Source organism: Citrus sinensis, chromosome 5, assembly GCF_022201045.2.
Source record: "Citrus sinensis cultivar Valencia sweet orange chromosome 5, DVS_A1.0, whole genome shotgun sequence".
Taxonomy (NCBI): domain Eukaryota; kingdom Viridiplantae; phylum Streptophyta; class Magnoliopsida; order Sapindales; family Rutaceae; genus Citrus; species Citrus sinensis.
The window spans coordinates 2,967,367-3,111,545 of record NC_068560.1 but is presented as its reverse complement, the minus strand read 5'-3'; the positions used below and the strand labels follow the sequence as shown (position 1 = coordinate 3,111,545).

Here is a 144,179-nt window from a genome sequence, read left to right as displayed (position 1 = left end):
GATATCCCTATACGTGACAATATACGATTGAACAAATATAACCAAGGACATAACTAAAACTCTTGGTCTTCCGGATGGGATAGAGAATCTTAATTAGTTTGATTAGTTAAGTGGCTGCAGTAATTAAAATATGGCACATTAACTTTAACGAAGACAAAGACTTTAGGTTAAGACTTAAATGCAGAGTTAGCATTTGATGCTGCTTTTGGCTGCTCCATGGAGGGGTAACTAGGAGAGGATGTTGTTATGCTGAACCAATTCCTAGTCTTGGTGAAAACCAGCTTGATGAATTTGTTGTAAATCCGACGACCAGGATCCATGATCAATCTGCCATCTTGATCGACAGCAACAAAAACAGCTGCGGAGATCCAAGAAATGCCTAAAATGACATAACCAATCACGCGTGGAACAAGGGTGGACACCAATGAGACTGTAGAAAGTGATCCGAAGACAACAGCTATAAGGCTGCAGGTGTTTGAAGAATTTGTTTGGTGAGTCAGGGAATTTGTATCAGCAGTAGCAGACGAATTTCCTTGACAGATTCGGGATTTGATGTCAGCATTGAGTGCAACGCAGTACCCTCCTATCCCCACAAGAAAAAACCACATATTTATGCCATGCTTTTCCAACAAGGGCTCGTTTGTGCCTTCAGCATTGGCAGCCACAACATTAACGAGAACTGGAATGAGAAACCCGAAAACAACAGCGTAGGAAAGAAAAACTCGATCGCTGCAAATCACAAAATTACAACAGGTCAGATTTATAATTAGCTTTCCAGAATCTTAGAATATTCACTCGAATGTAATTAATTAAAAGAAAACATTTTCATAATATTGAGAGAGTAGATCCTAACTATATATATATTCTCACCCACAAGCATTTGCATGATTTTTTGTGCTGATTTGAAATTTCCCACCGGTTTAAAATCCTAAATCTACACGAAATTTCTTAGGTGTGGACACCCTCATTACGTTTAACAGAATGTCCGCATGACAAAAAATAATGACACCCGCATGAGAGAAGGTGTGTGTATATATATATATATATATATATATATAGTTTTTTGTTCCAAAATTTTAAAGTGCGAAAAAGTTTAGGAAAACTTTAAAACTACACAGTTTTAAAGGATTATGAAATTAACATTTTAAAACCGTAGGATTTTAAAATTTTCCTAGAATTAATTCAGGATTTTAAAGTACGAGAAAGTGTATATATATATAAAGTGTCTGATTGTGACACAATGGTAGTAAAATCAACTTTGAAACTATACGATGCAATAATATTAATGAAAAAATAATGTTAATTTTTTAATTAACACTGTTACACCATATGATTATATGATTTTATAGTTAGTTTATCGCTATTGCATCAGATCCTTCGGTTCAAATACTATTATCCGCTCCTAGCTAGATTTTCTTTCAACCCAGCACACAGCTCATGATTTTCACTCTCTATTTCTCCACCCGACGGCGCCGAGTTACGATGAGCTTAAGACTGGCTGCACCCAATAGCACCGAGCCTCGAATTGCCACACCCAAAGGTTCCGGCCTTTTCGTTGAGCGATGACTCGTAGCTGAGTTAATAATCACTCTACCTTACTAAAAGACCAAGCCAACAATAAGAAAAATTAATATATGTATGTATCGGCATTTACAGAAAAGTGAAAAGAAAATTATCATAAGTACGTTAACTGAGTTAGAAAATAACCACACCCATTAGCATGACAACGGCAGTACTCGCAGTTCGGAATCGGTATCATGTGCCTTGCGTTTGTTCAACTGAAAAAAAAAAAAATAGAGAGAATTAATTCTGTAAAAGAGAAGCGAAGAGCAACAGCTGAGGCCAAATCGATAGGACTCCACAAATATGTCCCTTATTGTCTGTTTTACTTCTTGTGGTAAGTATAAACAATGCCACACAAGTTTAACAAATGGTACTTCATACACGAACTTATTAAATAATTAAACAAGGACTTGGCCCTTGTGTTATGGCGACTTCAATTCACCGACCATGCCTTTGTAAGGTCCCACGTTGATGGTTATGAGTTAATTATATTGGAATCCACGTCGGAGAGTAATAAGATGTTCCCCGTCTCACACAAAAACACAAAGTGCAAATCTTTATCAAACCCTCGAAATCACATAAAAATTCCACAATCTCCTAAAATTCTCACCTAACGCGCTCTCTTTGAATACGATAGGTGATAATTTGAGATGTTTAATAAAGAAATTCGAGAAATTTTGCATGGAGAATGCAATGGTATGTAATTAAAGATTAGAGCTAATTCTGAAAGTAAGGAGATCAGTTTTTTTTTTTTTTTTTTTTCAGATATAGTTTAATGGCGCCAGTCATATATATATATATATATATATATATATATGTCTATATATGTCTTTCTCTAATACGGGCGTCCTCATTTTTTTAATACAGATATACTATTAAACTAGAGTCAAGATTTTAACTCTCTTAAATACATGACTTTATAGTTTATTAAAAAATAAATTTATTAAACCTACGGATTAAAATGTGTCTGCATTAAAAAAAATACGAGCACCTACACCTGTGAATCATTATATACATATATTGAGGATCATTCTTGGAAAACACTCCTAAGTCAATAGAGCATTCAGCATTAATAGATCGGCTATATTAAATTATTAATGTGCACGTAAATTCTTGGCAAATAGAGAGACAAAAATTAAATCAAAGCAAATCCACGTGAACAGCCAAGGGAGGAAAAAGATGGAGTCACGTAATTTAAATTACATAATAAAAGAGGAAATTTGATTTTTTTTAAAAAAAAAAAAGATAAGAGACAGTTGAAAGAAGATTGATTTTTAAATAGGAAAGAGAATCATGAGCAACTGGGTTCATGCGAAGATATTAAAAAATTACCAAATTATTTTTTTATGAATTTCATAACTGAACAACAAAAGATATTGTTGTTTATTAAATTAATACATGCTTAGCCAATGGACCAGTATCCCATTAGCAAACTCATGCCCTGAAAATTGGAGTCCTAATATTTTTCTTTTAACTTCAAAAAGTAAATGGAAGATGATCTCTCTTCTATTAATGTACATAGAGTAGATTTCTTCTCAAAATTTACGAGAAGAGAGAAATCTATGTTTAAGTAGATTTGATTTTTCCTTTTTTTAAAATATACTGATATATTACAATTAGAACTCTACTAATATTTACAATCAGAAATCAATTGAGACTCTCTTTAATAATTTTATCACGGCACAGCCTGAAAGTCGACCCTCATTTAATATTAGAGGGAGATCTATTCTACCTCAAATACGGGGAGACAAATAGACCCCTACTAGAAGACTCAAACCCATGCGCTTAAGAACTTGCCAATGGACTATGAGCCCATTGGCTACTTAGTCTAAAGTATCTTGGTAGATTTTTTATTATAAATATTATACATCATAGTATACATATAAAATAAATTAAATTTATTGATAAACCCTATACTATATATTGGTATTGTTGTTTATTCAATGCATTTTTCATTTACATAAATGATTGTTACCATCATTCATTATTGTTTTATTTTTCCTCAAGATTGGTCGTTTCCATAAATGACAATTTTTTTGTGGTGCAAATAGGCCCTACAAAATCTAAAAGGAAATAAAGTGAATAAATAAATAAATAAGTAAGTCATGAGCCACCTGACTATCATCATCTCATGAAATCCTTTTTCATATTAACGTACGGCAAAAGCTAAGAGCTCCTCAATGGCAGAAAAAGTTTTCCTTTCACTTTCTGTTATAAATTCTTTTTCTTTTTCTAACAAATTTTAAGATTTTTCTATACCAGAAAACGACGCTTAGGTCTTTCATATTTTTTACAATTATTACTTCTTGGTTATGTTTTAACTATTCATGACATCTTTGATGTTAATTGAAACGGTAATAATTGAGTTTCAGCTTGTCAATATTTCTCAATATTTGTATTTTGATGCTAATTTTTTCTCCAAGTTTGTGAGCATATTTGATGATAATATAATTGAAACAATAAGAGTTGGAATAATCTATAATATAATTGAAACAATAAGAGTTGGTATCATCAAGTTTTTTTTTTTCTTTTTGGTTAATGAAACTCGACAGAAAAGAGAAGTATTGTTAACACATACAACTAATCAGAGTGACATAATATATAAACTTTACCTCTCTTAAAAGTAAATTAAGTATCAAAAAATTCATATTAATTTTTTATTTTTCTACTTTCTTCGGAATTCGAATTTAAGTAGCAAGCCAAAACTTAAATTTATTTTCAGAAGAAAGAGATTTGAAATAAAAAAGTTGAGGCATCTAATTTAATTTATAATAAAAATTGACTGATATAGCCCTAAGTCCCCAAACAAATTTGATGTCAGGGTTTGTCCTTATTGTAGAGGTAAAGTAAATATTTTGACTTCGACATTGCTTTAAAGAATTACGTCATATATTACGTCAGCCGCGGGGCCATTCTGCAAAACTACCTCGTTAAGCTTGCTTTATCATGTGTTTGTTAGTGCAATTTTTTGAGGGTTTGCAAAGGATTTGACGTTTTGTTATTGACGTATGTGGGGCTTGATAGAGATTTGCACATGTTTGTTTCTTTAGTTAGGTTGGTACTATTGTCATTTGTCAATGGATCGATCGGGACATATACTCTATACACACGCACAAACACGCACGCACACACAAAGTATATGATAATTTTTGAATTGATTATTTTTAAAACACTTTTTTATTTTTATAAACTTTAAATTATTATTATTTTTGTTCAAAAGATAAAGAAAAATTTGAGGTGTGTTAACGAAATATTACTTTAGTCTTATTAATAAAAATGAAAAGTAAATTGGGATTTTTAAAAGTAAGGGATAATTTAAAAATAGTCAATTCATAAATGAATGATCCAACAGTAACCTTTAAAGATTTAATGCTTAATTGATTTTGTGTTGTCTACTGAACTAATGGTGGCTAGGTAAAAGAATTAATATTTAAATTAAAATTTAAAAATGAATCTATACTATTACTTAATTCAATGCATAGCACAAAATCAACTAAGTACTAGCTAGCTAGATCGAAATTTGTAGAATATACCATTATTTGTGTTGTCACCTTGATCATTTGTGTTCAAATGCGATAGCTAGGAAAAAGTGTGACAAAAATTTGTGAAAGACAAACCGCTCGAACATAATATAAGTCTTGCTTAGGACAAGTAGCTACCATGTAATGTATAATTTTCCGAGCACAAGTACAAATTGCAGATTTCAGTGATTCATTTTTTCCTTCGGTATTATAGTCAATGGGAAAGCATGGTCGTATATGTGGAAACCGTGTCATAAATATTAATTGAATCTTAAGTGGGGTGATCTAATCTTAAATACGATTTCAAATATTTATTTTGTTTTGTTTTCTAATAAATTAATAATAATAGATTCCATTTGGTTGGGTATTTCTTTACTGGCTTCATTCAATTGGGCATTTGCACTGAATTTAAATTCTACAATTGGGCTAAAAATTATAAATAGATGAGTTTTTTACAAAATTTAAAATTAAATTAATGAAATAATTAATCCAACAAGAATTACTGAATTAGTTTGTAATTTCAACTGAAAAGAACAAAACATATCTTCTAAAATTTTGGGATATGCGGGGGCAGTTGCCCAAAGTCCCTTTGTGGCTCTGCCTTTATCACTGTACACTATCAAAAACTACTATACTATTGGATGTAAATAAACTTTTAATTAATGAGAATAAATATTGAGCATATATATGTGTGTATTTTGATCTATTGATATGTCTAGAAACATAATTGGAACCTCTCTGTAAATGATGTTGGATGAAATTTAAAAAGAAAAATTTAAACTTCTACACTTATACTGTAGGCCGTTACTGTAAGTTTGTTGAAGATATATTATTATTATTAGCTTGAAACCAATTCAAGATCTTGCTGAAAAATGGCCTCAAAATTTATTGGTAAAGCCAATGACAAGCATGCATAAACTTTCTGCAATATTGATGCATAAAAATGATAACAATAGCGCAACTCCATGCAATGTATAGAATGATTTCAGCAACTGTGTGTGTAGAAAATGTAAAGAGTAATGAAACTACATAAAAAGATCCCATGATAACAAAATAAGCTCCCGGTGTTGCGAAGAATTTGCTTGATCACATTTAGACTTATAATCATGAGCTACAAATACAATGCTGCGGGAGATTTTGGCCACCTGAAAAGCCCACAAACTTAATGTATGAGTCCCCACCAACAGCTTAGTTGTGCCTTGCACATTCATGCTCACAACAACGACAAGAGTTGCAATGAGATAATGGAGAATATTTGAATGCATAACGATGAAAAGAAATTGCGCCATTGCAAAACCATCAAAAGTCATATGAACAGGTTAATATTTTTTATATTTTTTACTTGCTGTACATGTTCCACTAGAGATAGCTTGACTTACTGTTAATGCACTTACGTCTACAATCATCCAAGTTCGTATAAAAATAAGAGGCAAGATTTAGTATTTTGAGGATACGGTACACTCAAAATTTTAAAATATTTGTCACCATCCACTACCTTAGCATATAAGTATAAATAAGGCTATTGATAAGATTTCGTTGGCTTCACTTGACTAATTGAGAGAGATTATTTCCTTATATGTGGCTGATTTGTAATCCCTTTGAATATGGGATCGTTATTTACTTTCCCTTGTTTTGTGAATATTTGCTCTTGTAAACTTATATAAGTACTCTGTAATTCTACTGCAGAATAGAGTAGAATAAAATCTGTATTCTTTTCAAATGTCATTTTTCATGGTATCAGAGCAATGGTTTTGATTTAGTAAAACACTTCCGCTTCTCTTTTTTTTTATGGATGATATTGATATTGATAGTGATAGCAGTCACAATCATTCACCAAATCATATATCTTCTCAAACCTCTCATCACACTATGTCTATGTCTACGGTTGATTCCTCAGACCCTCTTTTTCTTCATGCTTCTGATCATCCTGGCATGATTCTTGTTCCAAAAGTCTTAGATGGAACAAATTATGCTATGTGGAAGAGATCTATGCTAGTGAGTCTTAGTGCAAAAAACAAACTGGGATTCATCAAAGGAACCATTCACACACCAGATGAAGATGATCCAAAACATTCTTTATGGCAGCGCTGCAACGATATGGTGCTTTCTTGGATCCTTAACTCTCTAAATCAGGAGCTTGCAAATAGTGTACTCTATTTAGAGACACCCTCAGAGATTTGGACTGACCTTCAAGAACGTTTCTCTCAAGGTGATTTTTCCCACCATTATCAAACTCAGCAATCTATTATTGAATTGAAACAAAATCAAGATTCAATTTTTTCTTATTACACGAAGATAAAAATGTTGTGGGATGAGCTAACTACTTGCAGTCCTTCAATCACATGCACTTGTGGAGGACAAAAAGACTTGAAAGAAAAAGAAGAAAAGATTAGGTTGGGACAATTCCTCATGGGATTGAATGAAACATACTCAGCTTTGCGAGGACAAATAATGTTAATGTATCCTCTACCAACTGTCAAAAAGGCATATTCTCTTCTCCGTGAGGAAGAAAAGCAGCGAGGACTTACTGAAGCCAAAGGCATTGATCTCATTCATGCCATGACTATCAAAGCTCATGATAAATCCAGAGAAACACAATTTGATGCACAACAACAAACCAAACAAGGATCATCCTCTCATCCCAAGCCACAAGGAATGAAGAAATCTTTCTTTTGTACTTACTGTGAGGGCACAACTCATTCAGTAGATCGTTGTTACTACTTGAATGGATTCCCAGTTGGTCATAAGCTTCATGGCAAAGACGTTCAGCCTCCAAATCGAAGTAGAAAACCTGTTGTGCATCAAACTAGTGCTGAAATGAATCAGAACTTATCAAAGACACCAACTGAACAAACTCCCCAATTTACCTCTGAAGAGCTTGCCCAAATAAAAGCTTTCCTTAGAAATGGTAACAATCCTGCTCGAGCAAACTACACAGGTATCCCTATACCTTTTTGTTCATCTTTCAATACGCAAAAGACAGACTTGAATCACTGGATTATTGATAGTGGTGCAACAAATCACATAGCAACTTCAATACCTATTAAAACTCCTCTGTCTTCTCAAGTAACCTTGCCTAATGGTGCCTATTCTAAGATAACTGGAATTGGTTCAACACAACTCTCAATTAGTCAAGTGAAGCCAACGAAATCTTAACACTCCCCCTCAAGTTGGAGCATGTATATCTAGCATGTTCAACTTGGTTGTTAGCCTCTTAAACACCTTTCCTCCAAGAGCTTTTGTAAAAATGTCTGCCAACTGTAAATGAGATGGAACAAATTTGGTGATTATCTGACCATCTTGTATTTTCTCCCTTACCACATGACAGTCAAGATCTATGTGTTTGGTGCGTTCATGATATACCGGATTTGCTGCTATGTGAAGAGCAGCTTGGTTATCACATAATAGCCTTGCTGGTCCTATGGAAATTTGCATATCATTGAATAAAAATCTAAGCCAAGTGAGCTCACAGGTTGCTGCTGCCATGGACCTGTACTCAGCTTCTGATGATGACCTTGAGACTGTTTTCTACTTCTTTACTTTCCAAGAAATCAAAGAATCCTTTAAGCAAATACATTTCCTATGATTCTTTGTCTTCTACTCATAAACACTTTGTTAACACCATTTCAAGTGTCCTAGAACCAACCTCTTATGCTCAGGCTGTATTGGATCCGAAATGGAAAGAGGCTATGCAACGTGAACTTGATGCTCTCAATTCACAAAAGACATGGTCCTTGGTCCCTTTACATGCTGGTCATTGTCCCATTGGCAGCAAATGGGTTTATCGTATCAAATACAATTCCAATGGTACGATTGAACGTTACAAAGCTCGATTAGTCGCCAAAGGATTTTCTCAACAAGAAGGCCTGGATTACACTGAGACATTTGCTCCTGTGGCTAAATTGACCACTGTTCGTTGTTTACTTGCTGTGGCCGCTGCAAGACATTGGCCATTATATCAAATGGATGTGACCAATGCCTTTTTGCATGGTGATTTAGAAGAAGAAGTATATATGACTCCACCGCCGGGACTTTGTCGACAGGGGGAGAAGCTTGTTTGTCGACTTCATAAGTCCCTTTATGGGCTTAAACAAGCTCCTCGCAATTGGTTTGCGAAATTTTCTCATGCTGTCAAGAAAGCTGGCTTTATTCAATCACATTCGTATTACTCATTGTTTGTGAAGACAAAAGGCACATCTATAACCATGGTTCTTATTTATGTAGATGATATGGTGATAACTGGAAATGATGCAGTCGCTATACATAATCTCAAACAATTTCTTCACCAGCAATTTCATATCAAAGATCTCGGTCTTCTTAAATATTTTCTTGGGCTGGAAGTTGCAAGGTCCAAAGCAGGTCTTGTTATCTCTCAACGAAAATATACCTTAGAAATCATAGATGATGTTGGATACTTGGGTGCTCAACCGGTAAATTTTCCCATGGAGATGAATTTAAAGCTCACAAACCATCAAGGTGATTTACTGCATAATCCAACTCGCTACAGGAGATTAGTTGGCAGACTAATATATCTCACAATTACGAGACCAGACATTACATACTCAGTTAACATCTTAAGCCAATTTATGCATGCTCCAAGAAAGCCTCACTGGGATGCTGCTCTTCGTATTATTAAATATTTAAAGGGTAGCCCTGGTTTAGGTTTGTTATTCTCCTCAAGCAATTCCTTTACTTTAAAGGCTTACTGTGATGCTAATTGGGCAAACTGTCCTATAACAAGAAGATCAACAACAGGTTATTGTGTGTTCTTAGGGGATTCTTTGATTTCTTGGAAAGTAAAGAAGCAGAAAACAGTCTCAAGGTCATCATCAGAAGCTGAGTACAGGTCCATGGCAGCAGCAACCTGTGAGCTCACTTGGCTTAGATTTTTATTCAATGATATGCAAATTTCCATAGGACCAGCAAGGCTATTATGTGATAACCAAGCTGCTCTTCACATAGCAGCAAATCCGGTATATCATGAACGCACCAAACACATAGATCTTGACTGTCATGTGGTAAGGGAGAAAATACAAGATGGTCAGATAATCACCAAATTTGTTCCATCTCATTTACAGTTGGCAGACATTTTTACAAAAGCTCTTGGAGGAAAGGTGTTTAAGAGGCTAACAACCAAGTTGAACATGCTAGATATACATGCTCCAACTTGAGGGGGAGTGTTAAGATTTCGTTGGCTTCACTTGACTAATTGAGAGAGATTATTTCCTTATATGTGGCTGATTTGTAATCCCTTTGAATATGGGATCGTTATTTACTTTCCCTTGTTTTGTGAATATTTGCTCTTGTAAACTTATATAAGTACTCTGTAATTCTACTGCAGAATAGAGTAGAATAAAATCTGTATTCTTTTCAAATGTCATTTTTCAGCTATGAAAAACCGTATGTTCCTAATCTTACACTTTCATGTGTATATTAAAGCTCCCATGTTTTGTTAATGAATTAATAAAATATAAGCCTAGTGTGCTGAAGAGGCAAGGTGTTGGACAATAAAAGAACATAAGTCTAGTGTGCTGGAGAGTCAAGGTGTCAGACATGTGTAACTTGTATAGACACCTGTAAATATTAACACCTGTTAAAAAAAAAAATGAAGAAGTAGTCTATAAAAACCGAAGTAGCAAGAACAAAAAGGGGGGCCTTCAGATCAAGCAACCAAGAAGAAAAAGAGGCAGAGCATTAAAAAGCTGGAAGAAAGAAGCAGCCAAGAAGCCTTAGAGAAGTGAAGCAATAAAGAAGTCAAGCCATCATGAAGGCATAAAGAGGTGAAGCATCCAAGAAAGAAGCAGTCAAGAAACTAAAAGGAAACTGAAGACCATGAACCAATGAAAAGCTGAAACAGAGAGTAAAAATAACAACAAAAAAACAGAGCTTATTTGTTTGCAGCAACAAGTTTAAAGAAAATTGTTACAATATTCACAATTCATCACAAATTGGGTCGGTATGTCGCTTAAACAAAATTCCGCAATCACTAAATATGTCAAAAAATCCACATTATCACTCGACAGAAGTTATTTACGCTAGCAGCTTTGACTTTCATTGACCTGAGCTGGGGTTATATGCTGGTTACCACAAATATTGCCAGAACTTGTAACTTGACCAAAATAGCAAGTTAAAGAGTGCCTAATGACTCATTATGAAGCTTGTAAACAGATCCATTGATCTGGTTGTTTTTTTCTATAAAAGGAAGGTTTAGGGTTCTTTGCTCTTGATTGTTAAACTTAGTAGCTTGTGCTGTGTTCTGTTTTATGCATTTTCTAGAACTAACAACTGGTCATTTTTTCGTGATTAATCTTGTTTTTTTGATACAATCTTGATTGTTTGTGTTATTTCTTAATTAAGGGGTGTAGATTGATCATCTAACAATTATTGTTACTACTACTGTATATTAATGGTTAGAGGCGAAGGGTGCTTAGGACTAGAGAGGACCATGACACCTGCAGGCGTTAAATTTTTTTTGAAATTTTTAAAGAAAATATTAAAAACTAGGTATAAAATTATTAATTTGGCCCCAATACAATTAGCTTGTAAACTTTATATATAGGAGGAAAATGTAATTTTATATTTTGTAAAATAAAGTCAAAGTAGCCCAATTATTTGATCTTTATTTTGTTAATTGCTTTTTCATTTTTGACAAAATAGCAAACAACCTTCTAAAATTTTGATAAAGTTTGGACTCAGTTTTTTTATTTTTATTTTGTTAGTTGCTTTTTATTTTATTTTTTATTTATAACAGTAGCCTCAATTCTCAATCAAGATCTCCAAATCAAAATTGCTGTAGTTACAAGCAAAATTCTTAAATTTCTAGCAACTACACCACAACTATAGATTAAACAAAAAATCTAAAATCAATTCCTTATTAATACTTGAAGTTTGGAACTCCCACCGGAGCTTTACTCTAAGCTCCACCCCTGTTAATGGTGTTTATCATGCTTTGTTGATGAGGGTGAAGATGGCAGTGGCTAGTTTGGGATTGCAGAGACTGGCGAAATAAGCTACTTGTACTGTGTAGATAAAATAAGTTGCTAATTAAAAAAGTAGTTTGGTGTTTGGTAAACTGTGCTGCTACAGTTGCCGTGAGTTTGAAAAGTAGAGTATATGCATTTGGTAAATTTTATTACAAAAGTGTTGTTTTATTATATAATTATCCAAATAGATATAAGTTTTAATTGCTTTTTTATTTTTAGAGCATGTTTAATAAATTGTTTAGGCATATCTTTTTTTCTTAAATATGTAATATATATTAAACTTTAAAAGCCATAGTTATGAACAGAGATGGCCAATGGGCTGAACGGCACACGGCATGCCACGGCACACACGTAGGCCGTGTCAGGCTTAGAATTTTAGGGACGCAGGCCTTAAAAGTACAAGACTATTAGAGATGGTCTAAGCACAGCACAATAAAAAAGCCCTCAATAAGCATGTTTTATTTTTTAATGAAAGTAAACTTAAAATTTTATGATTTTACAAATAACTTAAAATTGAATTTTTTTTATTTCATTTAATTCTTAGTTTAAAAAAAATCTATAATTGATTCATATTTATAATTTATTAAATAAATAATTGATATAATGATTTTAATTAATAAAATTATAAATATCATGATTTTATAAATATGCATTATTATTATTGTGAATAAAATTTATGATTCTATATAAGTCCAAGTTAACAATTAAGTTAACACATAAGAAAAATTTATTATTATTTTTGTTGGTAAATATTAAAAAAATTCTAATACTATAAGGTCAAACTTGGTAATTAATATTGTAGTTTCTTACTATTATTAGTTTATTATTATTAAATATAGACTTGAGTTTTGAATTTTTGATTCTATTGAATTTGAATAAAGGTATAGACCTAAGAAAAATACATAAACTTAAAAAAAGTACGCTAATAGCTTAGCATGCGCTCTTAAAAAATTTAAAAAGAAAAAGAAAAAAGTTTATTAGGCTTTTTTCTTAGGTACGGCACGGCACATGTGGGCACGGCACGAATGGGCCTAAGCAATAAAATTTAGGCACGACACGACATGGCACGAAACACATAGTGGGCACGGCATGGACACGAGCACGCATGAGCCTAGCTTTGGTGGGTTGGGTCGGCACAACACAACCCATTGGCAATCTTTAGTTATGAAATTAGAATATGAACTACTGAATCAAAAGTAGAGAGAACGTACGTGGTTATGGCGGTAATATAATATTTGATAATTTATATATAAGAGTTTATGGATAAGTGAGATACAATTATTTTTTAAATTAAAATATAGGCTTATAATAGAAATTTTAAAAATGTGTGATAGCTTATTCAATAAGTTGCTTATAAAAAGTAACTCCCTAACTGCTTTTAAAAGCTGCTGACAAAATGAAAAAAATTATGAAATAGGCCGCTTTTACAAAAGGGTAATTTTTAGGGACCTCCCTTGAGGTTTGGTGTATTAACACCTAGATGAAACGTATCCATGTAATTACATATACTTCTCCTGCCGTTAGTTACTAATTAAGTTGACCGTTAGTAAACATTCAAAATCACTAAAATACCCTTCCTGCTGAAATAATAAATTATTAAATATAACTTTGAGAATTCCGGGGAGTGGTGCCAAAACCTTGAGAAATTAATTCCAACAACAAAAACATCAGAAAAAATAAATAATAGAAAAAGAATAACTATGCACTTGTGACATACCAAATACCATTCATTTATACGTGAAGCTGATAATTCAATCTAAAAAAGTTATTATAAATTAAAAAAATGAATTAAAATGAAGAAGGAAAAGGAAGAAAGAAGCAAGTTGGATTCTTCACGGAGTTCGCCAAAAAGAAGAAAAAGACACCATCCTTGTAGATGCATAAAAGGTGTTTTGCCTATTAGTCAAATACAATAAAACCCACATCACAACCACAACATCCGCTCAGGACTCTGTAATCTCAAATCTAAGGCAAAAAAGCTTATTATATTAGCTGGCAAATCTTCTCAATGAAGGGAAAACGCAGAGCAAAAGAGACACTTCAAAAAGCCGTGTACTTAGGTTAATGTGTGTTGGTGGACGCTGTTGATTTAAAGGCTGTCGTGAATGGGGTTGGTCGCCGGTGTGAGGAGAGGACCCCGACAGTGGCAAAGCACCACCACCAGCCACCGGTGGAAAGCAGTATATTATTTTCAAATATTAGAAAGCAATATATAAAGAAGAGAGATTTAAAAGGTTTATTGAGGAGCAGTCCAAGTCGATATTATACCAAATAAAAAATAATATTAGATAATTCAATATAATTTAATCTAAAAATTAATCCAATCTAATCATGCCTTCCAAAAATAGCCTAACTAATTTACTTACACAGCCAGGACCACAAGAGACACATTTCTTGTACTCCAAGAATCACTTCTCTTCCACAGTCATATAATGCCGATTCCCAACTGCGAGCATTGTCACTAGGTGGGGTATGTATATTTACAAAAATATCGAAAAATATGCACTGCACAATGAGTAAAACGGGACCCGCGTTCTACATGTATTCAATGATCTAAACCGATTAACCAATTAAATGGTCTAAAGTAAGAATATGGACCGCCAGCCCTGCAAATTAAAGATGCAAACCGATTAACCAAGTAAATGGTCAAAACTAAAGTAAACTAAACTAAAATTCAAGAGCCTTTCCTTTCTCTTTCCCTCCCCCGCGGCTTTGTTTAATTTTAGGGCACATTTCTTCTCTTCTCTTCGCTTCTGTCTTAAAGATAACCTTTCGTCTCTCTCCAGTTGAACAAACACAACACTACACATAATGCCGATACCGAGCAGCGAGCACTGCCGTTGTCTTCGGTATGGTTATTTTCTAACCCAGTTAACTTTTTTTTTATAATAATTTTACATAAATATATCTGTAAATGCCGATACGTGCATATGCTGGTTGTTGTAACTTTGTTCTTTAGTTAGTAAGGTAGAGTGAGTATTAACTTAGTCACCACTCACTTAATATCTAGGGCAAATGGGAGGTTGCCTATAGGGGTTTAGAACCAAATTTGAAGAAGATTTGAGCATAGCTGGTTGCGATGGCGATGAATGGTAACCAGAGGCTGAGACTTTGAAGCTGGAGCTGGGGAGAGTTTAGTGGATCTAGGTGGTTTTTTGTGCTTGAGGTGTTAAGAGGTGGAGCAAGTGGAAGCATTGGGTATTTTGTTATGAATTTGAGTCTCAAAATCATGAACTGCTCCTATTCTGGTCAGGACTAGATTTGAACTTTTGTTGGTAGAAGAAAAAAGATCTAGTTACTAGAAATGTCAAGATTTAGAATATAGAGCAGTAGCAAGGTTTTGCCTTTTTCCCCCCCTCTTTCCCCTAATTCCTCCCTATCTTCTCACTCATGTGAATGGTTGTAGTTGTAAGGGTTAATTAAAGAATCAATGGTTTTGATTCTTTGATCTCGCTAATACAAAATTTTTCTTTATTCTAAGAAATTCTGAAGCAAAACAAAACCCTAACCTGTTATTATATTTGTGGTTTTTCTTTTGCAGAGACAGAAATTCCCTGATAATTTCCTCAAGGCCGCACGTTGACGTATTTGTGTTTCTTATTCCAGTTCTTGTCACTCTTGTGGCTGCTAATGTTGAAGGCACAAACAAGCCCTTGTTCGAAAAGCATGGCATAATCATGTGGTCTTTTCTTGTCGAACTGGGGGGTTACTGCATTGCACTTGTTGCTGATGTCAACTGCCGAATCCATCAATCAAATTCTTCCGTTGCCGCTGCTGATCATACCCATTCCCGAATCCATCAACAAAATCTGTCCGTTGCTGCTGACACAAATTCCCCAAACCATGAAGCAAATACTTCCTGAATCAATAGCCTTATAGCTGTCATCTTTGGATTACTCTCTACTGTCTCCTTAGTCTCTACCCTTGTTCCACCGGTGGTTGGTTATATCATCTTATCCATTTCTTGGATCTGCGCACCTATTTTGGTTGTGGTGGTCTATGAAGATGGAAAATTGTATAAGGGTGCTTGTCGATGGATTTACAAATATTTTATGGTGCTGGTTTTAACCTCCACTCGGAAAAATAATTGGTTTCATGAAGCCAGAAACAGCAACATGGTCATCTCTTCCCACTCCACAGAGCAGTCACCAGCAGCAATATCAGATATTGTTTAGTCTACATTGTTTAATTAATTAAACTAGTTAATTAAGGCTCTGTCACTGTTATGTACCAAGTTTTCATTGGTTTATTTGGTCAATTGTATTTAATTTAAGACACTTTGTAGCTTAGCATGTTTCATTTGGTCAATTGTATTCAATGTAGACTCTTTGTGGCTAAGGATGTTATAGATATGTATAGGATGAACTGGATGTTTAGACTTTCTAGTACTGCTTGAGACGTAAAACCCTAATTAATAGAAAAGTGCCACTTTGCAGCAACCCAAAAACGTTATGCTGCTAGCTATTTCATTCTCTGGATTTCTTGCATTTTCTATAATCTATTCTGGAATGCTTCTGATGCTGCTTTATCGTGGACTAAATCAACAGCATCATCAACATTCATATTTCAAAGTTCAAAGATGCCTTCTGGTGATGTTAATGGTTTCCCCTGTTACCTTTTTTTATTAGTTCATGTTGTTTCAAACTTTTCTTTTATTGATTTCTTCTCTGCTGTAATAGCTTCTTACAAATTTAGGGGGATAAGGCTCATTTTTGTCCTCCTAATTTGGTGTATTGCTAATTTATTTCTTAGTAAGAGTTACTCGTAGTCAAAGTGGGGAAAAAAATTGTGCTGCTATTGTCATAAACTTTGTTGTGAAATATATAATAAATATATGTAAACACATTCACATAATTTGAATATGCAAATTAAATTTAATTCTCTTTCAGTATCATTTAAGGGTTTTTCCGAGAGGCTAATGAAGATTAATCTTTTACAATTAGGACTTAAGAGCAACAATATTGATGGTTAGTGCAGTGGTGTAATCACAGGCAGCGTTGATTTCAGCACTAGTAATTATTAAGATTGTAGAATAGGGAATTTTGGAGTGGGCTCCAGGGATACTAACACTCGCAATCGTGAAATTTTCCATGCATTAACTTTATCAAGCATTCAAACCGTATATGCAAAATGAAAAATATGATTTAAATAGTAATGATGTTTTCTTTTTGACTAACATGGATGAGGACTTTTATTTTTTGGCAAATCTTGTCGGGATGAGGAAACTTTATTATTAATAATAATTAAAAAAACAAAAGATATAACAGATCAGGGGACAGAAGTGAGCCTTATCTTGCAAAATTGACGTAATGCCAAAGCATCAAGAAGAGCCAAGAAAGTCATGCTTAGAAGAAACATAAAGATCCAAGCATGACCAAACCAATATAAGTCATGAAACAAATCGTGCATGAAACAAAGAATAAATGCAAGAAGCCAAGATTTGAGGCCAGCCAACGTGCAAGAATCTACCTTAATATCAAACACTAAACTGCAACGAAAGTCAGCACAACAAGGGGAGTTTATATTTTTTTGGAAACACTCGTTCACTGGGTTCTTTTAGTAACAACCTATACTACTGAGAAAAACAGTGGCCACTCAAGACTTTTTTTTTGGTCCTATGCAAAAATTTTTGTTTAGGCATTTTTATATTTAACACAAACTTACAAAATGTTATGTTTATTTAAAATAAAATAAGAAAAACGATAATAGAATTTTTACATATGTTATGTTTATTTAAAATCTTATATATATGTTTTTGAGTATTGTTAGGGATTTTTGGTTCTGTCCAAAATTTTACAAGCAAAAATATCAAAAAATAATAAATAAAAAATATAGATAGAGAAAAAAATCAATCACATATCACAAGAATTTACATGAAAAACTCTTACAATAAAAAATACCGTAGGAAATCTCCTAACAATTATATACAAATTCTTATTGAAAAAGGAAACATATTTAGTATGATTCTTACTTTGGTTCTCTATTTCAATAAAAGAAAAAATCTTAATTTAGTTATTTACTTTTTAATATAATCCTAACAGCATTCAGATAATGCAAGAAAAGGAAGGATTAGTTGAAAAAAATATTATTTTAGAAGGTTTAAAGAGGGTGAGTTTCAAAAGTCAATTATAAATAAATTTGGAAATAAAATTTTGACTTCTAATTTGCAGGAAATAGATGTTTAATTACATAGGACAAAATAAAAATATAATTAAAGGAATACACGTTAATTAAATGGGGCCCTAACTCAAGCCGGGGCCTAAAAGCAAATTGCCTAATTTGCCTACGTTAATTTGTGCTTAATTACACGACTTGTATGATCTATTAGTTAAGAGATGGGGGCGTAAATAATTATTGAGGATGCAATAGCAATGGCAGTGAGTTGGTTTCATTTGTGGAATATATCTTTTAATTTTTCAAAACAACTGGTTAGAGGAAAAAAAAAACACTATGAATGCAAGTATATTTTGAAATATTTGTTAGAATAACAACTAATTGAAAGATTTAATTAAGAAAATCATTATAATTATCATTTAAGGCTACCATTTCTAAAAGAATCAAACCCTAACTGAGTTGTGCCAAAGGACCCAGTTGCTTAAAAGATAATACGGTACCCTTGTTTTACAGGTTTGCCTAGTGCTGTCTCCTTTCGCTTTGCAAATTTGTAACTTCCCTTGCAACCGTCAATAAGCCAGATCATGATCAATATACAGAAAGAAAAAATGAAAATGCAAAGAGAAGTATATGGCAGTGTTGAAAAATGAGCTTGTATACAACTATAACAAGAAGCTGATAAATACTATGATTTAGGGATATTTTGGCCCATGATGTGGACTTTGGCAAAATCATTGGTCTTTTGTGGATGGTGCTTTTTCCGTCTTTCTTTGCACTAAATTTTTTATTGATCTAACTTTCTTACCCTTTTAGCATATTCATCACAATCACAAATAAAGTAGATTATAATCGAAATCAATTTACTATAAATGGGGATGAGAAAATTTTTGTCCACTAAACACTAAATTTTATCTCTTATATCAAGTAAGCGTGGGCATAAAGTACATTTACTATTAGTAATTAGTTAATCCTAAAGGCAATTCCATTCAAACAGATTATTTCTCAATTTAGAGGTATGTAAGTGATTTAAATAGTGTAAAAGTCCCATTAGTAACAATTTTGAGTAAGAAATTTGAACAGTAATTGTTTTCTCTTATTGTATTGTCAGAACTGAAAGTTAGATTTTTTAATATAAGTTCAAAATAAGATTGCAGTATACGCACTTAACACATGCAGGTATACATCATCGAAGAATCAATGGTGCAAGTTATTCTTGTCACATTTAATAATGAAGCTTGGATGTACCATAAATAAAACCATTGTGATTTAATTAAATAAGTCTCAAAACAAATCTCAGAATTAAACAAATCTCTTATAAAACAGTAAAGTTACCAAAATAACCTCCTCGATCTTCTTCTCAGCGGAATTATCTCTGTTGATGTTGACGATGGGGCAGTGGAATTTGTTGCCGAGCTCATACCGAATTTACCGAAATACCCTGTCGAAGAGGATCCCGTGGTGGTGTTGCATGCCTCCGGCGTTACCATGACCTCCACAGGGAGCTTCTGTGTTTCCCGATACACAGAAAAGAAAATATGGTAACCCCTTTTTTTTTTGTATGAGGCCTCAGCTAAGGGAGATTTATTAATTTATAAAATAAAAAAAGCGTACGGAAAAAAGATGGCTGCCTTTGAAAGGAAAAAGGAAAAAGAATTTCCTTTAGAATACTTTCTTTCAATTTTCTTATCTAATTAGTCATCAACTTTACTTTCTTTTTTATTAAAGAAAAAACTAGACCCGTCTGTGAGTTTAATGCTTCTGAGTAGTCTCATAATCGTGGACAGTCTATATATAGAAGCACGTTGAAAAGATAATTTCACTCTTATTTATTAACGAGCACAATGATTTAATTTATATAAAAATGGAAATATTATAACTATACAAAAATGAAATTTTAATATTTGCAAAGATTTATTCAAATAATCTTTGATATTGATGACAATCAATCTTTCATTTGGTTGACAAAAATTGAGAAAATCACTCTTTACGATTTATTGTCTTTGTTTCATCTTTGTTTTGATTCTTCTTATCCTCCCTCCAGCTAACGAGGGAGAATAACGGACTCCTAACTTGACTTCAAATATGTCGATCCTTGATTTTCTGCAATGGTCTTCATTCAAGTGTCGTTTAACAAATAAAGAAAATATTCCTTTGAATCTTTTATCCACTCTTTCAATTGTTTCCACGTATACCTTTTTTTTTTCATAACATAAATTATAACCACAAAAATATTCATTCGAGGAATTCTTTTAATTAGAAAGCCATTCCTTTCATCTTGTTTAAGGAAATCTTTAATATCAAGGATAAATTTTTCTCTTAAGTGTCAAGAAATTCTTTCATCTAGAAAGCCATTCCTTCGATCCTGTCATGTAAATCTTTGATTTTGAGGATTTTTCTTATTCCTTTTTTCTTTTGACATCATTTTCTTTGTGATGGTGGTAATGGTGATTCATGTTGTGGTTAAACAAATTTCTTTTTAATGAGAAAAAAAATATTATCTTTCTCCTTTACATACCATGCTCCGAAAATCCCTATTGACATGGTGGCTATTTGTTGAGCAGAATATTTTGGTTGAAAATAATTACTAGGTCAATAATATAAGCTTGATCGGGTTAAGAAGCCTAGTAACTATTCTTAGCTAATGTGGGATAATATCCTCGACACCCCCATTATGTGGAGGCCTTTTTTTACCTAATTCTTGTCATGAAGTAAGGCGGTGTGTGCCCACTTGTCCATGCTTCTAATTCTAATGTCATATAAAACTTCTAAGAATTGTAGAAAAAATTTAAATGTCACTTTTATTTATTCATGAGCACAATAGTTTAAATTATAAAAAAATTATAAATGTGAAAAGGAAAATATTAAAATTATAATCATTTGGAATTTGATTGATTTGCAAAGATTGACTCAAATAATCTAAATCTTAATCGACATTTAATTTTTAATTTGATTGGCAAAGATTGAGACAATCACGCTTAGTGATTTCTTGTCTTTATTTCATCTTTACTTTGATTCTTTTCATATAAACAGTAAAATCTTTAATTTTTGCTTTTTTTTGGAGTATTTTGTAAATATAATAGATGTGTTAATCTGATAAAAAAGTCAAGGTAAATTATTATTATTATATTTTGAGTTTTATTTACTTATTTCATTTTCTTCTTGATGAAGAACTTGCTTTTTCAACATCTCTATGTGGACATATACTTCGTTCAATTCCTTCATGACTAAGAATTTGCTTTTTTAACATCTCTATCTTCCCATACTTTATCATTTCTAAGGCACAGGCTGTCATGTGCAAGCCTAAAAATTGTTAACATGATTTATAATACTGATCCAAAACCCCATATGCTTGAAAAGTAAAGGCATAAGAAATTACAACACCAAATCATTATGCTAGCTTGAACATATGTGTATCAATACACCCAAAAAAAAAAAGATGTTTTAATTTGCAGGCCCATTTCAACATCACAAAAGCTTGAACTAAAACTAAAAGATTCCACAGATGAAGTCAAATTACTGCCATTGCTATGGAATTCTCATTAATTATTTACATTCCTCTTTCTATACGATCAATGTGTCCCGGGAATTGAAGGGTTTTGGTTTTGGGTTCGGAAATTCAGGCAAAGTGAGAAAAGAAAAGGTTAGCACTAAGGGCAACGCAAAGGCAACGTAAGTGGAATCTATCTGCAAAGGCGAGGCCCACAATTCACTAAAAATACCACCTTATGCGCCTAAACACAATTCTGAAATTATTGAATACATCAAAGAATCCACACTATCCCTCAACGCAAGTTGGATACACCAGCAGCTTTGACTTTTGTTGACCGGAACTGGGTTATTTCCAGCGCTTATAACTTGATCGAATTAGGGAGTTGGAGTGTGTCTAATGACTCATTGTAAATTGTAAAGCTTGGTTTTTCCAGCACTTATAATTTTAATATTTTCTCAATTTTGATGTTTGCATAATTGTAATTTATCTAATTGTTCTAATAGCAGAAACTAACAACTGATCATCTATCAATCATCCTGGGTTGCATGTGAAAATGATATTGCTTCAGATTTTATCTGATAATTATTATTATTATTATTACATCCGAAAATTTTGCTTGTGATGCAGGATGAGAACTTCCCACACCAGAAGATAAAAACTGCAGCATTATATCTAATAATTAAGGGGACCAGCGACTTTGCTCAAGTCCATATCATCGGGCCAATATTGTCATGTGCTTGCTTCTTACTTGGATCTCTCTCTGTCTTACTGTATTTTCTTTTTTTTCAACTGAATCCGAATTATTTATCATCTTTCTTTAAGTATATAAAGTATAGTTGCGAGTTGCTAGATGCTCAGTTGAGAAGTTATTAGTTCTGTTGAAATAGAAGCTAAGGCACAAAGAGAGAAGACAAGAAAAATAAGTATATATGCCGCCCAAGAGCAGGTTTGTGTGTGTGCACGCACGCGCGCTCTACTTACCAACACTGTTTCTTAGTTGTATAATTAGATAAAGTTTAACCGATATAATTGAAAAATATTTGACACTTTGAATAAATAAAAATGAAAAACAAACTCCTTTAATTACTGTCTTCTTCCTTTATTATGCTTGATCTAATTAATTAAAAAAAATACTCTCAAATTAGTCGTCTTCTTATTTTTATTTGATTTCCCACTCCATTGTTTCTCTTCAAGAGAAAAAGCTTAATTTAATATATTTTCAGTAAAAATTTTAATTCATTAATATAATTATGGATAGAAATTAAAGTTTTGTCTTGATATTTTGTAAGTGAATTATTCTATAATGACTTACTGGTAGTTGAACGCTAGGAGGAATGATACTTGGGTTTTAATTTTTTCACTTTTGACACAGAAAGTCCCTGCCTTTTTTTTTTTTTTTCTAATTACTTATATATCTAACATTAAGACAATAACAGAATTTTTTTTTTCAGTTCTCTGTACTATTATATCTTCACTGTTACAATAATGTGATGTGTTTATTAAAGGTACATACATAAATAAATATATATATATATATATATATAAAGAGTTTTCTATGTTCATAACCACATTTATCCTTCAATAATAAAGTTAATATGGAGCTTAAATTCTTCGTTAGTTATTTAATCATGAGAAATTAACCAAAAAGCAAAAAAGTGAACTACTTAAAAACTTAACTACTAACAAAGTGTTGACTCCACTAGCAATGGAGTCTCCTTAAGTGACTTGACTGGGTTTGCTCCCCAGTTCGAGTCGCAGGGAAGTCACCTTTGCTCAAGTCCACATCATCGGGCCAATATTGTCATGTGCTTGCTTCTTACGTGGATCTCTCTCTGTCTTACTGTATTTTCTTTTTTTTTTCATATTCTGGATCTTTCTTTCTTTTATTCATATTCTGGATCTTTCTTTCAACTGGATCCGAATTATTTATCATCTTTCTTTACGTATATAAAGTAGAGTTGCGAGTTGCTATACGCTCAGTTGAGAAGTTATTAGTTGTGCTGAAATAGAAGATAAAGGCACAAAGAGATCGAAGACGAGAACATGATCATAAACTAACACAGAGTTCGTATTAGAAACAACCATTACATATATTTGATAAAATTCTAAAGAAAATTTAATTTAATTTCTATAAAATCAAGCGTGCATACAATTAAAATGAAATTAATTTCTTAAGCGTCCTGTTTCTGCATAAAGATGTTATTTAACTTGTTGACTACTTGTTCTACACTTCTACTTACGTTCCTTGCCGCTTTGTTAAGGAGATGGCTTTTTTAGCTTGGAACCAAATTGATGCAGAATAGATATTTATACTAGGATATGTTTCTTAATTAATTAAGAACTTTTAATTTCCTTTCCATTTTAGAATTTTGTTTCATTTTCAATTTAGAATTTTGTTTTCCCTTAGTGATTTAGGATAATTACTGCTACTATAAATAGCTTCCTCTTGTAGTCTTTGAAGGCATGTTCGATTTCAATAATATTTTCAATTTTCAAATCTCTTTGTGAGTATTTGAGTTCAGTTAATTCTCGGTATTCTGCGGAATTAACGAGTCTTAACCCCTAAATTCACGGCATTCTTTTGAATCAACGTGAGTTTAGTTGTTCTTTTATTCCGGCATTCTCTAGAATCAACGGAATATTTTGAACTTAAGCTTCCACTGCATCAGTTTGGTATCAGAGCTAAAACCTGATATCACCAATCTAACTCCATCTACTACCAAACCTTTTCTTTTTTCCTTTTTTTGATTTTTTCCGTTTAGTTTAAAAAAAAAAAACCAAAACAGAACAGAAACAAAAGCTTCAGCCCGGGCCCACCGTCCAAGGCTGTCGGCTTTCGTTTTCCGTCACCGATCCGGACGCAACCACCACTAAACGGATCATAAATCGCCAGCCATCAAACCCCAAGCATCTTCCACTGTCGATTAGCCACAGATCGCCCCAAAAAAAGCCAAAACAGTCGCGATCGCCGCCACCTCCGTTCACCACTATCAGTCCATTCCTCTCCATCAACTGAACCTTTCCCACCATTCCTCACCGCCGATCGACGCTCAAACCGCCGGAAACCAAAGCCCTAAAAATCGCCGGATTTATCTAAAATTTCCGGCCAAAACACCACTTTTTCGGACAAACCACCACCACCATCATACTCATCAAAACAAAATCTTTCAGATCCACCCTTCCTTGCTCGATTTCCAACCACCGTCCTCGGAAATCTAAAACTTTTGCTTAATTATAGTTTTGGCCTAAACTTTTTTTTACTTTCAGTTTAGCCCCACTACCTTTTTAAACCCGAATTTGAAAAATGCCTCCAAGAAAAGCTTGTGATGCTCATACTGCAACTTACAATCAAGAAGATGTTTCTAAAGATGAAGCTCTGGCTAGCATGACAGCTAGGATTGATATGTTAGCTACACAAATGGCACGAATGACATAGTTACTTGACGAACGCCATCGTACTCCAGAACGTGAAGACAAATCAAGTGAAAGTTTTGCTAACTCATTCTCTGGGCGTCGACCTAGAACTGAGTCTACTGATGATAGAAGATGGGAATCTGGGTTGAGAATTGACATTCTCAAATTTCAAGGAAGTGGTCGACCTGAAGAATTTTTGGATTGGATTAATACCATTGAGGAAGTTTTCGAATACAAAGAAGTTCCTGAAAATAAACTAGTTTCACTTGCTGGAACTCGACTTCGTGGAAGAGCAGTAGCTTGGTGGCAACAAACTAAGCTCACAAGAATTAGGCAAGGTAAAAAGAAGATTGATTCTTGGGAAAAGTTGAAGAAGCACTTGCATGGAGCATTCTTGCCTCATAATTACGCCAAACTATTATACCAACAGTTACAGAATTTAAGGCAAGGTAATCGATCAGTGGATGATTACACCACAGAATTCCACTGGTTGGTGGCACGCAATGACTTGACAAAGACAGAAGAACAACAGGTTTTCCGCTACATTGGAGGCCTACGATCTCAGTTTCAAGACCAATTAAATTTACTTGACCCATAATCTGTTTCAGAGGCACACCAACAAGCCTTGCAGTTGGAGAAGCAATTTAGCCGGCGTACTAATGACTCAAGCTTTCGGGGTGCTCGAAGTGTTGTTCGTGATATTTCAAACCCAGCTTCCCGATTTCGTAATTTCACTCCTCCAAATCCTCCAAATAAAACTAGTAAACCTAGTGAAATCGGTTAAAGCAGTAAAACCCAATCCTCGGGTTCGGAATTACGCTGTTTTAATTGCGGAGAAAATGGGTACCAAATGACAGAATGTAAAAAGGGAGGAAAATATAGTAAAGGCTTATTCGTAGGCACAGAGAAAAGTGAAGACTACCAGGAGGAAGAAACTGAAGAGTTCGCTGTAGAGCCAACTTTTGATAGTAGTGGTAGCGCTCAATCTGTTGAAGAACATGGTGATAACGGACCAATGTTGATCGTGAACCGCACATTCTTCACTCTTAAAGGTGAAGACAAAGACAAGTGGCTACAACAAAATATCTTTTAGACTACTTGCACAATTGGGGGTAAAGTATGTCGTATGGTCATAGACTCAGGCAGTTACGAGAATGTCATTTCGGAAGAAGCCGTAACAAAGCTAAATTTAAAGACAGAACCTCATCAAACTCCATACAAGCTCACATTGCTGAAGAAAGGAAATCAAGTGACAATATCGAAATGTTGCTTAGTTTCTTTATCCATTTGTTCAATTTATAAAGACAAAATTTGGTGTGTATTGTGGCTACGGATGCTTGTCATCTATTACTGGGTAGACATTGGTAATATGATCGAAACGTAGTGCATGATGGGGAGAGAAACACCTACAGCTTTATGTTTAACAACACTAAGATCATTCTCCTATCTAACAAGGAGTTTACTCTCCAGCAGGACTTGGGTAATTATTTGTTAGGCAAGAAGCAATTTATAGATGTTGTAGCAGAGACAAAGAGAGTCTATATTTTATTGAGAAAAGAGAGTAACGATGATTCGAAGATTCCTGAAGCTGTAACACCTATTCTGGAGGAATTTCAAAGATTTGTTCCCTAATGAGCTACCACAGGGTTTACCACCTCTTCGGGATATACAACACCAAATTGATTTGGTACCAGGTTCTACATTACAGGTGATTCATTCCTCATTTCAGTATTATGATGGCACCAATCACGGATTGCATGAAAGAAGGACAATTCTCTTGGATAGAGGCAACTACTAAGGCATTCAAGATTATCAAAGAAAAGTTTATTACTACCCCAGTACTTGCCCTACCAGATTTTTCGCTCACTTTTGAGGTACATTGTGATGCTTCTAAGGTAGGCATTGGAGCTGTTCTTAGCCAACATGGTAAGCCTATAACTTATTTCAGTGAGAAGTTGAACAGAGCAAAGGCACGCTACAGCACTTATGACGTGGAATTTTATGCAGTAGTCCAAGCGTTAAAACATTGGCGACATTATTTAATTCATAAAGACTTTGTTTTATACACTGACCATGCCGCATTAAAGTACCTCAATAGTCAAGACAAGCTCTCTCACAGACATGCCACGTGGACAGCATTCCTTCAACAGTTTACTTTTGTGGTGAAGCATACCTCTGGCGAATCCAATCGGGTAGCAGATGCACTTAGTCGACGAACTTCTTTATTGACACAGATGCATAATCAAGTTCTCGGATTTGACACATTTCGAGAGTTATATGCTTCTGATCCTTACTTTGCTCTTATATTAGAAGACGTTGTTGCAGGGTTTCGCTCAGATTATCATTTACATGACGGATTCCTTTTCAAGAGTAATCAGTTATGTGTTCCTGACTCAAGTTTGAGATTGAAAATCATTGTAAAGTTACATAACGAAGGGCACATGGGTCGTGACAAAACTTTGGCTCTAATCGCCAACACTTATTTTTAGCCTACTATAAGGCGTGAAGTTTATCACTATGTCGAGACTTGTCGCATTTGTCAAGTTTCCAAGGGTGTAGCAACTAATGTTGGGTTATATATGCCGCTGCCGATTCCAACACAACCTTGGGCTAACATTAGCATGGATTTTGTTTTGGGATTACCCCGCACTCAGAGGGGTATGGATTCAATATTTGTTGTTGTTGATCGATTCTCGAAAATGACTCACTTCATTGCTTGCAAGAAGACTACAGACGCTTTAACTGTTGCTCATCTATTCTTCAAAGAAGTCTATAGATTACATGGTTTACCGAGTTCTATAGTATCTGATTGGGATACACAGTTTCTTAGCCATTTTTTGAAGACATTATGGAAGTTGACTAACACTCGCCTGAATTTCAGTAATGCTTACCACCCACAAACAGATGGTCAAACCAAAGTTGTCAACCGCTCTTTAGGAAACCATCTACGTAGTCTAGTTGGCAATAACCTAAAGATGTGGGATCAAAAGTTATATCAAGTCGAATTTGCTTATAACCGTGCAGTTAAGCGCAGTACTGGTTTAAGTCTTTTTCAGGTTAATTACGAATATAATCCACGAGCTCCCATCGACTTGGCTCCAGTTTCAGATTTAGTTCGCAAAAGTAGTGAAGCAGAAGACTTTATTGAGCAGCTTAAGAAAATTCATGAAACTACGCAAGAGTCTTTGAAGCAGACGACCGAGGGTTATAAAATTGTGGCAGACAAAAAGCGTCGAGCTTTAGAATTTCAAGTGGGCGATCTTGTTTGGGCTGTCTTAACTAAAGATAGGTTCTTAGTTGGCGAGTACAACAAGCTTTTTGCTAAGAAAATTGGACCTTTAGAAATTTTTGAGAAGATAAATCCTAATGCATACAGACCAAAGCTTCCTAGTGATATCCGCACAGCAGATGTGTTCAATGCCAAGCATCTTATTCCTTACAAAGGTGATCATGATGAAGATGATGTTGCTGATAATCTGAATTCGAGGGCGAATTCTCTCCATCCTGGGGGGAATGATGCAGAATAGGAATTTATACTAGGATATGTTTCCTAATTAATTAAGGACTTTTAATTTCCTTTCCATTTTAGAATTTTGTTTCCTTTTCAATTTAGAATTTTATTTTCCCTTAGTGATTTAGGATAATTACTGCTACTATAAATAGCTTCCTCTTGTAGCCTTTGAAGGCATGTTCGATTTTAATAATATTTTCAATTTCCAAATCTCTTTGTGAGTATTTGAGTTCAGTTAATTCTCGGTATTCTGCGGAATCAACGAGCCTTAATCCCTAAATTCACGGCATTCTTTTGAATCAACGTGAGTTTAGTTGTTCTTTTATTCCGGCATTCTCTAGAATCAATGGAATATTTTGAACTTTAAGCTTCCGCCGCATCACAAATCCAAATGTTGGTGAAAAATGGCTTCAAGGTTTCGTGGTAAAGCTGAAGACAAGCACCAATTAATAAACAATCTGCCATATTGATGATACACAACGATAACAGCAGCACAAGCCCATGAGATGAATACACAGATAAGACCTATGGAGAAGCTCGGAAGAAAAGTGGAGACCATCAAGATTACTGAAAGTGATGTCCTTGTGCAACAGCAATAATGCCAGAGCGTTTGGTGGTGCTTTCCTTTTTACAGAAAGACTTTATGTCAGGTGCAAAGGCGAAGCAGTAGTTTGCTTGGGACACAAGAAAACTCCACGTATTTATTGTATGCGTTTTGAATATTGGGCTCTGTTGTGCCCTGAATATTGGCTCCCAGGATATGAGCAATGGATCCGGTGTGCAAAAATGACTTGTTAGAGCATCAGCGAAATGTAATATATGTTTGTGGTGATCAAGATTATTGCTCTGCATCCAACAAGGATGAACAAAGGAAGGAGCGCCGCTTGCACCCAATCAGTGGTCATAGGCCAGCCAAGGTCGGGTGAGGCCGGAGTATCGAATTACCTACCTGCTGATCAAGAAGCAGTGCACGCAGAAAGTGACCACGCTAGTACCAATATAGGCTAAAAAGCTTTAGGATGCAAGCACGTCCTCAGAAGCAATTAGTTTCGGTGTCAAATTCACAAATGTTTAGCAACGGCGTCATCCTGACCAGCATTGTTCAGTGCTGCCGATGATGTGGTGGTGGGCAGGAGCTGGGTTCCACCTATGGCTTGTTTGCATAATTCCATGTCCCTCTCTTTTTCTCTCTAAATTGTTGGCATGTGCAGGGTTGTGACATAAAACTATGCAGCTCAATTATGCTTGTCAAAGAACGGGTTATTGATGAAGCTTGTTATAAGAATTAAGCTTGCTGGATTCTTTTCTCTCCTTGTCATATACGGCTTCTCTTATCGCTTCCATTTTATTTTTAGGCTTCGTTCTTGCTTTAAACACTTCTTGGCTTCTTCGAGTTATTTGCTGCCTTGGCTTCTTTAGCTTCTTTGCTGCTTGGCTTCTTTCTTGCTTTGTTCCTTTAGTTTATTGTTCTGTTCCCTTTGCTTGCACTTGCTTTGATTTGGTTGTTTTTTTTTTTTTTTTTGGGTCTGCCCCCATTTCTATCCTTGCCCTTTTGTAGATAATATTTTGTTAAGCTACACTTACCCTCAAAAATTTAATCTCCTACTTAATTTATCTTATCACACGAAAAAATAGATATTATCTGTTTAAAATTACAAGTAATAACCTCAATTTAAGCTAATATAATGGTGATGGAAATATGTGTAGAGGTGCTACCGATCACACGGCATCATGTGGTAACATAAAAGTAATTTTTACCATAAAAATAATTTTCGCTTAGACCGTCGATAACTTTAAATCACTTGTCATTTCAGTAAGATCAAATTTTCTGTGGAATAAAATCTTTCCATCGTGCTTTATTTCAAGTGATAAAGGGGAATGAAAGCACATGCTTGGCCACAGCGGGCCCTCGCAAACGTATTTTAAACCGCGTTAGTCTTGTTTGGCTACTTAAACGGTGTACAGTTAATTTGGAATCCACAAGGGCCTACAAGGGACCCATTTAAGGAGTTCCAAATAACAAGTTTAATTAGCCACTGGTCAGGGCTGTTGCCCTTCAAGTTGGAGGGTAGCAGTTGCCAACCCCCACTTGTGGGGTATTTCCTTCCTCAATTAAATTTGAGTGAAAGCAGTCTGCTCTCTTACCTAAGAGTGAGGAGTAGACATCTCTCGAATATTTGAGAGGGTTAAAATCTGGGCAGCGCTCCATTAGCATTGATGTAAGTTGGTTCCAGTCATAGTCTGATTTGTAAATATCAGTTATATTCTCATGTAATATGAGTTGTAATCTGAGCAATAGTCTCATGTAATAAAAAAAAATAACATGTTTAATTAAATAATTTGCATATGTACTGTTGAAAGAGAATGAAGCTGACACTGGGAGGGTAAAGAAGCAAAAATGTATTAACTCACTTGAACTCTAACCCCAGTTTGGGGACACACATAGATAAGGACGGCGTATCTCTTATTTATAACTTGAATTCCTCTCTCTTTCTTTCGCAACAACCCCATTTACAAACCTATCTCTTTCATTTTTTTTACAATCTTTTATTACGCATATATTTATTGCAGTCTACGATTAAGATTGCTGTGTATTATTAAGATTTACTATTAGAATTATTTAGAGATTTCATAAACACCCCGCTTTTTTTTTTTTTTTCCAATTGATAATTACTCCAACCTTAAGTAGCATATTTCTACTTATAAAGTTAGATTTACTGTTAAGCTGAGAATGTTTTATCACGCAATGCAAAAAGAATAAAATGCGTGTCCAATTAAGCCAAAAAAGATTCTTAGCCGGGCCTTTAAATGATCTAAAGCAAACTAAAGAAAACAGAGGTCTCAGTCAAGGGGTTTTCGTGTCTCTTTCCCTCTCTCATGGCTTTGTTTTAGGGCACATTTCTTCTCTTCTCTTGGCTTCTATTTTGAAGGTCACTCTCTCTTTCTCTTCAGTTGAATAAACACAACACTATACACAATGCCGATTCCGAGCTGCGAGCACTGCTCTCGTCTTGGGTATGGTTATTTTCTAAAACAGTTAAACTTGTGATTTTTTTTTTTACTTAAATTAATGCCAATACATGCATATGTTTTCTCTCATTATTAACTTTGTTCTTTAGATAGTGAGGTAGAGTGAATACTAACTTAATTACCACTCGCCGCCGCCGTTTACGACGACTGGCGAGTTATGAAAGTTGAATCTCCAACCACCACATATTTAGGCGGAATGGGAGGTTGCCTAGAGCTGCTTAGAACTAAAATGGACAAAGCTACATCATCTTCAACCGGTGGCCCTGCTAACTGAGGCGCGTGGAGGATTTGGTATGGTCAAGGGTTTAAGAGGATGAGCCGGTGGAGACCCTGGTGGCGTTTTGTTATGAATTTGAGTTTCAATATCATGATTTGCACTTCTGTTCTGATCATCATGAATCGTTCTGGACTTGTGTTGGTAGAAATTAAGAAAAAGTATCTAGTAGTCAAGGGTTAATTCAAGAATCAATAGTTTTAGTTCTTTGATCTCACTTCTGTACAAAATTGTTCTTTCTTCTTTTAATTATTCATAGTGAACATTCTAAGAAAGTGCATGCGAAAACAAAACCCTAAGCTGTTATATTTGTTCTTTTCTTTTGCAGAGACAGAAATACCCTAATAAAATCCTTTGCCTTAAGGCCGCATGTTGACATATTTGGGTTTCTGATTCCAGTTCTACTCACTCTTGTGGCTGCTAATGTCGAAGGAACAAACAAGCCCTTATTCGAAAAGCATGGCATTAATATGTGGGCATTTCTTGTGGGATTGGGGGTGTACTGCTTTGCACTTGTTGCTGATATCAACTCCCGAATGCATGATCACCAAGCAAATTCTTCTGTTATTGCTGTTGTCTCCGGATCACTTTCTACAGTCTCTTTAGTCTCCACCCTTGTTCCGCAGGTAATTGGTTATATCATTTTGTGCATTTCTTGGATCTGCGCAGCTATTTTTATTGTGGTGGTGTATGAAGATGGAAAATTGTACAAGGGTGCTCGTAGTTGGATTTACAAAAATGTTATGGAGTCGGTTTTAACCCACATTCGGAATAACAATTGGTTTCATGAAGCTAGTAACAACAACTTAATCATCTCTTCCCCCTCCACAGAGCAGCCGCCACCAGCAGCAGTATCAGACATTATTTGATTAATTAAAGTCAGAGTTTGTCTTTGTTATTAGGTACAAAAATTTCATTGGTTTATATGGTAAATTGTATTTAATTTAGACACTTTGTTATTGGATGAAATGGATGATGTTTAAACTTTCTAGTACTGCCTGAGATGTAAAACCCTAGATAATAGAGAAGTGCCAGTTTGCAGCAACCCAGAAAATATGATGCTAGCTTTTTCATTTTCTGGATTTCTTGCATTTTTACTAAGGTATTCACGAAAGCTTTAATTGGAATCTGTTTTAATTTGGACTAAATGAACTGCATCATTAACATTCATATTGCAAAGATGCTTTCTCATGATACTAATGGTTTCCGTTATCACCATTTTCATTAGTTTACGTTGTTTCAGCCATTTCCTTTATTGATTTCTTCTTTGCTATAATAGCTACTCAGAAATTTAAACGATTAAGGCTCATTTTGGCCCACCTAATTTGGTGTAATGATACTTTGTTAATAGGAGATGCTCGCTTGGTCGAGGTTATTCAGAGAAGAGAAAAAAAAAAATTATATTGCTAGTATCATAAATTTTGTTGTGAAATATATAATAAATATATGTAAAAACATTCACATAATTTGAATATGCAAATGAAATTTAATTCTCTTTCAGTATCGCTCAAGGGTTTTTCTTTATGTGAGTCGGTTGTTGTTTAGCATGTGCATGCTCAGTCCACACCTAGAGAGGCTAATGAAGAGTAATCGTTTATAATTAGGACTCAAAGAGCAACAATATCGATGATTAGGGATCACAGGCGGTGTTGGTTTCAGCACTAGCAATCTTTTAATTGAGATTGTAGAATGAGGAATTTTGGAGTGTGCTCCAAGGATATTAACAGTCGCAATCATGAAATTCCCAACGCATTAACTTTATCAAACAGTCAAACCTATATGCAAAATGCAAAATGCAAAATATGACTTAACTTTAACCAGTAATGACTTTTTCTTTTTGACTAATTAACATGGATGAGGACCTTTATTTTTGGGAAAATCTTGATGGGATGAGGAAACTTTATTTATGATTAAAAGAAAAAATGACGATATGGACGAAGTGAGCCTTTTCCAAAATTGACATAAAGCCAAAGCAAGAAGCCAAGCAAATGATCAAGCTGACAAGAAATTAATGAAGAATAAATGAAACTGCTATGAAGCCCACCCGCATATACCTTCAGAAGCTAAAGCCAAACCAATACAAATGAAGAAGCCAAGATTTGAGATAAGCACAATATGGATGAGTACCTATATGAAGCCAAATAAATTAAGGAGAATTTAGATTTTTTATTGGAATATTTGCTGACTGGGTTTCTCTTAACAAACAGCCAGAACTGCTGAGAAAATTAAAAATACAGATGCAACTCAAGACATTTTGAAGTCCCACACACATATTTTTGTTTAGCCCTTTTTATATTTAACACAAACTCACACCGTATATTTGACGCAAATATAGTAAGAAAAAAGATAATAGAATTTGAATATTAGTTATGGTTATTTAAAATATCAAATATATATGTCTTTCGATAGGATTCTTATATTGTTTCTCTAATACCGTAAAAAGAAAAATCTTAGTTCGGGTATTTATTCTTTAATATACTAACAGCATTGAGGTAATGAATTGTTTTTTTCGACGATTAAGATGATGCAAGAGAAGAAAAAAGTAAAAGTATGTTAGTTTTCGAAAGTGTAAAGAGAATAAGTTGTATGATCAGTGACTGCAGCCATTGGTTTAATTTGTTGCTTAATTACAGTACTTGTATGATCTATTTGTTAAGAGAGAGGGGCGTAAATAATTAATGAGGGTGCAATAGCAATGGCATTGATTTGACTTCATTAGTGGAGTCTTTAATTTTTCAAAATACACACTTATTCAGGGAAATAATTAAAAAAAACTATGAATGCAAGCATATTTTGAAAAAGATTAAGTATAACAACTAACTAAAAGATTTAAGAACATACTTATAAATAAATTTCATTTACAATTTTAAGGCCATAATGTCTAAAAGAATCAAATAATTAGGAAGTGTCAAAGACCCAGTTGCTTCAAAGATGATACCATACCCTTATTGGTTGTACAAATAGAGATTTTGAAAAAGCAAATTTTCGGTCGAGAGAAAAATAAATAAACAAATGAAACTAAAAAAATGTTTTTTTTTTGTTTAATATCTAACACAGGCATCCATACCATTTCCTTTAAAATTCTAACAAAAAATCAGCGAAATTTAAACATTACAATTCATCCACAATTACTAATCCGCTCAGAAGCACGTTATTTCCTTAAAAAGAAATAAGAAAAAAAGTGTAGGATTAATTATATCATAATAAGCATAAAGTGCGTATGTATTATACGCACACACTTTCTTTTTTTTTTAAGAAAAGAGTTACCATCTTTAGTTAATTATTTGAACCCTAGTTTCACCTATAACAAAGAAATTATTGGAAAGCATTTACATATACATACCTGTGACTGTGAGAGAGACTAAAATTTCCCAGCCAAGGAGTCACAAGAAAATGGTGGTTGTGGTGGTGGAGGCACGGCTGTGGCTGTGATGCCTTGGTTTAATTGCCCGTTTGCCTTGTGCTGTCTCCTTTTGCTTTGCATGTAACTTCCCTTGCAACCATCAATAAGCTAGATCGTGATCAATAGAGAGGGTATGCATACGTGTGTGTGTGTGTGTGTGTGTGTGTATATAATATATGAAAATGCAAAGAGAAAGAGAGGCAGTGTGGAAATATGAGGTGGTATACAACTGCAAGAAGAAGCTGATTAGATATCAATACTACGATTTAGGGACATTGGACCCCATGATGTGGACATTGGCAAAATTATTGGTCCTTTGTGGATGGTGCTTTTTCTATTTAACTTTTTCACCAAATTTTTTGTTGATTTAACGTTCTTACTTTTTTTTTAGCATGTGCATTACAATCAAAATAAAGTAGATAATATGTTGTTGTTTAAGTAAATGGAAACCAATTAATTTCATATGGGGATGACAAATTTTTATCAACTAAACATTAAACCTTGCCTCCTATTATTACTTGTACTCAATTAACAGTCGATGCAGGGTGTATTTATGACTAATTAGCTACGCTCGGTTAATTAGTTGTGCTTAAAGGTAATTTCATTCAAACAGATTATTATTAGTGTACAAGTATATGAGTGATTGAAATGGTGTAATTTTCACATTAGTAACAAATTTGAATTAGGAATTTGGATAGTAATTGTTTTCTTCTTCTTCTTCTTTTTTAATCAATTAAAACTCAAAATAAGATTATGTTTTTAATATAAATTCAGTACAAGCTTGCCTGTAGTCAACACAATGCAGGTCTCATCAAAGAATCAATGGTGCGACTTATTCCTGTCATTTAATAATTAGCGGAGCTCGATATACCAAAAAAAAAAATCATTTTGATTTAAATAAATCTCAAAAAAGATCCCACAACAAAATAAAATGCCTTATAAACCAGGTAAAGTTACCAAAATAACCTAAGCAGTAAGCAGAACAGCGCCACTAGCCTCCTTGATCTTCTTCTCAGCAGAATTCTCTGTTGATGTTGACGATATGAGTCAGTGGAATTTGTTGAGGAACTCATACCGGATTTACCAAACTACCCCGGTTGGTATTTTGTCGAAGAGGATCCTGCGGTAGTGTTGCATGCCTCCGGCTTTACCGCAACCTCATGGGAGCTTTCTCTGTTTCGCGATACACAGAAAAGAATAGCAGAAAAGAAAAGAAAAGAAAAAATGGTAATTTTTTTCCCATAAGGCCTCGGCTAAGGGAGAATTATGAATAAAGGGAAAAAGAGAGTACGGAAAAAAATGGTGACACTTTCTTTGGCAGAAAGGTTAAAAAGAAAAAGGATTTCTTTTAGAATACTTTGAACCCTTCTTTCTGATCTAATCAGTCATTCACTTTTTCTTTCTTTTTCCTTAAAGAAAAAACTGGACCCAGTTGTGTGTGTAATGCTTCTAAAGTGGTTTGATAATTATGGACGGTCCAAAATTTTTGAGAACAATAAGCAAAGATAAATTTCTTTTTTCTTTTATTAATGGGCACAAAGATTTAATTTACACAAAAATTGTAAATATAAAAAAGGGAAATATTGCAATTATAATTAATGAAAATTTGATTGTTTTACAAAGATTGACTCAAACAATTTTAATATTCATTCACAATCAAACTTTTATTTGATTAGCAAAGATTAAGATAGTAACTCTTAATGATTTATTGTCTTTATTTCATCTTTGCTATGATTCCTCTCAAATAGATGGGGACAAAGAAATTTAATTTCTGCTTATTGTTTTAAAGAAAATGAATCTGTTAGATTTGATCAATAACAAATTATTATTATTAACAATATTATTTCGAGTTTAATTTACTTATTTAATTTTCTTCTTGATGAAGAACTTGATTTTTCAACATCTCTATTTGGAGTTTTGGACATATACTCTCTTTGATTTCTTCATGATTAAGAATTTACTTTTTTAACATCGCTATTTACACATAATTTATTACTTTTAAGGGACAAACTGTCATGTCCAATTATTTATGAATTCTCTCCTAATTTAATTTTTTCAAACAGCACTCTTATCCTTATTCTTTTGACACTATTCCAACATAGAATAATATTTTTTCTGACATAGTGGCCTTAAAATTTAAATTTAAATTTACAAGACTGATCCAAAACGCCATTTCTATGAAAAATACATGTGCTTGAGAAGTAAGGGCATAAGAAACTACATCGCCAAATCATTATGCTAGATTGAAGAAAATTATTCATAATTAAAACCACATTTTGCAGGCCCGTTTCAACGTCACAGAACCTTTGAAATAAAAATGAAAAGATTCCGCAAATGAATCCAAATCACTGCTATTAATTTTTCATTCTCATTAATTATTTACATCCCCCTTACATATATATATATATATATATATATATATATATATATATATACATATATATATATATATATGTAAACGTTCCAATCTAAATTTTTAGAGTGCGGGAATGTCCGGAAAAATGCATAAACCGTACGGTTTAAATGCTTTAAGTTTTAAACCTTTAAAACCCCTCGATTTTAAAATTTTTCCAAACTTTTCTCGTACTTTAAGATCCCAAACTAGAAAACTACTATATATACATACATACATACATATACATACATACATACATATATATGTATATGTATGTATGTATGTATGTATATCATGTCTTAAACTGTCGGTCATTGCTGCAGCTTTGTCGAAGAGATGTTATTATTATTAGGTTGAATCCAATTTGAGATTTTGCTAAAAAGAAAATGGCCTCCAATTTTTCATGGTAAACCCAACGACAAGCATCTATCAACATGGTGCCACACTTACACACAACAATGATAAGAGCAGCCCAAATCAATAGCAGTGCAAATCTATGCAATGTATAAATGATTTCATAAATTGAATGTGTGAAAAATGTGGAGACCAATGCGATTGCAGAAAGAGATCCAGAGAAAACAGCAATAAGGTCCCAAAATTGCGAAGAAATTGCTTGATTACGTTGAGACTTGTTTGTCAGCTGCTAATGCAATGTAGTAGAAGATTTTGGCTAGTAGAAAAATACACAAGCTTACTCTATGAGCTCAATCAACGGCTTAGTTGTGTCTTACACTATCATACCCACAATAGCAGCAACATGAGATATCCAGAAATTTTTTAGTACAAAACTGAGAAAATGAAATTGTCATTAGTACAAAGCCATCAAATTTTACATATGAAAAGGCTAGCATTCTTATATTATTTTCACTTGTTGTACATGTACCCCGGACCAATGGTGGAACCATGATTTTAGTTTGATGGGGACCATAATGAAGAAACCACAAACTTGACTGGATATAACAAGAAATCTGTAAAGTTAAAGTGACCGAAAGAGGGAGCTATAATTGATAAACCATAAAATTTTATATATTGTTACAAAATTATGTTAAAGTAAGAGGGCCGACATAAAATTTAAATGATACATTAAACTTCCCATATACTTTTTTACTTTTTTGGATTATTTCGAGGCGGCAAGGCAAGTACCGCCACTCCTGCTCTAGACGTAGCTTCGCATGCAAGTACTGTATAAGCAAGAAACGTTTGCCCCCCCCCCCCCCCCATTGACCAAATTTCTGCAATTAATTTGTAAATGACAGATTAACGTTTGCCACCCACTATCGCTTTATGCAATGACAGAATCGTTTGCCCGATCAACGGATCCGCGCTGACACGAATTATAAATCAGTCATTCTCAAAATCAATTTCTTTATTCCGTATAACCTGTTTTGATCTCTTTCCAAATTAACCTTCTCCAGCATGTTTTCTGTAATTATTAGAATCCACTAAAATTTTATTAGTAATTCTAATGAAAATTTAATTTCCCCTACCTATGTAAGCTACATTCAAATTCTAAACTTCTTATTTTCAATATAATTCTATTTTTTTAATACTAAAAATGGCCTCAAAATTTTATTGGTGAGTCCTATATTGAGCCAACTTAATTTTATTTTAAAAAAAAATTAAATTTCACATTATGACCTACGGTTTTATCATATGACATGAGAAATTCTTGAATACATCAGAACTATCATGTCATTCATATAACAAATAAATTATACTATGATATGTGTGCATTTATTTTAAAAAATTATCATATAAGCGGTGGTTACATTAAATCAAAATACACATATCATACATACATTAGTTGGTTGAATTACATTTGATGTATTCTAAAATTTCTTCATACGAAGAAATCTTAGTGGGATAGGCAACGAACCTATTTGCCTATAGTAGTAGCATTTGACTTCTTTCAAGTACAAGTATGCAATAGATCTAAGTTAGGTCCTGTTTGAGATTGAGTTTGGAAAACATTAAAGTATTTAGTAAACACTAGTTATTATAACTTATAAGTAAAGTTAATTTAATTTTACACTTGTATGATAAAAAATTTATTATATTTTTACTAATTTTGTAAAAATTATATTTATTACATACTATTAATCTTTATTTCATAATTATTACTTTTTTCTACAGGAGCAGTACCTCAATAACAAATAGGCCCCTAGGAGTCAAAGATAACCGACGACTCGATCCATTGGTGAGAAAGACAATGATGGACCCTTTTTTTGTAATTCTTGATGGGAGATTAGTAGCAATGAAAATGTAAGGAAAATGAAATTTAGTCAAGATGAATTTTCAGTTTATTATAAATTGAATAATTTTTTAATGAGGAAGTTCTCATTTTTTTAATATAAGAAAAAAATTAAAAAAATATGAAAATGCATATTTTAATATAATATTTTTTTGTCTTTTAGCAAACTAGGATTCATTTTCTTTCTTTTAATTTGCTCATTGTTTTAAAAGAATAAAGTCTTCCTCACACCTGATTAGAGGAAGACTTATCATAAATTATCTCTAATATATCTCTAAGTACCGCCAATATCATTTCATTCACACATCAAAATTTATGTTCTTTTGTAATATTTCAATTTCTAAATTGCGCTCTGTAGCATGGCATCCAATAAGCAATCTACATATCTTTATTAATATTACAATTAACATAATTTCTTTTAATTTGATGGGTTTTTAGGAAGTTAACAAATTAATTCTTTTTTTGAAAAAAAAATCATTTGTGGAAACAAATGAAATAATATAACCTTAGAAAAAACTTGCTGAAAGAACTGTGTAAAACTCGGTGTGTATATACATATAAAATGTAAAAAATTGAGGGCGACATTTGTATAGTAAAAGATACTAGCTATTGTTACAAAAACATAAACTGTTCAAGATCTCTGCAAACACACAAGGAAAATACCTATTTTATAAAAAAAATATATACAAATTAGAAAAGAAAATGTAAAAGCCAACTTCATTGCCTTGTAATAGAGGATATGAAAAAAACAGAGTAAGCTGGAACATGGCTAGTGCACACTGCCAAAACAAAATAATTCTGATATCTCAACAACAATTGAGGAGAATAATTCAAATACAACATGGTTAACAAAAATTAAATAAAAATAAGTTTAAACAATAAACCACTGAGAGACTGAAAAATTGACATAGAAGTTGGGAGGTGTTTCAGATCAGTCTTGTTGCCTATCATCATGATCACAATGTTGGAGTCTGCATGGTCTCCCAGATCCTTCAGCCACCGGCTCACGTTTTCAAATGTAGTTGATTTTGTCACATCATAAACTAAAAGAGCTCCGAGTGCACCCCTATTATAATAGGCACTGTTTATAACTCTGTATCACTCCTGACCTGCAGTATGCATATCTGGGCTTTTATTGTCCTTCAACCTGAAAATCACAGATTTCTCTTTAATCATACAACAAAATGTTCTTTTAGGACAAAATTTCCAATTTTAATTGACTCTGGAGTTGCTAGAAAAAAAATTTCTTTGTTCCCCCACGCCTGTAAATGAGTTTAGACAGTTTAATTTGGACGGATCTTACAGCAATTCAATCCATGATACATGATGAAGCAAAGTTTTCAAATATTATGCACTATATTATTATTTTGTTTCTTGAATTCAAAACTCACAAAACCCTAAGACCTCTTTAAATTTCACACACTAGTATGAGTTGACAATAACTTTACACCATGTGCACTTCTAGGATTATTATAAGTGATTAAGATACTATGTTTTTTTGACCGTCTCTTTTACCATAAACAAACTACAGGATAGTAACACAATGGCTAAAAATCTTAAATGTTTCAAAACATGAGTTGCACCCATAACAACTCAGTAAATAATTTTTTCACCCTGATTTAACACATATACTTGTTTTTCAGGAAAAGTATAAGATATGGTAACTTGATAAACTCAAATATCATGGGTGGGATGTAAGTCGGGGGCTTTATCTCATGTGGGAAACAGTCAAGACATAGAGGTTAACTACAACCCAAAATGTGAAATGGATACTCAGCTCTAGCTCAAAGTTGACATCCTTTTCTTTCACATCCGCCACTCAGTCCCATCACCCTATGTCCAAACGGGCTAAAGCTGCAATTACTTTCAACCCCAATTCTCAGCTTTGATTCAAGATTTCAAGAAATGAAATCCCAACTCTAACTTGCCAAAACTCAACATCAGGCTTGAACAGATTCGTTTCGACTTGCATAACTAACTTCAACATATGGAGAACAGTCTTACTCTCATTTCCAAGAAAACATTGAATGCCGATCTAATTATCTAATTAAATGAAAAAACCCGGTGGGTCGTAAGTTTCTCTTAATGAATTAATTGCAATTCTGATTCCACTCTAACATGCAAAAAGTCAACAACATGTTAGTTTCAACTTGCATCACCAAGGCAACAACTTCAGCACACCGAGAACAGCCCTACTCACATATACAAGTAAACACCAAATGCCTATCTAATTATCCAATTCAATGACGAAATCTGCCGGTGCATGATTTTCACTTGATGAATAAATTACAACTTAAATTTATAATTTAATCCAAACTCTCACCCCAATACTTAGCTATCACAATTAGGTTCTGCAACTTCACTTAACACATAAAATTAATCATTTAAATCATGGCCCAAAATATTCAGACTTGAATTATAAATCATTCTTTTTCAAAAAACTTAAATAGCATTCAAATCTAAATCCCCCCCCCCCCAAAAAAAAGGTCATTTCATGTGAATTACAATCTCATGAAGATAGATCCAATTAAAACTTGTACAAACTAAATCAAGAACTGAATCATAAGTTAAAATCACAAATCAATCATCATACTAATAGTAATTACACATCAATAATGAAAACAGATAAAAAATTGAATCACTTCCACTTCATATGAATCTACAAAAATCTATAACAACTAGATGGTGCATGTGCATAAACAACAACTTTGATGGATTAATTTAAAACAGTCATCTAAATTTGCTGGGAGGCGAAGGATTGAGCAAGACTGAGAGTAAGAGAGGGAGAAAGAAATTTTAAATTTTTTATGACAATTTTTGAATTCAAGAATAATATGAATTTAGTCAGATAAAGCAATTTTCTTGCAGCTAATTAATTATTTATTTGATTCTTAAAAGTCTAAAAATCTAAATGGCAAGAAATCTATATATTTGTTGCGACTATTTTAAAATCCCGGCAAGTCATCCACAATAACCAACATCTGTTGTGGTAATCAATACAGGGACGGACTCCTTCTTTTTGCCTATTAATTAAATCTTCAGCATTAGTTAAATATTAGGTGAATGGACAGGCAAGAGCATTATATGTATCTAGAAATATTATTTTCACCAAAAAAAAAAAATTCAAATGCAGAAGCTGATATTATAAGGAGTGACAGAGTGTTCACTTTTGTACATACCTTTTCTTTTAATTTAACATATACTTTGCTTCCCCCTTTTTTTTCCGAGAAAAAAAAAAAGGAAGTTTGCATCTGAGCAGCTACTACAAAAAAATCATCCTGTCAGACGGGTTTCTCTAACAAATAACTTCTAATCAAAGCATATTTTATAGAATACCAATGCAATTAATACACCTTCTTGCACTATTTGTTCTCCATTCTGGGACCAAATATTCGAAATTTAGAAGAAGAAAATGTTCGTTCATTAAAGTATAGTGTGATATAAATGTATGTACTATAAACTGGGTGGTGATTATTCTGTCAACATACCTGAAATGTTACTAATTTGCTTGCAATAATGAATGCATGTACTGATTTCTTTCCTAGCTCTGTTTCTAATACCCTAATACAGCTTAAAGAATTAATAAAGATGATAATACAGATAAGTTAGTAAACAGAGTTAAAATATTTTGTTCTGTTTGGTTAACAAGAAAGTAAAGGAAAATGTTTAACGGGAGAGAAATCTAGAAACTGAAAAATGATTCTTATTAAGCTCAAAAACAATCTAAATGTTACAGAGGTATTTATAGCATAGTCTGGACCCTTCTCCAGCATGCAAAGCATGAGCTGGAAACTAACTAATTGCAACAAATTCTTGGCGGGAATTTAACAAACTTAAAAAGCTAATATCACTTTGCATAACAGCATGCCAGTTTGGCAATTGACTAAGCACTCTGCTTGCAGGGCAATCTGATTCAGCAGCTTACACAGCAATCTGACTCAACATATAATCTTAACAAACAGAACCCATCTAGTTTCAACCAAACATAAAGTTGACCATTTTAGAACTCAAATCTTGTATTGCTTAGTAAACAGAAACCATTAAAGCTAATACACTCTCTTTGACAGTATCCAAAGGCTACAAGATTAATAATCAAAATAATCAAGGCTCAAACCCTAATTTTTTAAATTAAGAGACATAAATTAGACGCCTAACAATAAATTAGAGGAAAAACAGATCAACTTTGGTGAGATTAATCGGATACAAACATGAAATTCTTGAATAAAAGCGAGATTAAAACCAACCCTCTTCATTTGTATCGAAACCGATCGAGATAAAAAAATTTCAAATGAAAGCGAAAGCTTCTTCGATCCAATGGGAGTCAGAGAGTGAGAGCCGAAATTCACGAATTAGGGAACAAATCCATCAAATTTGGTGAGATTAATTGAAAATAAACCTGAAAATTCATGATGAATAACGAGATTTAAACCAAAACTGTTCGTCTTCATTGAAACTGAGATCGTAGAATTTCAAATGATTGTGAGAGAGAAAGCTTTCTCCTTTTCCTTTTTTCACACCACCACCCCCCCCCCCCGGCGGGGGGCGCGGACGAAGGCGTGGGGCCGAGAGCTAAAGAATTTCGCTGTTTTTTTTTTGTAACTTTTTCGAATTTCAAGTACTACGAAATTTTAAAATATTATTTATTCTTCACCATTTTCTTCAGTTTTAGCTTTCTATATATAATTTTATCCCAAACAAAAAAAGCTTTCGATATATAATTAGTTAAGTTAGTTAATATAGTCAAATGTTTTTTACATTAATAAATGTCATCAATCCTGTTCCAATTTTATTGGCATAATAAACATTTCTTTTTTAAAGTGATATAAAATGAATATTTTTACTGTCAGAATTTAACTCAGCCTATTTAACTGTCCTTAAAAATTATCAAATACTAAATGTCAAAATTTTCTTTTGGGGATTGCCAATTTCCTACTACTAAAATTCACTTACTTCCTATTATTTTCATAATAAATAATAATCCCAATAGTAAAATTTCACAATATTATTCTTATTTTCAAATATATTTTTATTAATACTTATTATAAATTAAATAAATCATATGAATAAAAATTTAAATAAAATATTAATTATTAAAAATAAAAATATATTTTTATATAAATAAAATATTAATAATAACATATTTTTCTTATATTTTTTGCCACTTCATGTATTTATGAGGACCTCTCTAAGTTACATTTAACCTAACATACAGCGATGATATGACTAGTTGACCAATAATTATATGCCAGGTAAACATAACAATAATAAAATAGAATTGATTTAAGCGGTTGGAAGCCAATCACCAAAAAAAGTCAACGCATGAGACACCATTCTACAGGCAGTTGTCTCTGCCATCAACTTTTCTGGTTTCTCCGACGACTCAGTCCTTCCCATTAAGTTAGAATCCCGATTTTGCAGGCTTAAATCTTTCCCGGCTATTGCCAAACCCAAAACCCACATCAATGATAATCATTATCATCATCACACTGAAAAAACACACACAATCTCTTCATTATCATCATTCAAATCCAACTTCAAAGTCAGAGTTTTTTTTATTCCAAATAAAACCCAGATGGGAAATCAGGCTTGGAGACTGCAACATCAGTTTCTAGTTGTGATTCTTCTCCTCCCTTGCCATTTTCTTTGAGTCCAAATAAAACTCAAATTAAAAAATTGATTTTAAAGAAAATTCTAGATGTGGGTCCGTTTTTTGCTTCTGTTCCTATTGTCGCTGTTTCCTCGAAATCGAAGTTGAAGTCGAAATCCAACTCATTTTCTTCGTCGTTGAGTTCTCCGAGTTCATGGATGCATTCGCCTTCTTCTCCGCCGTCTCCACCGTAGAGAAAGGGTTGTTTTTTATGTTCTCCAAAGAGTGCTTCAAAGGAAAAGAGTAGGGAAAGTCCAATTCTTGGTGATGATCTTGATTGGGGTATAAAGAACGATGAGTTCTTCTTGGATTTGAGATACCTTTTTTTTCGTTAAAGAGCAGGAAAAGATACTACAGAAGGCAACAAAAGAGCAAGAAAAGCTTAGTGGAGAGGTACAAAAGACTGTCAAATGGGCAAACCAATTCAGCCGGTTTCCCGTCCTTTACAGCTTTTGGACAAATTAAACATCAGCCGCTAGATTAGATTTTAGCACTTTGAACGGACAAGATTTTCCAGATTGTACGTTACGTTAAACGTAACTTAGGATTGCCATATTTATGATAAGAAAATGTTTATAAAACAATATAAAATGTAAAAAAAATATTTTATTATTAATTTTTTATTCACATCAAAACATATATTTCACATTTTTCATTCTTAATTTTTTTATTTTAATTTCCATCCATTGGTATCCTTGGAGCTAGTGTTCACGGCACAACGCAGCCCTTATCCTAAACACATACAATAAATATGTGGAGTTTTCTTGTGATCTAGAGTTTTCTTGTGACCTAAGTAATCTACTGCTTTCCCTTAGTAGCTGATATCAATTCTCTAATTTTTCGAGAAAATACAAAACGATACATATATTTATGTTTTATAATAACAATAAAACAAACCATTTAAGAATCCGATATGAATGAAAAAAGTTTGGAAACATAAGTGGAATCTATCAGCAAAAAGTCTTGGATGAAATTTTAAAACGAACGTTAAACTTCTTCAATTACACTGCCGGCCTTTGCTGCTATTCTATCGAAGAGAAGTTGTAATAATGAGCTTGGAACCAATTCGAGATCTTGCTGAAAAGTGGCCTCAAAATTTTGTGGTAAAGCCAATGACAAGCAGCCATAAGCTTTCTGCCATATTGGTACACCACCAATATAATAGCAGTGCAACTCAATGCAATATAGCAAATGATTTTAGCAATTGACTGTGTGAAAAATGTGGAGACCAACGACACTACTGAAAGAGATCCAAAGATAACAGCGATAAAGCCCCATAGCTGCGAAGAATTTGCTTGATAACGTTGAGACATGTTATCGGCAGCAAATGCAATGTAGTGAACGATTATGGCCACCAGAGAAACACACAAGCTTACCTTATGATTTTCCATCAATGGCTTAGCTGTGACTTGTACATTCGCACCCATAACGGCAACCAAGGTTGGGATGAGACATCCAAAAATCTCTGGGTATGAAATTGAGGAAATCAAATTGTCATCACTGTAAAACCATCAAAATTTATTTATGAATAAGTAAGTAATGTTATATTTTTAACTTGTTGCACATGTGCCTTAGGAGTAGCTTAGCTCGAATGGCTGTGAATACACTTATCAAGTACGGTTATGTATATTTGAACAAAAATACTAGGCAAAATTTGGTGAGGTACGCTCAAAATTTTAGAAATAATTGCCACTGCTCACTACCTTAGCAAATAAATATAAACAAGAAACAATGCTCCCAAATTTTAACAATCAAGAGGAAAGCTTCCTATATAAGAGAAAAAGACCAAGACCAATACGCTTAGTGCACGTGGGTTTAAAAAAGTAATGATCTTCTAAAATTTAACTTTCTTTCGCTGTTATCAATTATTAATGCATGGACAAACCTCACACAATAGTCTAACATGGAACCATCAAGTTCTAGCCTTTACTCTCTAGATCACAGAATGCTCATAACTAAGCTTATAGTCAAGTAAGAAATGCCAAAAAAGATGACAAAGTTAATTAACCTTCATATGAATAAAAGTAAGAAGTGTACGTAGTGAAAATTTAGCTCATAACAACTGAAAATGTAAGAAATGTGTAAGTATGTACCTTGAATGATCAAAGTGCTGTCGATGAAGGTGACGATGGCAGGGGCAGCTTATTTGCGTCATGTTGATTTCGGAATGCAACCGTTCTTCTTCTGACAAAACCGACCTGCTCAGGACTATAAACTTCTTCTTCTGCCAAAAAACAATGAGCTTCTTCTTATGACAAAATTTATTTTATTCATGCATACTGCAAAAGAAATGCTCATAACTAAACCTAGAGTCAAGGAAAGATGAGCTTCTTCTCCTGCCAAAAAAAAAATGAGTTTCTTCTCATAACTAAATTATATTTTATTTATGATGATTTATTATGACTTGTCAATTAGTTATGAAACTCATCAACTTTGGCAGTCTCATACGCTATAGTGGAAAATGAGTAATGTTACTTTGACAAATCACACCCGTTCGATGGAAAAGAAAAAGAAAAGGCTACCTTCAGAAAAATAATCAATTTCTTACAATATAAAATCCTAATTAATTTTTTACTTTCATGCAGTCAATTATGCATGGATAAACCATATTTCCTACTATCGGAGAACGGTAAGTCGGTATTGAATATTAGCAAAAGTGGTGATTAATGTGAGGTTGTTTAAATTGGGAAGAAACTTTCGACTTTTTAATTACTCTGGAAATGCTAGAAAGCCTTCTTTTTTTCTTTTTCTTTTTTTGGTTTTTTGTTTTCACAAGCCTTATAAATGAGTTTAAACATTTTAATTTGGCCTGATCTTATAGCAGTTCAGTCCATTTAACATGATGAAACACAGAGTGACATCAGTAATTTTGTTCCTTCAATACAAAACTCAAAAAAGTTTTGTAACCACTACCATATATTTTCCAACACTAATACCTCTTTAAATTTCATAGGCAACATGATTAGCTGTGAAATATAACGTTGATCTTACATAGGCTTCAGCTAGCGGACTCCCGCCGTCCCGCACTAACTTAAATGCATGCATAGCTTTTTAATATAAATTCACTTGGACAGGGCTAGATCTTTAATTTTTTTAATATCAAGTAAAAAGTTAATTTCAAACAATTCTGATCGAAATACTTACAATATTCAAAAAGAAAAAAAAAAAGGCGTACTAATGATTAAATTAAGATAGTATAAACTATGATTACTACTTTATACAAATCACCCACCACAACCTTCGATGGAAATCACTACAATGGATAAAGTGTATTAATGAACCACCACCACTTCTCTATTAAAGCAGACAAAGTCTCTTTTCTATAACCCTAGCCTTTGGGCTATTACTTAATCATTTTATTTTAACTCTCACCCCATCCGTGTTCAAGAACTGTAGTTCCACACTTTCAGCAGCCAAACTGCAAATTGTAAACATTGGAACATTAACATTCAGGGAAATCATATATAACAATTACAAAAATCAATAATAATGCGTTAATGTATCTGAAGATTATTTGTCTAAATTGTAAACATTAACGTGCCTGGAGATTATTTGCGTAATTTTCATCTACATATAAATTATGAAAATCAATAATAATGCGTTAAGAAATTTATGTCAATAAGAGTAATGTAATTATAATAGAGTAATATAAGATTAAAAAAAATGTGTTTGTGTGTAAATTGTAATGAAATTCATTAGTCAATTTTATTTAGGGTAATTTATCGTCAGTCCCCAATTGTTTCGACATTTAGTACCGCGCACCACATCTTTCAACCATGTGCACTACACCCCCATTTCCGTCAAAAAATCGGTTAATTCTAACCGTTCAGGCTGCTATTAACCTAAAAGATTATACTACCCCTGTTTTGAATTTAATTGATATATAAGTACCGAAATACCCCTAAAAACTCATAAAATTTACATCTAGAAATATAGATTTATTATAACAATATTTAATTTTATATTTTTAAAATTAAATTGAAACGATTTTTTTCAACATCATAACAAAATTGTAAAACCCGTAAACATCAAAATTAGAGACAAAGCATGATTCCAATAGGAAAGAAGAAAATCAAACACATAAACATCATCACATTGTAGAAAAATTCCAATAATAAAGAAAACTAATCTAATTATACCAAACACCTACTGTAAATTTCACTGTAAAATTATATTACAAAAGACCCAAACTAAGAAAATTTAACAAAAAGGAATCCAAGAATAAAAAATCCTAAAACTAAAGATTTCAAACCCTAAATCAAATTATAGAGGCAGCAGAGACAGCAACGGCTTCAAGTGGTGGCGTCGGCGATTTCATGTAGCAATAGAGGCGGTGGTTTCAAGCAGTGGCAAATCACGCAGCGCGTACCATTTTGTTGTTGTCAATTCAAGTCGGTGGCGGATCACTCCGACAGCAGCAGTAGTGAAAGACAAGAAGAAGAAAAAGGAGAAGGAGAAGGAGAATAAGAAGAAAAAGGAGAAGGAGAAGGAGAATAAGAAGAAAAAAAGAAGAAGAAGAACAAAGGAATAAAGACGGAAAGAAGAAAGAGGAAGAGAAGAAAAAAAGAAAAGAGAAACAGAACATAGAAAAAAAAAAGGAACGAATGAAAAAGGAGTTTTTTCTCAAATTTTTTATATATTATTTTAATCTAATACAAAATTATCATTTTATCCATTTTTTCTGTTAAACTAATGGTAGATTGACGGAAATGGGGATGCGGTGCACATAGTCAAAAGATGTGGATGCACGGTGCTAAATGTCGAAACAATTGGGGGCTAACGATAAATTACCCATTTATTTATAAAAAGTAATCCATATAATCTAACCTTTTTAACGTTTAAGAAAAAAGTACTATGACTAACAGATTTCTATGTATAGAGCATTATATAGTGAGACTCATATGGGTTCAATTGTGTTGAATTAGCTTTTTCTTCTTTCTAAATTCTTAATTGAATAATCAAGAAAGGGATGGTGTTGTGAAAATTTTAATATACTCGCAAGCGCACGAATCTAGAGATAGAATAATGGTAACGAGGTCGATCCCACATGGATTGTTATAAATTCAAAAGTCTAATTTAAATCTAAAATTAATATTAATTCTAACCTAGTTGACCAAAATTGAGTTTCTAAGAAAATTAAACCAATTAAACTAAAGAAGCAATTAAAATAAAGGAAAATTCAATAAGATAAGAATTACCAAGGTTTCAGAATCCACCACTATTCAACTAGTAATTATCTAAATATTCATTAATTCCCAATTTTAGAGTGACAACTCGAAATCAATCTATGTCATCTCATAAATATAACAATTAAGCCCAATTAATTAAATCTAATATAGGTTATTTTTCCGCTTAATAGTATGACATCTAAGAATCTCATGTAAACATATTGAATAACAAAGAGTCAAAGTTTCCCTAAGCACTCTATGTAAATAATTTAATGAAAGACATAAAATCAAAGACAATCATGCATAAACTTTATAGATCCAAGCATAGATTTAATCAAATATTAATCCTAACAATCAATAATGCATGACAGAATTGATGAAAATATTTTATTAACATCCAATTAATCATGTGAAATAAAAACCATAATCATCAAAGAACATATATAAGGAATTAATTAAATAAAAAGATAATTATTTCATTGAATAGGGTTTCATCCTTAACCTCAGTATAAAAAAATTAACTAGACATACTTAAATTGAGAGCAACACAAAAAATAAAATCAGCCATGAAAGCCGAATTGTTGCTGCTGCCGAATACTCTCTCCCAACCTTGCGTCTGCACCCTTTTGTTTCCGTCCAGCGGCTGCCTCCTTGCAAAAGCCAAAGTTCGGCTTTTTTATTGTAACACCCTCCAAAATCCTCAAATCAAAAGGATTTAAAACAAGCCAAGCACAACCGACTTTGAGCCCACGCACGTGAAGCCCACTTGGAATTTTCAATCTTTTTGTAATGCCATGCAATTGCTTCTCACGTGCAGGCCACTTTAGCTTTAAATTTCTTCTTTGTTTGCACTAGCATGGAGAATTCAATTTATTGGCCTCGGCTTCTTCAGATTGAATTTCATACATATTTGCTTAACTGCTTCCACAAATTGACTTGATCTTTAATGTTGTCCAGTTATTATTCTTTATGCACTTTTCATCCATAATCTCTAATTAATTCCCTATTCAATAAAACAATTCAACTAATTAAAAATAACAAATAAATATAACTAGCAATTATTTATTTAAGGGTAAAATATGTATATATTATATGCTCATCAGACGGCGACAGAAAGAAAGGAAAACAAAAGGAAATAATAAGATTCCCACGGGCTTCAGTTTTTTCACCAATTGCATTGATGATGATATTTTCGATTCATTAACGAAGGTTCGTTCCCTTATATAAAGTGAAGAGGGTCGCATTACGCCCAGAATATACAGCTGGATTATTTGGCCTTTCAATAATGGAGATTGCTACTTTCCTTTGATCTTTTTGGATTTCACCATATAATCACTTATATTTTTTAAAATGACAGTCCAGGTTCATCCGAAAAACTCCTCCAACACGACAACAAAACAACCATTTGTTTTAAATTAAATCTTGAAAAGAAAGGAAAATCTAGATTGTGTCCGATATAACATTTGAAGAGAATATCTGTTTTCTAAGACTTATGTCTTTTTTTTTTTTTAATTTATTGAAACTTGTTTTCAAAACCATAACACTTGGCGTGAATAAATCTAGTGACACTGATTTTCAAAGCATATCTATTTTTATTTTTTCCTTTTTTATTTTTTGCATGCACTGAGCTGCGGATCTTTTTGGAGTACTAATTCATGTCAGATGTTAATGTCAAGTAAAAAGTTAATTTCAGTAAATTGTGATTGAAAAACTCACAATATTCAAAAAGATTAATGAAAAAGAGTGTATTAATGGTTAGGTTAAGATAACATAAACTATGATTACTACTTCAAACAAATCAGCCTCCACAATCCTGGACGGAAATCACTACTATATATAAAAAGTGAATCACCACGGCTTCTCTGTTGAAAGCAGAAAAATCTCTTTTCTATAACTTTAGCCTTTGGGCTATTACTTCATATATAACAAACGAAACTTGCTGGAGGCAACTTCTTTCTTAATTGCTATTAATTTTTCAAGCAGAACATTGCGTACTCAAAACTCTCAAGTTCAGGGACCCTTTTTATTGGTAAAAGGAAAATTATCATTACACCAACTCCATAATTTTACAAAATTTTATTAAAATAACTGAATTTGTTCATTAAAAAAAATCCCAAAATTTTAATAATGTAGGGAATTTTTATTCAATCCCAAAATTTTGTAATTATTTTTATAATTATAATTTTTTATTAAAATAATTTTATTTAAAAAATTCTAATTTTGGTATTTATTTTTTATTAAATTTAGGAGTATTTTCATTAATTATAATTTTCTTATTTTTCAAAACTTTTATAACATAAAATGATATTTTAATTTATTTAGAGATAAAATTATTATTTTAATTAAATTATTTAACGATATTAATGTATAAGTGTCTAATTGATACAAATTAAAAAAAAAAAAGATAGTGCAAAGAACATATTAGAACTTTATAGTGGTTAAATGAATATAAGACAAAACAGAAATGATGCAATGATAATTTCACTTCTTAAAAATTTTAATGTCCCATCAAGACCAAATGCAATTATTAAGTAGATAATAATGATGTTGATGATTATGATTATGATGATGAAAGGAACGATCATGAATTATGTTAAAATTAAGCAATGAAGGAAAATTAATTTTGATAGTAAATTTGGTATTAAATCAAATTTGATAGCCGATTATGGTAACGAAACCCTGGCTTTATTTAGTGCCCATCGAATCTAAAGTGCGTGGAAACTTGAAAATATTCCAAATAAGAATCCACTCCAATAAGCCTAAGGATAACTTGAGCTACGTTGTGTTTTGAATATCATGATTGTCTCGTCATGCCATCGAAACCCGATCTGATTTGACTTGCAATCGTACGTAATAAGTAACGAAGACAGATCGTGACTCAATGGATATGCTATCATTATTACAGTTTTTATTTTTATTTTTATTTTTATTTTGTTCGACGTCACTATTATAAGAACGGATTTGTATATATTCCCATTTATAATTTTTTTTTTAACTTTTCACAGTAATTGCTAAAAGAAAAGCACAAATACACAAGTTCACAACTATCTAATTCATTTATAATATGAATCTGCAATGTGTGGTTGTAATAAGTTTGCAGAAGACGAGATGAAATTGGATGTGGTTTCCTCTAATTTTACACATGGATAAAATTGTAAATTTAAAGAAGGAGTTTCATCAGGAAATGAGGGGGTGCTAATAGTATAACTCTTAAAAAAAATCATATATAAAAGTTATTAAAAAAATTATTTGGCACTTAAAAATCAAATTCAAATAATAAAAAAAAAAAACTTGCACTAAAAAAGTATAAATCCTTTTTCAAAGTAGCATAAGGATAAATTTTGGATTATCCCTCTCATAAATTGATTATCTTCAAATCATTCCCCTTACTTTTAAAAATGTTAAAATTACCCTTATATGTAGTCAAAAGACAAGGGAAAATGGGGGTGGGTTGAATTTTTTTTTTTTTTTTGACTTCTTAACAAAAATGGAGGATAAATTGAGGTTCGCAAAAGTAAGTTAAAAATAATCAATTCAGAGTAATCCAAAATTAATTCGTAGCCTAATAATGATTGATAATGGGATGAAAAACTGTATAGATATGGGGTGATGCTGATCCCAGTGGGATTTAGCTCGGCCCAATTGTTGGCCATGCGGCATTTTACATTTTAAACACTGCGGGTTAGGCCTGAAGATGCTATGAAGGCTTTAGGGATTCAGAATTTCTAAGAGCGGACCTTATGTTAACATTCAAAAAAGAACCCAAAAGAATAATAATAGAATTTTAATTAAATTTTAATATCATCTGAAACATATTAATTAAATTCTATCGTCTGAAATAAATTAATTAAAATTTTAACCCCTTTTTTAGATGAAGGCTTAGCTCAAGTGATAAGAGTCGAGGTCCTTCTTCAAATTTCATTGGGGAGAATGAGGTGAAATTAAATCAATGATCCTCTTAGATAAAAAAAATATTTAAAAAAAAGGGAGAGATATATTTGATTTTTTGAGTTACAAGTTTGATTTTTTGTCTTAATGAAAAGGAAAAGAGAGGACAACAGCTTTCAAGTTTATCCTTATCTACCTTGAAACCACATGAAAATGAGGTAATTTCAGGTTTGTATAAGAAATATGAGGATATATAAGTAAAAGTGCAAAAACTACACCAAAATTGGAGTTTAGTTTTTAAAATTACTATTAAATGATATGATTTTGTCAAAGTGACTTAGGAAAAAAAAATTACAAAATACTAAAACCAGATTTTAACTTTTAAAAATTACTTTTAAAACTCCTAACCACAGTACTAAATATGTCATTTATTTGAAACAAAAGAACGATGAAGGGTAAGGGTCGCATTTGGTACTGTCTTTCTAATGTCGTTCCTATATTTGTTTTAGGGAAAATGACAATAAAGCCCTCTAACATTTGGAAAAAGAAGTATAAAACCCATTAACGTTTCAAAAAAGACATTAACTCCTATTTTTGTTAGTAAATTCTGTTTATTTTAATAGTAAATTTATTTTTAATTTATAATTACTCTTATGTCCCTATAATAAATAATTCAATATATCGACTTAAGATATGTCATGTGTATAATGAAATTAGTAACATTTTTAATATGACCATTTTCACATATAATCTATCATTTTTAATATGACCATTTTCCCTTCTATTTTCTCAACAGCCGCTATTTTCTAATTTATTTCATCTATTTCCAAAGTTACCCTCATTAAAAATTAAAAAAATAATTATTTTTTAACTTTTTCTTTTCTCTCTTATCAACACATATTCTCTCTCTTTTAACAATCACTATTGTATATCTCAGCAACCACCACTTCTAAATTAATTTAATGTATTTCTAAAATAATCCTTATTTAAAAATTAATTTTTTTCCTCTCATTTGCACTCTTATTAGTTTTAACTTTTAATTTTTGTAGTAACCTACTTTGCTCCTTTAATGAAGCAAACTCAATATTTATGGTATCATGATCAATAATTTTGTAAGTCAAATTCAAGAACAAAGGAAACATAAAGGAGAAAAAAAATAAAAACAAGAAAAATAAAAAAATTAAGTCAAAAATGGATTTTCATAATTTTCTTGTTCGGCTCTTATGATAATGATAATGATGAGTTTCAAGAGGTGAGAAATAATATAGACCAGTAATATGCTTCTTCTTTTTTGGGTACTTTATTTATCACACATCAAAATTCATACAATCAATACAATGAAATTCATCACTTACTTATAAAATTAAATAAAACTCAGCAACAAAAACTCATTATATTCTACAAGCGGTGATGGATTGATGGTGATGAAAATAAGTGGTGAGAATGATGGTGATGCTTGTGAGAGAGAGCTGATGAGAGGGGAAAAAATAAAAATAAAAATATTAATTATCCTTTTAAAAAAGTAAGGATAATTTCGGTAATTACATGTATTTAATTGAGGAGCAGGGGATGCTGAAATATATAGAGAGGGTTAATTATCACAGCTCTTTATCTTCTTTTAAGCACAATAGACCCAACTTAGGAGTTAAAGTTAACCGACTAAAATGGATTCGGTCTGGCAGCATAATTAAAAAGGGGAAAGACAATGATGGGCCGTGGGTTTTGTAATTCTTGATGAGAGCTTAGTAGAAATTTAATTAAAATCAAATATTTGTTTGTTTCTTTTTTCTTTTTCTTTTTTTTTTTTTTTTCAATTGGCGCTTTAAGTTTGTTCAACTTTTAAATCACCTTCTTCTAGCATAATGGGAATCTCAATCCCAAATTCAGTCGACAGCTTTGTGGGTCTCAAATTTATTCGATTTATTTCTTAAACGTAACGGGTGTGAATACTGAAGATGGTGCATCAACTGCAACATATCTCCATTTTATTTTCCGTTATTAATAACTTTTTTTGTAAATATAATTTTTTTTGTTTGTCTAGTAAGACTGTGAAAATATTAATTGAATTTATGCAAATTTGATGAAATTATGCAAATGCAATGCTTTGATTTGTGTGAATTATGATAAATTCCTGGTTTATTATAAATTGAGTAATTTCCTAATGAGAAAGTTCTCATTTTATTAATATAAAAGCAAAACTAAAAACAAAATATGAAAACATATTTTAGTATAATATTTTTTTATCTTTTAGCAAATTTGGATTGATTTTTCGTCTTTTAATTTGGTCAACATTCTAAAAAATAAGGTCTTCCTCATACTTAATTGGAAGAAGACTTATTATAAATTATCTCTTATATATCATATAAGTACCGCTAATTTCATTTCATTCACACATCAAAACTTATGTGCTTTTGTAATATTTCAATTTCTAAATTGCGCATTGTAGCATGGCATCCAATAATCAATCTACATATCTTTATTAATATTACAATTAACATAATTTCTTTTAATTTGATGGGTTTTTACCAAGTTAACAAATTAATTCTTTTTCTTTTATTTTTTAAAAATTCATTTGTGGAATGCAACGTCAGGAAAAAAAACTTGCTAAAGAACTGTGTAAACAAAATATATAAATTGACAGAGACTTTTGTGTCATAAAAGATATTAAATGAAATTGGTTATTGTTACAAAAACATAAATTGTTCAAGACTTCTGCAAACACACAAGGAAAATACCCATTTTATGAAATAAATAAATAAAGAAAATGTAAAACCAGAGTAAGCTGTAACATGGCTAGTGCACACTGCCGTAACAGTTAGAATTTTGAATGTTGAGAAAATGACAGGCCTTTGTTTATGAATATTCATTGCATTGATATCATTACATAAACATGAATTTATACATAAGATTTTTGTGCTCTCCACCTAACCTAAACTGAATCTAGCCATAGGTTTGTGTTGCCCTAGCATCAAACGGCTTAGAGTATTTCTGTCTACGTATAACCAGCTATCCACGTTACCTTAATCAACAAAATCATTTGTGGAAACAAGTGAAATAATGCAACCTCAGAAAAAACTTGCTAAAAGAACTGTGTAAAACTGTGTGTGTGTGGGTGTATATATATAAAATATAAAAAAATTGAGAGAGACTTTTGTATAATAAAAGATAGGGTAAAAACTCTTCTAATACTTAAGATTTCATTCAATTACTCAATTCATTCCTACTTTTTAAACAATAACTCAAAATATCCTTCTATTAACTCACTATTAGTTAAATGTCATTTGTTAGTTATTCATTAAGGATAAAAAAAGATTTTCCATTTAAGAGAAAATTAGAAAAAATAAATAAAACTTGACATATAACTAAAAATAATGTTTATCTAATCATACTAAATAAGAAATACCGAAAAAGATGAAAACTACTATTTCAAGCAATTATTTTGCACTTCTCTCTATTTTTGGCGACATGAAAGCCCTATAAACTCTAAATTTAAGTACAAAAAATAATCACAATTTTCATATTCGTGTAAGTATACTCTCTAATTGCACTGTGAGCCGACTTGGGAAGACTGTGGTAAGGACTTGGGGAGACAATAATGGTCAAAGAAGAGTGGTGGCAAAGCTCAAAATAAAAATTAGTTAAAGATTAAGAAGATTTTCAGCACATGCAGTGCATAAAAATTGGTTGTATTTTTTAGTTTTTCTTCCAATGATTTAAAGATATTGTGCTAATTATAATTTGTTGCTTATGGCAATTATTCAAGTGACTATATCAAACTATTTCATCATTGATTTTATTTAAGAAAATATTAATGAATTTTACATATTTTATAGTGTTATTTAATTGTGTAAACAATTTATTTTAATCTAGTTTGTGCCACTTTAATAAAAAAATTCTATTTTATTCTCAATGAATTACTAATTAACAGCATTAAACTAACGGTGAGTTAGTGGAAGGATGTTTTGGGTTATTATTTAAAAAATAGGGATGAAATAAGCTATTAAATGAAACTATAAGGATGAAAATGGTTTTTTCCCTAAAATATACTAGTTATTGTTACAAAAACATAAATTGTTCAATTACACTGATGGTCGTTGTTGCTGCTCCGTCGAAGAGAAGTTGTTATAATAAGCTTGAAACCAATTCAAGATGTTGTAGAAAAATGGCCTCGAAATTTCATGGTAAAGCCAATGACAAGCATCCATAGGTTTTCTACCATATTGGCACACAACTATAATAATAGCACCGCAACTCAATGCAACGTAGCAAATGATTTCAGCAACTGACTGTGTGAAAAATGTGGAGACCAACGACACTACTGAAAGAGATCCAAAGATAACAGCAATGAGGCCCCATAACTGCGAAGAATTTGCTTGATAGCATTGAGACATGTTATCCGCAGCAAATGCAATGTAGTGGAAGATTATGGCCACTAGAGAAACACACAAGCTTACTCTATGAGTTTCCATCAACGGCTCAGTTGTGCCTTGCACATTCACACCCATAACAGCGACCAAGGTCGGGATGAGATATCCAAAAAATTTTGGATATGAAATTGAGGAAATGAAATTTTCATTACTGCAAAACCATCAAAATTTATTTAAGAAATCATTGTCACTGCCCACTACCCGAGCATATAAATATAAACACGAAACATTTGCTCCCAAATTGATTTTAACAATCAAGAGGAAAGCTTCCTGTATAAGAGAAAAAAACCCAGGCCAATACACCTGTTTACAAACCTTACAAATGGGTCAATATTAGAAGCTCTCTAACTCCCTGATTTGATCAAGTTACAAGTGCTGGAATTGCTCTTTCAACCTACTTATAACCCTGCTCGGGTCAATGAAAGTCAAAACATTCTGGTGTAAATAACTTGCGTTGAGTGATTGCGTGGACTCTTTGATATGTTGAGTAACTGTAGGATTTTTGTTTAGATAACATACAATTTCTTTTTTTATTTAAGATACACTCATTTTAAGAAGAGTGAGGTCAATTAATTTTCCTGTTTATGTTGTGTTTTGTTGTGTGGCCTTTTTGTAATTGACCATTTTGTTGTGTTCAATCCTGTTTCTTTGACTCAATCTCGATATTTTTGTGTCGTTTCTTGATTAAGCAATGTTGGTTGACCATCTATCAATCATTCTTTCTATTAGTATGATTATTATTTTTAAATAATAATATTCATCATGATAAAGGGAATTAAGGAGAAAATGAATAATTCTACAAAACGCAAAAGAAGAGAAACTTATAGGCTTACAGTGTTTAAAAAGTAATGATCTTCTAAAATTTAACTTTCTTTAGCACCAAAAAAAAAAAAAAATTGCCTGCATCAAGACCAATTATTAATGCATGAACAAGCCTCAAACACTAGTCTAACATGGCGCCATCAAGTTCTAGCCCTTAATCTCTAGATCACAGGGTGCTCATAACTAAGTTTATAGTCAAGTAAGAAATGCCAAAATGTTGAAATTGATTAAAAAAAAAGAAAAAAAAATCAACACATTGATTGCATTCAAATTAGTGGCTGGACTTTGACAAGCAAAATGCCAATTTTGAACCGCATGATGAATTAAAAAGGAAGAAAGTTGTTGCCGACTTGTTAGATTTTTGGTGTGATAGTTTTGCTATAAATTGAAATGTCATTTGATGAGAAATGAGTAGCAATGAGCTTCGGCATTGCTCAAGAAAATAGACATGAAATGTTGGCCATGGAGAGAAGCAATCCAAATTGAGAGGAGAGAAATGTTCTTAAGCATGTAGTTATATTGAAGGAGCATTTGGCTCCTCAATATGGGTATTACGGGTTTACTTTGTTAAGGGATATTTATCAGGATTATGTATTTGGGGCTTGGGTGAGATAAATTTATTTCTGAGAGTGTGGTTGTAATAATTTTTCACATACTGAATATTTTTCTCTGGTTGGCTTGTGACAACGGCCGTGGTTTTTCTCCGGATTTAGAGTTTTTCACGTAAATCTTGTGTTGTGTGATTGATGTATTTTCCATTTAATTTTTTCTATTAATTTGTTGCTTGATAAATTGCTTGAAGTGACCTTGGGAGGAAGCTCAATTTCCTAACACAAAAGAGATGACAAAAGTAATTAAGCTCCTTGTGAACGAAAGAAAGAATTGTATGCATTGAAAATTTAGCTCATAACAACTAAAAATGTAAGAGAAGTGTACGTATGCGCCTTGAAGGTTCAAAGTTCTGTCGATGATTGCGGGGGCAGGTTATTGGCATCATATTGATCTCGGAATGCATCTCTTCTTCTTCCGCACAAAACCGACCTGCCCAGGAGCATAAGTTGAACTTAGTTCTTATAAGCATCATGAAAATGTTTTTGAATTACCAAAACATAATGCTTATTTTGTTATTTTTTGGACTTAATCAAGTGCAATTTTGGTATTTTATATGTCAAATTCGCATAGTAATGGCTCCTACAGTAATCGTTTCTTAAACACCCAATAGAAAGAGCACACGTGTCCCCAAGAGAGACAAAAGGCAGAAGTCTACATTGGGGCCCAGAGTGTGTTGGAAATGTTTTTGAATTACCAAAACATAATGCTTTTTTTTTAATGTTTATTGTTTTGGACTATTATTTAAAAAGTAAGAACGAAATAAGATATTGAATGAAGCTCCAAAAATGAAAATAATTTTTTTTCCAATTTCTCATAGAAAAAGGCAGAGTCAAACTCGTACATCCCTCCCCATAACTTGACTCAACTCAATGGCAGGGTGGATAGAAATCACATCTCTTATCAATTAACTCAGGTTAATTAACTCATTGCCTTGCAATGAAGAATCCAACAGAAGCAGTATATTATACACTAAAAACCAGAGTAAGCTGTAACATTGCTAGTGCACACTGCCATAACAAAATAATTATGATATATCAAGTCGCAACAACGAGGAGGGTAATTCAAATACAACATTGTTAAAAAAAATTAAAGAAAAATAAGTTTCAACAATAAACCATCCAGAGACTGAAAAATTAACATAGAAGCAGGAACACGACAAAATGGGAAGAAATTGAGAGTAACAGAGGGCCAGAGGCCATCACCATCGAAAGTTGGAGGTATTTCAGATCAGCATTGTTGCCAATCATCATGATCATGATGTTGGAGTCTGTATGGTCCCTCAGATCCTTCAGCCACCAGTTCACATTTTCAAATGTTGTTGATTTTGGCACATCATAAACTAAAAGAGCTCATGAGGGCCCCCTATAATAGGCAGTCGTTACTGCTCTGTATCGCTCCTGACCTGCAGCGTCCCATATCTGGGCTTTTATTGTCCTTCCCTCGCAAAAGATTTCTCACATTTCTCTTTAATCATACCACAAAAAGCTGCTTTAGGACAAAATTTCCATTTTCAAATGACTCTGGAGTTGCTAAAAAAAAAAAAAAAAATTTCTTCGTTCCCGCAAGCCTGTAAATGAGTTTAAACAGTTTAATTTGGACAGATCTTACAGCAATTCAATCCATTTCACATGATGAAGCAGGGTTTTCAAATATTATAAACTAGACTTATTATTAATTTTTTTCTTCCCCTTTATTCAAACTCACAAAATTTTCATCACCTCTACCCTATCTTTTCCAACCCTAAGACTTTTTTAAATTTCACATTTTTAGACCACGTGCACTTGTAGGGTTATTATAAGTAATTAAGATATTATGTTGTTTTGACTGTCTCTTGTACCTTAAAAAACCATGGGATAGTAACATAATGGCTAGAAATCTTAAATGTTTCAAAACATGAGTTGCACCCATATCACCTCAGTAAATAATTTTTTCAACCTGAGTTAAAATGTACATTTGTTTTTCAGGAAAAGTATAAGTTATGCTAACCTGACAAACTCAAATATCATGGTGGAATGTAACTATGGGGCTTCATCTCAAGTGGGTTCAGTCAAGATAGAGGTCAAACAAAACCCAAAATGCAGAATGAATACCCAGCTCTAGCTCAAATAAGACATAGACTTCAGGGGGCTCTCACACTAACTTAATGCATGCTTATCTTTTTATTATAAATTCACTTACATTAACATCGTTTTTTTACTGTACACCACTCAATCCCATCACTCTATGTCTAAACAGGCTAAAGCTGCAATTACTTTCAACCCCAAGTCTCACTTTGATTCAAGACATGAAATCCCAACTCTATCTTGCCAAAAGTCAACATCAGGCTTAAACAGATTGGTTTCGACTTGCATAACTGACTTCAACATATGGAGAACAGTCGACTCACATGTCCAAGTAAACATCGAATGCCAATCTAATTATCTAATTCAATGAAAAATCTGGTGGCTCATAAGTTTCACCTAATGAATTAATTGAAATTGCGCTTCAACTCTAACATGCCAAAAGTCAATGTTAGGTTAGTTTCAACTTGCATCACCAACTCAACATAACAGAGAACAGGCCTACTCACATGACCAAGTAAACACCAAATGCCAATCTAATTATCCAATTCAATGATGAAATCTGCTGGTGCATGATTTTTCGCTTGATGAATAAATTACACCATCTTGCTCCATTTGTTTTCCACTCTGGCACCAAATATGTTAAATTTAGAGGAAGAAAATGTTCGTTCATTAAAGTAAAGTGTAATATAAATGTATGCACTATAAACCGGGTGTTGATTGTTCTGTCAATATGCCTGAAGAAGCACTAGAAATTTGCTCGCAATACCATCTAAGTACAATAAAGACACATCTCGAAGCCACATACAAGCATATAATCTAAGATTCCAAAGATAGACCCGTAAAGCATACAAATATGAGAGGAAATCAAATCTTTATGTAAAATTCAAAGAACTACTACAAGCATATAATCTAAGATTCTAAAGATAGACCTGTAAAGCATACAAATATGAGAAAAATCAAATAACTAGGAAAGGGAGTTTATGTAAAATTCAAAGAACTACTAGGTCACAGAATAGCGACACCAATTTTCAGAGTCCAATAAGTGCATTTTTCACTTTAATCTTTCATGTTTTAACTTTGAAAATATAAACTATACTAGTTAATTGGAATCAAACTTTCCATGCCAACCAAATCATGAATCTCTAAAAAAAAGAAAAATAACTCAACAGAAAATTAATCAAAGTAAAGGTAACACAATTGAATTTAATCTAATAAATTAGTTAAAAAAAAACAAAAATTCAAATTTAAATTAATTAATTCACGTGATTTGAGTGGGGAAGGATGACAGTAGATCTGAGCCAAAGACTTTAATCTTGAATTACGAAGAAAGAATTCTCACCTTTGATAGAAGATCGATGTTATGGCAGATGAAATATAGAGATTAACCAATTAAACTCAAAATTAAAACATAAACAGATATAGGCCTAACACAAATAAATGAAAAGGCAGACTGAATACTTGAAAGTAAGACGACGCAAGTTATCTTTGTATAGGAGAGAGAGGTGGAATTAAAAAACGAAGCAGAAATTGCTAAAGAACCACAAAGCTGCTGCAAATATTTCGACAGCAGAAAATCTGTTAAAAGAACTAGACAACCTATAAAGCTGCTTTTTTAAGGCCAGATTTCAAGAAAAATAGCTCAGGTAAAATACTGAAAGAAGAAATACACTTCCAACCAATAAACCACTCACCAAAACAGAAAATAGCGCATGATCAAGGGGAAAAAAAAAATTTGAGCCATCTGGAAATATAAGACCTGCCATGGTATATACAAAATCCAAGAGCATATCAGTATCATAATTTATTAGAGGAGGAAAAATAAAAGATTAAAACTCTAAATCTCTCATTTCACAACATTTGAAATAGTTTCTACCTAAATATTGAGTCATACCCCAGAACATTAAGTCCTAATTGATGGTGTAAGGTCCTATCTTATAAACTTAAATGTTTGTTTCCATAAAATTAAACCCCTTGAAAGGTGAAACACAGAAAATTCAGAGGAAAAAATCTTCAGGAGGAAATGCATTTTTGAGGAAAACAAAAAATAAAGTGTAATTAAATATGTGGTTCATCAGGTAAATCATAGAAGGAAAGAAATATTAGTCTGTGCTTAAATTTATTTATTCTCTAAATTCCATGCGCACAAGACAGTGGTGGCCAACACAGGGGCCATATGGATGGAGTTGTGCAACTCTAATAGTTGTATATGAATGAACAAGCTGGTCCAAGTTTCAATAAAATGAACGCAGGTACTAATTTCTTTCCTAGCTCTGTTTCTAATACCCTAATTTAGCTTAAAGAATGGCTTAAAAAAGATGATAATACAGATAAGTTTCAGCAAAACATAATTATAAACAGAACACATCTAGTTTCAGCAAAACATAAGCGGACCTAATTATAACTCAATTATTGTATTGCTTAGTAAACAGAAGCCATCTGGGTTTCAGCCTAATAGTTCCAATACATACTTAATGTGGATTAATTCACTCTCTTCGACAGTGTCCAAATGCTACAAAATTAATAATCAAATAATCAAAGCCCAAACCTAAATTTTTTTAAATCAAGAGACATAAATTAGAACCCTAACCATAAATTAGAGGAGAAACACATCAACTTTGGTGAGATTAAACGGATACAAACATGAAATTCTTGAATAAAAGCGAGATTAAACCAAACCTCTTCCTTTACAGCGAAACCGATCGAGATCAAAAAATTTCAAATGAAAGTGAAAGCTTCTTCGATCGAATGAGAGTGAGAGGTGAAATTCATGAAATTAGGGAACAAATCCATCAAATTTGGTGAGATTAACTGAAATTAAACCTGAAAAGCGAGATTTAAACCAAGACTCTTCGTCTTCGTTGAAACTGAGATCATAGAATTTCAAATAATTGTGACGATGCTTCTTCGAATGATAGTGAGAGAGAAAGCTGATCTGTTTTAGTTTTTTTTTTTTTTTTTTTAACCCCGAAACTGCGGGGCCGAGAGCTACTGAAATTTTGGCTGTTTCTTTTTTCCCGAATTTCAAGTACGAGGAAATTTTAAAATATTTTTTATTCTTTGCTAGTTTCTTCACTTTTAGATATATAAGTAGTTTTTTTTTTAATTCGATATTTAGGTAGTTATGTTCGTTAATATAGTCAAAAGTTTTTGACATTAATAAACGCCATGACACATGTTTCAATTTTATTGGTAAATAAACTTTTTTTTTAATGAGATTGCGGTGGATATATTGACTAGCAGAATTTATGAGTTTTAAGTCCATGAATTAAACTATCCTGAAAAAATTTCAAATAATAAATGTTGAAATTTTCTTTTGAAAGATTGTATCTACTTACTCTCTATTATTTTTATAATAGTCATTAACTCCCAACAATATTTCAAATACATATTTATTCATATCTATTATAAATTAAATAAATCATATAAATTAAAATAAAAATAAAAATTTAAAGTATTAAAAAAAATATTTTTATGTGAATAAAAATCAATAATAACATATTTTTCTTATATTTTTTGTTATTTTATATATTTATAATAAAAAAATATTTGTAAAATAACAAAGATGCAAGAAAAATATTTTATTATTAATTTTTATTTCTATCAAAACACATATTTCTTGTTTTTAATACTTAATGTTTTGTAATTGTCATTCATGGTTATCCTTGGAGCCAATGTTCAGGGCAGAAACGAAGCCCTTACCCAAACGCATACAATAAATATGTGGAATTTTCTTGTGACCCAAGTAATCTACTACTTTCTCTTTGCACTTGATATCAAGTCTCTAATTCATGAAGAAAATACAAACAATACATATATTTATATTTTATAATAACAATAAAACAATGCATATAAGAATAAAGAATCTAATACGAATGCACTATCAAGAACTATATATTATTGAGTATATATATTGATCTACTGAAATCTGAAAAGGTAAGTGGAATCTATAAGTAAAAAGTATTTGATGAAATTGTAAAACAAAGAACAAACTTCTTCAATTACACTGACGGCCGTTGCTGTTGTTCCGTCGAAGAGAAGTTGTTATAATGAGCTTGAAACCAATTCAAGATGTTGCAGAAAAATGGCCTCAAAATTTTGTGGTAAAGCCAATGACAAGCATCCATAAGTTTTGTGCCATATTGGTACACAGTTATGATAATAGCAGTGCAGCTCAATGCAACATAGCAAATGATTTCAGCAACTGATTGTATGAAAAATATGGAGACCAACGACACTACTGCAAGAGATCCGAAAATAACAGCGATAAATTCCCATAGGTGCGAAGAATTTGCTTGATAGCGTCGAGACATGTTATCGGCAGCAAATGCAATGTAGTGGACAATTATGGCCACTAAAGAAACACACAAGCCAACTCTATGAGTTTCCATCAATGGTTTAGTTGTGCCTTGCACATTCGCACCCATAATAGCGGCCAAGGTCGGGATGAGATATCCAAAAACTTTTGGGTATGAAATTGAGGAAATGAAATTGTCATCACTGCAAAACCATCGAATTAATTTCAAGAATCAAAGGAAAGCTTTCTGTATAAGAGAAAAAGACCCAAACCAATAGACATGTTTACGAACTTTACAATATAATGAGTCAATAATCAAAACTCTCTGGCTCCCTAATTTGATCAAGTTCAGCTCTGGTCAATGAAAGTCAAAGCATTATGGTTTAAATAACTTGCGTTGAGTGATTGTGTGTACTCTTTGATATATTTAATAACTGTAGAATTATTGTTTAAATGACATTCGATTCTATTATCTATTTAAGATACACTCATTTTAAGAAGAGTTGGGTCAACTAATTTTCTATGCTGTGTTCTGTTGTGTGACCTTTTTGTAATTGATTTTCTTTGACTCAATCTCGATGTTCTTGTGTTATTTCTTGATTAAGCAATTTTGATTGAACATGCATCTATCAATCATTCTTAGTAGTAGTATTATTGTTAAGTAATAATATTCATCATGTTCTCAGTTATGGCAGAGCATGATAAAGGGAATTAAGGAGAAAATGAATAATTCTACAACACCTAAAAGAAGAGAAACGTATAAGCTTACTGGGTTTAAAGAATTAATGATCTTCTAAAATTTAACTTTCAGCAAAAAAAAAAATTGCCTACATCACGGTCAATTATCAATGCATGAACAAACCTCAGACACTAGTCTAACATGGCACCATCAAGTTCTAGCGCTTAGTCTGTAGATCACAGAATGCTCATAACTGAATTTATAGTCAAGTAAGAAATGCCAAAAGAGATGACAAAAATAATTAAGCTTCATATGAATGAAAGACAGAAGTGTATGTACTGAAAATTTAGCTCATAACAACTAAAAATATAAGAAAAGTGTAAGTATGTACCTTGAGGGATCAAAGTTCTGTCGATGACGGCAGGGGCAGCTTATTTGCATCATATTGATCTCGGAATGCATCTCTTCTTTTTCTGTGCAAAACCAACCCGCTCAGGAGCATATGCTCGACTCATAGTTCTTATAGGCGTCATGAAATTGGAAAAAAGGTGTATAGTACTGTTTTTTTTTTTTTTTGAGCTGACGTCGGGGGATGCCCAATTTTATGTGAGAGAGAGAGAAAGCGAGTGAGAGAGAGAGAGAGACCATACAACTCTTCTTCTTTGTGTTTCCAAGCTGGGGTTTGATCTCAAGTGGGCTTTAAGAAATGTGTTCGTTCTTCACCTAACAAAGTGGGCCTTCGTGTGCACGTCTCAATACGCAATACCATGTGATCATAGGGCAGTCATCCTCTCCTATTACGGTCTTCATCGCTTTATTTCATTAGCAAATCAAGGATTGCCACCTTATGTCTATATTTATAAGGTCTCCTTTTTATCTCCGGATAAATTTTAAAATATCTCTTATGTATTACAACCAATTAATAAATGCATGAAATGTGTAATTAAATTTAATATACCCACCACATGTATGATTATTTTTCAAAATAAATACACACATGACATATCATTATTTATTTATTGTATGACTGACATAATACCTCTGATATATTCTAAAATATCTCCTTTCATAAAGATCAACTGTCTTAGTTCAAATAAATATGTCATTTATCTATCACACGTTAGCTAATAAGCTAATAAGAACGCTTCAAAGTGTAACCATATCTTAAGTAACAAAAAATAAGAACAAAAACCCAACAAAATATGTACTGAAAATTTAGCTCATAACAACTAAAAATATAAGAAAAGTGTAAGTATGTACCTTGAAGGATCAAAGTTCTGTCGATGATGGCAGGGGCAGCTTATTTGCATCATATTGATCTCTGAATGCATCTCTTCTTCTTCTGTGCAAAACCGACCCGCTCAGGAGCATATGCTCGACTCATAGTTCTTATAGGCATCATGAAATGGAACAAAGGTGTATAGTTCTTTTTTTTTTTTTTTTTTCCTGAGCTGACGTCGGGTCGGGGGATTCCCAATTTTATGTGTCAGATTCCAGCGGATTTAGTTCCTTGATCAGCTTTCTCCTTTTTCGCCTTAAAAAATTATGTTGAATATTATCCGTTGTCAATTAGTTACGTAGTAGTAGTGGCCATCAAAATCACACCCGTCCAAAGGAAAGAAAGAAAAAAAAAAAAAAAAAAAGAAGAGGAAGCTACCTTTTACACGAATAATCAAATTTTTTTTTTTACTATCTGAAATTCTAATTAATTTTCATCTTTCATACAACCAATTATGTATGATAAATCATACTTCCTACTTTCAAAGAATGGTAAGTCGGTATTAAATTGTGAATACAGGATATCCAAATTTAAAATCATTTCCATAGCTGACTAAGTAGAAAAATCAAAATTATATTTCATTTATATCATTCATGCGTGATTCAACCAATCCTATTTATTTCATCAAATTCTTAGATCATTAGTGATTTGGTAAGATGATTGTTTTAACAAGATGTTGGCCACCGGATAGATGAAGAATATTTGCGAAAGGGGTGATTAATGTGCGTTTGTTTTTCCACTCTTTAATGACTCTAGAATTGTTTTTATTAAAAAATATAAAATTACTTTAATAGTTAATTTGTTTTAAGTTATATTTTAAAAGAAATGAAATAAAATTATCAAATAAGTGAAGAATATTTTAAAAATTTTAATATTTAAAAAAAATTTAATCTCTACTCTCAAAATACTAAAATTTAAACTTAATTAAATTTAGACTCATCGATATATTAAAAGAATATGTGTTAAAAAGTTAGCTCATAATAACTAAAAATGTAAGAAAAGTGTAGGTATATGCCTTGACGGATTAGCACTGGACTCCAAAGCCAATGAATGTAAACTTGTGAATGGTAAAGGTGTGTGGGAATGGAATGTGCTTGTTACGTCACAAGTAAAATGGAATTGACAGTTCTGTCAAAAAATAAAAAAAAATAAAAGATGGAAAATGATTCTCATCATACATGTTTGGAATCGGGATGTATGCTGAGATAATAAAGGTTGGATTTGTGAAATTCTAATTCTTGATAGGAGCTTAGAAGCCATGAAAGTTCAAAGAAAATGTGACATAAGCCATGAAAGTTCAAAGTAAGTTGACATATTCTCTCTTTTTCTTTTTCTTTTTTTAAAAATAAATAAATAATATGTTAGGATAATATATTTTTAAAAAATTTTTTTTCTTATCTGAGTGTAAGCGATAAATTGATTGTTTTTATAAAATCAAAACATTGTCTGTGTCACCGCCCATTGTCTTATCACAACAAGCACTAGCCTATAATCCTGGTTGTCAAATCATTCTCCATTGCCATAATAAGATCGCAGGAACAAATTAACGAAGAAATGCATGATGCATGGAAAAAGTAGACCATGCATCAATATTTAACGGAAAACACGTACAATATTTCAATATTTGATAATAAATGCTCCTTAACTAACACTAGCTAAGCTAGAGAGACCCGACCACTGTTTGTTTGGTGGCACGGATGACTGGAGTCACATAGTAAAAAAAAAAAAAAGAGAGAGAGAGAGAGAGAGCGTATAGAACAGTACTGCAACTCAGTAATTACGTTGCGTTTTTGCAATATGCCCCATTCCAAAATCCAACTAGTTGTTCTACCCAACAATATATATACAATTAACAACCTTAAACCTTAATTAATCCTTACGCATGCATTAATTAATTTAATAATCACGCCTCCATGAATATTCTTTTAAATTGGGTATGCAATGAGCCTTAGTCATCTCGTGATTATTCGTGACCTAAATCAATATATTCTAAAAGTTAAAAATGTGTTTTCATGAATAAATCAAATCAACACGTTAATTTGGGAAAGGTTTGATTTTTTGTAATTTTTTCCTTTTTTATATCGGTTATGGATCAAGTTGGTTCATTTGATTTGCCATCCAACTTGGGATTTTGTTTCATTACTTTACAGCTTAGGGATGATTCCGCGTACCGTGCCAATTATGTATTATTAATAGACCGACTTTAATGCGATTTCAAATGGCCTCTGCTCCAGTTTGGGCCAAATCCAGCTCAATATAAAAATTAGGGTAATTAGGTAATTTCATAGTTATTTTAGAAAATGTCTGAAAGTTGAACTGAACTCCAAACTAAAGCAGCGATGCAAGCTATCCATAGATTCTCTGTGTGTCATCTGCCGACTACCAATATGTCTGGGCAAAAGACATATCAAATCCGCTCCGATAATATTGTGCCCGACCCGAAAACTGGTTTCAAGCCCCGATTTCTCAAACGATGCAACATTCTCCCCCCACCGGAAAGCCCGCACGACATCTACCATTAGCAAGGCGGATTGGCTTCTGGGTCTGGGACAAACCAAGAAAGCGAAGCTGCCGGAAATAGTACAAGCGGGTGACCTGGTTTTGCATGAACCGGCCCGAGAAGTTGACCCGGGTGAAATCGGGTCTGTTTCCACAAATGAAATAGCGCAACATCTGGATTTGCTATAAAATAGTCAAAGTAATGCAATGAACTGAAAATAATAATAATAGACATTTAACGCGATTTGAATGTTGTTTCAAAAACATTATAACTAGACAAATTGCGATTGTTCGAGGCATCGAGGCAAACACACAAGGAAAATACCATTTTTGTCAAATCAAATTACGAAAATGACCACAGAAAATGTTAAAGCCAACTTCATTGCCTTGTAATGGAGAATCCAACTGAAGCAGTATAGTATACACTAAAAACCAGAGTAAGCTGTAACATTGCTAGCGCACACTGCCATAACAAAATAATTCTGATATCTCAAGTCGCAACAACAACGAGGAGAATAATTCAAATACAACATTGTTAACAAAAATTAAATAAAAATAAGTTTCATGCGTGGTTAGCTTTTTATTATAAATTCACTAACATTAACATCGTTTTCTTTTACCGTAAATTTAACATCGTGGTTAGTCTACACTTAAATTTATTGATTCTCTAAATTGCATGCACACAAGACAGCTGTGGCCAACACTGGGGGAAAATGAATGGAGTTGCGCAACTCTAATACTTGTATATGAATGCAGGTTCTAATTTCTTTCATAGCTCTGTTTCTAATACCCTAATATAGCTTAAAGAATGGGTTAATAAAGACGATAACACAGATAAGTTAGTAAACAGAACCCATCTAGTTACAGCCAAACATAAAGCTGACCTAATTATAACTCAAATTCTTGTATTGCTTAGTAAACAGAAGCCGTCTAGTTTCAGCTTAATAGTCCAAATACAACATACTTAATGTGGATTAATACACTCTCATTGAAAGTATCCAAAGGCTACAAGATTAATGATCAAATAATCAAAGCCCAAACCTAAACTTTTTAAATTAAGAGACATAAATTACATTCCTAACCATTAGTTAGAGGAAAAACACATCAACTTTGATGAGATTAATCGGATACAAACATGAAATTCTTGAATAAAAGCGAGATTGAAACCAATTTTATTGAATAACCTAAGAAATCTGACATTAATAAGTGTCATGACGCTTGCTCCAATTTTATTGGTATAGCAAACATAATTTTTTTTTTTTATGAGATATACAATGTATTTTTTTTAATGTGGGCATGCTGTTAAACCGTGTGATTTAATAAAGTCAATGCAAACTATAAGGTTTAATAGAGTTATTTTTTAATGCACTATTAAACTGCACTGTTTACCAATATGGCCATATGAAAAATATGAGGACATTCACACTAGAGAATGATACTATATACATATATTAGTAATGCTCCAATAAGGAGTTTTTTTAGGTTATTAAGTTAAGGATAAGTTAAAAATAAAGAAAAACATGCACTTTAATCCGTTACAGAACAAAATACATTGAATTGAAGTGTGTGCTTTACTTATCTTTTAATTTATCCCTTAATTTAACAGTTAAAGGAATCTACTAATATAATATTTTTGTTTGCTATATAGTGATCATTTGGTATATCTTGCAATCTATGTGAAAAGCAAATATATATTTATAGTAGAAATTATTTTAAAGTTTTTATTCATTATTTTTAATTAATATCATTTTAGTTTATATGTAAAAAATAGAATAAATAAATAAAAAAAAGAAGAAATAGATAAGAATAAATAAAAAAATAAGAATAAGAATTTTTCTTATTTTTAATTTGTAACATTTTTTAAATTTTAATTTCAGATTTATCAAACTTATAAAAAAATGAATAAAAGCGTATTTAGAAATGAGAGTAATAATACAAAATTATGATGTCAAGCAAGTTACCAGAAGTTATAAAAATAGAATGGGTTAAGAGGCAAATAGTCATTTTCGTAGAGGGAAACCAACAATTCTCCTTCTTGATAAGAAGTAAAGATGAATATGGACTTTGACCTTTTAAAATTAATCCTATTTCCTTGGATAATTTATGCCTTCAAAGTATTATTACTCGAGGATATGAATTGGATTTCGAATTTCCTAAAATAATAAAAATAAAATAAGTACCTTCAAAGGTTTAGATAAAAACATGTTTAAAAAATGAGGTATAAAAATATTCTATCATAAAAATTATCCGAAACAACAACATATTCCCAGTTAGTATGGACTTATACATAAGGAGCGGCAGCGTTTTAAGCAAAGGGACTTGTTTTAGTTGATCACGAGCTGTACACGTGATTCACTTAAGTTTCATAAGCTTTAAAACGCCAGCCTCGAAAGCCGTTTTAACCATGACTTAAGTGGTTCACGTGAGGAAGCATGTGAGGAGCTCGAATCAGCGTCGTCGCAAACCGCTATCCACGTGGCTGAATCTGGTGCAATCTGGGTTTGCTGTTATATAATCTGGTTGTTGAGACAATTTCAGCATGATTAAGAGTCCGATATTAACGCACATATGTTGCCATATTCATTTTAACAATCAGGAGGAAAGCTTCCTATGTAAGAGAAAAAGACCCAGATCAATAGACCTTTTTGCAAACTTTACACTGAGTCAATATTAGAAACTCTCTTTAACTCCAAGTTACAAATGCCGGAATTGCTCAGTCAACCAACTTATAACCCAGCTCTGGTGACTGAAAGTCAGAACATCCTGGTGTAAAAAACTTGCGTTGAGTGATTGTGTAGAGTCTGTGATGTATTTATGAACTGCAGAATTTTTGTTCAGATGACATATGATTCTATTTTTAATTTAAGATAAACTCATTTTAAGAAGAGTAAGGATGATTATTTTTTCCTGCCTGTGTTGTGTTCTTTTATGCGGCCTTGTTGTAATTGATCATTTTGCCTAGTTCAATATTGTTTCTTTGATATTTTTGTGTTATTTCTTGATTAAGCAATGTTGATTAATCATCTATCAATCATTCTTTCGATTAGAATGATTATTATTATTATTATTAAATAATAATATTCATTATGCTCTGCCATGTTTCTCTGTTATGGCAGAGCATGATAAAGGGAATTAAGGAGAAAAATGAATAATTCTACAAAACCCAAAAGAAGAGAAACTTATACACTCACTGGGTTTAAAAATTTGCCTACATCAAGATCAATTGTAAACCTCATGACACTATTCTAACATGGCACCATCAAGCTCCTAGCCCTTGCTCTCTAGATCACAGAATGCTCATAACTAAGCTTATGGTCAAGTAAGAAACGCGAAAAAAGATGACAAAAGTAATTAAGTTCCATACGAATCAAAGAAAGAACTGCATTTATTGAAAATTTAGCTCATAACAACTAAAAATGTAAGAAAATGTAGGTTGGTACCTCGAAGGATCAAAGTGCTGTCGATGATGGCAGGGGCAGGTTGTTCGCATCATATTGATCTCGCAATGCAATTCTTCTTCTTCTGACAAAACCCACCTCCTCAGCAGCATCAGTTCAACTCGTAGTTCTTATAAGCCTCATGAAAAGGTAAAGGTAGGGGGGGGAGCAGGGGAAAGCAGGGGAGCAGGCAGCAGGGGAATGAGCGGTAATTTATGGGCGGTCAATTAGCTATGTATTACCTTAACTTTGACAATCTTAGACGCTATTAGCTGAGGGTAAATGAAATCCCATTATCCCATCGCACATGGGAAAAGAGTGATGCTAGTTTGACAAATCACATCCGTTCAAGGGGGTAATTATATATTAAAAAAAGGCCTACACTCACACGAATAGTCAATTTTTTTACAATATAAAATTCTAATGAATTTTTATCTTTCATTTTCTGTCTTTTTAATTTGGTCATGATTTAACAAAATAAGGTCTTACTCATGCCTGATTGGAAAGAAACTTATTATATCTTTATACATCTATTAATTATTACGTAAGTACTTACTGCTAATTTCATTTCATTCACACATCAAAATTTATGTATTTTTGTAATATTTCAATTTCTAAATTGCGCACTGTAGCATGACATCCAATAATCATTCTACATATCTTTACTAATATTACAATTAAGTTTAGTCTCTTTAATTTGATGGGTTCTTAGGAAGTTAACAAATTAATTCTTTTTCCCTTTTTCTCAAAAAAAAAATAATTGTGGAAACAAATGAAATAATGCAACCTCAGAAAAAACTTGCTAAAAGAACTGTGTAAAATTCTCTCTCTCTCTGTGTATGTAATAATATATAAAAAAAAAATTGAGAGAGACTTTTGCACAATAAAAGATATTGGTTATTGTTAAAAAAAACATAAATTGTTCAAGGCCTCTGCAAAAGCACAAGGAAAATAAATACAAATTAGAAAAGAAAATGTAAAAGCCAACTTCATTGCCTTATAATAGAGGATCTGAAAAACCAGAGTAAGCCGTAACATGGCCGGTGCACACTGCCATAACAAAATAATTCTGATATCTCAACAACAACAACTAAGGAGGATAATTCAAATACAACATGGTTAACAAAAATTAAATAAAAATAAGTTTAAACAATAAACCATCGAGAGCCTGAAAAGTGAACATAGAAGTTGCGAGGTGTTTCAGATCAGTCCTGTTGCCTCATGATCACAATGTTGGAGTCTTCATGGTCCCTCAGATCCCTCTTCCACCGGCTCACCTTGGCGCTGATTTTCACTTGATGAATAAACACCAAATGCCAATCTAATTAAATTTCAGCCGCAAAAAGACTTTTTTCTGTAGTGTTTATAGAAATCAGCTCTTGCCTCAGCCAAGTAATCATCTGCTCTCATCAAATACTCTGGTTTTACTAGTTCCTGAGCATTGAAGAAAGTTTAAGATAAAGAAAATTAGTTACATTTTGGGAGGGGAGGAGAGTAAACTTATCAAGAAAACTAGAATGGCAGAACCAGAAGACTGAATTCGTTATATAGTAGGGCTACTTATACTACCTTAAGCTGAACCTGAATCTCTAAGCTCGTTACTGATAATATGTTTTCTGATTTAGAGTAGAGAAAGGTCTGAAAGCATTGAAATTGAGGTTTTCCGATCAAATGAAACTCAAAATTTAAAGGTCTGAAAGCATAGAAAATCATGTTAGAAAATTAACTGAACTTTGGAATCACCAGATGGGCAAATTCCTTCAGAGAGAAGAGAGCGAAAGCTATATTTGGGGCCTAGTCGCTGGAGTTTCTTTTCGATCATCTATACATCCAATTTATGTGTGTTAGTTCATTTCATAAAATTTATCAAAAGCCTCTCCAATCTCCACGGGCGCCATCATGTGCTCGAGACTTGTTTTGGTGTCTCCAAAAATCAATTGGATGAATATTGCGTTGGACTCAGAGATGACAATTTCAACCTGTATACATGTAACATAGGAATGGGTAAGTGCTGTTTCTGATGTGGTGTCATGGGGAGAATTACGTGGGATGTACCCCATTTCCTTCAAAATACTCAATATATACCTAAAATTATAACCACTACTAAATCCTCATAAAACTAAACCCAACTCCTCGAAGTCGGGTAAATAGTCGAGAATACTCGACTTCAATTTAAATAAAAAATTATTTAAAAAATTCTCGATTTTTTCAAGTAAGTCGAGTAAAGAGTCAAGAATATCCGACTTTAATTTAACCTTACCCAATATTCATTCAATAAAAATTCTTAACTTTTCATTGAAGTTCGGTAATTAGTTGAGAATACTCAACTTAAATTGAAATGAAAATTTTCCTTTTAATTAAGTCAGGTAAAAAGTTGAGTATACTCGACTTTGGTTGTGTTATTATTTAGAAGTCATGAGAGAGGAAGTAAACGTAAATAGATATTCTTTTAGGTTATTTTTGACTTTTTACACTTTTATGAGTTATATGTATGTAATAGGGTATAGATTTGGCATTTAAGGACAAATGAAGTATATTTAAATAAAAAAACCCGGTGTCATGAGGATAAGGTTTAGATTTCCTTGATTTTCCTGTGATTTTATTATTATTATTTTTTAATTTTTAATTGTAAAAAACAAAGAAAGAGAGAGTGGGCCCAAAAATATTGATCAGGCAACAGCATAATACCCCTCAGCCAAACGGTAATTTTCTTTTCATTGTTCTATTGTTGTATTTTTATTTGTACTTTGCACATAGGTGATAAATCATGAAAATGATTAATACCCATGTTTTTCTTGTCAAAAATAATCAATTCTCTCTCACAATTCATCAAAATACTCATGTTGTTAAAAGGAAAAAAAAATTTATGTCAACTTTTATCTTTTTTTTTTTTAACAAATATATCACAGAATCTTTTCTTCATTATTGGTGGATTTTATCACATCAAAAGTAAAATAATAAAAAAATACAACAAAATTTTGAAATTAAAGTTAATAGGTTTTTTTCTTAAACAGGCGAGAATTTTGATTATTTTTCCTAAATTAATGTTTTAGGCCAAATGCTATATATATAGTAACATGTGTACAACAGATAGTACAAAAAACCGTACACAATCACTATAGAGAAAAAAAAATTCACTGCATAACATACGAAAACTTCACTACAAAATATTTTTCTATCTTTTATAAAATTGTTGTGCATACATCATTATTCTTAAAGTATTGTTAAATTAATTATGTAATGGCCACGATAGACTATTGATTTAATATATGCTAGAATTTTGATTGTAATACACATGTAAATGAGAATTTTCCAAAAAAAAAAAAAAACTGCGGCATCAAAATTCAAAAGGCACCAGCGACTTTGTTCAAGTCCACTATCATATCCTGGGGCCATTCTCATCTCATGTGCTTCCTCCCCCTTCTCTGGCGTATTAAGACAAGGCAAATCTATTACAAACACAATCATGGTCGCTGCCGCAATCGTCACAGCTGCCGCCGCTGCCACTCTGGCTGCTTCTTGGCCACCGCCACTGTCATCCACATGTGCGTGTTTGCATATATAATTTTCTTTTTGAAAAAAAAAATGCTTAATTGATTTATGCATTTAGCTTAGTAAAGCCAATTTATTATTTTTTAATTTTACTGGTTAGTTTTAGTACCAGCTTCGACAAGGTGGGGGAAAATAAAAAATAAATTTGATCACGCAACAGCATTTACTCCTCAGCCAAATGGTAATTTTCTTTTCATTTCTTTTCTTTTTTGAAGTGATGTATTTTATTTATATTTTTATTAATAAATACCTTTTGAAATATGTGTTATTAAACCTCATTCGGTTTGTAGAAATTAATCAATTCCCCTCTCACAATTCATTGGAATACTCATGTTGTAAAAAAAAAAATTGTGAACTTTTTTTTTTTTTTGGGTGTGTTTTAACCAGTATATCTAGATTTTTTTCATTGTTTAATGGTAGATTTATCACATTAAAAGTTAAAAAAGTACAACAAATATTTGAAATTAAAGTGAATGAATTTTTTCTTAAACAACCAAGGATTTTGATTATTTTTCCTAAATCAATGCATCACGATAAATGTGGTAAGTAAATGAAAAAACAAAATCTTCAATATAAGATAAATTGATCAATTTAACACTAACTTGATGTTTTAGACTGGTACAAGATCTTCTTTTGATAATTAAAATCATAATTTGGTCAAGCTAAGAACTATAAGAGATGTGTATGCGAATAAACTATAATAGCACTTAATGATTTTTGGTACTTTGCATGTACAAGTTTTAATTCATCCACACCTAGCAGGCGATCGAGCTATATTGGCAATTGTAGTTGGTTGTTTTCTCCAAATCTATTCCAAAATTACCAAATCTTCTTATAAAGCCTCCTGTTATAAGCAACAAGAAGAAGAACAAAAGCCCACATAATGAAATTAAAATGTCCATATGGGTATGGTAGAATAATGAAGACCAACGAGGCTGAAAAAAGAGATCCTGAGATAACAGCAATTGCCTTGAATATTTGATGGTTCGATTTCATGGCAACAAAATATGCAAAGACGTAGATGAGTAGAGCCAATAGAAACAGGCACATACTAATTGGATTTGTTTCGATCAACATTTTCTTTTCATCTTGAATATTATTAATCTCAATAACTTCGACAAGCAATGGAATTAGAAATAGAAATAATGTGTGGTATGGTGTTGACAATGATTGCAAACTTTCCAAACTGCAAAACCATCAAAATAAGATATAATTACTTAATTTCCATAATAAAGTTTTACATCAAAGTAGTATACAGTTGCAGTGTATACTTCTTAGCCCCGCTTTCTCTATCATTTTTTGATGATGGATCGTTCTTAATTAGTCTGTATGGGGCAACACTCTTTTGTCCCCTTGATTTGGATACTTTTCCCTTCGTTCCATCATTTAATATTTTAAATCCTTTTATCCTAACTATTTTAACCATGGTTAAAATTATACAAAAGAAAGAGGTTAAAAAAAATCAAACTGAATTTGTTGTTTTATGTGGTCTTACTAAGGTGAAATCATAAATATAAAAGAAAGGCTTTATAAGAAAAATCGAGGGGTGGTAGAACCATAAAAGTTACTATCTTTGTGAAATTTAATGAAGATAATCTTAGAGTAGTGCTTTTCACAGTCTCTTAAAATACTTGTAAGATTAAGACCCCACATTTTGTAATTGTAGCTCTATTGCTAGAGGAAAATTACATAAAAGGGCAAATATAAATTTAACTGAATTAAAATATTTTTACACTTAAAAAACATGAACCCTCCCATATGTAAATGATATAAATAATCATTTTAAAATGAAAATAATTTAGGGACAATAAAATAATAAATTATATAATGATAAGAATTTTTATTTTAAAATATTATGTTAAATATTTAATTATAAGAGCTATACATATAATAAGTGGGGGTTTCATAAGAGTTTTAATTAAAGAGGTGCTAGGAGCTTAACTCTAATTTTAAGAAATTACAAAACACAAATTCTCAAAAAAAGAGAGGAGAGAGAGAAGAAATTGCAAAACGCAAAATCTTAAAGGCCCAGATCAAAAAGCCCTGGCCCGTGCCGTGCCAAGCCTCAACTTGTATGATTCTGGTGCCAATATCATATGGTGTTGCATATAGACAAGCAAGATCTACGGACGTTGAAAACTGAATATATTTTTCGCAAATAATCAAATATCATATGAAATTCCAAAGTTGTGTGTAAACACTTACACAACGGGCCCATGTAAAAACACACCCGTTCGAAGGGCAAAAAAATAATTGTACCTTCACACAAATAATCAATTTTTTATTATATAAAATTCTTATTAATTTTTATCTTTCATACAATCAATTTACTACCATCAAGGAACAGCAAGTCGGTAATAAACTACCCTAAAAGTCTATCATTTTACAATGTTTTGCTTATTTGGTATGATTAATTTATTAATTATAAATATTTATTTAATCTCATAAGTTTTTTTTAAAAAAAATTTAAGAAAATTTTTTAAAGGTTAAATAAGTTATATTGCCTTTATTGAGACTCCATTTAATAAAATTTTTTAAATATTACTTATTTAAATGGAGTTTTTTTTTTTTAATTTTTATAAGTAGATCTTTTATAAAAAAAATTATTTGTTTGATTGTCGATGAGAGTTTTTATTAAAAATTATAAAATTATTTTAATAGTCAATTTTTTTAAAGTTATGCTATGAAAAGAATGGAATAAAATTGTTAAATAAGTGAAAAATATTTTAGAAATTTTAATATTTGAAAAAAAACTCAACTTCTATTCTCACAAGTCTAAAATTTGAGATTAATTAAATTTGGACTCATCGATATATTTAAAGAAATAACATTATGTATGTGTTAAAAATTTAGCTCATAATAACTAAAGATATAAGAAAAGTGTACGCATATGCCTTGAAGGATTATAAGTGCTGCAGATGAAGGTGATGATGGCGAGGGCAGCTTATTTGCATCATATTGGCTTCGGAATGCAACTCTTCTTCTTCTTCTTCTGCATCACTCGATACATTTAGCATAAAAGAAATTGGTCGCTCAGTTTCGAAAGAGTATCTTCAAAAATTAGCACCACTGGAATCAAAAGCTAAATGAATGTAAACTTGTGAACAAGTAATGGTGTGTGGGGAATGGGACGTGCTTGTTACGTCAGAAGTAAAATAGAATTGACCGTTCAGCCAAAATATATATATATGCAATTGATCCCACGGCTTATAAAGGTTGTATTGATGAGATAATAAAGGTTGGATTTGTGAATTTCTAATTCTTGATGGGAGCTTAGAAGCCATGAAAGTTCAAAGAAAATGACATTTAGTCGAGAGGGTGAGTGCCGAGTGGTGGCAAGATAGAAGTGCATTTTGATTTTTCAATTATTCTTTTTCATTTCTTTTGAAATTATCAATTATGTATAACTTCAAATCACGTTAAGCAAATTTACTCGACGGCTTTGCGGGTCCCCAATTTACACGACTATTATTGTCTTAAAGCTTAAGGATGTGATGATGCTTCATGACTTCATCAGGTACGATTTTTTTCTTTCACATCATTTTCCATTAATTATTGGTAACAATTTTCCATTGCAACGTGGCATCACACTCAATATATATTTCTTTATTAATATTATACTTGGAGCCAAGTAAGTTGCCATAGTATTTTTTTTATTCTTCTTTTTTTTTAAATAAATAAATAAAAGTTTGTTTTCACAAATGAAATAGTGCAACATCCGAACTTGCTATAACAAACTATGTAATGGTCATAATAATGCAATGAACTTTAAAAAAAAAAAAAAAGAATAATAATAATAGCAAACTGAGGGAGACTTTTGTATAGCAAAAGATATTTAACGCTATTTCGATGTTGTTTCAAAAACATTATAACTAGAAAATTGCAATTGTTCGAGGCAAACACAAGGAAAATACCATTTTTGTCAAATCAATTTACAAAAATGACCTCAGAAAATGTTAAAGCCAACTTCATTGCCTTGTAGTAGAGAATCCAACTGAAGCAGTATACTATACACTAAAAACCAGAGTAAGCTGTAACATTGCTAGCGCACACTGCCATAACAAAATAATTCTGATATCTCAAGTCAGCAACAACAATGAGGAGAATAATTCAAATACAACGTTGTTAACAAAAATTAAATAAAAGATCACAATGCTGATCATCAAGATCACGATGTTGGAGTCTGCTTGGTCCCCCAGATTCTTCAGCCACCGGCTCACGTCTACAAATGCTGATTTTCTCACATCATAAACTAAAAGAGCACTCCCAGTGCGCCCCTATAATAGGCAGTCATTACTGCTCTGTATTGCTCCTGGCCTGCAGTGTCCCATATCTGCGCTTTTATTGTCCTTCCTTCAACCTGAAAATCTCACATTTCTCTTTAATCATACAACAAAAAGCTGCTTTTGGACAAAATTTCCATTTTTCAATGACTCTGAAGTTGCTAGGAAAAAAAAAAAAAATCTTAGTTCCCACAAGCCCGTAAATTAGTTTAGACTGTTTAATTTGGACAGATCTTACAGCAATTCAATCCATTTTACATGTGTTTTCAAATATTATCCACTAGACTTACTATTTTGTTCCTTGAATTCAAAACCCACAAAGTCATGTGCACTTGTAGGATTACTAGAAGTGATTAAGATATTATGTTTTTTTTTTTTTAATGTCTCTTGTACCTTAGAAAACCACAGGATAGTAACATAAAGGCTAAAACTCTTCAATGTTTCAACACATGAATTGCACCCATAACAATTCAGTAAATAATTTTTCCAACCTGATTTAACGTATGGAGAACAGTCCTACTCACATATCCAAGTAAACATCGAATGCCGATCTAATTATCTAATTCAGTGAGAAAACCCCATGGCTCATAAGTTACTCTTAATGAATTAATTGCAATTCCAATTCAACTCTAACATGCCAAGAGTCGACATCAGGTTAGTTTCAACTTGCATCACCAACTCCAACATACAGAGAACAGCCTTACTCACATACACAAGTAAAATAGACAAGAAGGATAAAAAGTAAAAATCTATTATCTAATTAGATGTTCCCATGATGATGCATGTGTATAAACCACAACTTTGATGGATTAATTTAAACCATTCATCTAAATACTCTAAATCATTGCTTTAGAACTTCAATTACATACTGAATCTGTAAAATCATACTGAAAAAGTGAAGAAGTGCTTTCAGAATCAGCTTTGCGATCAGCAACTTTCTCCCCTTCAATTTGACCAATTAAGATCTATGCAATAACAAAAATTCACATGACCAAAAGTTTGCAGTGACAGAGCTTACCTAAAACTGAAATCAATAAATTACTATCGAGCAAGGCTGAGAGGCGAAGGGTTGAACAAGACTGAGAGTAAGAGAGGGGGAGAGAAACTTAATTTTTTATGATGATTTTTGAATTTTAAGGATAATATGAATTTTGTCTGATAAAACTACTTTCTTTAATTAATTATTTATTTGCTTCTTAAAAGTCTAAAAATCTAAATGGCAATAAATCTATATTTACGTTGCGACTATTTTAAAATCTGTGCAAGTCATCCGCAAAGGCCTTTTGTACTGTTTATAGAAATCAGGCTCTTACCTCAGTCAAGTAATCACTTCTCAGTGAGCTGCTCTCATCAAATACTTTGGTTTCACTGGTTCCTGAGCATTGAAGAAAGTTGAAGATAAAGAAAATTAGTTACATTTTGAGGAGAAAAAAGAAAAAAAAAAAGTAAACTTATCAAGAAAAATTGAATTGCAGAATCCGAAGACTGAATTTGTTATATAGTAGGGCTACTTACACTAAATTAAGATACTGAATCTCTAAGTTCATTACTGATCATATGTTTTCTGATTTAGTGGAGAAAGGATGGTTAGTCTGAAAACATTGAAAGTTAGGCTTTTGGATAAAATGAAACTCAAAATTTTAAGTTCTTGTGTTAAAGACAAACCACAGCAATCAACAGCTGTTGTGGTAATCAATACAAGGACGGACTCCTGGTTTCTCATTAATAAAATCTAGAGCCTTCAAAATTAGTTAAATATTAGGTGAACAGACAGTAAAGAGCATTATATGTATCTAGAAATATTCTTTTCAACCCAAAAAAAAAAAAAAAAAGAGAGAGAGAGAACTTCAAATGCAGAAGCTGGTATTATAAGGAGCGACGGATTGTTCACTTTTGTAGATACCTTTTCTTTTAATTCAACATAAACTTTGCTTCCCTAATTTTTTTTTTCCCTTTTTAAAGAAGTTTCCATCCGAGTAGCTACTCCAAAAAAGATCATCCTGTCAGACAGGTTTCTATAAGTAATAGCTTCTAATCAAAGCATATTTTATAAAATACCTGAGATGAGTCAGCAACTGATGCCAAGGCAATTAATACACCTTCTTGCACTATTTGTTTTCCATTCTGGCACCAAAAATGAAAAATTTAGAGGAAGGCATTGTTCGTTCATTACAGTAAATCTGATATAAACGTATGTATTATAAGTTGGGTGTTGATTGTTCTGACAATATACCTGAAGTAGCACTAGCAATTTGCTCATAATACCATCTAAGTACAATATAGGCACATCTGAAAACCACATAACATATAATCTAAGATTCCATTGATAGACCTGTAATTCAGCATACCAAATATGAGAGGGAATCAAATAACAAGGAAAGGGAGTTTTGTAAAATTTTAAGAGCTACTAGGCCACAGAATAGCTACACCAATTTCCAGAGTCCAATTAATTCATTTCTCACTTTTAACCCCTTGAAAGGTAAAACATAGAATATTCCATGAAAAAATCTTCAGAAATTCTGGAAGCCATAGAGTAACATTTATGAAATGATCGTGCTAAAAAAAGATTCACATAAGCACGTAAGAAGCCTCGAATCCACATATAAAAAAATTAAGGTAATGAAGGTCACCATTTACACCATATACAATGATGAGTACATCCAAAGGAGATGACAGTCCCCACATGCCACAAGTAATTGCTTTTGAGGCACCTCTAACTGCAAAAAATGTATTAGGGAGAAAACAAATGAGATCCATTGGAAAAGTACTAGGAAGGATATGTATTTTTGAGGGGAGGAAAAAAAAGTATAATTGAAAAATGTGGTTCATTGGACATATCATAAAAGAAAAGAAATATTAGTCTACACTTAAATTTATTTATTCTCTAAATTACATGCACACAAGACAGCTGTGGCCAACACTGGGGGCATATGAACGGAGTTGTGCAACTCTAATAGTTGTAGATGAATGAACAAGCTGGTCCAAGATCCACTAAAATGAATGCAGGTACTAATTTCTTTCCCAGCTCTGTTTCTAATACCCTAATTTAGCTTAAAGAATGAATTAAAAAGATGATAGTACAGATAAGTTAGTAAACAGACCTAATTATAACTCAATTCTTGTATTGCTTAGTAAACAGAAGCCATCTGGTTTCAGCCTAATAGTTCCAATACATACTTGATGTGGATTAATTCACTCTGTTCAACAGTATCCAAACGCTACAAAATTAATAATCAAATAATCAAAGCCCAAATCTAAATTTTTTACATCAAGAGGCATAAATTAGATCCCTAACCATAAATTAGAGGAGAAACACATCAACTTTGGTGCGATTAAACGCATACAAACATGAAATTCTTGAATAAAAGCGAGATTAAAACCAAACCTCTTCCTTTGCAGTGAAACCGATCGAGATCAAAAATTTCAAACGAAAGTGAAAGCTTCTTCGATCGAATGAAAGTGAGAGCTGACATTCATGAAATTAGGGAACAAATCCATCAAATTTGGTCAGATTAACTGAAATTAAACCTGAAAATGCATGATGAAAGCCGATATTTAAACCAAGCCTCTTCGTCTTCATTGAAACTGAGATTATAGAATTTCAAATGATTGTGACGATGCTTCTTCGAATGATAGTGAGAGAGAAAGCTGATGTGTTTTGGGGTTTTATTTTTTATTTTTACCCCGAAAGTGCGGGGCCGAGAGCTACTGAAATTTGGCCCTTTTTTTTTCCCGAATTTCAAGTACTAGGAAATTTTAAATTTTATTCTTTGCTAATTTCTTTCTTCACATTTAGATGTATAATTAGTTAAGTACGTTAATATAGTCAAAAGTTTTCGACATTAATAACGGCATGACACATTTTCCAATTTTATTGGTAATTAAACTTTTTTTTCTTTTAAAAATGAGATTGCGGTGGATATAGTGACTAGCAGAATTTATGAGTTTAAGTCAATGAATTTAACTATCCTGAAAAATTATCAAATAGTAAATGTTAAAATTTTCTTTTGAAAGATTGTATTTACTTACTTCTTATTACTTTTATAATAGTTAATAACTCTTAACAATATTTTTAATATATATTTATTTATAAATTATATAAATAAAAATAAAAATTATAGTATTAAAAATAAAAATATTTTTTGATGTGAATAAAAAATTAATAACATATTTTTCTTGTATTCTTTTATTATTTCATAAATTTATAATAAAAAAATATTTATAAAATAACAACGATACAAGAAAAATATGTTATTAATTTTTTATTCACATCAAAACACATATTTCTTATTTTTAATACTTTTTTATTTTATTTTAAATGTCATTCATGGATATCCTTAGAGCCAATGTTCAGGGTAGAAACGAAGCCCTTACCCCAAACACAAACAATAAATATGTGGACTTTTCTTGTCACCCAAATAATCTACTACTCTCCCTTTACAGTTGATATCAAGTCTCTAATTCGTCAAAAAAACACAAACAATACAGATATTTATATTTTATAATAACAATAAAACAATGCATATAAAAATCTAATACGAATGCACTATCAAAAACTATATATTAGTGAATGACAAACCATATATTATTGAGTGTATATTTTGATCCATTGAATGAGAGTGAGAGCTAAAATTCATGAAATTAGGGAACAAATACAGTGAGACCTGTTCCAATTTTATTGGCAAACTAAGAATATATTTTTTTTACATGAGATATACAACAGACATATTTACTCTTAGAATTTAATTCAATGTATTTAACTATCTTAAAAAATTATCAAATAAATTGTAAATTATTGAATGAAAAACTATATATTATTGAGTATATATTTTGATCTATTGAAATTTGGAAACATAAGTGGAATCTCTCTGTAAAGTATCTTGGATGAAATTTTAAAATAAATATTAAACTTCTTCAATTACACTGTGGGGCGTTGCGGCTGTTCTGTCGAAGAGAAGTTGTAACAATGAGCTTGAAACCAATTCAAGATCTTGCTGAAAAATGGCCTCAAAATTTCGTGGTAAAGCCAATGACAAGCATCCATAAGCTTTCTGACATATTGGTACACAACTATGATAATAGCAGTGCAACTCAATGCAACGTAGCAAATGATTTCAGCAACTGACTGCGTGAAAAATGTGGAGAACAACGACACTGCTGAAAGAGATCCAAAGACAATGGCGATGAGGCCCCATAATTGTGAAAAGTTTGCTTGATGGCGTCGAGGCATCTTATCGGCAGCAAACGCAATGTAGTGGACGATTATGGCCACCAGAGAAACACACAAGCTTACTCTATGAGTTTCCATCAATGACTTAGTTGTGCCTTGTACATATGCACCCATAATAGTGGCTAAAGTCGGGATGAGATATCCAAAAACTTGTGGGTATGGAATTGAGGAAATGAAATTGTTATCGCTGCAAAACCATCGAATTAATTTTAACAATCAAAAGGAAAGCTTCCTATATATGAGAAAAACACTCAGCCCAATAGACATATTTACGAACTTTACAATATAATGAGTCAATATTCGAAACTCTCTAACTCCTAATTTGATCAAGTTCAGCTCTGAAATAACTTACGTAAATAAAAGTCAAAACATTGTGGTGTAAATAATTTGCATTGAGTGATTGTGTGGACTCTAATTTGATATGTTGAGTAACTGCAGGATTTTTTGTTTAGATGATATGTAATTCCATTTTTTTTTTAAGATACACTCATTTTAAGAAGAGTGAGGTCAATTAATTTTCCTGTTTATGTTGTGTCCTGCTGTGTGAGCTTTTTTGTAATTGATCATTTTTGCCGTGTTTAATCTTGTCTCTTTGACTCAATCTTGATGTTCTTGTGTTATTTCTTGATTAAGTAATGTTGATTGATCATCTACGAATCATTCTTTCTGTTGGTTTGATTATTATTATTATTATTAAATAATAATATTCATCATGCGGCTCTGCCATGCAGGGCAGACCCAAGAATTTATATTATCCTGGGCTAAATTAAAAAAATTATATTTTGAAGTGATTATAAAAATTCATATGTAGGAAGAAGTGCATCAAATAAGAGGAACATGAAGAACCTTATCCTAATAAATACGTACTCGAAATGAAAATACTTATAAAAAAAGAGTAGAAAACAAAAGGTAATTCAAATATGAAAACCCTATTTTTCAATTATGGAATCCGACATTGCAACCTTTAATAAAATATAATTATATAACGATTAATAAATCAATTAAGAATTTTAAGCTAAAATTAAAGCAATACATGTAATTACAATCAACTAAAACTCACAAGTAAAACTTTAATGTTTGAAGTCAAGTACTTAATTAGTAGGCTTAAATAAATTAAACAACTAAAAAATTTATTCATCTTTTTAAATTATAAATATATTGTTAGTAAAAAATTTCAATAATAAACTAAACTCATCTAATTAAAATGTATTTAAATGCCGTTGTTTCTTTGGTAGGTGCTCTAACTCTCTTTGAAGAATCATATGCTGATGATTATTTTATGAAAAGCTTTTAAAAAAAACTCAAATTTTATTTTCTAACTTACTATTAAATGAAATCTCAAAATTCACATAAAAAGTTTATCAAAATGTTGATAATTGCTATTACATGTTGTTTTCGTAAATACTTTTAATATTAGTGAAAATTTTATATTAGATTGACATAATTTTTTTCAATTAGAATATTTTAAAATAAAGCAGTAGCAACATTTGTCCCCCTAATGTTTTCAATATATTCAATAAATGTACAATTTAATCATTTTATAAATAAGTAACTAATTTCAAATGGAAAAAATATAATTGGATTAAGGACATATTTGAAAATAAAATAAAAGTTCCACTATAATATAAAATTGATGAAAATATAAGGGTAATTAAGTTAGGGACATACATGAAATATAATAAAAATTATATTATTATATAAAATTAATGAAAATATAAGGGATATAAATAATTTTTTTCCTAATCAAGACCGGGCTATAGCCCGGTGTAGCCCACCTGTAGACCTGCCACTACTGCCATGTTTCTCAGTTGAGTGCTGTTAAATATCAAGAACAACGAGAGAAGGACGAGAGAATTGCCCCTTCTCTCTCTCTTCTGTCAGTTTTTTCTCTCTCTCTCTCTCCTCCCAACACATGCTTCATTCTCTCATTCTTCTCTCGTTTTTCTTGATACTTAGCATTTTCCTTCTCAGTTATGGTAGAGCATGATAAAGGGAATTAAGGAGAAAATGAATAATTCTACAAAACCCAAAAGAATAGAAACTTATACGCTTACTGGGTTTAAAGAAGTAATGATCTTCTAAAACTTAACTTTCTTTAGCTTAAAAAAAAAAAAAATTGCCTGCATCAAGACCAATTATTACTGCATGAACAAGCCTCATGCACTAGTCTAACATGTCGCCATCAAGTTCTAGCTCTTACTCTCCAGATCACAGGGTGCTCATAACTAAGTTTATAGTCGAGTAAGAAATGCCAAAAGAGATGACAAAACTAATTAAGCTTCATATGAACGAAAGAAAGAACTGTATGCATTGAAAATTTAGCTCATAACAACTAAAAATGTAAGAGAGTTGTACTTATGTACCTTGAAGGATCAAAGTTCTGTCGAGGATGGCAGGGGCAGCTTATATGCATCATATTGATCTCGGAATGCAACTCTTCTTCTTCTGCACAAAACCGACCTGCTCAGGAGTATGTGCCTAACTCGCAGTTCTTATAGGCATCATGAAAATGAAGTGAACAAGGCATTGGGAGGGAGGCAAACGGCAAAAGGCCAAAGGCATTGCAGTGGGGCCGGGATGGTGAATATAAAAGCAATAGCTTGACTCAACGCAATGGCAGGGTGGATAGAAATCACATCTCTTATCAATTAACTGAGGTTTATTAACTCAAAGTCTACAAACGGTTAATTAACTCAACTAATTCGAATCTTTAAATTAAGCAGACAAACGGTCTGTTCACATTCAGCCACAGATGTGGCGGAATGTAATGTATTTGAAGTGTGTTACGACATTTTCTTTTAGTGAAACTAAATTTAATAATGTTTTTTACATTACAACAATGTTGTCAATTCTAATTTGTTATTAAAGCTAACATATGATTTTATAATTCTAAAAGGAGCTATTATCACCTAACTATTACAAGAATTACAAAATATCAAATCACTATGAAAACTATTAAAGTATATCATTTTATAATTATATGCCTATTTGGTATGAGTTATTTAATTATCATAAATACTTAGTTAATCTCATAATTTTTTTTCAAAATTTTTATTTTTTTAAAAGAACTTTTAAAGATTAAATGAGTTATTTTTTCTTTATTAAGACTCCATTCAGTAAACTTTTCAAATAGAGCTTATTTGAGTAGAGTTTTTTTTTTTTTGGTAAATTTTTCACAAAAAAAAAGTAGTTGTTTGATTGTTAATGAGAGTTTTTATGAAAAAAATATAAAATTCCTTTAATAATCAATTTTTTTAAAGTTATGCTATGAAAGGAATAAAATAAGATTGTTAAAAAAGTGAAGAATATTTTAAAATTTTTAATATTTTGAAAAAAAAATTCAACCTCTACTTTCAAAAATTTAAAATTTGAGTTTAATAAAACTTAGACACATCAATATATTGATATAAAGAAATAACATTATGTATGTGTTGAAAATTTAGCTCATAATGACTAAAAATGTAAGAAAAGTGTAGGCATATGCCTTGAAGGATTAAAGTGCTGCCGGTTGAAGGTGATGATGGCGAGGGCAGCTTATTTGCATGATATTGACTTCGGAATGCAACTCTTCTTCTTCTTCTGCATCACAGGATACATTTAGCATAAAAGAAATTGGTCACTCAGTTCAGTAAGAGTATCTTCAAAAATTAGCACCACTGGGCTCAAAAGTCAAATGAATGTAAACTTGTGAATAAGTAATGGTGTGTGAGAATGGAACGTGCTTGTTGCGTCAGAAGTAAAATGGAATTGACCGTTCAGCCATATATATATATATATATATGCAATTGACCCCACGGCTTATAAAGGTTGTATTGCTGAGATGATAAAGGATGGATTTATAAATTTCTAATTCTTGATGGGAGCTTAGAAGCCATGAAAGTTCAAAGAAAATGACATTTAGTCGAGAGGGTGAGTGCTGAGCGGTGGCAAGATAGAAGTGCATTTTGATTTTTCGATTATTCTTTTTCATTTGTTTTGAAATTATCAATTATGTATAACTTCAAATCACGTAACTCAAACTTACACGACGACTTTGCGGGTCCCCCAATTTACGCGACTTTTATTGTCTTAAAGCTTAAGGATGTGATGGTGCTTCATCATGTAACAATTTTTTTTGTTTCATTTCATTTTCCAATAATTATTCGTAACAATTTTCTCTAAATTGGGCATTGTAACGTGGCATCAAATAATCAATATATATTTCTTTTTTAATATTATACTTGGAGCCAAGTCAGTTGACATAGTATTTCTTTTTATTATTCTTTTTCTAAAAAATTAATAATAAATAAAAGTCTGTTTCCACAAGTCAAATACTACAATGTCGGGACTTGCTGTAAAAAATTATGTAATGGTCAAAGTAATGCCATGAACTTGAAAAAAAAAATAACAACAATAATAATAGCAAATTGAGAGAGACTTTTGTGTAGTAAAAGATATTTAACGCTATTTGGATGTTGTTTCAAAAACATTATAACTAGAAAATTGCAATTGGTGGAGGCAAACACACAAGGAAAATACCATTTTTGTCAAACACTCAAACCAAATTACAAAAATGACCACAGAAAATGTTAAAGCCAACTTCATTGCCTTGTAATAGAGGATCCAACTAAAGCTATAGATTATACTCTAAAAAACCAGAGTAAGTTGTAACATGGCTAACGTACACTGCATGACTGCCATAACAAAATAATTCTGATATCTCAAATCTCAACTAAAAATGTAAGAGAGTTGTACTTTTGTACCAAAGTTCTAATCTGAAGGATCAAAGTTCTGTTGATGATGAAAGTGATGAAGGCAGGGGCAGCTTGTTCGCTTTATATTGATTTCGGAACCCAACTCTTCTTCTGATCACAAAATCGGCCTGCAACTCTTTTTTATATCATCTATAAATGAAAAATGTTCGTTTTTGCTTTATCCATTTGTCGAAACAAATGAAATAATTGTGTATAAATTATTTTTTATTATATAAATTGATTTGCTATATTATGGTTTCTTGAATAAAAATATTATACGGTCCACATAATTTATTTTATTATTTCATATTTTTATTCTATCAATCATGTTATACCACACTAATTTGTATAAAAATGCGTGGCTAGAATATTACTCTTAAGAAAATATCAATGATTTTTCCGTTGAAGAAAACTTTAATTGTAATTTTGTTTAGAAAAAATGAAAATTTCAAAATGAGTGACCAGTACAGAATTATATATCACCAATTTTGCATTATGTTTCAATTTTATAAAAACTTTTGGTCAAAAGAGGCTTGGCGCGACAAAATTTTGATGCATCATGTCTTCGACACAGGAACATCTTGATACTTTTTAACGATCCACGTTGGTGGCTGGATGATTACAGGGAGTTGGGACCCACGGCCATGCGATGGGACTTAAGTAAATAGTTCATATTATGGCTTTGATTTAAATTTATGAAAAATGGAAAATCAATTTATATTAAAAGTTTGTATTTTTCGTAATTTGTATATATGCTTCATATTTTTCGTTATTTTTTGTAATTTGGAAAATTAATTGGGAAATTTACACTTGTCCACCTATTTGTTTTGCCTTTTTCAAAAATACACAAGCACTTTTTTTTTCAGCGCGTCACCTGAAGTTTATTTTTTGTTGCATTCATCCACTTCCGTCTAATTTCCGTTAGTGGATTTAACGGAATGTTAACGAAATGACTTTTTTATCCCTCAAAATTACAATTTAATCCAAAATAAATGAAAATTGGAGATAAATTGGATGGATTTAATTTTTTTCAAAGGTGGATGCTAGAAATTTGGAGGAAAATAGTGTTTGTTACTTGCTAAATTTAGAAAATATTTATTTATTTTTTTGAAAGAGAAAAAATAAATACAAATTTTCTAAATCTAGCAAGCAACAAACACTATTTTCCTCCAAAAAAATAAATAAAAATTTTCTAAATTTAGTAACAAATATTATTTTCCTCCAATTTCTAGCATCCACTTTTGAAAAAAATTAAATTCATCCAATTTATCTCCAATTTCTATTTATTTTGGGTTAAATTATAATTTTGAGGGGTAAAATAGTCATTCCGTTAAATTCGCTAACGGAAATTAGACGAAAGTGGACGAATGCAACAAAAAGTAAATTTCAGGTGACGCGATGAAAAAAAAAAGTATTTGTGTATTTTTAAAAAAGGCAAAACAAACAGGTGGACGGTTGTAAATTTTCCAAATCAATTTATGAAAAATGGAAAATCAATTAAGAGTTTATATTTTTTGTAATTTCGTAATTTGAAAATAAAAAAAGAAAAAAAAATCATTTGTCGAAACAAATGAAATAATTGTGTAAACAAATACTTGCTAAGAGAATTGTGTAAACAAATTATATATATAATTGAAGGTTACGATTGCGCTACTGCTAACGTCACTCTCATGTTCCAGATTGCAAGCGCGTTCCATTTGTTACAATTTATCTAACATTGACTAGAGAGGGTGAAGGAATGTCTTTTACGTGTTGGTCGGGTATTAAAGCGTAAATAAGTAGTCTTTAAATTATAAAATACTCATTCAATTTTTGTATTTTAAATTAAGTGGTTGATTAGTTCTTATATTTTAAAAATATTTTTATTATTGAATTTGTGACGCTCATGTTCTTATATTTTTTTTGCTTTTACAATAATACTACTGCTATAATTTTAAAGCAATGTTTGATAACTATGTAATAACCTTATTAATAATTATTTGTAAAAAATTAATTTATCAAATTAATTCTAAAAGTAAAATAAAATAGTAAAAAAAATTCATTTATTTTTATTTTACTTTTATATTTTTTAATTAATATTTTTATAGATAAATTAATTAATATCCTCAACAATAAATTAAATATTTTATTTTTTTATCTTTTAACAAATTAAAATTCATTTCTGTCTTTTAATTTGGTCATCATTTTAATAAATTAAGATTTTCCTCACACTTGATTAGAAAGAGACTTATTATAAATTATCTCTTATATATCTATTGTCATATACAGTTCATTCACTCATCGAAATTTATGTGCTTTTGTAATAATTCAATTTCTAAATTACAGATTGTAGCATGGCATCCAATAATCAAATCTACATAGCTTTATTAATATCATAATTAACATAATTTCTTTTAATTTGATGGGTTTATTTGCATCATATTGATCTTGGAATTCAACTCCTCTTCTTCCGACAAAACCGACCGCATATGCTCAACTTGTAGTTCTGATAGGCATAAAATGAAAATGAAAAGAAAGAGAAGGGGGGGGGGGGGGGGTGTTATTTGCTTAAAATTACAATATTAACCTTCAAATTTAAAAAAGCTTTCAAACAAATTTAAGGATAAAAAAGTAATTTAATTAAATGAATTTTAAACGAATCGACCCGTATTCGATTCATTTATGACCCATTTATTAAACGAATTCTAAACGAATAAACGAATCAAAATTTTCAAACCCGCATTCGATTCGTTTAATTAACGAATCGAATCGAATTCACCCATTTATTAAACGAATCAATTTTTTCAAATTCAAACCCATTTAATTTGTATCGAATCGAATAAACGAATTCTGACCCATATTACCACCCCTACACACTACCGGCTGAGGGTAAATGAACTCCCCTCAACTATTGCCACACTACACATACATGAACTTTACGGTTAAGTTTAGGACATGTTACTGTAAATTCGGACATAAAATTCATCTAAATGTGATATTGCTATAATTGAGGGGTGGTCAGTGAAAATTAATTTATTCGATGAAATGCCATTAACTCGACAATTTCACATTTTCAAAAAAAAAAAATCTACAATTTCACGAGCAACTTCCTTTTTTGTGTGATTCGTCAAAGTGCTTACTCTTTTCCACTGTGCAATCGAGTTAATTTGTCCATGAAATACCATTAACTCAGACAATTTCACACACTATTAGACAAATTAACCCGACAATTTCACACACACTCACACTTTGACAAATCACACCGTAGAAAGAAGAAAAGGAAAAATAAAAAAACTACCTTCACACAAATAACCAAGTTCTTACTACATAGAATTCTAATTAATTTTTATTTTTGAAACCGCACGGTTTAAAAGTGTTTTCGCATTAAAAGAAAATACAAGTGTCCACACTTGAAAATAATTATGAATTTTGTATAATGAAAGACATATTGGCTATTGTTACAAAGACTTAAATAGTTCAAGACCACTGCAAACACACAAGGAAAATACCCATTTTATAAAAAAAATAAATGCAAATTAAAAAAGAAAAGGTAAAAGCCAACTACATTGCCTTATAATAGAGGATCCAACTAAAGTAATATATTATACACCGGAAAACCAGAGTAAGCGGTACCGTGGCTAATGTATACTGCATGACAGCCATAACAAATAATTCTGATATCTCAAGTCTCAACAACAAATGAGGAGAATAATTCAAATACAACATTGTTAACAAAAATTAAATAAAAACAAGTTTCAACAATAAACCATTGAGAGACTGAAAAATTAACATAGAAGTTGGAGGTGTTTCATATCAGTCTTGTTGCCAATCATCACGATCACGATGTTGGAGTCTGAATGGTCCCTCAGATCCTTCAGGCACGTTTTCAAATGTCGTTGATTTTGTCACATCATAACTAAAAGAGCTCCGAGTGCACCCCTATAATAGGCACTGGTTATTGCTCTGTATCGCTCCTGACCTGCAGTATCCCATATTTGGGCCTTTGTTGTCCTTCCTTCAACCTGAAAATCACAGATTTCTGTTTGATCAAACAACAAAAAAATTTCCATTTCTAAATGACTGGAGTTGCTAGAAAAAAAAAACCTCTATGTTCCCACAAGCCTGTAACTGAGTTTAGACAATTTATTTTGGACAGAACTTACAGCAATTCAATCCATTTCACATGAAGAAGCAGGGTTTTCGAATATTATACACTAGACTTGTTATTTTGTTCCTTGAATTCAAAACTCACAAAAATTTTCATTACCTCTACCCTATCTTCTCCAACCCTAAGACCTCTTTATCACATGCTAGTATGAGTAATTAAAATATTCTGTTGTTTTGACCGTCTTTTAGTACCTTAAAAAGCCACGGGGTAGCAACATAATGGCTCAAAATCTTAAATGTTTGAAAACATGAGTTGTACCCATAACAACTAGTGAATAATTTTTTCTACCTGATTTAACATATATATTTGTTTTCAGGAAAAGTATAAGATATGGTGCAACTCGATAAACTCGAATATCACGGGTGGAATGCAACTCTGGGGCTTTATCTCAAGTGGGTTCAGACAAAATAGAGAACAACCAAACCCAAAATGCTGAAGGAACACTCAGCTCTAGCTCAAAGCTGCCATAGACTTCAGGGCACTCTCACACTAACTTAATGCATGCTTAGCTTTTTAATATAATTTCACTTGGACAGGGTCAGTGACATTAGTTCATCCTTAGTAAGAGAAAATGCTAAGCGAATCTTTCCTATAAAAGAGGATTCACACCTAAGCTTATAGAATAAAAAATTGTGTTCATGTAATTAACATTCCTTTCTTTTACTGTACACCACTCAGTCTCATCAACCTATGCTAAACAGGCTAAAGCTGCAATTACTTTCAACCTGAAGTCTCAGCTTTGATTCAAGACATGAAATCCCAACTCTTACTTGCCAAAAGTCAACATCGTGCTTGAATAGACTGGTTTCAACTTGCATAACTAACTTCAACATGTGGAGAACAGTCCAACTCACATACCCAAGTAAACAACGAATGCCAATCTAATTATCTAATTCAATGAAAGCATCTGGTGGCTCATAGGTTTCACTTAATGAATTAAATGCAATTCCAATTCAACTCTAAAACGTAAAAAGTCAACATCAGGTTAGTTTCAAAATTTAAAGTTCGTTACTGATCATATGTTTTCTGATTTAGAGTGGTGAAAGGATGGTTGGTCTGAAAACGTTGACATCGAGGTTTTAGGATAAAATGAAACTCAAAATTTCAAGTTTTTGTTTTTAAACCACAGTAACCAACAGCTGTTATGGTAATCAATACAGGGATGGACTCCATCTGGCTGCTCATTAATTAAATCTTCAGCCTTCAACATTAGTTAAATATTAGGTGAACAGACAGGAAAGACCATTATATGTATCAAGAAATAATTTTTTCACCAAAAAAAATATATATATATATCAAATGCAGAGGCTGATATTATAAGGAGCGACAGATTGTTCACTTTTGTATGTACCTTTTCTTTTAATTGAACATATACTTTGGTTCCCTACCTTTTTTTTTTTCTTTTTTCGGTTAAAAGAAGTTAGCAGAGCAGCTACTACAGCAAAATCATCCTGTCAGACAGCTTTCTATAACAAATAAATTCTAATCAAAGCATATTGTATAGAATACCTGAGATGAGTCAGCAACTGATGCCAAGGCAATTAATACACCTTCTTGCACTATTTGTTTTCCATTCTGGCACCAAATATGCGAAATTTAGAGGAAGAAAATGTTTGTTCATTAAAGTAGAGTGTCATATAAATATATGTATTATAAACCAGGTGTTGATTGTTCTGTCAATATACCTGAAGTAGCACTAGCAATTTTGCTCGCAATACCATCTAAGTACAATAGAGGCACATCTCAAAGCCCCACACAAGCAATAATCTAAGATTCCAATGATAGACCTGTAATTCAGCATACAAATATGAGAGGAAATCAAATAACAAGGAAAGGGAGTTTATGTAAAATTCTAAGAGCTACTAGGCCACAGAATAGGTACACCAATTTCCGAAGTCCAATAAACTCATTTTTCACTTTAAACCCCTAGAAAGGTCAAACATAGAATATTCAGTGAAAAAAAATCTTCAGAAAATTCTGGAAGCCATAGAGTAACATTTATAAAATTATGGTGCCAAAAAATGATTCACATAAGTACGTAAGAAGCCTAGAATCCAGATATAAAAAATTAAGGTAATGAAGATCACCACTTACCCTGTGTACAATGATGAGTACATCCAAAGAACATAACAGTTTCCACATAGAAAGTGTTGAACAAATTAGTTACTAGACAATAAAGGAAGACCAAAAGACATCCCAACATGAAGCCTATCCTTTCAAAAAAAACTCACCTGATTGCAAAGGAATTGTAAATGGAGTTGCGCAGCTATAATAGTTGTATACGAATGAACAAGCTGGTCCAAGTTTCACTACAATGAATGCAGGTACTAATTTCTTTTCAAGCTCTGTTTCTAATGCCCTAATGTAGCTTAAAGAATGGGTTACGAAAGACGACAATACAAACAAGTTAGTAAACAGAACCCACCTAGTTTCAGCCAAAATAAAGCTGACCTAATTATAACTCAATTCTTGTTTTGCTTAGTAAACAGAAGCCATCTAGTTTCCGCTTAATAGTTCCAATACAACATACTTAGTGTGGATTAATACACTCTCTTTGACAGTATCCAGAGGCTACAAGGTTAATAATCAAATAACCAAAGCCCAAACCTAAACGTTATAAATTAAGAGACATAAATTAGATCCTAACAATGAATTGGAGGAATGAATTAGATCCATAACAATGAATTAGAGGAAAAACACATAATATTTGGTGAGATTAATATGAAATTCTTGAATAAAAGCCAGATTTAAATCAAACCTCTTCCGCTGTATTGAAACCGATCGAGATCGAAAAAATTCAAATGGAAGTGAAAGCTTCTTCAATCGAATGAGAGTGAGAGATGAAATTCATGAAACTAGTGAACAAATCCATCAAATTTGGTGAGATTAATTGAAAATAAACCTGAAAGTTCATGATAAAAAGCGACCTCTTGGTCTTAATTGAGCCTGATATCATAGAATTTCAAATGATCGTGAGAATGCTTCTTCGAATGATAGTGAGAGAGAAAGCTGACATGTTTTGGTTTTTCCCCGAAAGTTGCGGGGCCCATAATTTCGCTGTGTTTTTTTTTTTCAATTTTTCACGTACTAGGAAATTTTAAAATATTTTTTATTCTTTGCTAATTTCTTCAGTCTTTTAATTTAGATATATAATTACTTGTAATTCCCTTAATTCACATGCGTATAATTTACAATCCTCTCACATGAATAATACATGAGCTCATACCATTAATTATTTATGTGAATGAGTTATAAGTTACATGAATGTAACATAACATTAGCTAATTAGTTAAGTTAGTTAAAATTGTCAAATGTTTTTTACATTAATAAATGTTGTGACACCTGTTCTAATTTTATTGGCCATTAAACACACAAACACACACACACACACACACACACACACACACACACACACACACACACACACACACACACACACACACACACACACACACACACACACACACACACACATATATATATATATATATATTTTAAAGAGATATACAATGGATATATTTACTTTCAATTTTTTTTTAACACTCCATCAGAATTTAATTCAACCTAATTAACTATCCCGAAAAATTATCAAATAACAAACGTCAAAATATTCTTTTTAGAAAGAGGCTGCCGAATAAGTGGTATAACAGAACGCAATCTAACTATATATATAACTTTGGAATTGCAGCAACAATCACTATAAGTATATTAAAACTTTTTTTAAAGGATAAAAAAATTATTTTTTGCGCCACCTGCATGCTAAAAGTTGAAAATTTTTACGCTTCGTGTGCCTTAGGTTATTCAAGAGAGGTTCCTGCAAGTTTCTACCCTTCACTCTGCAGCTGTTTCGAGGAGATAATTATCTTGAAACCAATTCCAAATTCTGGTGAAAAGTAGCTTCAAAGTATCGTAGTAGAACCGACGGCAGGCATCCATAAACAATATGCCATATTGATAGAGAAAAATGATAGTGGCAGCGCAAAACCATGAAGTGTACAAAATGATATGACCAATGGACGGTGGAAGAAAGGTGGAGACCAAAGATACTGCAGAAACAGATCCTGAGACAACCGCAACAAGGCCCGATAACTGCGAAGAATTTTCTTGATGAAGGCGGGACTTGATATCAGCTGCAAGTGCGAAGCAGTAGATTACCTTGGCCACAAGAAAACCCCACATATTTATTGTATGTGTTTTGAACAAGGGCTCTGTTCTGCCCTGAGTATTGGCTCCCAGGATACCAATGAGGACTGGAATCAGATATGCAAAAATGACTTGGTAAAGCATCGACGAAACCAAATTTCCTTCACTGCAAAAATAAACCATGTTTGTAAGCTTTTACCGGGGGTGGTAGAATATAAATTATCAATGGGGGGAAAAAAACAGTATAAAATTATACTTTGAAGGTGAAGTGTTTTGTTGATGAAGATTGCTCGGCATCCTCGGAGGCGAACTGCAATCTGCTACTGATGAATGTTAAAGATTGAAGAAAATGGGGAAATGACAAGGAATTTAAAGAGAAGAAATAAGACTGTTCATACCTTTATGAATAAAATGGGTAAAGACATGGTAACCACCGAGAGTGGGACCTCGATTGTGGAATTGTTCGTGCCGACGTGGGACCCTGTGGGAGGACATACTTTTGATGATAGATCAAAAAACATTACCATCATGATTCTTATATTTTCGGTTTTATATTTTTATAATTATTGAACTGTGGAAAAATTATATATCTTACCTGATATCTGCTTATTCTTTTCATAAAGTCACGTGAGAGGCATAGAGCTCTTAATCCATCAAACGGCAGCCATGAAATCGTCTTGAGCATAGCTGGAATTGTTGGATTTTCCGTGGTGTGACCGAGGCTGGGCCCCCGATGGTGGGATTTTCATCTTAGGATGTACTTCATATGGTTTAAGCAAAGCGGCATCGTTTTGCTAAGTCTTCTAATTGGCTTAATGAAGTCACGTGAGAGGCATAAAGCTCTTAATGCATAAAACGGCAACCATGAAATCGTTTTGAGCACAACTGATTTGTGGAGGCACGAGAGCGAGCGCGTGATCATTTTAATCGCTGCCAAGTTCGTTATAACAGATTCTTGAACACGTGTCGTGTTCCTGTGCAGCATCTTGATCCAGAGACTTCTGTGAGAAACTGTAAAGAGAGAGAGTGAAATCTTGTTCTTTGTAGTTTTGATCTCACAGCACTGTAACTAAACATCTTGATTCATTAATGGAGGTTTGCCTGATGGATTCACCGTGGACGTAGGTCAAACACAGACCGAACCACGTATCTCTGTGTGTGTTTTGTGTTATGATTGCTTTAGTTTCTTGATTTCATCTTAGTTTGTACAAGGTTCTTGATACAATTAGTTTGAGTTATTGTTCTGATCTGATTGAGCTTAAACTAAGTGTATGCAGCTTAGTATTGATCTTGTAGGGATCCTGGGCAGCGGGTTGATTTTGTTGTGTTATAAGAATAGATCAAATTCTATACATTTTAAATGGAGTTCATTTAAATATAATTTTTGCTAGTCAAGTTTTCATTAAAATAATTTTTAAGATATTTATTTGTTAATGAATGAGATTTTTTATTAAAAGTTATAAAATTATTTTAATGATTATGTTTTTTAAGTTATATTATAAAAAATAAAAAAATTATTAAATAAGTGAAAGATGTTTTAAATATTTTAATATTTTTTAAAAAAATTTAACTTTTTACTCTCAAAAATTTAAAATCTGAGCTTAGTTAAATTTAGACTCTTTCATCTATTAAAAGAAAGAACTGTACGTAGTTCATAATAACTAAAAATATAAGAAAAGTATATATGTATTTACCTTCAAGGATCTAAGTGTTGTTGATGATGAAGGTCATGATGGCAGGGGCAGCTTATTTGCATCATCTTGATTTCATTTAATATGAGATAGAATTTTGGCTGTAATGCACATTTAAAAGAGAATTTTCCACACAAAAAAATTAAAAAAGATAAAAATTGCGGCATCAAAACTCAAATGGGACCAGCGACTTTGCTCAAGTCCACTATCATGGGGCCATTTTCATCTCGTGCTTCCTCCCCCTTCTCTTGGGTATTATTTACGATAATTTTTATTGTAATGTAGAGAGAGAAGACAAGGCAAATATATTACAAAGACAATCATGGCCGTTGCCGCCATCGTCGCCGCCACCACTCTGGCTGCTTCTTGGCCACTGCCGCTGTCATCCACGGGTATGTGTCTGCATATAGGCGATCGAGCAGTTGATTGTTTCCTCCAAATCTATTCCAAAATTGCCAAATCTTCTTATGAAGCCTCCTGTTATAAGCAACAAGAAGAACAACAAAAGCCCACATAATGAAACTGAAATGTCCGTAAGGGTGTGGTAGAGTAATGGAGACCAATGAAACTGAGCAAAGAGACCCTGAGATCACAACAATTGCCTTGAAGATTTGAAGCTTGAATTTCATGGTAGCAAAATATGGAAAGGCGTAGATGAGTAGTGCCAACAGAAACAGGCACATACTCATCGAGTGTGTTTCGATCAAGGATTTATTTTTTTCTTGAACATTATTAATCTCAATAACTCCAACAAGCAATGGAATTAGAAATGCAAAGATTTTGTGGTATGGTGCCGATGATGATGACAAATTTTGCACACTGCAAAACCATCAAAAGAATATATAATTACTTAATTTGCATAATAAATTATGATATAAAAATAATATATAGTTGCGATGTATACTCTTTAGCTCTGCTTTCTCTATCATTATTTGATGATGGATCGTTCTTAGTTTGTCCATATGGGGTAATGCTCTTTTGTGCCCTTGATTTGGGAACTTTTCCCCTCATTCCATCATTTAATATTCTAAATCCTTTTAGCCTAACTATTTTAACCATAGTTAAAATTATACAAAAGAAAGAGGTTTTAAAAAAATTGAATTGAATTTGTCGTTTCATGTAGTCTTATTAAGGTAAAATCATAAATATAAAAGAAAGGCTTTATAAAAAAAATCGAAGGGTGGTACAAGTAGAACCATAGAAGTTACTGTCTTTGTAAAATTTAATGAAGATAATCTTAGCGTAGTGCTTTTCACAGCCTTTTAAAATACTTATGAAATTAAGACCCCACATTTTGTAATCGTAACTCTAGTGTTAGAGAAAAATTACATAAAAGGATAAATATAAATTTAACTGAATGAAACATTTTTACACTTAAAAATCATGAACCCTACCATATGTAAATGATATAAAATAATTATTTTAAAATCAAAATAATTTTGGGGTAATAAAATAATAAATTATATAATGATAAGATTTTTATTATAAAATTTATAGTTTAATATTTAATTATAAGAGATATACATATAATAAGTGGGGGTTTCATATAAGAGTTTTAATTAAAGAGGTGATGGAAGCTTAACTCTAATTTTAAGAAATTCCAAAACAAAAATTTCTTAAAAAAGAGAGAGAGAGAGAAAAGAAAAAAAAAACGAAATTGCAAAACACAAAATCAAGAGCTTTTAAAGGCTGAGATAAAAAAGACCTTGCCCCTGCCGTGCCAAGTCTTAATTTGTATAATCCTGGTGCAAATTAAGACAAACTTTTATCTAAGATAAAACAAATGACTTTATATCATATGGTGTTGCATATATACAAACAAGATCTATGGACATTGGAAACTGAATACATTTTTCGCAAATGAAAGTAGATGCTCACCTAATAAAAGTTGGTGCGTTCATATGGATTACACTGCTCGATATGATGATAATCGTAGTGTGTAACCTGCAAGTAAAAAGTCATATTAACTAATCACGAATTATACATTTATCTCCCACTTGAAACCCGCCAAAATTTTGTAATGAAGCCAAAAGGAAATTATTTATATATAATTGAGAGAAGGACGAGAAGAGAGGAGAAACCTTTGAGGAAGGCTACGCCTCTCTCGCGGGAATTGATGAGAATCAGTTGTGATTCTCTCAACTCGGTACCCGCCATTAACATGAAACATCCGCACTTCCATTTCTTTGCTTTCTCTTTCTGTTCATAAGAGGTGGCAAGACTTTTAAAAGAGTTAGGGACGTTAATTAGTTTACTTGCTACTAATTATATTTACACTGCATTGGATTAAGAAGGATGCAAGTGGAAGAGGAAGCTGAAGCAAATGAACTGAGAAAGAAACAAGCGAGTGGTGAAGAAGTTTTAAGAGAGGCGTATGTATATAGATTCACGAGGTAGGGACATAAACCGACTTAGGGAACTGTGGGAGTACCTGAAAATACAAAAAAGTGATTTTCCAAAAAAGCCACTTGTGCGAATAGTGTTTTTCCAAAAAAGGGTCTAAACGAAGGCAGAAACAGTGTGTAAATTCAGGGAGCTGCTAATTTCACAAGCCGTAACTTATAGACTGCATGAATACCACAATTAGTGTCTAAATGAAGGGAGCTGCGAATGTCACCAAGCTGTAACTTATAGAGAAAGGAAGATTCCTTGTCAAAAAGGAAATTCCTAAGTGTAAACACAGACGTGCATGAATATCTTTCGTGGTCAATTAGTATTCTCTCTTGCCCTGTAAACAAATCTTAGAGAAAATACAATTAATTATCTCTCAAAAACATTTAAATGGCCATCCATTAATGCATCATCACCCAGAACAAACTGGCTCTTCCTTTATAGTTCCAACAACGGCTTCCTTAACCTACATGAAACTAATCTATACTTGAGCTCTGGCATCGGAAAGTACCCTTCATGAACACCCTCCAAGAAAAATGATGTTTGCGTTAAGAGAACAAAGAGGAAGAAGTAGTTGGATTAAGAGACCGAAGAGAAAGAAAGAAGCAGGTGGTTCTGTTTTTTTCACTCTATATGTTGGCAAAGGAAAATGATGTTTGTGTTAATTAAGAGTTCTGCAACAATGAAGAGGAAAAGAAGAAGCAGTTGGGTGAAGAGAACAAGGAGGAAAAGTTCTGTTTTTTCACTTTAAACAAGCAAAAATGACATCGTTCCACGTTAAATTAGAATGAAAAAATATAAGTAGTGAAACGACGCCGTTTCAGTTGTTTCGGGGTTTGACCCGGAGTTTGACCCGGGGAAAACATCATTTTCCAAAAAGAAATTCCAAAGTTGTGTGTAAACAGTTACACAACGGGCCCATGTAAAAACACACCCCTTCGAAGGGCAAAAAAATAATTGTACCTTCACACAAATAATCAATTTTTTATTATATAAAATTCTAATTAATTTTTATCTTTCATACAATCAATTTACTACCATCAAAGAACGGCAAGTCGGTAATAAACTACCATAGAAGTCTATCATTCCACAATATTTTGCCTATTTGGTATGATTAATTTATTAATTATAAATATTTATTTAATCTCATAAGTTCTTTTCAAATTTTTATTTTTTTAAGAAAAATTTTTAAAAATTAAATAAGTTATTTTGTCTTTTTGAGACTCCCTTTAGTAAAATTTTTCAAATAGTGCTGATTCAAATGGAGTTTTTTTTTAAAAACTTTTACAAGTAGAACTTTTATAAAAAAAAAATTAATTGTTTGATTGTCAATGAGAGTTTTTATTAAAAATTATAAAATTATTCTAATAATCAATTTTTTTAAAATTATGCTATGAAAATAATGAAATAAGATTGTTAAATAAGTGAAGAATATTTTAGAAATTTTAATATTTTTAAAAAAATTCAACCTCTATTATCAAAAATCTAAAATTTGAGATTAATTAAATTTGGACTCATCGTATATTAAAAGAATAATATTATGTATGTGTTGAAAATTTAGCTCATAATAACTAAAAATATGAGAAAAGTGTATGCATATGGCATATGCCTTGAAGGATTATAAGTGCTGTCAATGAAGGTGATGATGGTGAGGGCAGCTTATTTGCATCATATTGGCTTCAGAATGCAACCCTTCTTCTTCTTCTTCTGCATCACTCGATACATTTAGCATAAAAGAAATTGGTCACTCATTTCAGTAAGAGTATCTTCAAAAATTAGCACCGGACTCAAAAGCCAAATGAATGTAAACTTGTGAACAAGTAATGGTGTGTGGGGAATGGGACGTGAAATCAAAAATGGAATCGGGATGCAATTGACCAAAAAAAAATGGAATTGACCGTTCAACCAATATATATATATATATATATATGCAATTGACAAAAATGGTGCTTGTTACCAATAATCGCTTATGAGGTAAAGTTTCAAATCACGTTAAGCAAATTTACTCGACGGCTTTGCAGGTCCCCAATTTACACGACTATTATTTTCTTAAAGCCTAAGGATGTGATGATGCTTCATGACTTCATCAGGTAACGATTTTTTTCTTTCATATCATTTTCCATTAATTATTGGTAACAATTTTTTACCATTGCAACGTGGCATCACACTCAATATATATTTCTTTATTAATATTATACTTGGAGCCAAGTAAGTTGACATAGTATTTCTTTTTCTACTTCTTTTTCTAAAAAAAAAATAAATAAAAGTCTGTTTCCACAAATGAAATAGTGCAACATCCGAACTTGCTATAACAAACTATGTAATGGTCATAATAATGCAATGAACTTTAAAAAAAAAAAGAATAATAATAATAGCAAACTGAGAGAGACTTTTGTATAGCAAAAGATATTTAACGCTATTTGGATGTTGTTTCAAAAACATTATAACTAGAAAATTGCAATTGTTCGAGGCAAACACACAAGGAAAATACCATTTTTGTCAAATCAATTTACAAAAATGACCTCAGAAAATGTTAAAGCCAACTTCATTGCCTTGTAGTAGAGAATCCAACTGAAGCAGTATACTATACACTAAAAACCAGAGTAAGCTGTAACATTGCTAGCGCACACTGCCATAACAAAATAATTCTGGTATCTCAAGTCAGCAACAACAATGAGGAGAATAATTCAAATACAACGTTGTTAACAAAAATTAAATAAAAGATCACAATGCTGATCATCAAGATCACGATGTTGGAGTCTGCCAGGATAGTAACATAATGGCTAAAACTCTTCAATGTTTCAACACATGAATTGCACCCATAACAATTCAGTAAATAATTTTTCCAACCTGATTTAACGTATGGAGAACAGTCCTACTCACATATCCAAGTAAACATCGAATGCCGATCTAATTATCTAATTCAATGAGAAAACCCCATTTTCTCATAAGTTACTCTTAATGAATTAATTGCAATTCCAATTCAACTCTACCATGCCAAGAGTCGACATCAGGTTAGTTTCAACTTGCATCACCAACTCCAACATACAGAGAACAGCCTTACTCACATACACAAGTAAACATCAAATGCTGATCTAATTATCCAATTCAATGACAAAATTTGCCAGTGCACGATTTTAACTTGATGAATAAATTACATCTACAATGTATAATTGAAATCCCAAACTTTCACCCCAATATGTAGCTGTCCACAATTTGGCACTGCTACTTCACTTACCACATAAAATTAATCATTTAAATCGTGACCCAAAATATTCAGATTAAAATTATAAAGCATTCTTTTTCAAAAAACTCAAAAAGCATTCAACTTTAAATTAAAAAAAAAGGTCATTTCATGTGAATTACAATCTCACAATGATAGATCCAATTAAATCTTGTATAAACTAAATCAATAACCAAATTATAAGTTAAAATCACAAATCAATCATCATACTAATAATAATTATGCATCAACAGTGAAATCAGATAAAAAATTGAATCACTCCCAATTCACATGAATCTAAATTAACCTAATCTGGAAATCCAGTTAAAAATTAGATAAAACTAATTACTTTTACTAGATCTTAAAAAATTAAATAACTAATTACTGTAAATAAGATGAAGCATAGAGTAAGACAAATAGTCATTTGAAGAGTAGAGATGGTGAATTTGACGCCATTAGTAGAATTGGACTCTGAACAGAACCCGTTACAAGTAATCAGGAAAGTAATTTCAATTTGCCTACTTCTGAATTGCAGACTAATACAACTTTGAACAAAGAGTTGTATTCCTCATGCAGTCTCCTCACTATATATATATATATATATATATAAAATGCTTGCATTTATTTTTGTACGGACTTGGGGTTTCATGCCGGTGTAAAAGACTTTCACCACCTAAATCCACATGAAAATTCATGCATTTTGTGCGGACATCCACGCATGAGAATTTTCCTATATTTTTACACACACACACACATATTTAAAATAGACAAGAAGGATAAAAAGTAAAAATCTATTATCTAATTAGATGTTCCCATGATGATGCATGTGTATAAACCACAACTTTGATGGATTAATTTAAACCATTCATCTAAATACTCTAAATCATTGCTTTAGAACTTCAATTACATACTGAATCTGTAAAATCATACTGAAAAAGTGAAGAAGTGCTTTCAGAATCAGCTTTGCGATCAACAACTTTCTCCCCTTCAATTTGACCTATTAAGATCTATGCAATAACAAAAATTCACATGACCAAAAGTTTGCAGTGACAGAGCTTACCTAAAACTGAAATCAATAAATTACTATCGAGCAAGGCTGAGAGGCAAAGGGTTGAACAAGACTGAGAGTAAGAGAGGGCGAGAGAAACTTAAATTTTTATGATGATTTTTGAATTTTAAGGATAATATGAATTTTGTCTGATAAAACTACTTTCATTAATTAATTATGTTTTCAACTGATTTTGGGGTAAGAAAAGTCAAACCAATCTAGAACAATAAATTTGTTATTTTGAGGGGAGATGGGATACCTCACTGGTTTATTGTGTGTTGGGCGGTGTATCTGAAATTCGGGGAAGGTGAGAAGGGGAGAGAGACTGCTAACAATGGTGAAAGGTCAAAACCAAGAGAGATATCCTTCAAAATGAGATACACACCTGCAAAATAGTGAAATAGAGGTTAGAGGTGAAGCCGGGGTACCTCGGCGTTCACACTCCGACGCTCAAGTTAGCAAACTCAAGCTTTTATGGCAAAGAGAGCTGACTAGCCCTCTGTAAATTAGGGTTTTAAGGTTGAAGAAAACCTTTTTTTCGGAGTGTGAGTATTTTTGGGTGAATGAGAGCATAATGGAGAATGAAACCTAGGCGCCTTTATATATGGAGTACCTCAGCTGCCACGTGGCGTACCCTTTTTTGCTAACGTCCTTTTACCGTTTTTATGATTTTTGGGCCGTTATGTGCATGTTCGCGGCGTATCTCATCCTTTGGAAACGTGGCGCGCGCTGGAGAGTGGTCCAGGGTACCTCTGCAGTAGCTGTCGGGTAGGCGGCTGGGGACCACTGTCCTTGGGACAGTGTCCTTCATTTTGGCAGAGGTGGCAGGCGGCTGTCTCTCCTTTTAGCACATCGTTTTTTATTCCTAATTCTGACAAAATCGAATAATATCTTTTAGGGGGCGGAGACGTTTCTCATGACGGATATTTTTGGAGGATTCTCTTGCATCCGTTCTGCCGGGTACCTCGAGTTACGTGGGGTACCTTTTATTATGCGGGGTACCCCTATTTGTGTGGGGTATCTCTAATTGTGTGGGGTACCTCTATTTGTGTGGGGTACCTCTAATTATGCGGGGTACCTCAAATCACGCCGGGCACCTCGGACGGTGCAGGATACCTCATATTGTGCTGGAATCATTCCATTGGTTGACACGTGGCGCTCTATTGCCTTTCCTATTTTTCCCTCAAACAACATCCCCCTAGTTTCGTTTTGGCGAGAAGTATTGGAGGCAAAAGAAACTCATTGTATGAGTGACACGTGGCGATGCGGCTGGACCGGAGGGTACCTTGCTTAGCTTCTTCCCTTAACTAAACCTTGTGTACTTCAAACTAAAAATCTTCTCTTTGTCTTTGCCTTTTCCTTTTTTTTTTTTTTGACGATGAGAATGAACAGTTTTCTTCATGTGTCTCTCTCCTTTTTCTTGGGAAGTGGCAGCCGTCTGACATGTAGTTTGAAATTTGAAAATACCAATCTCACAAAAACATCTCTGAATTCCTTTCTTGGGCAACGTGTTTTGTCAGGTTGAATTAAAACTCCTGACGTGTGTGAATCTTCTCTCATTTATTTTGAAAATCCCAACATAATCTCCCATTACTTCCAGTGGCTTGTTGCTTGCTCTGGCTTTTAAAATTCAAAAACCAGTCAAATCATTTCAACCACCAGCTTCACTTTTTTTTTTTTTAATAAATCACCTTCTGTACATTTTCATTCACCCTTTATTCTCTTTCATTTTGCCATCCCCAAAAATTTTTCATCTTTTTCTCCAAATTCCAACGCCTCCCCATCTCCACTTTTTCTTCTTTATTCTACTTTTTTCTTCTTGTCCTTTCGTCCTCCATCTCCCTTTTTTTTTTCTTTGCTCTCAGCCCACTGTCACATTTTCTTTCTCTTTTGCATTCCTTCCTTTGTCTTTTCTTTAATTCATTCCAGACAACTTTCACACCCCCCTTTTTTTTTTTATCACTTTCATTTTCTTTCTCTTTTCTTCATCTTCATTTTTTCTTTTTTTTTTCTTTTTTTTTTGGCTAGCCTTGTAACAGCGGCGTCTACCGAGCGGTTCCGGTGGCGTGATGACGGCGTTCTGCTGGTGGTGCAGTAATCTCCTTGTGGTAAGCCATCTTCTACCCTCCATTTTGCTTCTTCGTCTCTTCCTGTGGCCTTTTTTTTTTTTATCCATGCTCCTCTCTTTTTCTTCTAAATCATCCTGGACGCTTTTCTCTCTTTTTTTTTTTTATCTCCAGGCTTCCTTTTTTTTTTTTTTGACTTCCTCTTTTTTTTTATATATATCTCCATGCTTTCTTTTTTATATCTTCAAGCTTCCTTTTTTTTTTATTCCTCTATTTCTTTTATCTCCAAGCTTCTCCCATTTTTTTTTCCATCCAAGCTCTTCCCTTTTTTTTTTATTCTAACTTTTTTTTTTATATATATCTCCAAGCTCCTCTTTTGTTTTTTTTTTTGACTTCCTTTTTTGGTTTCCTGCAGCTTTATTTCTCCACGACTATCAATCCCGATCTGCTGAGTTGGTGAATCACATATATCCTTCCTTGTTTCTCCTCCTTTGGCGCATTCACAGTGGCGCTATTTTGCATACTCTGAGAAAAATTTATTTTTGTTTTTGTTGCCTCTTTTTTTTTTTGTTGGTTGGTGTTTGCATTTGGTGGTTGATGTGTGGTGGGTGGTGCTTGGTATGAATATGTTGTTGTTTGGGAAACATGTTGCTTGTTGGATGTGTTGTTGGGGGCTTGTGGATGTGTTGTTTGGGGGCTTGTGGATGTGTTGTTTAGGGAACTTGTGGCTCGTTGGATGTATTGTTGGGTGTATTGTTGGGGACTTGTGGATGTGTTGTTGGGGGAAAGTAGATGGGCAAGAAACATACGGTACCCCCGAAGAAGCGACGTGCAGTTGGGGCTAGTAGGGTTGACAGCCCTCCTGCGGGTTCCCCTTCCCACATCTCCATTAGCGAGGGGGATCGGTCCCCCCTAGTTCCTCTAGGAGTTGTAATTCTCGTTTTGAGCCCCCTCCCCCTAGGAGTACCCCTCGTGTCAGCCCACGCTTTCTCAGTAAACGGCCAACCCCCCATCCTCGAAAGAAGGGTAGGTCAACCAAGCCTAAGGTTCCAGCTCGTTCCTCAGACTGGCCCCCCAAATCTCCCCCTGCCACACCTTCAAAATCTGGCAACCTTTTTTCCCTAGGCACTAGGAGGGCTACCTTGGGGGACTTAGAACAAATTAGAGCCAAATACAATATTCCTCCCTCTGTTCAGCTTAGGGTACCCCATGTAGATGAGCGACCTGAGTGTCCGAAGTATGATGGGATTGCTCTCCATATTGACCTCTTTGATAGGACTCCGCCTGCCCCTCCAACCTTTCTATATGAGAATGTTTAGTTACTTGGGGGTAGCTCCCGGGCAGCTGTCCCTTCCGGGGTGGAGGACGCTCACGGGCTTACATGTGTTATGGTTGGAGGTCTTGAAGCACGACATTTCTGTTCGGGAGTTGAGGGGCCTTTACCAATTCAAAAAGCCTAAGGGTCCTGGTATTGCTTACTTCTCCCCTTGGGGGGATCATAGTCATATTGTTGAGGGGAACCCCGCTCAATGGACACCCGATTGCGAAGAGGCTTTCCAAGAACTGAAGGGGTACCTCGTGAATGCTCCACTACTTGCCAAACCTGAGCCGAGAGAGGTGCTTCTGTTGTATATCGCCATATCCGAACATGCCACCAGCTCTGTGTTACTCCGAGAGGATGATAATGGGGTACAACGACCTATTTACTACACTAGTAAGGCTATGGTTGATGTCGAGAAGAGGTACCCCACCTCTAAAAAGATCGTTTTGGCATTGGTTGTCTCCGCACGGAAGCTCAGACCATATTTTCAAGCTCACACCATTGCAGTCGTCACCAACCTTCCCCTCCGGCAAATCCTCCAGAAGTTAGACATGTCCGGAAGGCTTCTCCGATGGTCCCTCGAATTAAGCAAGTTCGACATCATCTTCAAGCCTCGTTCGGCGATTAAAGCCCAGGCCGTCGCTGATTTCATTGCGGAATTCGCCAATGACTCAAGTGGTGAAGGTGATCTGAGATACATGTTAGATACCCCACCCACCGATGAAGAGGAGCTTGGAGATATATATATATATATATAAAAAAAGCCTGGAGATAAAAAAAAAAAGGAAGTCAAAAAAAAAAAAGGAGCTTGGAGATATATATAAAAAAAAGTCAGAATAAAAAAAAAAAGGAAGCCTAGAGATAAAAAAAAAAGAGAGAAAAGCCTCCAGGATGATTTAGAAGAAAAAGAGAGGAGCATGGATAAAAAAAAAAGGCCACAGGAAGAGACGAAGAAGCAAAATGGGGGGTAGAAGATGGCTTACCACAAGGAGATCACTGCACCACCAGCCGAACGCCGTCGTCACGCCACCGGAACCGCTCGGTAGACGCCGCCGTTACAAGGCCGGCCAAAAAAAAAAAAGAAAAAAGGAAGATGAAGAAAAGAGAAAGAAAATGAAAGTGATAAAAAAAAAAGGGTGTGAAAGTTGCCTGGAATAAATTAAAGAAAAGACGAAGGAAGGAATGCAAAAGAGAAAGAAAATGTGACAGTGGGCTGAGAGCAAAAAAAAAAAAAAAGGGAGATGGAAGACGAAAGGACAAGAAGAAAGAAGTAGAATAAAGAAGAAAAAGTGGAGATGGGGAGGCGTTGGAATTTGGAGAAAAAGATGAAAAGTTTTTGGGGATGGCAAAATGAAAGAGAATAAAGGGTGAATGAAAACGTGCAGAAGGTGATTTATTAAAAAAAAAAAATGTGAAGCTGGTTGTTGAAATGATTTGACTGGTTTTTGAATTTTAAAAGCCAGAGCAAGCAAGAAGCCAGTGAAAGTAATGAGAGATTATGTTGGGATTTTCAAAATAAATGAGAGAAGATTGACACACGTCAGGAGTTTTAATTCAACCTGACAGAACACGCTGCCCAAGAAAGGAATTCAGAGATGTTTTTGTGAGATTGATATTTTCAAAATTCAAACTACATGTCAGACGGCTGCCACTTCCCAAGAAAAAGGAGAGAGACACATGAAGAAAACTGTTCGTTCTCATCGTCAAAAAAAAAAAAAAAGGAAAAGGCAAAGACAAAGAGAAGATTTTTAGTTTGAAGTACACAAGGTTTAGTCAAGGGAAGAAGCTAAGCAAGGTACCCTCCGGTTCAGCCGCGTCGCCACGTGTCACTCATACAATGAGTTTCTTTTGCCTCCAATACTTCTCGCCAAAACGAAACTAGGGGGATGTTGTTTGAGGGAAAAATAGGAAAGGCAATAGAGCGCCACATGTCAACCAATGGAATGATTCCAGCACAATCTGAGGTACCCCGCACCGTCCGAGGTGCCCGGCGTGATTTGAGGTACCCCGCATAATTAGAGGTACCCCACACAATTAGAGGTACCCTATATAAATAGAGGTACCCCACACAAATAGGGGTACCCCGCATAATAAGAGGTACCCCACGTAACTTGAGGTACCCGGCAGAACGGATGCAAGAGAATCCTCCAAAAATATCAGCCATTAGAAACGTCTCCGCCCCCTAAAAGATATTATTCAATTTTGTCAGAATTAGGAATAAAAAATGATGTGCTAAAAGGAGGGACAGCCGCCTGCCACCTCTGCCAAAATGAAGGACACTGTCCCAAGGACAGTGGTCCCCAGCCGCCTACCCGGCAGCTACTGCAGAGGTACCGTGGACCACTCTCCAGCACGCGCAACGTTTCCAAAGGATGAGATACGCCGCGAACATGCAAATAACGGCCCAAAAATCATAAAAATGGTAAAAGGAAGTTAGCCAAAAAGGGTACGCCACGTGGCAGCTGAGGTACTCCATATATAAAGGCGCCTAGGTTTCATTCTCCATTATGCTCTCATTCACCCAAAAACACTCACACTCCGAAAAAGAGGTTTTCTTCAACCTTAAAACCCTAATTTACAGAGGGCTAGCCAGCTCTCTTTGCCATAAAAGCTTGAGTTTGCTAACTTGAGCGTTAACTTGAGCGTCGGAGTGTGAACGCCGGGGTACCCCGGCTTCACCTCTAATCTCTATTTCACTGTTTTGCAGGTGTGTATCTCATTTTGAAGGATATCTCTCTTGGACTCTGAACAGAACCCGTTACAAGTAATCAGGAAAGTAATTTCAATTTGCCTACTTCTGAATTGCAGACTAATACAACTTTGAACAAAGAGTTGTATTCCTCATGCAGTCTCCTCACTATATATATATATATATATGCTTGCATGTATTTTTGTACGGACTTGGGGTTTCATGCCGGTGTAAAAGGCTTTCACCACCTAAATCCACATGAAAATTCATGCATTTTGTGCGGACATCCACGCATGAGAATTTTCCTATATTTTTACACACACATATATTTAAAATAGACAAGAAGGATAAAAAGTAAAAATCTATTATCTAATTAGATGTTCCCATGATGATGCATGTGTATAAACCACAACTTTGATGGATTAATTTAAACCATTCATCTAAATACTCTAAATCATTGCTTTAGAACTTCAATTACATACTGAATCTGTAAAATCATACTGAAAAAGTGAAGAAGTGCTTTCAGAATCAGCTTTGCGATCAGCAACTTTCTCCCCTTCAATTTGACCTATTAAGATCTATGCAATAACAAAAATTCACATGACCAAAAGTTTGCAGTGACAGAGCTTACCTAAAACTGAAATCAATAAATTACTATCGAGCAAGGCTGAGAGGCGAAGGGTTGAACAAGACTCTGAGTAAGAGAGGGCAAGAGAAACTTAATTTTTTATGATGATTTTTGAATTTTAAGGATAATATGAATTTTGTCTGATAAAACTACTTTCTTTAATTAATTATTTATTTGCTTCTTAAAAGTCTAAAAATCTAAATGGCAATAAATCTATATTTACGTTGCGACTATTTTAAAATCTGTGCAAGTCATCCGCAAAGGCCTTTTGTACTGTTTATAGAAATCAGGCTCTTACCTCAGTCAAGTAATCACTTCCCAGTGAGCTGCTCTCATCAAATACTTTGGTTTCACTGGTTCCTAAGCATTGAAGAAAGTTGAAGATAAAGAAAATTAGTTACATTTTGAGGAGAAAAAAGAAAAAAAAAAGTAAACTTATCAAGAAAAATTGAATTGCAGAATCCGAAGACTGAATTTGTTATATAGTAGGGCTACTTACACTAAATTAAGATACTGAATCTCTAAGTTCATTACTGATCATATGTTTTCTGATTTAGTGGAGAAAGGATGGTTAGTCTGAAAACATTGAAAGTTAGGCTTTTGGATAAAATGAAACTCAAAATTTTAAGTTCTTGTGTTAAAGACAAACCACAGCAATCAACAGCTGTTGTGGTAATCAATACAAGAACGGACTCCTGGTTTCTCATTAATAAAATCTAGAGCCTTCAAAATTAGTTAAATATTAGGTGAACAGACAGTAAAGAGCATTATATGTATCTAGAAATATTCTTTTCAACCCAAAAAAAAAAAAAAAGAGAGAGAGAGAACTTCAAATGCAGAAGCTGGTATTATAAGGAGCGACGGATTGTTCACTTTTGTAGATACCTTTTCTTTTAATTCAACATATACTTCGCTTCCCTAATTTTTTTTTTCCCTTTTTAAAGAAGTTTCCATCCGAGTAGCTACTCCAAAAAAGATCATCCTGTCAGACAGGTTTCTATAAGTAATAGCTTCTAATCAAAGCATATTTTATAGAATACCTAAGATGAGTCAGCAACTGATGCCAAGGCAATTAATACACCTTCTTGCACTATTTGTTTTCCATTCTGGCACCAAAAATGAAAAATTTAGAGGAAGGCATTGTTCGTTCATTACAGTAAATCTGATATAAACGTATGTATTATAAGTCGGGTGTTGATTGTTCTGACAATATACCTGAAGTAGCACTAGCAATTTGCTCATAATACCATCTAAGTACAATATAGGCACATCTGAAAACCACATAACATATAATCTGAGATTCGATTGATAGACCTGTAATTCAGCATACCAAATATGAGAGGGAATCAAATAACAAGGAAAGGGAGTTTTGTAAAATTTTAAGAGCTACTAGGCCACAGAATAGCTACACCAATTTCCAGAGTCCAATTAATTCATTTCTCACTTTTAACCCCTTGAAAGGTAAAACATAGAATATTCCATGAAAAAATCTTCAGAAATTCTGGAAGCCATAGAGTAACATTTATGAAATGATCGTGCTAAAAAAAGATTCACATAAGCACGTAAGAAGCCTCGAATCCACATATAAAAAAATTAAGGTAATGAAGGTCACCATTTACACCATATACAATGATGAGTACATCCAAAGGAGATAACAGTCCCCACATGCTACAAGTAAATATTGAACAAATTAGTTACTAGACAAAAAATGGAGATCAAAAGACGTCCCAACATGAAGCCTATCCTTTCTGATAAACTCATCCAATTGGAAAGGCATTGTAATAAAATAGATGTGTCATTAGTTCCATAAGAAAAAGACTAAATATTCAACATAATCCATGCCAAATCACATCTCTCCTTGAGTAATTGCTTTTGAGGCACCTCTAACTGCAAAAAATGTATTAGGGAGAAAACAAATGAGATCCATTGGAAAAGTACTAGGAAGGATATGTATTTTTGAGGGGAGGAAAAAAAAGTATAATTGAAAAATGTGGTTCATTGGACATATCATAAAAGAAAAGAAATATTAGTCTACACTTAAATTTATTTATTCTCTAAATTACATGCACACAAGACAGCTGTGGCCAACACTGGGGGCATATGAACGGAGTTGTGCAACTCTAATAGTTGTAGATGAATGAACAAGCTGGTCCAAGATCCACTAAAATGAATGCAGGTACTAATTTCTTTCCCAGCTCTGTTTCTAATACCCTAATTTAGCTTAAAGAATGAATTAAAAAGATGATAGTACAGATAAGTTAGTAAACAGACCTAATTATAACTCAATTCTTGTATTGCTTAGTAAACAGAAGCCATCTGGTTTCAGCCTAATAGTTCCAATACATACTTGATGTGGATTAATTCACTCTGTTCAACAGTATCCAAACGCTACAAAATTAATAATCAAATAATCAAAGCCCAAATCTAAATTTTTTACATCAAGAGGCATAAATTAGATCCCTAACCATAAATTAGAGGAGAAACACATCAACTTTGGTGCGATTAAACGCATACAAACATGAAATTCTTGAATAAAAGCGAGATTAAAACCAAACCTCTTCCTTTGCAGTGAAACCGATCGAGATCAAAAATTTCAAACGAAAGTGAAAGCTTCTTCGATCGAATGAAAGTGAGAGCTGACATTCATGAAATTAGGGAACAAATCCATCAAATTTGGTCAGATTAACTGAAATTAAACCTGAAAATGCATGATGAAAGCCGATATTTAAACCAAGCCTCTTCGTCTTCATTGAAACTGAGATTATAGAATTTCAAATGATTGTGACGATGCTTCTTCGAATGATAGTGAGAGAGAAAGCTGATGTGTTTTGGGGTTTTATTTTTTATTTTTACCCCGAAAGTGCGGGGCCGAGAGCTACTGAAATTTGGCCCTTTTTTTTTCCCGAATTTCAAGTACTAGGAAATTTTAAATTTTATTCTTTGCTAATTTCTTTCTTCACATTTAGATGTATAATTAGTTAAGTACGTTAATATAGTCAAAAGTTTTCGACATTAATAACGGCATGACACATTTTCCAATTTTATTGGTAATTAAACTTTTTTTTCTTTTAAAAATGAGATTGCGGTGGATATAGTGACTAGCAGAATTTATGAGTTTAAGTCAATGAATTTAACTATCCTGAAAAATTATCAAATAGTAAATGTTAAAATTTTCTTTTGAAAGATTGTATTTACTTACTTCTTATTACTTTTATAATAGTTAATAACTCTTAACAATATTTTTAATATATATTTATTTATAAATTATATAAATAAAAATAAAAATTATAGTATTAAAAATAAAAATATTTTTTGATGTGAATAAAAAATTAATAACATATTTTTCTTGTATTCTTTTATTATTTCATAAATTTATAATAAAAAAATATTTATAAAATAACAACGATACAAGAAAAATATGTTATTAATTTTTTATTCACATCAAAACACATATTTCTTATTTTTAATACTTTTTTATTTTATTTTAAATGTCATTCATGGATATCCTTAGAGCCAATGTTCAGGGTAGAAACGAAGCCCTTACCCCAAACACAAACAATAAATATGTGGACTTTTCTTGTCACCCAAATAATCTACTACTCTCCCTTTACAGTTGATATCAAGTCTCTAATTCGTCAAAAAAACACAAACAATACAGATATTTATATTTTATAATAACAATAAAACAATGCATATAAAAATCTAATACGAATGCACTATCAAAAACTATATATTAGTGAATGACAAACCATATATTATTGAGTGTATATTTTGATCCATTGAATGAGAGTGAGAGCTAAAATTCATGAAATTAGGGAACAAATACAGTGAGACCTGTTCCAATTTTATTGGCAAACTAAGAATATATTTTTTTTACATGAGATATACAACAGACATATTTACTCTTAGAATTTAATTCAATGTATTTAACTATCTTAAAAAATTATCAAATAAATTGTAAATTATTGAATGAAAAACTATATATTATTGAGTATATATTTTGATCTATTGAAATTTGGAAACATAAGTGGAATCTCTCTGTAAAGTATCTTGGATGAAATTTTAAAATAAATATTAAACTTCTTCAATTACACTGTGGGGCGTTGCGGCTGTTCTGTCGAAGAGAAGTTGTAACAATGAGCTTGAAACCAATTCAAGATCTTGCTGAAAAATGGCCTCAAAATTTCGTGGTAAAGCCAATGACAAGCATCCATAAGCTTTCTGACATATTGGTACACAACTATGATAATAGCAGTGCAACTCAATGCAACGTAGCAAATGATTTCAGCAACTGACTGCGTGAAAAATGTGGAGAACAACGACACTGCTGAAAGAGATCCAAAGACAATGGCGATGAGGCCCCATAATTGTGAAAAGTTTGCTTGATGGCGTCGAGGCATCTTATCGGCAGCAAACGCAATGTAGTGGACGATTATGGCCACCAGAGAAACACACAAGCTTACTCTATGAGTTTCCATCAATGACTTAGTTGTGCCTTGTACATATGCACCCATAATAGTGGCTAAAGTCGGGATGAGATATCCAAAAACTTGTGGGTATGGAATTGAGGAAATGAAATTGTTATCGCTGCAAAACCATCGAATTAATTTTAACAATCAAAAGGAAAGCTTCCTATATATGAGAAAAACACTCAGCCCAATAGACATATTTACGAACTTTACAATATAATGAGTCAATATTCGAAACTCTCTAACTCCTAATTTGATCAAGTTCAGCTCTGAAATAACTTACGTAAATAAAAGTCAAAACATTGTGGTGTAAATAATTTGCATTGAGTGATTGTGTGGACTCTAATTTGATATGTTGAGTAACTGCAGGATTTTTTGTTTAGATGATATGTAATTCCATTTTTTTTTTAAGATACACTCATTTTAAGAAGAGTGAGGTCAATTAATTTTCCTGTTTATGTTGTGTCCTGCTGTGTGAGCTTTTTTGTAATTGATCATTTTTGCCGTGTTTAATCTTGTCTCTTTGACTCAATCTTGATGTTCTTGTGTTATTTCTTGATTAAGTAATGTTGATTGATCATCTATGAATCATTCTTTCTGTTGGTATGATTATTATTATTAAATAATAATATTCATCATGCGGCTCTGCCATGCAGGGCAGACCCAAGAATTTATATTATCCTGGGCTAAATTAAAAAAATAATATTTTGAAGTGATTATAAAAATTCATAAGTAGGAAGAAGTGCATCAAATAAGAGGGACATGAAGAACCTTATTCTTATAAATACGTACTCGAAATGAAAATACTTATAAAAAAAGAGTAGAAAACAAAAGGTAATTCAAATATGAAAACCCAATTTTTCAATTATGGAATCCGACATTGCAACCTTCAATAAAATATAATTATATAACGATTAATAAATCAATTAAGAATTTTAAGCTAAAATTAAAGCAATGCATGTAATTACAATCAACTAAAACTCGCAAGTAAAACTTTAATGTTTGAAGTCAAGTACTTAATTAGTAGGCTTAAATAAATTAAACAACTAAAAAATTTATTCATCTTTTAAAATTATAAATATATTGTTAGTCAAAAATTTCAATAATAAACTAAACTCATCTAATAAAAATGTATTTAAATGCCGTTGTTTCTTTTGTAAGTGCTCTGACTCTCTTTAAAGAATTATATGTTGATGATTCTTTTATGAAAAACTTCTCAAAATACTCAAATTTTATTTTCTAACTTACTATTAAATGAAATCTCAAAATTCACATAAAAAGTTTATGAAAATGTTGATAATTGCTATTACATGTTGTTTTTGTAAGTACTTATAATATTAGTGAAAATTTTATATTAGATTGACATATTTTTTTTCAATTAGAATATTTTAAAATAAAGCAGTAGCAACATTTGGCCCCCTAATGTTTTCAATATATTCAATAAATGTACAATTTAATCATTTTATAAATAAGTAACTAATTTCAAATGGAAAAAATATAATTGGATTAAGGACATATTTGAAAATAAAATAAAAGTTCTATTATAATATAAAATTGATGAAAATATAAGGGTAATTGAGTTAGGGACATACATGAAAGAAAATAAAAACTATATTATTATATAAAATTGATGAAACTATAAGGGATATAAATAAGTTTTTCCTAATCAAGAACGGGCTACAGCCCGTTGTAGCCCACCTGTAGACCCGCCGCTGCTGCCATGTTTCTCAGTTATGGTAGAGCATGATAAAGGGAATTAAGGAGAAAATGAATAATTCTACAAAACCCAAAAGAAGAGAAACTTATACGCTTACTGGGTTTAAAGAAGTAATGATCTTCTAAAACTTAACTTTCTTTAGCTTAAAAAAAAAAAAAAAATTGCCTGCATCAAGACCAATTATTACTGCATGAACAAGCCTCATACACTAGTCTAACATGGCGCCATCAAGTTCTAGCCCTTACTCTCCAGATCACAGGGTGCTCTTAACTAAGTTTATAGTCAAGTAAGAAATGCCAAAAGAGTTGACAAAACTAATTAAGCTTCATATGAACGAAAGAAAGAACAGTATGCATTGAAAATTTAGCTCATAACAACTAAAAATGTAAGAAAAGTGTACTTGGGAACCTTGAAGGATCAAAGTTCTGTCGAGGATGGCAGGGGCAGCTTATATGCATCATATTGATCTCGGAATGCAACTCTTCTTCTTCTGCACAAAACCGACCTGCTCAGGAGTATGTGCCTAACTCGCAGTTCTTATAGGCATCATGAAAATGAAGTGAACAAGGCATTGGGAGGGAGGCAAAAGGCAAAAGGCCAAAGCCCAAAGGCATTGCAGTGGGGCCGGGATGACTCAACGCAATGGGAGGGTGGATAGAAATCACATCTCTTATCAATTAACTCAGGTTTATTAACTCAAAGTCTACAAACGGTTAATTAACTCAACTAATTCGAATCTTTAAATTAAGCATACAAACGGTCTGTTCACAAGTGTGTTACGATATTTTCTTTTAGTGAAACTAAATTTAATAATGTTTTTTACATTACAACAATGTTGTCAATTCTAATTTGTTATTAAAGCTAACATATGATTTTATAATTCTAAAAGGAGCTATTATCACCTAACTATTACTAGAATTACAAAATATCAAATCACTATGAAAAATATTAAAGTATATCATTTTATAATTATGTGCCTATTTGGTATGAGTTATTTAATTATCATAAATACTTATTTAATCTCATAAATTTTTTTTCAAAATTTTTATTGTTTTTTAAAAGAACTTTTAAAGATTAAATGAGTTATTTTTTCTTTATTGAGACTCCATTCAGTAAAACTTTTCAAATAGAGCTTATTTGAGTAGAGTTTTTTTTTTGGTAAAGTTTTCACACAAAAAAATAATAATAGTTGTTTGATTGTTAATGAGAGTTTTTATTAAAAACTATAAAATTATTTTAATAATTAATTTTTTTTAAAGTTATGCTATGAAAGGAATAAAATAAGATTGTTAAAAAAGTGGTGAATATTTTAAAAATTTTAATATTTTAAAAAAACTTTTCAATTAATCTCTACTTTCAAAAGTTTAAAATTTGAGTTTAATTAAACTTAGACACATCGATATATTGATTTAAAGAAATAACATTATGTATGTGCTGAAAATTTAGCTCATAATGACTAAAAATGTAAGAACAGTGTAGGCATATGCCTTGAAGTAGGGGTGTTCAGAATCCAATATGTCTGATCGACTGAATCTGATCCGTATAAATCCGATTCGTGGATTGGTGGATTGGATATGGATTGAAAATTTAAAAATCCATAGTCGATGGATTGGATATGGATTTACTTCTGTAAATCCGCAGAAATCCGTGAATCCGCAAAAAAAAAATTATATATATATATATAATTAAAAAATTATAAATGTGACATTGCATAGTTACTAAGCATTATAACATATCTTAGCCATTACCCAATAATAATATAAAATGAAAAATAATTAAATAATCAAATATACAAATATAACTTGTAAAAATTTTAAAACAAAATAAAAATAAAGTCACACGCACTAGTAAAAGCAAAGTAACATAACGCAAAGTCACCAACAATTTGCAAACAAAAAACCCTAAGCTTCCCCGCCGTCACACACACTAGCAACACTCAATACTGGTTGGATACACTCTCGACACGGATTTAAAGGACATCGGCCACGAGATTTCGGCGAGAGCAAGCCATCTTCTTTCCCAAGTCCATCAAGCCACTTCACATTCATTAGTTTCAGTTGAACAATTTCACTATCACAACCTTCAAGATCGCCACCCGTATGACTTCTCCTGGTTCCCATCGTGGATGGCTCCGTAATCATCACTTTTCGACAGGCGCAACAACCCTAGTAACAACCCTGGTGAAGGATTAGACAGTGTTTGATTTCCGAAACTTCGTCATTTCAATTAATTGTGGCTTTATTTGAACAATTAATTTCGGTGTTATATTAATGTATTATTGTAATTTTATTTGAACAATTAAGCTTGGTGTGTTATATTTTGAAACTTTGAACGTATTATTGTAGTTTTATTTGAATACTTAATCTCGATGTGTTATATTTTGAAACTTTAAATGTATTATTTTAGCTTTATTTAAACAATTAATTTATTTAAATTTTATTCAATTTTAAATTTAATTGGTAGTAAAATTATTTTTATATTAGATTTTTTTATTTCATTAGTTGGAGACAACTAAAAATTTTTAATTCAAAAACTAATGCGTAAAATGGTGGATTGCATACGGATTGAGTCAAATCCGCATCCGATCCGCAGATGTATTGATTGGATTTGGATTGAATTTTATCAATCCGTGGATTGGATTGGATTGAAAAATTATAATCCGCAAAATCATTGATCGGATATGGATTGATGTCCAATCCGTAAAATCCGATCCGCGAACACCCCTACCTTGAAGGATTAAAGTGCTACGGGTTGAAGGTGATGATGGCGAGGGCAGCTTATTTGCATCATATTGACTTCGGAATGCAACTCTTCTTCTTCTTCTGCATCACAGGATACATTTAGCATAAAAGAAATTGGCCACTCAGTTCAGTAAGAGTATCTTCAAAAATTAGCACCACTGGACTCAAAAGCCAAATGGTAAACTTGTGAAAAAGTAGTGGCGTGTGGGAATGGGACGTGCTTGTTACGTCAGAAGTAAAATGGAATTGACCGTTCAGCCAAAAAAAAAATTATATATATATATATATATATGCAATTGACCCCACGGCTTATAAAGGTTGTATTGCTGAGATAATAAAGGTTGGATTTGTGAATTTCTAATTCTTGATGGGAGCTTAGAAGCCATGAAAGTTCAAAGAAAATGACATTTAGTCGAGAGGGTGAGTGCCGAGTGGTGGCAAGATAGAAGTGCATTTTGATTTTTCAATTATTCTTTTTCATTTCTTTTGAAATTATCAATTATGTATAACTTCAAATCACGTAAAGCAAACTTACACGACGACTTTGCGGGTCCCCCGATTAACGCGACTTTTATTGTCTTAAAGCTTAAGGATGTGATGGTGCTTCATCAGGTAACAATTTTTTGTTTCATTTCATTTTCCAATAATTATTCGTAACAATTTTCTCTAAATTGGGCATTGTAACGTGGCATCAAATCATCAATATATATTTCTTTATTAATATTATACTTGGAGCCAAGTAAGTTGACATTCTATTTCTTTTTATTCTTCTTTTTCTAAAAAATAAATAAATAAAAGCTTGTTTCCAGAAATGAAATAGTGTTAAGGTTGGCAATAAATTCTGGATCTGCATGTTAAAAAATATGGATCCAAATCTTAAAAATCAAAATTCGTGCGGATCCGAATAATTGGATATCCGGATCCGCATTATTTTATAATTTAATTATTTAATTAATTAAATTTCAGTTGAAAATTATATAAATTAAATTATTTATTTAAATGTATAAGCATAATTAACTCTATAATTTCATTAACTATGAAAAATATGCTAAAAAAATAATAATAATAATTAGAGAATATTGTAATAAATTAGTTTACCTTAATTTTTTTATTTTTTTATGTTTGATTTATATTATGAAATTATTATTTGTGAATTTATAGTGTTGTTGTATGTTATTTATGTTGAATTGATGTAAATTGTTGATTGTTAAATTATAATTGAATTTTATTTAATATTATTATGTAAATTATTAAATTTAAAATTTATTTAATATGTTGGGGTACTGTCTTTAAATTTAAGGTGATTGTTTATGACTTTAATATGAGATAAAAAGGGTCCCAGAGTTGATTTGACCTTTAAGGGGTTTAAGATCTAGGACATAAATAGATTCTGTAGCATACGCACCTAATGCATGCACCACACCTGTCCTGCGTATGGAGAAAAAGCATGCAATTGTTTTTGTTTGGTAGCTAGCTAACCAATCAGGAGATGGCTAAGTTGGATCTGTATGTTACAGAATCTGTAACTTAGCCAGCTCCTAAATAGAAGTTAGGAACTTTGAGGGAAAAAAACCGTTTGTTGGGCCCGACAAGTAACACTCCCATAACAAACAAAAGAGATTCTTTTGCTATTTAAAATTAATATTGAAAAACCCGAAGGATCAAATGATGACAGAAGAGACAAACATTTATTTATGGACAGTATAGAATTTATTCTCGGCAAGTTCAAAAACTGGAGGTTGCAATTGCGAGAACATTTGATGAAATGGGATTATGATATTTTTAGTGAATTTTAAAATATTACCTTTCTATAAACTTTAAAATATTTTTAGTGAATTTATGTCTTTTTCTGTTAAATAGTGTACGAAGTTGTGTGGAGAAAACGAGGACATAACATTCGGGTCGGGGCCCAGATCATTATCTCTTGGCTTGTGGCGGCCGTTGGTACAAAAAGGAAGAACGAGAACGTGGCTATTGATATTGATTGACTATTGATATTTGCACGCTGACTCAAGTTACATTTATACATAAGACAATCTATATCTTACATACATTCTACTCGTATGAACAATACATGTGTGTGATTCATACACTGTTTATATAAAGAGAATATATCTTACATACATATAAGCAGAGGCGGATCCATTAGTGGGCTATACCGGGCTACAGCCCGGTATAGAAAAGGAAAAAAAATCAAATATGTTAGTTAAAATTACAATCATGCCACTAATAATTAATTACAAGAGTGCCATTGAAACTAAAAAAAAGGAAAGAATCTTTACCCAATTCACTTTTTCTTTACTCTCAACCGACAACAATTCTCAAAGCCAAGAATTAAAAAAATCGATTGTCCTCTTCACAATTCTTCATCTGCTTCGTCTTCTAATTTCTTGGGCTTTGCATGTTTTTCTACTGGTATGCTTTCACAACTTATATAAAAATCTTATTTTTTTGTGATGGATTTTACTAGTTTGCTCTATATTTTATTTTGATTCATTATTTTGAATTTGTAATTGGCTATTTAGTTTTTGTGATTGGTTTTGCTGATTTGCTTTGTAATTTGTTTTGATTCATTAGTTTGTAAAGTTTCAATTTTGATTGCTATCCATATATGTCCTGGTAAAACTCAAGCAAATTGAATTTAATAGTTGTACAACTTTTAAAATGGAATTATTAATTGTTTAATAATTAAATTATTTGATTGGCTTAATAATTAAAGATGAAAAAAAATTAAATTGTTTAATTTATTTAAGCATGCTAATTAAGCTTGTAATTATTAATTAATTCATTAATTCTTATGTAGTTTCATGTTATAGTTTCAAACTAAATGATTTATTTTACATATTATTTTAATATATTATTTTGAATATTTGATTGGCTTTTTTTTAATAAGTTTTGTGATTTATTAGTTTGAGTTGATTTATTATGGTTATTTTTTCACTAATAATTTTTTTATAATGGAAAAGATGAAAAAAATTGAATTGTTTAATTTATTTAAGCATGCTAATTAAGCTTGTAAATTGTAATTATTAATTCTTATGTAGTTTCATGTTATGGTAATTTATAGGTTATAATGTCCGATAAATCCAAGCCGAGGAAAACTCTACTTTCATTCTTTGCCAAAGTAAATGGCGGTCAATCATCAAATGAAACAAGTTCTCCGTGCAATATTGATGCCTCAAGTTCTCTTAAATCTCAAAGAGCTGAATTTGAGAAAGTTGATACTCCAATTAGTATTGACACCCCTTATTTAGAACGTGATCCCGGATTACGCTTCTCAATCAAAACTTATCCTATTGATAAACGAGAAGATGTACGGATGGCGTACATGAGTTATGTCGACGATTAATTGAAACAAAGAAGTCACAACACTATTTCTTGATTGATAGATTAATTCGTCTAGTGTTGACTCTTCCAGTGTCTACAGCCACAACAGAGCGTGCATTTTCAGCCATGAGCCTTATCAAGACATCACTTCGCAATAAGATGGAAAATGAGTTTCTTTCAAATTGTATGGTTGTCTATGTTGAAAGAGAAATTGCAGATACTATTGTTCCAGAATCCATAATTGATGAATTTTATTGTTTGAAGCCGCGAAAAGTACAATTTTAGTTATATTTTTGTTTTGACTACATTTTTATTTTTTATTTTTTATTTTTATATAATTACTTTGTTTAAAGTAATTATTATTTAGTGTAAGATTTCTAATGCTCTTATCTTATTATGTGTATTTTATTTTTTTCTTATAAAATTTTATGTTCATTTTACAATATAACCTTCCTTTTAAATTTAGCCCGGGGTACTTTCAAATCCTGGATCCGCCCCTGCATATAAGATAGTGAGATCTATACATAATTGTTCACACCAAGTACAACACTTATACCAATGTTATAATAGCACTATATTAATTCTAGGGAAAAGGATACAGAGACCCCTAACGTTTGAATAAGGGACACAAAATCTCCTAATGTTTCAAAAAAGACACTCAGACTCCTATTTGTTAACAGTAAATTATAATTTTACCATTATACTCTTATGGCATATTAAAAAATAATTGTTCATTATCTAATTTATTTCTATATTATTAATAAAATTACGAATATAACTTCATTACCCAATTTTTCCATTTAATTTTTATCAAATTTTATCTTCAAACTAATAAATTTAATCCATTGCTCAAAAATAAAAATAAATTAAATTGATTACTAATATAATAAAAATAACATATATTTAATATAAAAATAACATATATTAAATTAAAATAAATTTAATTTATATATGGCGAATTGTTATTTTTAAGAAATTATCAATTTAATTTATATATAAGAAATAACATATGGAGAATTGTTATTTTTATTATATTAATAATCAATTTAATTTATTTTTATTTTTGAGCAATGGATTAAATTTATTAGTTTGAAGATAAAATTTGATAAAAATTAAATGGAAAAATTGGGTAATGAAGTTATATTCATAATTTTATTAATAATATAGAAATAAATTAGATAATGAACAATTATTTTTTAATATGCTATAAGGGTATAATGGTAAAATTATAATTTACTGTTAACAAATAGGGGTCTGAGTGTTTTTTTTGAAATATTAGGGGGTTTTGTGTCCCTTATTCAAACGTTAGGGGTCTCTGTGTCCTTTTCCCTTAATTCTATATTCTGCAACTATGTGTAATTGTGTATTTAGGTGGCGTTTGTTTTTTAACTTAATGACTTAAAGTGACTTAACTTAATTAATTAAGTTAATTAGAGGTGTTTGTTTTTATAACTTAATGAGACTTTTTAGATAATTTTGACTTAATAAAATAAGCTAATTTTTTTGGCTTTTTACTTAATGGAGAAATCTGAATTAAGTCAATTACTTGCTAATGTAAAAAATATCCCTATTTTATAATTTATTTTTCATGTCTATCCCAAAACTCACCTATAGATATTTACTCCACATAAAAATATCTCTGTTTTTTCTTTCTTATATTATATATGATAAAATTTGAAATTTATGGTATTTTATATATTAAAATTTCAAAATAATTATGTATTCACTTGAATATAGTTTTACTTATAAATATTAAAATATTGTGGTATTAATATATTATTTATTTGACATTCAAATTTAATAAGGATACAAATGTAAAAGTACATATTTTCAGCTTTTTAAGTTGAAAAAAACAAACAACTTAATACTTATTTTTCGAGATTCAGACGAAAAAATAAACATATTATTCAGATTCAGATATTCAGACCTATTTAGAATTCAGACTAATTCAGGTCTATTCAGATTTCAGACAAAAAAACAAACGCCTTGCAAAACATAAACTTGGATGACTAATTGCTAATTAATCATTCAAAAGTGTCAAATTATTATTTGGTCCTCAACATGATCATATATTATGAGGATTGAGCAAACCTTTTCATCAGCTGCTATAATTTTACGAGTAGTTATATAATTATAAACACTTTTACATAAAAAAAAATTATATAAACTAATGTGGCAGCATATCATCAAATTGGTTATATTAGGACAAGCATAATTTATTTTTATTTTTATTGCTTTAATCAATTAATTATATCTCACCATATCTAGTTGTACAACATTATTAATTTATAGCTCTATGATTATTTTGACTTGTAGAAATGAGTACTGTGCAGCCTGATAAGATAGCTAGTCAGAAAATATTTTGACTTGTAGAAAGATTAGGTACGCCTCTCCCGTGGGAATGGATGAGAATCAGTTGTTGTGATTCTCTCAACTCGGTACCCACCATTAACATTAAACCTGCGCACTTCCATTTCTTTGCTTTCTCTTTCTGTTCGTAAGGCGTAGCATGACTTTTAAAAGAGTTGCTTGCTACTGATTAATTAATTTACTTGCTACTAATTCTATATACACTGCATTGGATTAAGAAGCATGCAAGTGGAAGAGGAAGATGAAGCAAATGGAAGCAAATGAACTGAGAAAACAGCAAGCAAGTGGTGAACAAGCTTTAGGATAGGGCCGTATATATAGAGATTCAGGAGGTAAGCCGGAATTAGTGTAAACACATCACTCCAGGATTAGCTAAAGCTACAATACTTCCAACCTATTTAGAGTCACAGTCTTGATTCGGATTTTAATTGGTCAGTCTTGATATATGTGTATTTATTTAAAAAAACTATTATATAAGTGGTAGTTATATTAAATTTAAATATATGTATCATACATATATTAATTAGTTATATTACTTATGTTATATTATAAATTTTTTCCATACAACAAAATCTTAGTGGGTTAGGCAATGAACCCCCTTGCCTAGAGTACTTACTAGTACGAGTATGCAATAGACCCAACTTAGAAGTTAAAGTTAACCGACTAAAATGGATATCATCCATTGGTGGCATAAAAAAAAAGGGGGGGGGGGGGGAAGACCGTTGGTTTTGTAAGGAAATTTACTTGATTTATGTATTAAACTTAGCCGGTATGAATATTTAGAATGGTGCATCAATTGCATCATATCCATTTTATTTTCTGTAATTGATAACTTTTTTTTTGGTAAATAAAATTTTTGTTTTGTTTTCTTTTTTGTTTATCTAGTAAGACAGTAAATAATATTGATTGAGTTAATGCAAATATATTGAAATTATGCAAATGCAACGGTTTAACTGGTGGGAACTGTGATCAATTGAATTATTTTCTAATGAGGAAGTTGTCATTTTGTTAATATAAGAACAAATCTTTAAAAAAAATTGAAACACATATTTTAATAAATTAAAATTCATTTTTTATCTTTTAATTAGTCATCATTTTAATAAAATAAGGTCTTCCTCACACCTAATTTGAAGGAGACTTATTATATCTTATGTATCTATTATCATGTAAGTACAGCTAATTTCATTTTGTTCACACATTAAAATTTATGCACTTTTGTAATATTTCAATTTTTAAATTGTGCACTGTAGCATGGCATCCAATAATCATTCTACATACCCTTATCAATATTACAATGAACATAATTTCTTTTAATTTGATAGGCTCTTAGCAAGTTAACAAATTAATTCTTTTTCTTTTTAAAAAAAAAAAATCATTTGCGGAAACAAATGAAATAGTGCAACCACAGAAAAAAATTGCTGAAAGAACTGTGCAAACAGTATATATATATAAAAGATAAAATATAAAAAAAGAGAGACATTTTAATAATAAAAGATATTGCTTACTGTTACAAAAACATAAAATTGTTCAAGATCAGACTTGTTGAACAAACAATAAGCCATCGAGAGACTGAAAAATTGACATAGAAGTTGGGAGGTGTTTCAGATCAGACTTGTTGCCGATCATCATGATTACAATTCTGGAGTCTGCATGGTCCCTCAGATCCTTGAGCCACCGGCTCACGTTTTCAAATGTTGTTGATTTTGTCACATCATAAACTAAAAGAGCACTCTGAGTGCACCCATATAATAGGCAGCCGTTACTGCTCTGTATCGCTCCTGACCTGCAGTGTCCCATATCTGGGCCTTTATTGTCCTTCCTTCGACCTGAGAATCACACAACAAAAAAGCTGCTTTAGGACAATATTTCCATTTTTAAATGACTTGTTAGAAAAAAAAATTTCTTTGTTCCCACAAGCCTGTAAATTGTTGAGGGAAATTATCATTGCACCACTTTTATTTTACTTTATATTCATCCAATCACTACAAAATTCTAACATGTACTTTACACCACATTTCTTTTCACATTTGTATCAACTAGCCACTTTTGCATTAATACTATTAAATAATTTTAATAAAATGATAATTTTACCCCCAAATAAATTAAAAGACCATTTTATTTTATAAAAATTTTAAAAAATAAAAAAAATATAATGATAAAATATCTCTAAATTTAATAAAAATAAATTCCAAAATTAGTTAAGTGGCTAATCGAAAATTGCAAAAATAGCTAGTTAATACAAATGTGAAATTAGGGAACAAATCAAATGACAGTAAGACATGTTCAAATCTTATTGGCATACATACACGGACATACTTACTATTAGAATTTAATTCAACGCATTTAACTATCTTAAAAATTTATCAAACAAATTGTATATTATTGAATATATATTTTGATCTACTGAAATATGAAAACATAAGTGGAATCTCTCTGTAAAATATCTTGGATGAAATTTTAAAATAAAGATTAAACTTCTTCAATTACATTGTCGGGCGTTGCTGCTGTTCTGTCGAAAAGAAGTTGTAACAATGAACTTGAAACCAATTCAAGATCTTGCTGAAAAATGGCCTCAAAATTTCGTGGTAAAGCCAATGACAAGCATTCATAAGCTTTATGCCATATTGGTACACAATTATCATAATAGCAATACAACTCAATGCAACATAACAAATGATTTCAGCAACTGACTGTGTGAAAAATGCGGAGACCAACGATACTGTTGAAAGAAATCCAAAGACAATAGAAATGAGGCCCTATAACTGCGAAAAATTTACTTGATAGTTTCGAGGCATGTTATCGGCAGCAAATAAAATGTAGTGGATGATTATGGCCACTAGAGAAACACACAAACTTACTCTATGAGTTTCCATCAAAGGCTTAGTTATGCTTGCATGTTCGCACCATAATCGTTCTATGATGAAAATAGTTATCGGAGCATTGATTCACCATAACAGTGACCAATAACCCTCTCCGTAAAGTCTTGGATAGGCCATTGGGGTGGCAATTCTCTATTACTCGCACGGAGTAATAGAGAAATTTTGTTACATATTTCCGTAAAAGTAGAAGGAGAAGAAAAACAGAAAGCAAAAAGATTAATACTCAGAATCATAATGGTAAAGAAAGCTTTCTTGTAGTTCCGCTTCTTGCTCTAAAAATCAAGAAAGACTTGTCGGATACCTTTAGTGTTAGTAATATGCCCTAAAGGCCAATCAAATGGTGTTTGTTTGTTTAGGGAATTATTGTATTTGAATAGCATTTTGATATTTATAAAATGGCAAAGTTATCAATATTCATAAATTAATTTAATGAATATAGTCCAAGAAGTAAAATAGTTAAGGAACACATTCTCGAGTTTGTCGAGAATATGAAACGTGCATCCTTTGTACTATACTTCTAAAATAGTTCCTAGTGGTGGATTTATGATTGGACATTATAAATTCCTATAAACACTAGTATGTGTTATGACTCCTTATGGTATGTGATACTAAAATGGATGGTGAGTTTCATATCATTGACATGAGATGTCAAGTCAAACACATAGGTACTTGTTGAGAGAACGAGTTTACTGAACTTGACCAAATATAGTAAGCCATATGGTTTTGAGTGTTAATGGCTTATTATACATTGTAATAGACACTATGTTTAGTAATGGTCTTTAGACCTGAGGCATAACAGATGTCTTATACATAGACATCTCTGATATGTGAAAGCATAATGATTGATTCCTAATCACGGAAGAGATCTAGCAATAGCTGTCATGGTTGGCTATGTATGAAGACAAGTGTATGGCCAATATGGAATTCATCACTTTGTAATATACAAAAAGGAGGTCCCTATGAGATAATATGAATTGGCATGAGAAATCCTTGGCCAAGGTGAAATATATTTGAAGGAGTTCAAATTATATTTTCATGTCAAGTTCATTTAGATTTATTTTGAGATAAAGCATAAGTGCTTAACATAATAAACCATAAGCCGTGCTTTTCTCGGGACATGGATGATGAAGAGACCAAGACATAGAGATACAATGGAATAGGTTCTATAGATCCAACAATTCTTGTTATTTGGATAGTTGTGATATACTGCTAGGTGTCACTCATGACTTGTAGAAACCTTAAGATCAATATTGGTAAAGCGCATTAGCAATGCATCTTAAGGTCATTAGAAAAGTTCTAATTGATGACTAAAGAGTTTAGCATCATTTAATGAATAAAGAGTTATCATTAAAATAATTCTACTACCTTATAACTAAGAACCTAAAAGGTCACACACTAAATAGAAATGAAAAAGGAGTTACTAGAAAATGAGAAGTTAAATTTCCTAATTTTAGGAAAATCAATATTTATATTATAATTCATTGAGAATGAATGAATATATATATATATATATATATATATATATATATATATATATATATATATAAATATATCTTAAATATGATTTAAGATAGAAATTTAGATGTTCCATAAATAGTTTAAGGAACAAAATAAATTTCATAAATCCTCCATTAAACATTATGCAATATCGAGCATGTAAAATGACCATTTTGGACATGTTCCGGTTCATATATGATTATGGACTTCTAGACCAATTTTGGGTTTAGAATTTTGGGCTTTTATTGGATCTAATATGGATTAAGAGAAAGCATTAGAACATGTCACAAAATGAGCCCACATTTAACCATCTGATTTGATCAAAATGGGGTTAATTAATTAATTACGAAATTAATTAATTTAGCTATTTATTTATTTGATTAAATAATTTATTTAAGTGATAAGATCACTTTCAATAAATAATATCTAAGTGGGTGGGTCTAGCACATGATAATGTTTTGGTGCCATTATTAGAGATAATGGTAGCTTTATTTGGTGGGATGAATCGTCATGAACTAGCATTCATGTTTCTTCATTATCTCTCTCATTTCTAAACGACATTTCGAGATTCCAAATCCTATGAACTCCTAGAACATTTCTAAGTGTGGACTAATTATAGGTATCACAATTGGGGTGCTTTAAGGATCTCAGATCGTGGAAAAACAGAAGCTGTTCGTGCAGAGCTGTATTTTCTGGACAGTGTTCGTTGCTTGCTGTTTTCAGTCATTTTCTCCTACTTCACGAAGTCTTTTTCGAAACTGCAAGTGAGGTAATTAAACTTCAATCTTTCTTCTTGATTTTCGTTTTTGAATGAAGCCGATCCGAGGTTTCTAGAGCTTCCGCCGTCCGTTTTATTTTTACTGCGCAAAAGTTGCGATTTTAGGAACCTTATGGACAAATGTTGTCCTTCATTTAGATCATAATTATTAAAAAAAAATTCCATTTCTATACGAATTCTAAAATTCCTTTCCAGTTTTAGATCGCTCAACAACAACCCCTTAACCCGTAAATCTATTACAAATTCATAAATCATCCCAGGGATTTTTAGATTTGATTTTCTAGTGTATAAGCGTATACCCGCTATGCACAAAACACAAGAGGGTTATTCTATTTTCATCATAGAACGATTATTCGATTCCTTTTCTTCTTTGGGTCATAATTTAAGAATAGGAACAAATGCTAAGTGACTGGAATATAGTAGGATACATAATGTCCATGGGGTTATCGGCTACCTTAACAGCCTACATGGCGTTTCGGGCCCGGCATTGCGCATCATTCGTGCCATAGAGGCTTAGACGTGCATCCGCTATACTGTACGGGCTGTCGATATGCGGAGCTTGTCTATGACTCGGGGGACATCGTGGTGCCACCGTAGGCCACGTTGTGCTATCGTGAGCATGGGCTTGGGTTCCGCTATGCTTGCGAGATCTGTGTTGCCAGATGCACGATGAGGGGATAGGCAATTGAGAGATAGAACTAGCCTATTCGTTATGGGGAATCAATGCTCCGGGCCGAATAAAGCTTACCTCCGGCACCTGGCTTTCTCCGGCACATATTAGCTTAGCTGCGCTTAATCAGCTAAAGCTTCCTCTCTGGCGGCCACTTTCCTTACCTTACCTACGCTACACTCCTACGCTAGGCCTGCGCATGAGTTTCCATCAAAGGCTTAGTTATGCTTGCATGTTCGCACCATAACAGTGACCAAGGTCAGGATGAGATATCCAAAAACTTTTGGGTATCAAATTGAGGAAATGAAATTGTCATCGCTGCAAAACCATCGAATTAATTTTATCAATCAAAAGGAAAGCTTCCTATATAAGAGAAAAAGACCCAGACCAATAGACATGTTTACGAACTTTAGAATATAATGAGTCAATATTCGAAACTCTTTGACTCACTAATTCGATCAGGTTCAGCTCTGGTCAATGAAAGTCATGTACAATATAATGAGTCAATATTCGAAACTCTCTAACTCCCTAATTCGATCAACTTCAGCTCTGGTCAATGAAAGTCAAAACATTCTGGTGTAAATATCTTGTGTTGAGTGATTGTGTGGAATTTTTTTTTTTTTGGTGTATTCGAAGACTATATTGGATCCCGACTAATTCAGATTCGATAACTATGTAATAACCTTATTAATAATTATTTGTAAAAAAATTAATTTACCAAATTAATTCTACAAGTAAAATAGTAACAAAAAAATTTACACTTATTTTTATTTTACTGTTGATTTTTTAATTAATATTCTCAAAAATATTGTTGTAAAAGTATAATTGTAAAAGTAAAGAAAAAAGGACGTGATTGAATTTATGTCTCAAATTTACTCTTGAATTTATGTCTCAAATTTACTCATTTATGTCTTAAACATAACGGGTGTGAATACTGAATAGGGTGCATCAATTGTGTCGTATATATCCATTTTATTTCCCGTTATTAAAAGTATTTTAATGTTGTAGTAGTATTATTTATTTCATCATAGATCATTAGTTACTGTGGCAAGATTATTGTCTTAACGTTTGAATGATTAGCAAGATGTTGGTCAAAGGATGGATGAAGAATATTTGCAAAAATGATGGGGTACGTATATGCTGCATGAATATACGGCGAAATTGCAAAAAACTATAACTATTAAGTTTGTAGTAAGCAAATACGTGGAATAAAAGAAATGTTGTAACAAATTAATCAGTACAAAATAGTCTTTTTAAATGGTTAAAATAAGAATCATGGGCATGCATATAATTGCATGCTAATATTTAGTAGCCTCTTGGTGCTAGCCTAGGCCTAACCTTGCCAATTACAATATGTTTAGCATGTTTTAACTCTCGTATAGGAGCAACCCAATACTCCTTGAACTCATTGATAAAGGAATAATGCATGTTACTTAGCGATAAAATGTGAGCATGCTAGATTTTGGTAAATCCCCATAAAATGCTTGGAAAATGAAATTTAGTCAAACACGGTCACAAGATTCTAGTGGGGTCAGAAGTTTTATTTTATTTTATTTATTTATTTTGCTTTAAGTTTATTCAACTTTTAAATCACGTTTTTTTCTAACATTTTGGAATTTTAAGTCCCAAATTCAGTCGGCGGCTTCTTGAATATCAAATTTACTTGATTTATGTATTAAACTTAACAGGTGTGAATACTAATTACTAAATATGGTGCATCAATTGCACTGTATATCCATTTTATTTTCTGTTATTAATAAGTTTTTTTTTATAAATATAATTTTTGTTTTCTTTTCTTTTTTCTTTGTCTAGTAACACAGTAAATAATAATAATTGAATATATGCAAATATGATTGAAATTATGCAAATGTAATGCTTTAATTTGTGTGAATTGTGATCGATTGTGGTTCATTACAAATTGAATAATTTTCTAATGCGTAAGTTGTCATTTTATTAATATAAGAACGAATCCAAAAAAAGTATGAAAACACGTATTTTAAGATAATGTATTTATTGTCTTTTAACAAATTAAAATTCATTTTCTATCTTTCAATTTAGTCATCATTTTAATAAAATAAGGCCTTCCTCACATCCAATTAAAGGAAAACTTATTATAAATCGTCTCTTATATATCTTATCATGTAAGTGCTGCAAATTAAGTACCGCTAATTTCATTTCATTAACACATCAAAATTTATGTGCTTTTGTAGTATTTCAAATTCTGGATTGCGCATTATAGCATGGCATCCTTCAATCTACATATTACAATTTATAAAATTTCTTTCCATTTGATGGGTTTTTAGAAAGTTAACACTTTTTTTTTAAAATATTCATATGTGGAAACAAATGAAATAACGCAACCTCAGAAAAAAAACTTGCTAAAAGAACTGTCTAAAATGGCGAGAGACTTCTGTATAATAAAAGATACTGGTTATTGTCACAAAAACATAAATTGTTCAAGACCTCTGCAAACGCACAAGGAAAATACCCATTTTGTAAAAAAATAAATACAAATTAGAAAACAAAATGTAAAAGCCAACTTCATTGCCTTGTAATAGAGGATCCAACTGAAGCAATAGATTATAATCTGAAAAACCAGAGTAAGCTGTAACATGGCTAATGTACACTGCATGACTGCCATAACAAAATAATTCTGATATCTCAAGTCTCAACAACAAATGAGGAGAATAATTCAAATACAACATTGTTAACAAAAATTAAATAAAAACAAATTTCAACAATAAACCATTGAGAGACTGAAAAATTAACATAGAAGTTGGAGGTGTTTCATATCAGTCTTGTTGCCAATCATCACGATCACGATGTTGGAGTCTGAATGGTCCCTCAAATCCTTCAGGCACCGGCTCACGTTTTCAAGCGTTATTGATTTTGTCACATCATAAACTAAAAGAGCTCCGAGTGCACCCCTATAATAGGCACTGGTTATTGCTCTGTATCGCTCCTGACCTGCAGGATCCCATATTTGGGCCTTTGTTGTCCTTCCTTCAACTTGAAAATCACAGATTTCTGTTTGATCAAACAACAAAAAAATTTCCATTTCTAAATGAGTCTGGAGTTGCTAGAAAAAAAAATTTATATGTTCCCACAAGCCTGTAACTGAGTTTAGACAATTTATTTTGGACAGATCTTACAGCAATTCAATCTATTTCACATGAAGAAGCAGGGTTTTCAAATATTATACACTAGACTTGTTATTTTGTTCCTTGAATTCAAAACCCACAAAAATTTTCATCACCTCTACCCTATCTTCTCCAACCCTAAGACCTCTTTAAATTTCACATGCTAGTATGAGTAATTAAAATATTCTGTTGTTTTGACTGTCTTTTAGTGCCTTAAAAAGCCACGGGGTAACAACATAATGGCTCAAAATCTTAAATGTTTCAAAACATGAGTTGCACCCACAACAACTAGTGAATAATTTTTTCTACCTGATTTAACATATATATTTGTTTTCAGGAAAAGTATAAGATATGGTGCAACTCGATAAACTCAAATATCACGGGTGGAATGCAACTCTGGGGCTTTATCTCAAGTGGGTTCAACTTTCTTTTTATATGCTTATCAGGTTAAACATGCATGACACAATTTTATATACAGACATGTTCTACGATTTACACACATAATGTAGAAACATCATTTCCTACGCTGCCTTCTTTCTCAGCAAAGTTCAACTTTCTTTTCTCATTGCAATAATAGTAGCTTGCTCTGGTTCCTGGGAAGCAACCCACAAGCGTCCTAACTGCTGCATTGACCAATCTACAATTTACATAAACAAGAAGTTCCATTAAATTGCATATCAAGCAGGATAATCACATTACATATAAGGTAAGATCAAATACAACTTGATTGTTCGAGTTGATTTCTCACCTTCTACATTTCTGCATTTTTTGAAAGAAGATCTTCATATTTCATTCACAGGTGACATAAATGGTGATGGACAATGTAATTTCACAGATAAACTGCCTGAAGTCTAACCAGATCTTGGCGCTCTATGAGCAATACATAATCTTGTGCAGACTTTGTAGGAGTATTGGTGGAACCCAAGAAAATACTAGCCTTGTCCACCTTCTGTAACCCAAATTCCAGCCTGACAGGGAACTCAACACTGATATTATCATTGTAGCATAAGTCATTGTTCACAATATCAAATGTTTTAAGGCCATCACCTGTAAATAGAGGAGAGCTATAGCCTTTGCTTTCATCACCATTCAAAGACTAAAATGTTACCTTTTATTGTATTTTCCTTAAATGCCAAGAAAATGATAAAAATAAACCATAATTCAAAATATAAACTAATTGCTTCAAGTTAATAACGTCAGCTAGAATTGAAGCATGCTGACTAATGACTACAACAATAAATTCCCAAAATATATGAATGCCAACGAGGGCAGAGGCAAAAAAACCCCCTATGCAATCTAAAGAATGGAAGAAATGCTCATAAAATACATAAGTTGAAAAAGGGAATCATATTGAGGCTTTATCCTTATCATTTGGGTAAACTCAAATTCCTTATACGAGTTATCTTTAATATAGTCCACAATTGAGAAGACATCAAGTTCATAAGCAATGAATATGAGGCTATTACCACCACATAATCCTTTACATTAAACACTCAGACGTCTGAAATTCATAAATATGGAAACCATAATTATAAAAGCATCACTTCCTTCTTAATCTTGCTTTTTTTACTTTCCACTGACTCATCAACAGTAATGCACCAAGTAAAGGCTAATATTACATACCAAAAAATTAAACTAATAAATAATCGTGGCATTACGTTCTGAGTATAACAAAAAACAAAGAACCCACGAGAACAAATTAATACAATTATTTTGTTGAGCAGTAAAATGATTTTAAGCACACTAAACAATAGCAGTATTGGTTTGGATACATAGGCTTTGCCCCGTAATTGGTATCAAACTTGCGTACTTTTAACAGTTTTTGGCATTCTTACTAACTTAACTAGTTGTCAACTTAAATCACTGATACTCAATTCCTTACAACAACAACAAAAGGGGAGGCTCACAAGCGAAATTTATCATGTAAATAAATAACAACAGATGGTTACCATTAAATATCAAAATTATCAATAGGAATTATACTACGATAAAGGGTCACCCTTTCAAGCAAATGAGCAAATGAGCAAATGAAATAACAACAAGGTTTATTGCTTTATTTTTTAACTACGCCTTTCGAACACCCTTCCAATTTTACACAAATTCATATAAAAATGTCTGATCTTTATCATTTGAAGACGCATTCTCATTTACTTATGAATATAAAATAACAATATGTTCTCTTCTTCATAATTTCTAACCTTCACACTTCGCTCTACAAATTTACATTTCTTTTCAAAGCCATAAAAACAGAACGTTCTGTTAAGATCATTCTCTAGAGACTTTGCATCTTAAAGCACCTGCTCAATTATTCATTCCACTACATAATATTCTCACTTCATCGATAACAACTCATACTATGTTAATAATGAAAATACATGAAATTAGTTGAACTCTGATACATCAATTTGTAAACCGATTAACATGTTCAAAATTAGCCAACTAGTATTTGCTTACGCAATTCAGACATTTCATCGAACACTTGATGCATATGGCCTATTTAAGAATTTGAAGCAAGATAATATTATAAGGATACTAATAGATAAACCAATCAATGATATTACAAACATTTCATTACTCCAAAAAAAATTATGAAATTTACGAAACCCTCCCTCACCTCTGAAACTGCAGCTCCCCGTCATTTCTCCATGTAGTAATAACAGACAACTCTGAAATAATTTGTTTCTTTTTTTTTTTTTTCCTTTTTCTCAGTCTTGGTTCAATAATTTCCATAATAAAATTGTATGAATAGTGGCATATGACGTTTCAGAGGGAAGCTGTTGCTTCAAAAACCAGATTATGATATTTTGGCTTATAAACTTTTAAAAGCCACATAAAAAATTTTCAATTCAATTTTTCTTTTTCTTTTCAAAATTTTCATGGAGGAAAGCCGAAACAAGTTTTCATACTCCTAGACCTAATTAAAAAAGAAGTTTTCAAGATTTTCCTGAATTCTTCGTTTTATTCAAATAATTGATGCATTTGGGCTCTTAAGATATGTGTATTCTTTTCTTTTTGGTTCAGAATAATTTACCAAGTAACTATAAGTCTATAATGTGAATTCACGGAAAAATAAATAGTTTTAATAGACATAATTCTATCAAAGTTCCAAAAAGAATATAAAAATAATTCACCTCAGGCAGCAAACATGAAGGAACAAAGAAATCTAAAAAGTATTTTAACTTTCCAGCTAATAATGTCTTTCAATTTCAAGCCACAGACTCACGCAAGACTTATAAAAATATCAAGTTCAAAACTTTCTGTCCACAACTTTTTTAGTCAATGTATGAAGCTAGTCAATTCAAAAATAAATTAATAGTTTAAAAAGAGAAAAATATTTAAATCCTTTTATTTATTTATTTATTTTTATTAAAAGTACCTATATGGTTGATGTTCCAAAATAATTTGAAGAAGCAGAAGCTTCCTAACAAACTTATAATTACATCATAAACACCAAGAACCAATAATAAATAAACAAACAGATTCTTAAAGTAGTTTCTTTTCTTGTTAATTATTATTATTATTATTATTATTATTATTATATATAGTTGTTTTCTGATTCGAAATCTTAAAGTACGAAAAAATCCAAAAAATCTTTAAAACCACAAGATTTTAAAATCTTAAAATTTAAAGTGCTTAAACCGCACAGTTTATGTATTTTTTCAGGCATTCTTGTACTTTAAAATTCTGAATTAGAACATTTCTATATATATATAAAGTGGCGCTGATGGCTTTGATATTTATTGTTTTTTAGATTGTGTAGGTTTTCTGTCTGAGGTGTCAATTTAGTTGGCTCACTTACTGGTACATATATATTAAATGGCAGCTTCAGACGAATTTTGATAAATTAAGAGTTTGAGACTAAAAAAATCTATTAATTTAAAGTACACTACTTAATTGATATAATTATGTTTTCCTCTTAAATCAAAAGCTTGGTTTCACTTTTATTGTTTGATAAACTGTGGCAATATGAGCTCTAAAAACTGGGAGAATGTAAAATTAATTAATGAAGCATTGTTTAATTCGTTATATTATCAACAAAATAGACTATTGATTTAAGATATACAAAAAATTTGATAGTAACGCATATGTAAATGAGAATTTTCCACACAAAAAGATAAAAATTGTGACATCAAAATACAATAGGATCCAGCGACTTTATCAAGTAAACAAGAGAGCCTCGACAGAAACGGCATCATATGCTGTTATTTTTGGGCCCATTCTCTCTCTTTGCTTTTTTGGCAATAAAAAAATAAAAATAATAATAATAATAAATAACAGAAAAATGAAGGAAATCCAAACCTTATCCTCATAAGGCCACATCAAAAATAGCACTTAAGAATGTGTCAGTGCTGAAGAAGAACAGCACCAGAAAATGAAGTAGAACCAGAGAAACAATTCTCCAAAGGACAAATTCGCGTAAAAGGATGAAGTCATATCAGTTGGGGAAGCGATTGTCCTGCAAATGGACTGTGTATATAAGGGACTATCCCTATCAACTCCAATTCCGAGCTTCGGAGCAGTTAAACTTGTCTCCAACACGTGTGGGCTGTTATGGTAGATTTAAGTTGTCTCCTCACACAGTCGGTAGGTATAACCCACTGGTGGCTGGTGCCCTCACCATTGCATCCTCACATGGAAACGGAACCAACTACAAGCTTACCGATGCCGGGAAAAGGAAATTC

The 144,179-nt window shown here is 32.2% G+C and overlaps 1 protein-coding gene and 5 long non-coding RNA genes across 61 annotated transcripts in view; 1 reads left to right on the top strand and 5 right to left on the bottom strand.

Moving 5' to 3' along the window:
• Positions 1-33,790: 33,790 nt before the first annotated feature.
• LOC127902131 (uncharacterized) lies at positions 33,791-36,565 on the bottom strand. Its single transcript, XR_008054667.1, has 2 exons — positions 35,244-36,565; positions 33,791-34,027 (listed from the first exon to the last, which is right to left on the bottom strand). It is a non-coding gene; the product is annotated as an uncharacterized LOC127902131 (long non-coding RNA).
• Positions 36,566-40,652: 4,087 nt separating this feature from the next.
• Positions 40,653-44,654, bottom strand: LOC112499218 (uncharacterized). Of its 4 annotated transcripts, none has more exons than XR_008055223.1 (3): positions 44,194-44,624; positions 43,129-43,211; positions 40,653-41,096 (listed from the first exon to the last, which is right to left on the bottom strand). It is a non-coding gene; the product is annotated as an uncharacterized LOC112499218 (long non-coding RNA). The 4 variants fall into 4 exon arrangements; XR_008055222.1 differs by having other exon boundaries at positions 43,129-43,208; XR_008055221.1 differs by lacking the exon at positions 43,129-43,211 and having other exon boundaries at positions 44,194-44,654.
• Positions 44,655-61,526: 16,872 nt separating this feature from the next.
• LOC112495490 (uncharacterized) lies at positions 61,527-65,703 on the bottom strand. 2 transcript variants are annotated; one of them, XR_008055218.1, is made up of 3 exons: positions 65,253-65,632; positions 64,268-64,332; positions 61,527-63,200 (listed from the first exon to the last, which is right to left on the bottom strand). It is a non-coding gene; the product is annotated as an uncharacterized LOC112495490 (long non-coding RNA). The 2 variants fall into 2 exon arrangements; XR_008055217.1 differs by having other exon boundaries at positions 61,527-64,332; positions 65,253-65,703.
• Positions 65,704-82,262: 16,559 nt separating this feature from the next.
• On the bottom strand, positions 82,263-118,868 carry LOC102631406 (ras-related protein RABA2a-like). 50 transcript variants are annotated; one of them, XR_008055193.1, is made up of 7 exons: positions 118,465-118,868; positions 117,522-117,796; positions 117,125-117,180; positions 116,950-117,015; positions 116,208-116,269; positions 107,785-109,164; positions 82,263-83,090 (listed from the first exon to the last, which is right to left on the bottom strand). XR_008055193.1 is itself a non-coding variant. In XM_052442510.1 (6 exons), exons 1-5 carry the CDS (start codon positions 86,070-86,072, stop codon positions 83,933-83,935), a joined length of 375 nt encoding a protein of 124 aa, XP_052298470.1. In that variant the 5' UTR covers positions 86,073-86,377; the 3' UTR covers positions 82,263-83,564; positions 83,913-83,932. The 50 variants fall into 50 exon arrangements, 8 of the variants coding, with proteins under 8 accessions (XP_052298470.1, XP_052298471.1, XP_052298472.1 ...); XR_008055179.1 differs by lacking the exons at positions 107,785-109,164; positions 116,208-116,269; positions 116,950-117,015; positions 117,125-117,180; positions 117,522-117,796 and adding exons at positions 83,913-83,974; positions 84,658-84,723; positions 84,833-84,888; positions 85,237-85,316; positions 118,181-118,297 and having other exon boundaries at positions 82,263-83,564; positions 118,465-118,864; XR_008055169.1 differs by lacking the exons at positions 107,785-109,164; positions 116,208-116,269; positions 116,950-117,015; positions 117,125-117,180; positions 117,522-117,796 and adding exons at positions 83,913-83,974; positions 84,658-84,723; positions 84,833-84,931; positions 85,230-85,316; positions 118,181-118,297 and having other exon boundaries at positions 82,263-83,564; positions 118,465-118,860.
• A 20,122-nt stretch (positions 118,869-138,990) lies between these two features.
• On the bottom strand, positions 138,991-142,764 carry LOC102607775 (uncharacterized). Of its 3 annotated transcripts, none has more exons than XR_008055208.1 (3): positions 142,112-142,709; positions 140,246-140,621; positions 138,991-140,134 (listed from the first exon to the last, which is right to left on the bottom strand). It is a non-coding gene; the product is annotated as an uncharacterized LOC102607775 (long non-coding RNA). The 3 variants fall into 3 exon arrangements; XR_008055207.1 differs by having other exon boundaries at positions 138,991-139,384; positions 139,998-140,134; positions 140,246-142,708; XR_371679.4 differs by having other exon boundaries at positions 140,246-142,764.
• Positions 142,765-143,606: 842 nt separating this feature from the next.
• LOC102607980 (uncharacterized) overlaps positions 143,607-144,179 on the top strand; it is a 1,547-nt gene continuing 974 nt past the window's right edge. Inside the window, exon 1 of the long non-coding RNA XR_008055224.1 lies at positions 143,607-144,179. This exon is cut by the window's right edge and continues 113 nt beyond it. This is a non-coding gene — a long non-coding RNA (uncharacterized LOC102607980).

What these genes read in the sequence shown, in the direction of transcription:
- LOC102631406 (XM_052442507.1), bottom strand. Translation starts at nt 118,552, where the DNA reads ATGTCAGCTCTCACTTTCATTCGATCGAAGAAGCTTTCACTTTCGTTT. An exon ending in GTTTCACTGCAAAGGAAGAG is followed by an intron (nt 85,317 to 118,464) that starts GTTTGGTTTTAA and finishes CATTTTTTGCAG; the next exon opens with TTAGAGGTGCCTCAAAAGCA. An exon ending in CAGTTGCTGACTCATCTCAG is followed by an intron (nt 82,677 to 84,657) that starts GTATTTTATAAA and finishes TGAGATTTTCAG; the next exon opens with GTTGAAGGAAGGACAATAAA.